We start from the raw sequence: 144179 nt of genomic DNA on the forward strand, positions 1-144179 counted from the left end.
TGCCACAATGGGCATTAACAGGCCCTGCTTTTGACAGCCCACCCCAGCCTTGATTCCATGAGAAGACAAGGAAAAGCTCCCCCAAAAAAAAACCCTCGCAGAAAGAAAAAACAATGGAAGAAACCCAGCTGTGAATGAACTCCAGTCAGAGCAGCAACAGCGAGCTACCTAAAGGAGCCCACTGGCATCACCGCTGGTGGGCACCAACGACACACAGCTGAAATAGATTTGCAAGGAAATGCCACCCTAACCAAAGTACCACCTGTGGCAACAGCCTTGCCATCTCACCCATCATGCTGACTCTGACGGTGGCTTCCCTGGTCCTGGACTTTTGAATGTCTTCCCTGGCACGAGTACCATGGCCTTGACTGGTACAAACTTGAACTGGATGTGCAAAGACAGCAAGAAGAAACAACAAGAGGTAACGAAGTTCAGACCCCATCACTAAACTGAATAGCAATCAGCCTCTGGAAGGAGGGTCTGTGGTCTTCAATGGCCATTAGGGAGACGGGTGACGTTCAGAAGGTCACCAGCATCACACTAAATCGGTCCTCGTCCTTTTCTGCACCCCCGCCATTCCCAAAACTCTGATAGCAGTCAAGTACAAATAAATGTGCATTTCTGACCTTCACAAACAGCCACACTGAGGACTATTTACAAAAATAAGTGACAGTGCAGTATTAAAGACCCCTTTATGCCAACGCACACCCACCACTTCTTAATGAAGTCTTCAGCTCCCCATAACTCCCAAAGGAAATGAAATGCACACAATGGATGGCTGGTTTGTCAGATTACAAATGGAAAAATCTCATTACGCCCAACAGCTGCCATACCAAGTGAAGTAAGTGAAGCGTCCATTGCAGTTTTACATCATGGGCATCGGTGGGTGGGTGCAAGAGGGGGTCTGTGCTCCCAAAACTCCTCCAAGGAAACCCGAGTTGTATTTTTCAGTATTGCCGCCTGTCAATTCACAAATGGATTTCGACAGCAATACCCGCTATTAACTAAAGGGGGCTTTGCACGTTTACCGTGCATTGGGGTCTCTTATGGCTTTACACCGACTCTTCGTGATTCCCGGCTGCTGTGACTCTTGAAGGTTTTTATCCAAAGTTCACCGGAACGCCTCCCAATATACCCGATCTGTGCCTGAACACATGCACGAGCCGCGCACACGCGTGACAGACACGCTGGACACGCCTGCCGCTCCTGTGAGGAAGAGGAGGAGCGCCGCCACTTCATTGCGTTTGGTGCTCCCGCTCTCCACACCTTTGGTTTTTCGTTATTATTTGTGCTCCGTTATTATATAAAACAAAGAAAGAGGACATAACAAAAGCTCTTTACATTTCCCAAGTGCTTTTCTCGCAGCCCCCCACCCTCTGCCCCTTTGACACCCAAACGCAGTTCCGTTTTTATTTTGCCGGTTCATCACAATTCTTTTAAAACTGCCGCATTTTCATTTACTATTTCGGTGAGCGTCACGTCCTTCTACTTTTTTATGAACGTTCCTTAAACTTGCGGTTCACGGAAAATGTCTGTCACCTGCAAAATGTCCTGCGGAGGTCCACGTCTCGTAAATTCTGCCCGTGCAGTTGTAAATGTGCCAATCCTGTGATCCACAAATGATTAAGACGGAGTCGCGTGTGCCCGGCGGGCAGCAGTCAGGAGGGGTCAGCGTGCCAGCTGTGAAGCTCTACACGCACGGGGCTCAGACGTTGTTGGCTATATGTTGAGATGCCACCATTGTCATTCAGAGTTTGCCCACTGCTGCTGGTGTTTCTGATGTGTGACATTTTTTTCCACTCACATCTTATTCTTGTCATTTCAGAAAAAAAGAAATGACAAAGAAGGTGGTGTGTGGCCGAGGAAGCCATCATGGACACCTATCTGCCAACGTTGCCCTTCCATTTGCCCCGTGAGTAAATCTCAAGCTGGATGCGTGTTTAATAGTAACACAGCCACTGCTGCCCACCCAAGTGCCCACTGCCTCCCAGATTACGCTTCTGCTGCTTTTTCTTCTTCTTCTTCTTCTCAGTTTTAGATCACCAGATGATTAACTGGACTTACTGTCCCCCTGCTGATGCTTCTGCCAGACACTGTGACACACCAGAAGCTTCTTTGTCCCATCGCGCTCACTTCACGCCACTGCTGGGGACGGCGGTCCTGACACACCAACACCTCTCATTCTTTCATTGCCCCCCACCGTCATCTCAGTGCTGGTCAGCCTCCACCGGTCACTCACCTGTCCTGAGAAGACACAAGAGTAGCAGGACCACTGAAGGTTCCATCCTCACCGCCTCTGAGCTAACCCTGAGATGAGCAGATGGGGGCATGCAGCTCGCCGACCTCATCAGGGGTGTCACGTGACTTCCTGTATGGTCTGCTAAGATCAGATGTGAAAACAATTGGGGACTGCGGGCACAGTGAGAGGAAGTGGGGGGGGGGGGGAATGAACACGCTGGACAGTGCAAACCACAGTCAGTCAGTTGAGTTGGTGTGTTTATAGCGCCCTTCACTGAGTGCAGCTGCAGAATGCTGCAGATATGAACACAGACTTGTTAAATATTCCCGTACACAACTAGTGCCACCGCCAAAGGGAGCCATCGCAGACCTTGGCACAGGAGCAGCTTCTCCCAAGATGGCATGAGTGAAAATCTACAGTGAGGATAGAATGGAAGGAGGAAAGGATTCAAAAACTGGCCAACCTCTGCATGACAAGGAATGTCTGATTGCTTCTTTAAGAACGGGCACATGTCATGGCGAGATCAGGCACGGTGGCACACCAACTTAAACCTCCTACTTCAGAGAATGAGAAATAGAAGACACAAGGCCAGAACAGTTAAAGTCGATACGTGTGCTCCAGACCTTGAAATCATCCCAACTAGGAGGGGCCGATGTGACGCCATTCACATGATGTTTATTTTTAAACTCAGCAACACCAACGATTTGCTTTGTTAGCCGCACCAGGAAGATGAGACACTCGAGAAGCTGCTGTCTTCAACCAGACAACTTTGGAAGGAGCAAAAAGAGCAAAGTCCTTCTGTGGACACCACCAGTGTGCCTTTAAATGGATGCCATTGGGGTCCATCTGGACAGGGCCGACCACCTCACTGTCACCTACGGGCCTGTTAGTGACAGCGGCAGCAGCTCCTCCTTACCCGAGCCACACCAGTTCTTATGTGGCTGTTTGTTGTAACACACACAGTGCCCTCCATAGTGGTCCTTGATGTCCCCCTCTGCTCTACACTTTAAAATGACAAATCAAACCCTTCAGACGTTGTGACTATAGTGTGCACTGCAGGCTTTCATTGAAGGGGATTTGCAGAAATTTTTGGTCCCATCACTTTGTCATAGAGGTGGATGGACAAAGAAAAAGAAGATCTGGTGAGGAAGTGAAGGGCTGAGCTTTTTGAAGAAGGTTGACCAGGCGCATGGACCCCACAAAAAAGTGGGATAAGATGAAGAGGAAGAAGTAGAAGAAGAAGTATACTGTATATAGAACTGACACTACTTTTTTTACATAGTCCCCCATTTCAGGTGGGCACCACAATGTTAGAGACACAGCAATGGCAGGTCTATTAAAGCCATGTGGTCATATTTAGGACTTTGTCACATGTCCCAGCATGCAATGCCTACTTGACGTCTGTGATTCACACACATCTGCAGGTGCTGAGGGTCTTCTCTGGTGATGTTCTGATCTTCAGCTCCTGCTTGTTTTGGGGGGCTTGTCCCCTTCAGTTTTCTCTTCAGCAAATGGAAAGCCTGCTCAGTTGGATACAAATCAGGTGACCGGCTTGGCCATTCAAGAGTTTTTCATTTTTTAGCTTTGATAAATTCCTGTGTGGCCTCAGCAGTGTGTTTAGCTCATCGTCTTCTTATAGGATGAAGTGCCATCAATGAGTTTAGTGGTTATTGCTGCACCTTGAGCAGATCTGGGGCCTCATGTATAATGCCGTGCGTAGAACTCACACTATAACATGGCGTAAGCACAAAAGCGGGATTGTGTGTACGCACAGAAAAATCCAGATGCAGGAATCTGTGCGCACGCATACTTTCACATTCTTCCACTACATAAATCCCGATTTGCGTGAAAAGTAACGCACGTGCACGCGCCTTCTGTCCCGCCCCAACTCCTCCCAGAATTACGCCTCTTTGAATATGCAAATCAATATAAATAGCCTTCTGTGAAAAGACAATGGGAAAAGCACGGGAGAAAATATAAGAATTTCAGCGAATACCAAGTGGAGGCAAAGGAAAAACGTACTATTTGTTGGTTTAAACAGTGGTATAATCAACAAAAGGAAGCTGATCGAGTGACAGAGTGTCGGAGAAACTCGAAGGCTCAACTTCACAAAGTCACACAGTGCCCGAAATAAAAAAGAAATCACATATCAAAGTTGCCGTGAAAAGGCAAGTCGTAGCCCACCGTCTGAGTGTCATGTGAAAGCTTATTAGGGTACAGACAAAAAAAAGGCACACAGTGGGGAAAAAAGCACGAAATGTCAACTTTAATCTCGAAATTTCCACTTTAATCACGTAGTTTATTTTGCCATTAAAGTAGAACATCATAAACTTCATCTTAAAATCGTTTAATTTACTAGTTTCTCAAATCCTATTGTAACTAAAGTGGCATGTTAAATGCTTTGTTCTGTATTTGATCTTCTATGTGCTCTATGTGTATGAATCACTACCTGCTTTTTAAACGGGCTTTCTCTTTCTCCGACAGGACACATAATCCATTACATTCGTGATATTACAGCTCTCTGAATTATTAAAATACTTAGATGTATACGTGGTATCTTTTTCATGATGATAGGAATGAAAGCATGTTATTAAACATGGGAACACGGTGGCGCAGTGCTTGTTCATGTCTCACGCAAGATGCTTGCTGCGCCATGCGCAACCTTCAGTTAAATAATTTATCACAGCAGTACTGTCTCTTTCAAACGTACTAACCTCCAATTCCTGTCCTTACTTTTCTTTCTCCAAAAACTCAATCGCCACACAATCAGCTCTGTAATAGACGTGAAGCCATCTGTAAGCTTAGAACTTCGATTCTTCAAAACTTTTAAGGAACATTGAAATATCTTAGTAATACGTGTTTAATTATTATATCCGTCTATCTTTCCAGTGTCGCGTCAGCACCAGCAAGAATACAGCGCAAGGCAGGAACAATTACTGAACTAGCTAGCGCTGCGGCACCGTGTCCTCACATGTTTAATTATTAATAATACAGATTATTTAAATGAAGTTAAAGTTTTATCTGTATAATATAATCAACATGTTTTGCTGCATTTCGTCTTAGAAATGAATACCGTCATCACATGTAAATACGCCCTTTATAAAGTGGCGCAGGTTGTGCAATATTATAACTGTAGTGCAAGTTTACAGTGAGGTAATTGTACTTATAAGTCCAAACATTTCTACAAGGAGCACTTGATGGACTGATTTAGTGTGTTTAGAGTTCTTGGGATTAAACTGTTTCTAAACCGCGAAGTCCGTACAGGGACTAAAGCGTTTGCTGTGGCTCAGGCAGCATCTGCTTCATTCTGTATACCGATAATTCTCTTTCCAATCAGCTGCTGCTGTGATTCACACTCAGATACAGTGATATAAATACTCCGAGTGGTGCAATGAGAGTAATATGGAAAAAGATGATCTGCTGTGGCAACCCTTAACGGGATCAGCTGAAAGAACATGCAGTGAGCGTAACAACGCCAAAGCAGTTATGGTATTTGGAATACTATGGCTATTCCCTGGACCATTATATTGCTGTAGGTTAATTACAATCAGATGCATTACACTAATAAACAATATGCAGTTAATTTCAGTGTATTTATAAAGCCGCGCCAGGAATGTGGATTTAAGAAAGAAAGGGTGTTCACGCAGGAACAGTAGCACTGCTTTGACGCTGGGTGCCGCCAGTCTGCAAAACCGGGCGGATAAATTGCGTACGCCAAGGAATGAGTTACCGTGGAAATGTGCGTGGCTTTACGTCAAGTTTAGGTTTTATACATCGCGATTTGAGCGTGGAAAGGTTCGTACGCAACATTTCTGTGCGTACGCACCGTTTATACATGAGGCCCCAGGTGTTTACTGCTTTGCAGTAAGGAGATTGTGGGTTCGCTTCCCGGGTCTTCCCTGTGTGGAGTGCGCTTTGAGTAGTGAGAAAAGCGCTATATAAATGTAAAGAATTATTATTATTAAGTGTGCCAGGACCTGTGCCAGCCATTCATGCCCAAGACACAACACCCCCAGCAGCGCCATGTTTAACAGATGAGGTGGTCTGCTTTGCAGTTCCTTTCCATTCCCACACATTGCTCTCGCCATCACTCTGGTGAGGTTCATCTTTGTCTCGTCTGCCCACAACACCTTTTCTCAGAATTCTGCAGGCTCTTTGAAGTCCTTTGTCACAAACTGTCATCTGCCATTCTGTTTTTGTGGTCTCTACCTTGCAGTGTGGCCTCCTGTGTGTTTCTGTTCATGAAGTCTTCTGCTGATAGCCATCTCTGACACACACATCCACATCGGCCCCCTGAAGACTGGTTGTGGTCTGTCACACAAGCGTTTGGGGGCTTTTTCTTGATCATAGTGAGGATTCTTCAATGGTCAGCAGTGGGAGTCTTCCATGGCCCACCAGTCCCTTTGTGATGACTGAGCCCACCAGGGTGTTCTTTCTTCTTCATGATATTCCAGACAGTTGATTTTGGTCACCCTAAGGTGTCACTGATGCCCCTGATGGTTCTCTTCTCGTTACTCAGCCTCACGATGGCTTCTTGGACTGTCACTGTCACAGCTCCTGTCCTCATGTTCAACAACGGCAAGTACAGACACTCAAAAGAGTAGAAGCAAATTGAGGAGTCTTATGAAGCCATGAAACCCACCGGAGGAATCACAAACACCTGGGATGCCAACATAATGGTGCCCTGAAATTGGAGGACCATGTTGTGTGACCAAAATGTCTGCAGATCCCTTCAATGAAAGTCTGCAGTGTGCACTTTAATCACAACATCTGAAGTGTTGGATTTGTCATTTGAAGCTGTGGAGCATAGGGGGGCATCACGGACCAATGTGTCCTTGTCCCAAATGTCACAGAGGACGCTGTACCTCGCTAGCACATTCTGTTATGGCTGTGATTTTTTTAATGTGACTCAGCATTACAAGAATTTTAGAAAACCAAACTGTGACAACCAACTCTTTGATGAAGTGAGCAGATAATTGAAAACATCTGCAACTTTCAAGTCACCTGAAACTGATGCCATGCTGGCATTTTCTGACTTTTTAACTACAATGTTATGTTACAGTGATGTGTATTTAATGAAGTTTACTACCACGTGTAGTTTATAAGGTGAGAAGGAGAAGAGGAGTCACAAAGAATAGCTGGGCCACCAACTGGGACACCCCGTTTAATGCTGTGGACCAGAAAATTGAACAAAAATAAGCGCAGGATGGCACAATTGAAAAATGTCCCCTAAAATGCTTCCTTAACCTACTGGGCATCTTCGATTGAGAAGTTCTGAAGAGCGGGTCGGAGTTAGGGAGCTCCTGCACAGAGAGGTTGGAAATCCCAGTGAGGGGGACTGCTGGACTTACAGGGTCCAACCGGAAGAGGCGGGGCTTCAAGACAATGTGGGAGTGGCTGCCAGGGTAAACTCTGGACCCCCAAGACCTTGAATTGGATGAGGTGGGTTTGTCATTGTTATGTGGTGTTATGTGAAGGTGTAAGTACTGAAGTACTAAGATGTCATGGAGACCCCCTGTAACAGCAGCATGAACCACACGACAGACACGGAGGTCCTCAGCTTCCCTTTATTTGTAAATGTGAACCAATGTGGAGCCCAGAAGGCCACTGGGACCCATCAGAAGTAATAAGCAACAAGTAATAATAATAATGTGTGAAGTGTGAAACAAATAAAAAAGACCCTTTAAACCTTGTGTTCCCCCCTTGATTTCCATGATAGGCCTACACATGTCTGGCTTGAATTGTTGGACCTCGTCCTTATTACAGTTGGACATTTCCAGTGTTGTCTTATTCCACCAGCTGGCTCCTTCCATGTTCAGATATCTCTGTGACTTGGCTCTTCTGCTTGCAGCCAGCCAGCGGTGACACAGGTGTCCATCACGGGGGCTGGCGTCCTCCTCCCTGATGAAGTGGATTTCCCTGAGAAGAAATTTACACGTCAGCAGCTTTCAACACAAGTCTTACCTGCTTGCAGAATGCAATGCTCAGGTTTTGTAAAGTAATCACTTCAAATGAATTCTGAAAGGTCAATCAGCCAGTCAGTGGCTCATTTGTTGTCTCTTATCACTGTAAAGACCACCCTCAAAGACCACCTATAAACCGTAGGTCACTTGTCTCTGGGCCTCATTTCACTTTAGGTCCTTGTAGGCCTAAGGCATGATCAGGGCACACAATCTCAATCTCACTAAATCCAATCCTGGACAGCTGGCCAGCCCATCACAGGGCACTCACTGACAGCTGGCTGGCCAGACCACCTAATGGGCACATCCAGAGGTGTAAGTAGACCCTGATGAGTTCTAGTGAGCCCTATGTGAAGGCTGTGCTGACATTCTTCTGTATGCTTACACCTGACGAGCACCAGGATGACCACCACAGTCAGGACGGTGAAGATGGTGATGACAGCACACATGGTGAAGAGGCGCCAGTCCCTCGTCTGCAGGGGTGTGGGTGCCGCTGAGGGCGCCATCTTGTCACTGCTTAGAGAATCTAAAAGGAAATAAAAGAATAAAACAAATGACAAGAGAAGAATAAGGAGAGCAATAAAACAAGAGAAATCTGAGCAGCAACCTCTACTGGACTTCAGCTACTATGGTAGTCTCTGTAAGGACCCAATGATGGAGCTCATTAGTTTTATATAGTGCCTTCCCATCTGAGGTTGCCATGACATTTATTTATTGATAATTTAGCTCATCTCGTGTTCCACACTTGGTGCTGTGGTTTACCCAGAGCTCCATTGCCACCTTATATTTTATATTAGTAGGCTTTTATTTTCTTTCTTTTTGTATAATTTTGCCTTTCAAATGACATTTACTTGTGTCTTAATTATTTTCCCTTTGTTCCTTTTTGTTCTTTTAGTTATTTTCCTTGTTGAACCTAAAGGGTTAGGCCTGCCTGAGACACCCGGCCAGTGCTGTGCCATTAGCTCAGCGTTTATTGTTCAGGTTCCCTTTGTAGATGAGAGGATGGAGAAGACCCTCGGGGAAAAACCACTTGGCAGATCATTTCTCTTGACCACTTGTCAGAAGTGGAATGAACACCCGAACAATCTGGACAAGAAGAGGCCGGTCAGGCCACCAAGGCTCGCCAGTCCTGTCTACTTCTCCTTCTCCTTTTTAGTTGCTCCCGTTAGTGGTCACCAGAGCAGATCATCTTCTTCCACCTTTTCCAGTCCTCATCATCTTGTTTTGTCTCATCCATCACCGTCATGTCCTCTCTCACCACATCCATGAACCTCCTCTTAGGCCTTCCTCTTTTCCTCTTTCATGGCAGCTCTACCCTTAGCACCCTTCTCCCAATATACCACTCATCTCTCCTCTGCACATGTCCAAACCAACACCATCTCATCTCTCTGACTTTGTGTCCCAACCGTCCAACTTGAGCTGACCCTTTAATGTCCTCATTTCTAATCCTGTCCATCCTCATCACCCCCAATGCCAATCATAGCATTTTTAACTCTGCCACCTCCAGCTCTGTCTTTTGTGCCACCGTCTCCAGCACATATAACATAGCTGGTCTCACTACTGTCCTGTAGACCTTCCCTTTCACTCTTGCTGATGCCCTTCTGTCACAAATCACTCCTGACACTCTTCTCCACCCACTCCACTCACCCACTGCCTGCACTCTCTTCTTCACTTCTCTTCCACAATCCCATTACTCTGTACTGTTGATCCCAAGTATTTAAACTCCTCCACCTTCACCAACTCTACTCCCTCATCCTCACCATTCCACTGACCTCCCTCTCATTCACACACATGTATTCTGTCTTGGTGGTCCTACTGACCTTCATTCCTCTCCTCTCATATCTCCACCTCTCCAGAGTCTCCTCGACCTGCAGATCACAATGTCATCAGCAGACATCACAGTCCACGGGGACTTCTGTCTAATCTCATCTGTCAACCTGTCCATCACCATTGCAAATAAGAAAAGGCTCAGAGCCAATCCCTAATGTAAGCCCACCTCCGTCGCTCCCACCGCAGACCTCACCACTGTCACACTTCCCTCGTACATATCCTGTACAACTCTTATGTACTTCTCTGCCACTCCTGACTTCCTCATACAATACCACAGCTCCTCTCAGTCACCCTGTCATATGCTTTCTCCAGGTCCACAAACACACAATGCGTCTTCTCTCTTCTTCTCCATCAAGACCCTCAGAGCAAACAACTCATCTGCGGTATTCTTTCTTGGCATGAAACCATCCTGCTAATCACCAATCATCACCTCACTTCTTAGCTGAGCTTCCACTACTCTTTCCTATAACTTCATGCTGTGGCTCATCAATTGTATCCCCCTGTAGTTACTGCAGACCTGCACATCCCCCTTATTCTTAAATATCGGCCCACCAGTACACTTCCTCTCCACTCCTCAGACATCCTCTCACTTTCCAAGATTCCATTAAACAATCTGGATAGAAACTCCACTGCCATCTCTCCTAAACACCTCCATGCTTCCACAGGTATGTCATCTGGACCAACAGCCTTTCCATTCTTCATCCTCTTCATCACTGTCCTTACTTCCTCCTTGCTAATCCGTTTCACTTTCTGATGCACTATCTCCACATCATCCAACCTCTTTTCTCTCTCGTTCTCTTCATTCATCAGCCTCTCATAGTCCTCTTTCCATCTGCTCAACACATTCCTCGCTTGTTTCTATCTTTATCACCCTAACCTGCTGCTCCCTCTGTCAAGCCCACCGGTCCTTTTCTCCCTCCTTAGTGTCCAGCCTCTCCACTTAATTCGGCCAAATGACATTAAATCTAGTTTTGAAAGTCCCCAGAGTCCTACTGTCTACCACACTACTTGGTCACGTATTCCATGTGTCTATGTGGAGAAAAACGTCCTAAAGTTTGTGTGAAATTTCCCCTTTTCAAGTTCCAGCTGTGTCCCCCCCCATGTTCTTGATGACCTCATTTTAAAGTCACCATCACTCAAGAGACTCTCCTCTCTTTCTCTTGGGTGGCGGTTGAATTTTGGCTTGTTTGTTTAGTTTGAATTGATTATATGGAATGTTATTTGCTTCTAATTAAAATCAATCAATATATAAAAAGTAAATAAAAGAAAGTCACCGTTTTGATCCACTGGACTAATTCCTTTCATAATTTTAAACACTTCAGTCAGGTCTCCTCTTCATCTCTGAGAAGGCTCAGCTCTGTTAATCTTCATAACTCATCCCCTGTAGTCCTGAATCAGCCCAGTTGTTCTTCTCTGGTGCTGTTGTGTCTTTATGGAGACCAAAACTGCACCAAGGACTCCAGATGAGGCCTCACCAGTGCGGGAGACCAAAACCAGGGCACATTTGGGCACAATGGGCACTGGCCGGGGGCCCACGATGTTTCTGCTGCCTAGATATGTTTCTGTTTTGCTATCAAAACAGGGGCTGCAGTGCACTATTTTGCCCAGGGGGCCTATGATGCAGGTAAGATGGACCTGACTGAGACTGCATCCAGTGCTCCAGATGAGGCCTCACCAGTGTGTTATAAAGCTTGAGCAGGACCTCCTGTGACTTGTGCTCCACATGTCAAGGCGCTATATAACCTAACATTCTGTTAGCCTTCTTAATGGCTTCTGAACACTGTTGGGAAGTCGATAGCTTAGAGTCCACTATGACTCCTAAATCCTCCTCATAAGGTGGACCTTTGATTTTCAGATCTCTCATTGTGCATTCAAACCTTCCTACATGTAACACTTGACATTTACTGATATTAAATTTCGTCGTCCACAGTTCTGCCCAAGCCTGTCTGCTGTCCAAATGCCTTTTGTTTGGTTCAACGGATTCTCGATTCACTGCCAATCCACCTAATTTGGTATCATCTGCAAACTTCACCAGTTATTGTATTATATTAACCAGCTTGCTGGCCAGCAGATCAGATAGATCAGTCTGCTCATGTCAGGGCCACCAGACCTCCAGGCCCTCTTTTAACACCTCAGTGGGCACTGAGGAGACGAGTCCTCGGTAACCCAATCTTCACATTCTTTATTAAGTAGACTTCACCAAACCGTCTCAAGTCCTGTACATGTCACACTCTGTGGTCAGCTATTGTCCCTCGGCACTCCCTCCCCTGTCCGTATGACTTTGGGTCCTCAAATGCCACTAGTGTTGTTTCCATCATTAAGTTCTTCCAGCGTTGCTAAGTCTTTAACCCTGTCGACCCAGATGACTCCCACCTTTAACACTTGCCGCATCCATCTCTCGCCAACCACTTTCTGAAACCTAAAAGCTGAGGAGCTCTTTGGAAAGCTGAAAGTTGAGATCCACTCAGCCAAGCCAAGCACTGAGCCCAGTCTGAGGAGATTGAGGAGCAGCCATGACTTTAAGAAGGGATCTTTAGTACCTAAACTCTTGTGCCAGAAGAAGCAACGCTGCACCATATGCAGTTGTGGAGGACCTAACCGAGGAAGGCAGCATCACGTAATGGAGAAAGGGCCATATGGCAAAGACAAAGAGAATTGTCCTCCACTTGAATACGGAGTAACGTCAGCAATGGCTCCACCAAACAGCGGACATCGTCCTTGAAGCCTTGGTGTCATAAAAGTGTTGGTCTCTAACAAAATGAATTAGGACTCTAAATAGCCGGGAAACCTCCAGCCTCTCTTTTTGTGTTAGATTCCTGCCTGTCTCCTCTGACTGACGTCACATCTTCTATGATCATGAACACTCAGTGGCCACTTTAGTAGGTACACCCTGCCAGTACCCATTAGTCTTCTGAACTGCCGTAATTCTTCATGGCGCAGATTCAACACGGTGCTGCAAACATTCCTCATTGATTTTGCTCCACATTGACATGATAGCATCACACATTTGCTGCTGATTTCTTGGATGTACATCCGTGATGCGAATCTCCTGCTCCACCACATCCCAGAGGTACTCTACTGGATTGAGATCTGGTGATGGTGGAGGCCATTTGAGTCCAGTGAACTCATTGTCATGTTCGAGAAACCAATTTGAGATGATGTGACTTTTGTGACATGGCGTGTTATCCTGCTGGAAGGAGCCATCAGAAGATGGGGACACTGCAGTCACTAAGGGCTAGACATGGTCAGCAAGAAGACTCAGGTAGGCTGTGGCATTTTAAACAATGCTTAGTTCGTACTAAGGGGTACAAAGTGTACCAAGAAAATATCCTCCACTCCAGCACCACCAGCACCAGCCTGAACCGTTGATACAAAGCAGGCAGGATGGATCCCTGCTGTCATGTTGTTGATCCAACCATCTGAATGTCACAGCAGAAATTGAGACCCAGCAGACCAGGTGACGCTTTTCCAGTCTTCTATTGTCCAGTTTTGGTGAGCCTGTGTGAATTGTAACCTTGGTCGTCTGTTCTTAGCTGACAGGAGTGTCACCCGTGGTGGTCTCCTGCTGCTGTAGTCCCCCACCTGTTTCAAGGTTTGACATGTTGTGTGTTCAGAGCTGATCTTCTGCACTCCTCAGTTGTGACGATTGCTTATTTGAGCTCTTGTTGCCTTTCTATGAGCTCAGACCAGTCTGGCCATTCTCCTCTGACCACTGGCATCAACAAGGCATTTTCGTCCAGACCCCTGCCACTCATTGATACTTTCCCCTTTCTCTGTAAACCCCTAGAGATGGTTGGGCATGAAAATCCCAGGAGATCAGCAGTTTGTGAAATCCTCACAGCAGCCCGTCTGGCACCAACAGCCATGCCACTTTCAAAGTCACTTTGGTCCCCTTTGTTCCCCATTCTGATGCTTGGTTTGAACTTCAGCAGGTGGTTTTGACGACGTCTACAGGCTGAAATGCTGCCCTGTGATTGGCTGATTAGAGATTTGAGTTAACAATCAGGTGTACCTAATAAAGTGGCCAATGTGTGTATATGCAGTTATCACATTCCTGCAATCTTTGTGTTTATCAGTAAATTGTATTATTCAGTTACCTTGATATGAGTCTAACGGCACCAGACCACCTCATACAAGTGCAGAGAGCGGGGGTCTCACCGCATGAGCTCATTAACTCCCAGCAGCACAGCCTGAACTGGCCATCAATGAACTGAGTGGTCAATTCGCTCCTCTGCCTGCAGCACTGAGGACTTGTCTGCTGTTTCCTTTCATCGTTTGTCTCGTCCATGAGGTGTACCTGTGGCCAGCCTAGCAGCTCTGCTCTCCTTCATGGTGGTCTTGATAGCGGTGGTCACTGAGGTCCATTCATATCTTGTTTCTGCCATGAAAGAATACTGTACATTTTTTAGCTCAGTTGGTTCTCTTAATTCAGCACAAAGCAACGGTAGAAATCTTATCAGTGGGAGAGGTTTCTGATTACGACACCGACGGGGACCAACTTTGTAATTCGATCAGAATATTCACGGCCTTAGTGCAGAGCCAGCCGGACTCCAAATGCCTTTACCAGAAGAGAGCACTCAGCTCCTTGAGGGTCTTTCTTGGTGGGTTGCCTTGCTGCTCCTTTGCCCATTTAGTGAGGTCCGTTCTCGCTCCACTCATCCATTTTAATTTGCTCAGAATGTCAACTAAAATGGGAGCCAAAGATCTGTACTCCTCAACCTCAAAAAGGTCTTCTGACCTCCGACCGAAATTTGGTGTTCAGATGGATGCTTTATGATGAGAGCTCAGGACCAAGAAGTGGGCAGAGACCACCATTCTAATTATTATTATGAAGCCATAAGCTCAGAACACAAATCAAGGGGCCTAAAGTGAAGAAACAACTAGGAGGACTCATGAGCTACAAAGTTCATGAAGAAGTAAAACCTGCGCCCGGGTGTCTGATTGGGGGGGCGCAGTTGGAATGAAGACCCCTGGCCTGCAAAATATCACTGAGGGAGCAGAGACGTGAAATGAGAGCAAAGATCTCTGAGTGGCACCGATTATGGTGGTCAGTCTGGAGCCAAAAAGACGCTGGGGTCTTCGGCCCACCTGGACTGTCCACAGCCACCAGCGGTTTGAGGAGCTAAGAAAACGAAGATATGATGAGCTGTAAAAACTCTGAACTGGGGGGGTTTGGTTCTCCATGGGCCCCTGTGAGTTCTGATTTGTTGACTGTCAGCATTAAAGTTTATATTTTTATTTTCCTTTATTTTTGATGAGGACTGGAAAAGCTCTTAGCATAACTCCAAGACAACATGGAAAAGATCTGAATTAAAGGACGCTAGCACCCCCTGCTGGGCACAACCTCTCATATGACTCTGAGCCATTCAGTAAAGATTTGATGTCAAATAGTAAGACAAACAGACATTAAGAGATGGAGAAGAAATGAAAAGTCAAACCTTCAGTCACCCTGAGCCACATGGAGTTCTTCTCGTCGTTAAACAGTCCTGAGATCTCAATGAGGCAGCAGTACGGCCCGCCGTCTCCCATCGTGACGTTGACCACAGTGAGTGACAGGTCTCCTCGCTGGATGTCACCAGTCAGCTGATATTTGTCTGACATTCTGTGAACTCGGCCATCCCCCTTGTAAATCTCATTGGATCCACACCGACCAGTGAATGGACATTCACCGCGTCCCCAACAAAAATCAACCCCAAATTTATAAGATGAGGACCGGCAGGGCAGAGTGACATTATGACCAGCTGTAGCAGTGACTGCCACATCTGAAGATGAGAGGACTTCACCTGAAAGAAAAGGAAACCGAATTAGAAATTAGAAGTTAGAGGGGCATCTGTGCTGGACAAGCTGAAGGTCCACAATGTGACTGTCAAGTGACAATAGAGAGGACTGGACTATCAGAAATGTCCCCCTAAATGACATTTTAAACAAGTGTGAGGGTGTAATGTTAGAAATTCCTGGAATAAACTGTATGTGAATGATGGTTAAAAATGGGAGCAGCTGCTCTATGTTTCATTGAGAGGAACAGACAATGACAAGGTGACCAGGACTGGCCTGCCTTCATAATGGACAGCGTAGTCAGCCTCAGTGTGGTCACTGCATGGGCTGTGGCACCAGCCAGGATTTTAGCATAAAAGTTATGGCAGCCCATCCCAGGATACCCCTTTATGCGTGCAGACGTCTCTAAATTTCACACAGACCGACATCACTAGTCACGTTTGCCCCCACCAAGTCTACACGCCTTTCACATTTCAGACAATCATCCAGAAATGGGCTGTCACTGCCTGGTAGGTCTCAACTGGCATCAGTGACGCCCTGTGACTTCCTCGCCATCTGACAGTCAGGTCCGTTCTCGCTCTCACATTTGCACTCCTCAACCTCAGATGCTTTCTGACCCCCGACCTAAATTTGATGTTCAGACTGATGCTTTATGATGAGAGCTCAGGACCAAGAAGTGGGCAGAGACCACCATTCTAATTATTATTATGAAGCCATAAGCTCAGAACACAAATCAAGGGGCCTAACATGAAAAAACAACTAGGAGGGCTCATGAGCTACAAAGTTCAAGAAGAAATAAAACCTGCGCCCGGGTGTCTGACTGGGGGACGCAGCTGGAATGAAGACCCCTGGCCTGCAAAATATCACTGAGGGAGCAGAGATGTGAAATGAGAGCAAAGATCTCTGAGTGGCACCAGTCATGGTGGTCAGTCTGGAGCTAAAAAGATGTGTCACCTCAACACTGGGGTCTCAAGCCCACCCACCATGGAGATTAAAGCACTAAGTAAAGTGAGGGTCTCCCCGACCAGCCACTGTCCGCCTGTGAGCTTCCTAAACTGAAATGGCAACACTGCAAGTACAGCATCAAACCGCTCTGTGGTGAAAGAGGACAAGTGACAAACAAGTGGATAGGACATGCAGACGACTCACACGGCACACTAGCAGCGGGAGCAGTGGTGCCCGCCATCCAGCCAAGAGTTCAGTGGTAAGTGCAAGGCCATTTTCTCCGTTCAGATCTCATCTTTATGCACTTCTTCAAACTGGGCCACCAGGCTGTGGGCTGACAGAGTGGATATGGCACACGAGGGCATTGTCAGAGGCTTTTTGAAATTTAACATGGCCCTCCTCAGCCCCTGGGTGGGTTGTCAAAAGAGAGATGCTGCTCAGCCCCCCTCTGAACACAGCAATGTCCTCCTCAGTGTAATGCCAGGGGACCCCCCCGCCGTCCATGAGCAGAGCTAAGCTGGGCAGTACAGGCAGCCAAGGGTTCAGAGAACACTGCAGGGCCAATGGCGCTGGCACCACAAGCAGGAACAGGCTGGCCGCACAAAGACAAATTCATAGAAGCACTCAGAATGGCATTGCACTTATGATAGAAATACATGGGAAGAAAATTGCTGAAGAAGACACACGTGAGGTTTGCACTAAAGATTTCAACAATAAGTTCAAAGACCGAGGGAAGCCTATGACTATGACAACATCTGATGGGGCTGTGTCCACTGGCCCTTAATGCTCTCAAATGCACCGAATGCCCAGTGTAAGGTCCAAGAGCTCAGTCATCAAAAACAATGACTGTCTGAAGACCCTTCACATCCCCTCTCAGTGTTTCGCTTTTCCCTGTTTTGCCCCAACAAATAAAAGCCACGCAAGTCACCATGCTGCCAGTATGCCACACACATACACACACGTTGATACTTTGGAAATTCAGAGTTGGCACTTAACCTGAGATACATGAAAGTTCCTAGCAACCATAATTTAAAATTGCATCTTTCTGTAGTGTAGCCTAATTAAATTCATTTTAGAAACTCAGAGTTGCAGTTTAGCCAAATGTGTTTGGGGTGAAAATGAAAGTTTCCTAACAGCCTATATTTAATATAGCGCCTTTCTGTATCAAATGCTATTTGAGCACATAGTACCCACTTTTTCATGTACTGGATATCATTTTTGGAGCTCATGGTCAAGCAGGTTAAAAGTCTGGATGGGATGCCAGTCCACTGCAAGGCACTGTCACACACACACACACACTCATACTATTGTCTGGACACGGCAGGAGTTCATAACTAATGAACTGAAACATAAGACGTGCCATGGCAGCTGGCGCCCCCTGGTGGTGTGGTGCCTAACTGCAGCAGTGCTCATGTTTGAAATGATGAAGGCTGTTTGGCTCTTCCTCACTGAAAAGGCGACTGATAATTGCACCAGTGACAACACAAATGACCCAAAAACAAAGACATACCATCCCTGAAGGTGGGCAGCACATCATGTCAATCCGCTAACCAACAGGTTTGCTCCAAAAAAGCAGCCCAGGCCATATCTGAACCACCTCATTAGAAATCCTAAAAACGCAAGGAATAAAGACGTCTGGAGACGGGAGGTCATGAAGTGGTCAGAGCCTTAAGGGGGTGAAAGAGGGAACCCCCCACCAATAAGAAATGTCATAAATAAAATAATAAAATGGGGTCCTGAAATGTGACAGGAGAGCACTGAAGACCACAGGGTGTGACATGATGATGAGGCTCAGCTGTAAGAACGAACGAGCAGGTGACCATATAAGGCTGCGGGTTCAAAGCCGTAAAGGCTAAGCGGCGACACAAATGAAAAGAAGTGAAGTGTGCGGCAGTGTGAGAGGGCAGAGGAAGTGAGATGACGACAAGTCAAGTCAGTGGCATTTATAGAGCACGATGTAAAACAACAGACGACGATCCAAGTGCCCTGCAGTTTCCTCATATACATCAATACATCCATAGGGACAAGAAATAAATCCAAAGTTGAAAAAGCAAAGACAACAAAATGGGCTTTCAGGCAGATTTCAAGGTGCCCACAGTTGGTGTCAACCTCATATAAAGTTGAGGGGCAGCTACTGCAAAAACACGGACCCCTCTAATCTCACATCTAGAAGACGAGCTCAGCGCTCATGGGTGGGACTCCAATTCCAGTTTGCCAAAGCTCGGCTCTTTACCGTCTGCTTGTAAGACGAGTGTGTGAAGTGGGCAGCCATTTAGAGCCAAGCTGCCTTGATTAAAGGGTCTTGACACCTGACAAGTGTTTTCATGAACTAAGGGGCACTTCCTAACACTTTTACAGCTCATTTCTGGCCTTGCAATGAGTGCCAACACTTTAGGTGTCACATTATGGAGGACTTGGGGCAGCACTGGGTGGCTGCCCCCATGTTGGAAATGAAACCTAAGTCCCCCCAAAATCCTGGGGTAGGATAAGACTTGTCAGGTGGTTTGAAGCCCTGACCCCTAACGTGCAGACCTGGGTGGGCACAGGCTGTCTGTACAGTAGAGTTAGCGTGGTCACTGCAGGTTTGGCACTCAGCCTGGTCGCTGTCTTTGCAGGCTTTGCATGTTCTCCTCGGGTCTTGGTGTTTTCTGCTCTGAGTGCTCAGTTTCTCCTGCCTTATCTCAGCTACAGGCTGCCTGAGGGATCTGACGGTGTTTGTGTAGACAGGTCTGCGGGTGTGAATGCCTCCCCATCTGCCACATGTTGCTGCCAGCTGGGCCCCCGAGGAGGATCTGGCAGTTCCTGGAGTGAAGTGTCAAATTAGATGACAAATGGAGACAAATGACACATGACGTCCCAAAGCCACAAGGCTGAGTGGAGTACACGAGGCATCCATATTACTTTCATACGTTCTCATCATACACACGTGAGAGTGACAGGCCTGAGGAGCACAAATGATAAGGTGGAGTCGCATGTGCCCAGGTGGTCTACAGTCAGGAGATGCCAGTGTGCCAGTGGCCAGATTTAATAAACTTGTGTCTGCACAGAAAAGGAGGCCTGAAATGTGTGCACACAAAAATCATCCAACCCGCTATATCCTAACACAGGATCACGGGGGTCTGCTAGAGCCAATCCCATCCAGCACAGGGCACAAGGCAGGAAACAAACCCTGGGCAGGGCACACACACACACACACACACACACACACACACACACACACACTAAACACACACTAGGGACAATTTCGGATTGCCAGTGCACCTAACCTGCATGTCTTTGGACTGTGGGAGGAGAACATGGGGAGAACATGCAAACTCCACACAGGGAGGACCCGGGAAGCGAACCCAGTCAGGTCTCCTTACTGTCAGGCAGCGGCACTACCCACTGCACCACCATGCTGCCCACACAAAAATCAGGATTGAGAAAACGAGATTAGAGAGCCTGCGGAGATTTACAGGTCAGACCCCTCCATACGCAACACTGTGGTGGAACTGGGGGCTCCATCAAGTAGGGGAACGCACACAAAGCAGCCAAATGACGACTCGACGACACGTATGATAATTCAAATCACCGAGCTTTTATTATAATGTGTGTTGAGGCAACATTGGCATTACACCACAAAAATGATGAAGACTGCATTTTAGTTCCCTTTAATGAGGGCCAATGCTGCGTACCTAAGAACTTACTGGGGTGTTCGTCAGATTATATCGGCTACCTGTTGTCACTTCTCAGGATTAAAACCAACGCAGTCACTCGTTGTCATGAATTGCATGAAGTGAAAGTCCCAGGCGTCATTCCCTCTAAATCTCAGGCCTACAGTCTAATGGCTGGTCCTCTCAGACGCTGGCACCTTACGCCTCTCCACACCCCCACAGTGCGGATGAGAGGGGTTTCAGTGCAGTCCTCAAATCCTCGATGCGTCAGGTGAGGCCGCTTTACCAGCCGATGAAGGTCGGTCACATCGTGACGGCATGCACTGTGCCACGTAACGTGGGTAGTCGTTCAGGCCCCCAACCTCACTGAGTCAGAAGACCCCGCTCCCTGTCCACCGGATGAGGCGGCTGCGTTTCCTGCTCTGAGGTAGAGTGAAATGAACGAATGGGTGGGCAGCAGGTCCATTTCCTGACCACATCTCTTCATGACCCCCCAGGTTTCCCGGCTCCCTCTGATTCTGTTTCTTTGTGTCTGTGGTGTCACATATGTAAGGACTTGCTGATGACAATGGCACCCACGGCTCTGCTGGCACCTGTCACACTGCAGTCCTTCTGAGCGACTCATTCAACAGCAGCCATGATAAATTGTGACATTAAAGTGTGACAAGTGCGTATGCAGCAGTGCCCAAGGTTGGGTGTTTCACTCGGTGACAGACGTTACATCTTTTACTTGAACTGCTCTGGCATATTATAAGGCATCTCTGATCACAGCCCAAAGTCACAGAGTGCAGGTGGCCATCACTGTACTGGTGACGACTGATCCACTTCTTCACCTCTGCCCTGTTGTTGTTCATTATTATTAATTATTATTAATATTATTATTACATTTCAGATAAGACACAGGCAGTAGAGCTCACTGCATTCACAGCAGCAGTAACAAGACGCCATTCCACATTCCTGCATTTGCTGATGACGTTCACACTTAGGCCACCACTAGTAAAGGGTCTTCACGTAGCCCCTCTTTAGAGATGAGAACTTCTGTCTCACAGTTTTCATAGTTTTGCTTTTTGCCCCTCGTCTCGTGTCACCATTGTCACCCCTCACAGGTACGTCTCTTTGTCATATTCTCTTGGGTTGACTAGCGTGGTCCTTGTTTGCTTGTTTCAGGGTGACAGGGTCTGAGGTGCAGTCACATTTCCAAGATGATTCTGACTTATAAAGGGCACATTGAGTAGAAATGTGCGTACGCCTTGTTTTATAAATCTGGTTGATGTTTTTTCTTGGCCTGCGTATTTTCACGTTTTCTAAACGAGCCCCCCAGCTGTGATCAGTGAAGCGCCACCACACAGTCAGAGGGGCTCAGGGGCTGTCGCTTCAGATGCCACCACTGCGGTTTGGAATTCCCTCATTTCAGGCTGCCGTGCTTCATGTGCCCTCCCCTGTCACTTACCCGTCCAGAGAAGACAGAAGAGTAGCCGAATCACCGAGGATGTCATCGTCACAGCTGGAGAGCCCATGAAATGAGCAGAAGTGGCACACAGCTCGCTGATCTCAACAGAAGTGTGACTTCACTGCGTCACGTGACTTCCTGAATTGTCAGATAAAAGCAACCTGATGTGAGCAGAGGCCATGGAGAAGCAGGGCCTGAGAGTCCAGTGAGACTCTATTGACCATACAGATGGTAAGTCGGTCAGCCATTTTGCCAGGTGAAGTGTGACATGATCCCCGTCATCACTTCTCGGTCTCACTCTTTCAGTGGCCTCCACGTTCCTGACGATGACGGGTCAGAAAGTCGCACCTCGCTCAGTAAGACCACACGCCTGCTGTCTCAGTGCACTGCTGCTTCTCCTTGCTGTCGAGATCTCCGCCCCTTAGTCTGAGCTCCACCTTCACGAGGTGTTTGGATTGGTTTAGAAATTTCCAGCCGAGTGTCCCCACCCACTTTAATGCCAAATCCACTTCTGGGTGTCTTCAGACGTACAGCAGACGTTTCTTATGTCTGCCACCCCAGTCCCTCTCATGAAGCCCCCCCAGCTAGTGGTCTAAGAGCAGAACTCAAACGCAGCCCCTCGTATGTGAGAACTGAGCAGTCGTGCGCCGGTTTAAGGCTCAATCTGGGACCGGCCATGTCAGCCACAAAGTGAAAAGGTCACTTCAGTTGTCTGGTGTGGGCCACCAGTACAGAGGTCCAGATAACAAAGTGTTTCTTATTCGCCAGGTTGCTGTTGTTGGCCCACAAGTGGGTCGTGGTGGGCTGCCTAAGCCAGTGTTACATAACTGCTGGGTTCCTGCCACTGGGTTGTGAGTTGCTGCCATTGGTCCACGTGTGGATTTTGGTGGGTCATTTAAGTGATTAGCAGCACTCTGTTGTATGTGCCCCTGTTTGTATTCAAACTCATCTCACAAAGAGAGACCCCTGATCGTGCCACCAAGGGGGTGTTTTGCAGGTGCTGCTAGTGGCTCGTCAAGGAATTTAAAATGGTGACACTTGGGTGCAGGACCACAAAGGAGGAGACACGCTGGTGTAGGGTGGTGGTGCAGGCCGAATACGGGTAACCAGCAGAACTGGAGTTCTAACTGGTTAACCAGCAGGAGACAAAGAGTACACATGAGAGCAGAATGGGGTCATCAGTGGAGTCCCTCGGGGGTCTGTCCTTGGACCCCCTGTACGTTTTCTGATTTACATTAATGACATTGGCTCTGGTGTAGTCAGTAAACGTATCAAGTATGCAGATGGCACTAAAACTGGATGGATGGCAGACACGGAGGAGGCAGCAAAAGGAATTCAAGAAGACCACCGAAGGAACATCAATTACAAATACAAGATGGGAGACCCTGAGCTACAGGAAGAGACCTCTGACAAGGATTTAGGGATTTATGTCGACACGACGTTTTCATTGACTAAGAAATGCAGAGAAGCAATTAAAGAAAATGCGAGTTTAGATCAGAAAAACTGATGAACTGAAATGAAGGGATGTTATGCTGAAATCACACAATGCAGTGGCGAGACCACATCTGGAGTACAAGAACGACATAACAGCACAGGAAGCTGTGCAGAGGAGAGCAGCCAGGTGCATCATGGGACAGAAGGACACGTCCACTGTGACAGACTCGGAGGATTCAATCAGTTTAGTCTGAGCAGTGGAGACGAAGCGGGGACCTCAATCAGGTGTTTAAAATCCACAAAGGCATCGATGAAGGAGATCAGAAGAATTCTGTCAGCTTGAGGGTGAATCAGACACTCGAGGACACCAGCTGGGCATTAAGGGGAAGTGCATTTAAAACTGAAGACTTGTGGGACTCGCAAACAAACTACTGAGACACGGAGGTGAAACAGAAACCTTGAGGACCTTTAAGAAGAATCAGGAGGAGATGTTGGGACAGCTGAGCACATGAGCAAAACAAACGGGCGACAAGTGACCTGAATAGCCTCTTCTCGTTTGTCACATTTCTTATGAATTAGCTGTGTGAAGCAACTCTGATCAAAGCAAAACTTAAAGGGCCCCCAAGAGTCAGAAAATATCTGAGACCCAAAGAATTATAAAAATAACAGAAGATGTACCAGTGTGGCTGGTTTAGGCAACTTCTAGAACATTCTTAGCCCGTTATGGCCCTCCACTGTAAGTGCGAATCGCCTCAACTCGATCAAACTGGCACACGACTGATGGGTTATGGATCACCAGAATTAAAAATCAGATACTCAGTTGCAATGAACACAAGCCAATGAGGAGGGTCTTCTCACATGGACGGAGGGAGGGATGTGAGGAACTTGAGGAGTAGATGCCAATGAAGACTGGGGTGGTAAGTCCAGTGAAGCAGCCATTCATTAGAGCAGATGTACTTGTACCCCATCACTCCACATCTGGCATCTATTATATAGCGCCTTTCATATCAATCTTTTGAAGTGCCTTGAGCATGGGACAGGTGCTATATAAATAAAATATGCTATGTAACACATAGATAGATAATAATACATCTACTATACACCGCCTTTCATATCCATCTGTCTATCTATGTATTAATTATATAACATATCTACTATATAGCGCCTTTCACATCTATCTATGTATTATATAGCATATCTATCTATCTATCTATCTATCTATCTATCTATCTATCTATCTATCTATCTATCTATCTATCTATCTATCTATCTATCTATCTATCAATGCTACCATTAAGGTGAATATCTGTTGCCTGTTTTTGTTATTTTATCTTTTCAAATCTTTTTAATGTTTGTGCATATTAATGAAGTGAGTCCCAAGTTTGATTTCGGGGCTCAAACTGATGGCACTGAGAGTGTCGGCCCCCCTTCCATTTGTTTTCAGTACGATTCCAATAATTTGATCATTTTTATTGGCAAAATTGCATTTTCTCACCTCCCCTCGGACTGCGCTCTCCTCAACGGAGTTGTCACCAATAAGGTGTACAGACACGTTTATTATACACCCTGACACTCCACAGTCTGGCCAATTTGTTTACTGAACGTGTCTGACATATTTAGTCTTGCTGATCGGACATAAAACTGCAGTGAGAAGGGACAAGGAGAGGCAGACAGTACCGTGGCGTCCTGAAGGGGGCGCATGTGAGCACAACAGGTGCTCGTGTCTGCTGTTCTTCTCCGCAGTAGCGCCAATAAAGTTAGCGACATCAGAAAGTCACGTGCACTGCAGCGCTCCGTTTACTTTTATTTATTGTTCTGACTGACTGCCAAAATGGAAGATTAAGATTTTTAAAACTAAAGGAAAATAGGGAGGACTTCTACAAGAAAGTGACGGAGATTTTCGTAGAGAAGGAAAGGCGCATGGATTTCATTTACAAATAAAGACCATAAACGGTTTCCAATTTTATATAAAAAACATGGGGCTGAGCCCCCTGCTTGCTGTACACCACTCTGTACTTTCATTTGTATTGAATGAGTTTGAATTGTGGAATTGCAACAGCAAATTTAGAACACATGGATGGTGAGGAGCAATGCGCACTCTCCGCTCTCACCGTTCTTACTAAACCAAATATACGCCTTACCTATGTGTGTGTGTGTGTGTGTGTGTGTGTATAAATAATGGGATGAGATATGAAACATAACCAGTAGTCAATGTGCATGATGCCAGTTGAATAGTAAATAACCGACTCTTTGGGGTTCATATTGAAAATGTGATTCTGAAGGAGTCACCAGCCATGAGCCTCGCCGCACGTCACGGTTTACAGAAGTTCTTTAAATAAATAAAATACATAAGGACGTCTCTCTCTCATTTTATATATAGGTAAACGTTAACATTATTCAAAGTTATTGTCTGTTTTTACCTACATTTTTATTACTCTTTAATGTTTTTTTTTTTTTTTTTTGTATCAGTATGCTGCTGCTGGAGTGAATTTCCCCTTGGGATTAATAAAGTATCTATATCTATCTATCTCTATATATTATACATAAATAAATAAAATAAATATATAAATATAAATCCAACGTCTGTCTGTCCGCTTTTCACGAGAGAATTACTTAACGGGTTTAAATTTTTTTTTTTTCTAGAATTTGCTCGAACATTCCGGTTGATTTTGCGACTTCCCTCATCGCGCTGAGCAGAGCCGTCGCCAGGGGGAGGCAACCCTGACATTTCAGAATTGTCCTTTGGTCGTTTTGAAAGCCTTAACAACATATGTCCCCTTTTTTGTCCAATTTTAAACTTTAGGAGCAGGAGCGTGGAGGTCTCAGCCTCTTGTGCAAATTTAGATGCAAAATATTCAAAGTGATCTGTCACATCATTTTAAAAGATGAGGTGATTCACGTCACGAACTTGTATGACACAAATGTTAAGGTCCGAAGGTGGGCACTGCATGTGATCGTTGATTTCATATCATGAAATACATATACAGAAATAAAAAAAAACGTTGCAAAAAGATACGTTGACTCTGCTGGTAATTTTATTTCAGAGCTACCAGACCCTCCACGCATCATGAGACACAACATGCGATATATTATATAAAACTGAATTACGGTTGCGCGAAATTTCAATGTGATTGACGTTAAGCTTGAGTGTCGCACAGGCACATCACTCGATCAGCTTGCGAAGGCAAAATAATCGTAGTACGGAGAACCAGGGGGCTCAGCCATAATTGAGAGTACTGAGAAAAGCGCTATATAAATGTAATGAATTATTATTATTATTTTCTGTATCAGAGTTCGCTTGCGGCAGGGCATAGCGTGACGTCAGGAGTGGGGAGAAGGGCGGGGCCTCCGTTCGAGTCTCGGTACCTCGCACCACGTGATGGAGCGCACTTCGTCTCCGCTTGGCTAGCGATCGATAGGTTTGTTAATTGATTAACTTTGTCCTGTTTCACTACTACGTGGGCGGCTCCAGCTAATTATGTAACAGTTAAGGCACTTTTAGTAACCCAAAGTCAAATTGTATCAAGGAGGCCGGGATGTTGGACACCTTAGAGGGGGCTGAAGTGGTTTATGGGGGCCACACCTGCAGGGGAGCCCACCTCGAGCTCAGGGTCTCTGAAGTGGCCTGCGCTGCAGTGGTCCCCGCCCGGGTGTCCTCTACACACAGATAGTTGGTGCTGTTGAGATACAGCAGTCTGTCCCAGCAAATCTGCAGGATGAAGAACTGTGTGATTTTAATGAACCAGACTGGTCCACCAAGAGGTAAGTTGCTTCTGGCTGGGAGAAATGGCTTTTAATAATAATTCATTACATTGATATAGCGTTTTTCTAAGTACTCAAAGCGCTATCCACACAGGGAGGAACCAGGAAGCGAACCCACAATCTTCCACAGTCTCCTTACTGCAAAGCAGCAGCACTACCACCACTGCGCCACCTGTGAGGAATAATCAGGCCACTGAGCCCACCAAAGCTCGCCAGTTCTGTCCATCTCATCCCTCTAAGAAGACGTCAAGTCGAGTGCTGAAGGCCCCTAAAGTCCTGCTGTCCCCCACACTTCCTCCAGGTGTCTGTGTTTCTCCTCCCAACGTTTGTGTAAAGTTCGCCCCACTCATTTTAAAGTCACCGTCTCAACCCACCGGACAAACTGCCTTCCTCATTTTACACACAAGCCTCCTCTTCATCTCTGTAAAGGCTCTGCTCTTGTCATTTTTCCTCATCACTCGTCCCCTGCAGCCCCGAACTTTTCATTTCTATGCAAAGGCACCTAAAAATGAAAACAAAAGAGCGGACAGAATAATAATTAAGAATTCTTTACATTTATATAGCACTTTTGGCGGCACGGTGGCGCAGTGGGTAGCGCTGCTGCCTCGCAGTTGGGAGATCTGGGGACCTGGGTTCGCTTCCCGGGTCCTCCCTGCGTGGAGTTTGCATGTTCTCCCCGTGTCTGCATGGGTTTCCTCCCACAGTCCAAAGACATGCTGGTTAGGTGGATTGGCGATTCTAAATTGGCCCTAGTGTATGCTGGGTGTGTGGGTGTGTTTGTGTGTGTCCTGCGGTGGGTTGGCACCCTGCCTGGGATTGGTTCCTGCCTTGTGCCCTGTGTTGGCTGGGATTGGCTCCAGCAGACCCCCGTGACCCTGTGTTTGGATTCAGCGGGTTGGACGATGGATGGATAGCACTTTTCTCACTACTCAAAGCGCTCTCCAGGAGAAGACGCTGCTTGTGGTCTAGCGGGCCCGCGGCTTCATAAAATATGGCCAGATTTTTAAGTCCATAAAGCCGTGTCAGTCTCCGTGTGCGCGACTGCGCGACCGCGGGAAGTTAATGAGGTAGTGGTGGCGAGTCGCGCGTGCACGTGAGGGTGCGCTCGTTCTCCGTTGCTTCATTAGCTTCCTACGGCGTGTGATTTAGGCACTGCGTTCATGGATGATTATTTATTATGCAACTAGCTGATTACCCAGTGGCTTCGCTCACTGAGTACAAGGGAAAAAAATAAAATGCAGTATTTATAAAATAAGTTTTTTAATTACCAATTTTATTTTTCAACAAATAAAGAACATTTACAATAACATAGAAATCAATAAACAACGTTATTAACAACATTATCATATGAGAATATGAAGTAATATATAAGAAGCACATTGTATATAAATATAAATTATTAAACAGTAAAATATTTTGATAAAAGAATTTGAACAATATATAAGAAGCGTATAAATCATTAAACAGTAAAACATTAACATTTAAGAAGTAAAGATACATTGAGTACTACTGCAGTTCTTTCAGGTATACTACATTTTTTGTTTGGCCATTATGTGCATAAATGTATACATTTTTTGGTGTACCCACCCGAGAACACGCGACATATAACTGACCGTGAAAGAAGCATGGATTATAAACACGCGTTGAGTTCATCTGCTCGTGGTGTCCCTCGTGGAATAACCGGTAATGTTTGACGAAAATCTCCTGCGAGTAAAACGACATTGCTAGGATCTCTGAGATCTTACTTTGTTCGGTTCAAGACTTCATAAGCTCTTTTATGTGCCATGGTGCACTCATCCCAAATTATTATCTTTGAATGTTGCAAGACTTTTGCCTTTCCAGAGCCCTTGCGTATGTTGCAAATTGGATTTTCGTCGTGAGTGAGGTTTAATGGTAATTGCAATGCCGAATGTGCTGCACGGCCTCCATCTAATAATGTAGAAGCGATTTCCGATGACGCTCCAGCCAGAGCTGTGTCACCATTCGCTCTCTCGGCAAGAATCAGGTTTATTAAGAATGTTTTTCCTGCTCCTCTGTGGTTATACGTAATTTCCGTTTCCAACGCGAAAAGAATCGTATATATACAGTATGTAGATTATGCAATTTTCATTACACTATAACATTAAGTTAATTACATAGAGAATTCACAAAAAATCGTTTTATTGCCGATAGATGGCAGCACCTGCCCTGCCTTCGTTTATTACAAGATAGTTCGAACAATTCTTTTGTCTTGCATTGTTTTCCTGCATTGTATTAATTTTAATTGCATTAATTGCATTAAAAGTTGCATAATTAGATCTGGACCACCCTATATATGTGGGTCGGCACAAGGAAAGTGAGGAAAGAGAAATAAAAGATGAAAGGAAATCAAAGAAATGGGGAAGGTGAGCTGAGTTCGTGAGGAGAGAGAGACTGCATTTTAACTTCTTGTTTTTAACGGATTTATTTATTGGTTTTTATCCCCACTTTTCACTGTTTTTTCTGGATTATTTATTGGGACTGTGGAGCCCTGCACTTTTTGTTTGGACAGAACTGTTTTTGTTGGCTGATTTTAAATAAAAGCACTCTGCACTTTTTGCACCATCCCTTGCTTCATTGTTGATGTCTTCACTGTCTAGCTCGTTGGTGACATTACCGACGGTGGAACGGAGCCCGCATCGTCACACTGCTTTGGTACCAAAAAAAAAAAAAAAGAAAATACACCTGACGTTAAAAATAAAAATGCTGATTATCTGGGCCGGATTAAGACGAAACTGGGCCTGATGCTGCAGCACAAAAAAGGCATATTTTTTCTCGGCACTGGTGCATGTGTGGAGTATGTGAATTTCCCCTTGGGATTAATAAAGTATCTATCTATCTATCTATCTATCTATCTATCTATCTATCTATCTATCTATCTATCTATCTATCTATCTATCTATCTATCTATCTATCTATCTATCTATCTATCTATCATATAATGCCTTTCATCTATCTATCTATCTATCTATCTATCTATCTATCTATCTATCTATCTATCTATCTATCTATCTATCTATCTATCTATCTATCTAATTAAATCCTGCCGACTACACTATCTATCTATCTATCTATCTATCTATCTATCTATCTATCTATCTATCTATCTATCTATCTATCTATCTATCTATCATATAATGCCTTTCATCTATCTATCTATCTATCTATCTATCTATCTATCTATCTATCTATCTATCTATCTATCTATCTATCTATCTATCTATCTATCTATCTATCTATCTATCTAATTAAATCCTGCCGACTACACTATCTATCTATCTATCTATCTATCTATCTATCTATCTATCTATCTATCTATCTATCTATCTATCTATCTATCTATCTATCTATCTATCTATGTGCATTCAACACTCACCGCACATGCGCACTCAGACCGACCAAGGAGCCTTAATTGCTTGCGACGTAACCAGCCAGCCTTTATTGAACATGAATAATAATAACGACGTAGTATCGTAATGTAACAACTCGAGATTAACATCAAACTATGTAACATCAACGTTCAATAGCAATTGTCTGAAAAGTGCACTTAATGCAGAAAAGACTAATAAATAATAAACTGGCAAGAATCCCCAAGAAAAAACGCAGCTAAATTACTATGTAAACTGCTTAACATAAAATTGATAGCATTAACTTGAAATCTTTGGTTAACAATAAACACAACAACATTATAGTTATCTCACAGCGCAAAGAACAATAGGAACTGTATAATAAGTAACGCTGTGTCTAGGCGTCCCAAAGTCGGACTCCAAAATTCATTCTAAGAATTATTTTGAGGTTAATATAGCAAAGGGAAGCTGTTCAGCTTCCAGAAAATTCTCGTCTGTTTTCATCTGGGCCTGTTTCAGGAATGGGCCTAATGCTGCAGCATCACTAGCACCCACCTTATTCCTGCCATGTTGATTGGTGCAAGTCGTCTGAAGAAGCAGTGAATTCTGCAGTTGACACCAATAGCTGAGCACCCAGATAGTCAGCGGGGGTCCCAAGTAGTGCAGAGTGCATGCTGATTTCAGGGGGGCTTTTCCCTCACAGCCCACAACAGCACAATTACTGTAAGCCCAGGCCTGTCTGCTCTGCTCTCTCTTCTTCTCTCTTCCTCTTTGGCAGGCTGCGTCCTCTTCCTCTCGACTCCGGCTCTCCAAGTGAAGTGAGGTGTTGTGCTCCAGGAGGCTCGTCAGCCAGATCTGGAACCTCTCTAAAGTGGTGGGCTCTGCAGCTCCCCCTGGTGGTCCCAAAAGGGCTGCCCCAAACTCCAAGTCCCACTGATGCCCTGTGGGAATCAGTGGAGCCATGGCAACCCGGAGGGGGGGCTCTGGGGGAGGCAGCGTCCTGTGCACATCTGGTCCTCCCACCCGGGCGAGGGTCTCAGTCATACAAAGACTACCAAGCCAAGTTCTGATGAAGTGGGGGTGGGGGGGCGTCACCTCTTAAAACACACAACGTCACAGCAGTGTCATTAAATACGTCACTGAACGGGGTCTGTGACACACCAGCCCATCTCAGTCCATTTGTAAAACGTTGAGGACCTCACGACCCTGAGCTCGGATTTATCTTTCAGTCACTCATTGAAATGATGGCTTATTGTCCCCAGTGAATTGGGGACACGTGACAACAGAAAATATCACCGGAGTCCATGGCCCTGGCAGTGCCACCCACCGTTCTATTGTCAGGTAGGAGAATCAGAGGTGCACCGTACAGGTGGCCAGTGCCACTTTATCAGTCCTCTGGAAATGCCAGCTCCCGTTTCTCAGCTTATGTCTCTGCCCCTGTGTGACATTAAAGTGCACAGCGCCATCTCACGATTCATTTACACACAGGGCATCAGTGCCCGCAACCTTCATTAAGGGGCAGAGTCCATCTTGTCACTTCAGATTAACATGTCTGAGTTAACCTGGCAGTCCTGGGCTGGCAGAAGGCAGCAGTGTCTATCAAGCAGATGCCAGGCAGCCTCCAAGGAGCACAAAAAGGCAGCTGGCACAACCTAAGAGATGCCAAGTCTGGGAATTCAGAAAGTTCCTAGCTGGTCACTTGAAGTGCTCGCCATTTAGAGTTGGGAAAAGAAGGAGATAACGTCACGTTACCAGGTTAAAATAAGCCCAAGAGCAGAGCGTCATTTCCAGCCTTGTGTCCCCAAGCCGCTGTCATCTTCTCCACGGCCACTCTTCATGTTTCCCACTCCTTCTCTTCTAGAGGAAGCTGCTTTCCCTGTGTGGAGATTTTCACATCATCATAACCTAACAGAGTGTGTCTGTCCAGAGGGTCCACAAAGTTCTGAGACCCCTTCACTGTCTGCGTTATAAATTTAATTGGAAGTGCACCAGTTTAGAGTTTTTCCCATCAATCTACACTGGTACCCTGCCCAGAGGTTGTCCCTCCTTTGCGTCCTGTGCCTGCTGGGGTGAGCTCCAGCTTTCCCAAAACCCTGCTTGGGATAGAAGATGGATGGAATTGTCACTTGATAAGCCATCAGGACAAAGTGACGACATGTTGTCAGAAATGTTTGCAAATTTATTACACATTCAAAAAACTGAACGCTCTCCTTATTCAGACCCTTTAATGTGCCACTCCAAGTTGTGCCCCCTGTCTGCTCGAATTCTCCTTGAGATGTTTCTAGAACTTGATTGGAGTCCACTGGTGGCACATTGAATTGATGGCACATCATTTAGAGGGACACACATAGATAGGAGGACTCACACTGCGGGTCAGGACAAAAACCAGGCCAAGATGTCTAAGGAACTCTCTGTAGATCACCACAGTCAGATTATGGTGGTGCACAGACCTGGGCAAGGGGGGCAAACCAGTGCTAAAGCTTTGTGTGTTCCCAATAATCGGGAAATAGGAGAAGTCTGGAACCAGCAGGAGCATTTCTCAACTTGATTGTCTTCTCAAATTGATCAACCAGACTAGAATGGCCTTTGGTCAGGGAGAACCTGATGGTCACTCAAATAGAGCTGCAGAAGTCCTCTACTGGGATGGGAGAACCTGTTGGAAGGACGGCCATCTTGGCAATGCTCCATCAGTCAGATGTTTGTGGTAAAGTGGCTAGATGGCACTAAATGGCACATGGCAGTTTCAAGGACTTTGAGAGTGTGAGGAGAAGAGATTCTCTGGTCTGATGAGACACAAATTGAAGTTTGTGGACAGAACTCCAAGCTCTGTGTTTGGAAAACACCAGCAAGTGCTCGTCACCTGCCTAATGCCATCCTAAAGGTGACGTATGGAGGTGACGGCTATGGGGTTGCAAGGACTGGTCAGAGCTGAGGGAAGGATGAATGGTCCTCAAGGAAAACGAGAAACCTCAGACTGGGGCAATGGCTCACTTCAGAGCACACAATGCTGGAGTGGCCTTGGGACACTTGTGTGACTGTCCTCGAGTGGCCCAGACATCCCCACACACCTTGTGTGAAGAGACCTGAAGCTGGCAGTGCCACCCAATCAAATGGAGCTGCGGAGGAGCCATCAGGAAGGATGGGATGAAAGGGCCAAACCGAGGTGTGCCAAACCTGTAGAGACTTGAAGATGGACCTGCACAAAGAGCTGAAGGCAGTACCCGAGTACTGCCACAAATGGCAGAGTCCTTTCTGGTCACATGTTGTCACTTTGTCATTATGGGTTATTGAGTGATGACTGATGGGCAAAAGTGGCAGATGTGACCATTTAACACAAAATCTTCAACACAATGAAGTGAGCAGAAAGTGGAGGGGGCTCGATAGTTTCGGAGCCCCCTGTGTACGTCACTTTGATTCCTTTATTGTATGTGTGTACTGTATATGGTGGCACTGACTCCTTCATTAATCCCTTGAAGAATTATTGCACTGTGTAATCATTACGTACTGTAGTGTCACACGCGCGCCCATGGGAGGCACTCTAAGGGACGTGGGGTCGGGAGCTTGATGAACTGCACTAATGCCACAGACCACCAGAAGGGAAGGCCAGCTGGAGCTCCACCCACTTCCACTGTCAGACCACGCCCTCCTACCCACCCCTTCCTGTAAGAACGGAGCCCCCCACTCTCCTATTCAGTCCCACTCTGACCGGACACGAGAACATCACTTCCTGTTCCTGCCCTGATGACATCACTTCCTGTTCCTGCCCTGATGACATCACTTCCCCTGCCTGGCTTTAAAACTGTCTGCATTGTTCTGTTAAGCCTGCTAACAATTCTGACCCACAAACCTCCCAGCCTATCTCAAGTAAAGGGGTGACTGCCCCCAAACCTTTCTCTGTGTTGTGTGGAATCGTTTCCCACCAGCTTGTTATAATTAACTAATTGATTAATCAATACCAGAGTGATTTGTCGGTCACTTTACTGAGATTTGATGACTGTCACCTTGTGAACCACTCAATACCCGAGGAGATGGCACTTTGGCACCCCACCGTACAGAGATAAGACTCCTCAGGCCTTGCTGGTTCACATTTTGAGGGTGGTCTTGAACCCTGGTCACCCATCATTTCCCCTACTTAATAATGGTGGTCAGATAACTACGCTGCCTGCTAATTCACAGCATCAGTGGCCCTCCTCTGCAGCTTAGGTCACCTGTAGGACATAAGATCTTTGACAAACGAGAGGGGACCACTCAGTTTAAATGACCGCAGGCCTGGTTTAGGTGGGCTGTGCGTCTGCAGGTGGTAACGGTTTGGCAGGGTTGGTTCCTGTCTCCCTCTTTTCACATTTTGCTCGGCCCTCTTCCTGCACGACATGACATGATACTTACATCTGACGAGCACCGAGCCCACCACCCCGGTCAGGATGGTGAAGATGGTGATGACGGCACACATGGTGTAGCGGCTCAGGTCCTTCATCATCGGCGGGGTGTATGAAGTCGACGGCGGTGCTGTGCTGAGGCTTTCCATTGAAGTTTTATCAGTAGCAGCGGCTAAACGCAGACATCAAAAAACAGAAATGACGTCAATGAAAAGAAAAGTCAAACCAAGAAACCATCAGACCGCCGATGTGGCGCCCACCCCCCCATCATAGTCACAATGTGACCTCAAGAAGGTGTCCAGCGCTTTCTGACTTACTGTCATTCTCTACAGGCTGACACTCAGGGCCGGTGTGTTAAAGAAAGCCCCCTGAGGCAGAGCACATTTTCGCCGCCACTCATCCTCATTGTTCTCGTAGTGCGTGTTACGTTGGCAGGCTCCATTGTTTGAAACTCGTTATGGAATGATTTGCATTGTCTATTTACTGCCTATGAGACACAAGATTTGTCACCACAGTGGCTGGACCTGTAATGTCACCGGAACCTCTGCTATAAATATGGCCACAACGCGAGTCGAGATTGTCATTCAGTTGGGTACAAATAAGCAACACTCAGACGTCCCTGTCCCCATCTCCTCCAGTGTGTCCTGGGTCTGCCACAGGGTGCCCACCCTGTTGGATATGCCAGGTGAGCTGCCCAAGGGACATCCTTACAACACGCCCTCAAGTGGTGATTAGGAGGAGCAGCGACTCGATCTTGAGGCCCACCCTGTTATGGAGCGTCAGCCTAGCCCCCCAGTGGAGACCCCTCGTCTCTGCTGCTTGTACTTGCTGTCTCATTCTTTCAGTCACCGCAGGTGAGGACAACACAGAGGGAGATCGACTGGTCACCTGAGAGTTTTGTCTTTAGGCTCGGCTCCCGCATCACCATCACAGACTGGCACAGCGCCCACAGAACAACTGCCACCTCTGCTTATCCACCTCATGTTTCCTTTTTCTGTTATTCATGAAGAAGACCCCAAGATACTTGAACTCCTCCACTAAGGCCAGTTGTCCCCCCACCACCTACATAAGCACTCCACTCTTTTCTGAACCAACACCTCAGACTTGGAGGGTCTTATCTTCATCCCAGCCGCTCCACACTTGGAAGTGAAGATCACAGTCACAATATCACCTCCCCAAAGCAACGATGCCACCCTTAGCCACCCCCGTCTCACGTCATTGGTTGCACCTTGACGTTCTTTCCAGGAATGGATGACCTCTTCTGGGACATTGTTCGGCGGTGGAAGGAACTCCTCATCCCATTAGACAGGTCCGGTGGGGCGGCCTTCTTATCACTGTTTCTGAAGTCACTATGGTGGTCCGAGGACTCTGTGGTAGTAAGACTGCTGGGGCGGCAGCGCTATCATTAAGACAAATTAGACATTCAATTGGGGCGCAGATCATAAGCCGGGGATACCGAGCTGTCTTCTGGTCATTGAGGTGTCACCCAGTCTGAGGTGGTAGGTTTTCTTCAAGGACCTCTCAGTATTTGAGGAGATTCACCGCTGTCCCCATAGCTTCATTCTGCCACCACCATACTTGACTGTAAGGATGGCAACAGGCAGTGCCCAGGCTTTGGCAGACCCAGTGCCCAGTTGTGCCCAGACAGGTCAATTTTGGTTTCATCGGACCAGGGAGTCCTTCAAATGCTTTGACTTCCATCAAGCCACACCAGCATATACATCTGTTTGACTGATGGAGTGATGCTGAGATGGCCGTCCTACTGGCAGGTTTTCCCACCGCATTGAAGGACTTGCATGTTAGAGTGACCATTGGCTTCTTGGTCATAACCCTTTTTCCATTTAATGATGTTAAAGCTGTCCAAAGGTTTTTGTTCCTTGGCACTGATCTACTACCCCCATGATTTGGTCATGGAGGTCTACAGAGGCTTCATGGCTTGGATTTTGTCCAAATATGCAGCGTGAACTGTGGACCTTCTGTGTGCAGGTGGATCTCTGCCTTTCTGAATGATGTTGGCCACAGATGGACTCCAGTCAAGTTCTAGAAACATCTTTGGGGGGGGGGGAGTCAAAGAAAACTGGAGGGACCCGAGGACGTCTGGGACTGAGAGATTAAAGGTTCGGAATTTTAATAAACCTGCAAAACGTTCCTGTCACATGTTGTCACTTATGGGTCATTGAGTGTAGAAATGGCAGGTTTAACCATTTAACATGAAATCTTCAACACAATGAAGTGTGCAGAAAGTGAAGGGGCCATTCGGAGCCCCCTGTATACGTCACTTTGATTCATTTATTGTCTGTGTGCATCTCTTCATGTGTGCTGCATATGGCGCCACTCACTTACTCACTGATCCCTTAATGAAGAATAACGTTCATAATGTAGGAATACATCTGTGACGTTCTCTCCTGCCAATGCTGGGCTTACAAATGGAAAAGAACTGGGGGGCCGTACTGTGCTATAAAAGTGGTCAACCCTAACAGACTGGTAAGACGATGGCATCTGGGGCCTTCTGTTATGGCCTACATAATAAAGAATCGAAGTGGGGGTCACCGTAGGACCCCCCAGCATGAGCAAATGCTAGGTAGGGCAGGTGGGAGAGGAGGGCGCACCTCATGTTTAGTGCCCTTTAAGGTAGCCCAGCTCTTTGATTTTTTCATGTGGTGTTTTTATGAACTTGTTATATAATAATAATAATAATAATAATAATAATAATAATAATAATAATAATCAATACTTTGTATTTGTGCTTAGTGAGTATTTTTGTAATTCTTAGTCAATGCCCATCTTGTGGTGGCACGGTGGCACAGTGGTAGCGCTGCTGCCCCGCAGTAAGGAGACCCATCTGGGTTCGCTGCCCGGGTCCTCCCTGCGTGGAGTCTGCATGTTCTCCCTGTGTCTGCGTTGGTTTCCTCCCACAGTCCAAAGGCATGCAGGTTAGGTGGATTGGCGATTCTAAATTGTCCCTAGTGTTGGTGTGTGTGTGGGCTGGTGCCCTGCCTGGGGTTTGTTTCCTGCCTTGTGCCCTATGCTGGCTGGGATTGGCTCCAGCAGACCCCCGTGACCTTGTGTTAGGATATAGCGGGTTGGACAATGACTGACTGACTGACTGACTGACTGCCCATCTTGTTGGGTCTCATTTTATTTCTGCCCCTGAGCGCCCTCTGCTGGACCCAGTCACCTGTTCCTTTGATCCTCATTGTTCTTGTCATTTGTGTCATGTCTGCCAGCCCCAAACACCACCCACTTGCCTATTTTGACCCCGTGTGGCGGTACCTGTGGTCAGCTCTCTCTTCAGAGTGGGTTGCACTTCTTCTTCTTTTTCTTGTTTCTTTTCCTCTCTGCTGATTTTCCACGGTGCTGGTGCTGGTGCTGCTGCTGCGGCTGTTGGTATGACAATGGGTGCCTGGTGAAGTGTCACTCATCACATCCACATTCTGTCTTTCTTGTGTTGTACAAAACATTTTATTAACAAGCACTTTGGGAAAGGAATTTAAAGTTTCACTGTTAGGGACAGAAGACAGAAGGCTAAAGGCCTCCCCGAGTTTAACCTGTAGAAGCCATGGCGGATTGTCCCCAACCCCTCTGACAGCCACAATTCAGCCCACTTTGGGAAGCAGGGGGCCGGTGAGCACAAGAAGACAGAATGGAGGATGAGAGACGGACAACTGGAAAGGGAATTAGAGGGAAACCAAAGCAAATCACAGAGAGAGAGACCACTCAAACCGCTCCTCCAGTTTACAATCACAGGGAGATGGTGCCCATCCTGGCAGCACTGGACACAAGGTAGGAGGCAGCTCTGGAGGTGATGCCAGTTGATACAGCAGCAGACTCAGTCACACCAGGCCAGTCAGTTTAACAAGATACAAAAGGACACACAGTAAGTGTCCATAGGGGCAGAGCCTGGAGTGGCATTTGAACCCGGGTCTCTGCCACAAGGCATCAGCACTAACCACTTTGCTACCATCAAAAATGAACAGGTGCAAGAAGAAGGAGTCAGGAACTGAGCAGCACCCTTTGGTCAGGTGGACTCATTTGACCTCAGAGAGCATCAGGGGACAATCAAGTGACCAGAGACTGACTGCTCTGTGACCCATGACTGGCAGAGGGTCTGATGTGACAGCAAACTGTAAAGCCTTCATTGATTTGGGAGTAACTTCAGTTACTGGGATACAGTGTGGGTGGCACTGACACACATTCTCCATTTTTTTTGCTTAACTAGCCAGTGCCCCTTATTTGATGTAGTGCCTTTCTGGGTTGAACCCCACCTTTCCAAGGCAGTTTAGAACTCCAGAACTCGAGAGCAGCTGATAACGTTCTGCTTGATGGCTTCAGAGGGTCTTTACTGTCACGTGTACACAGTCCACATCCTAATTAACATGCAGCACATCACCACCTTCCAGTTTCATCAGCAGTGAGGGGAACAACCGTATCTCTAAGGACAGGGACGGAGGCAAAGAGAGAGAGAGATGTGAAAGGCGCTATATAAAAGATACAGTAGAGCTCATCTGTAGATTTAAAGGGTCTTAACGGTCCTGTGTACACAGTCCAATGATGCCCTTACTGGCATGTGCCACCCAACATGCATCACGTTGCCCCAATCAGTAGATCTACCTGACCGCGAGACTACCGACTTCTGTACCAGGTTGTCATGAAAGGTGCTATATAATGGATAGCGAGATATGAAAGACTCAAGATAGGTTGGTAGGGTCTGTAGATGTATAGGGTCATTGATATTCCATGTGCAGCGTCCAGTGACATTTCTACTGTCACATGCTAATCAACATGCCATGATTAGTGACCTCCAAATGCCTGTCACCCTTACTACAAAATTGTCAGTTGGTGGCCCAGCACCTTTCATTGCTGTTTATCATACCCACTTATTATATAGTGCCTTTCATATCCCTCTGTAGTGGCAGGTGGTCTTTCAGGGAGGGCAATCAAGAAAAGTCAGAGGGAGGTGGGACACAGATTGAAGGTCTGGAAGAGGAAGGAGGGGAGGATGAGGAGGAAATCTGCAGAGAGGCAGGGAGAGCAGGTGAGGGTCAATGGGCAGTGGGATGCAAAGAAGAACATCTGGGTGAACAAAGTAAAAAAAAATAAAGACCACCAAGTCATGAGGAGACAAGATGACAATGGAGGAAAAGAGGAGAGGGGCGGACAATGAAGGTAAGTGTAATGTAATGGTGGAAAATGAGGGAGAGAGAGAAAGAGAACAAGAGTGAGGAGGAGAATGAGGAAGGAGAGAGGGGTGGGCAAAGGTGGGATGGAGTCGATGGAAACTGCTGGAAAAATCCAGAAGGGAACGAGGATAATATTAAGACATATGCAGAGGAACTGGCAATGAATACAATCATGAAATTCATCGAGAGAACGGTTATCAAAGAGGAAGTCACAAGCAAACTGAAGAAGACGAAGGTCCAAATGGAGTGCAGTCAGAAATGGAAGGTCCTGGAGATGAGTGGCCAGCAGACCTGAGTCACATGTCCGTGTGTGACAGGAGGAGTGGCAGTGACCCCCACAGGTGGACGTGTCCGAGACCCCTTAGAACTGCTGTGGTGCAAAGTGACCCCCGGAGTGGTTGGTGACAGGAATGACGGTGATCTGATGTGGGACTGAGCAACTTACAAGAAACCCTGCACATGATGAGAAACACATCTCGGTTTAAAATAAAGACACCCGTGCAGATGTGCCACGTGGCATGAGAACCAGTCGATTGTCACCCCAGGCAGCTCATTCAGCCTCAGAGCCTCAGTGTCCCTCCCCGTCACAAAGAAGACAAAAATACGTAAAAAGGCTTTGAGTTCGCTTGTATTCAGATCAACCAAACCACAAACAGAGTGGGCGAGGAACAAATGCCCTCCTAACCCATGCTGCAAGAGTACTGTGGGCAGGTGGACATCCTCTCAATGCGAACGCGCTTTGGGCACAGCGCAGACACCGCAGGCACGTCAACGTCAACAGCATACAGTAAATGTGACTCAGACATTCCTCAGTGGACATTTTTGAGAAACACCATTGTGTGAAAAAGTAAGTGCACCCCATGGAAACTGCTGACCTTTCCAACAGGTTTGCTCAGAAGCACAGTCATGTCAACGGTGCCCACAGGTAAAGGTGATACACCTGAACAAGAACATGAGGTACATGTGTCTTTTCAGTCATTCAGCATCGATAGATGTCATGGTCTTCTGGCAAATAAGTAAGCCCACTGTTGGCCTCAGAAGTCGGCATTGCCCCCTTTAGCAGAAATGTCTTCCTGTAGGTTAGGAAACCTGTTATGAGGGCAGGGAACAGACCCCAAAGTCTTTTAGGGCACATGCTCCTTCAGACTGGCCGTGCCTCCTTGCTTTATTTAAGTTCTTCTTCTTCTTCTTCTTCTTCTTCTTCTTCTTCTTTTGGCTGCTCCTGTTAGTGGTTGCCACAGCAGATCATCTTCTTCCATATCTTCCTGTCCTCGTCATCTTGCTCTGTCACACCATCACCTGCATGTCCTCTCTCACCACATCCATAAACCTTCTCTTAGGCCTTCCTCTTCTCCTCTTGCCTGGCAGCTCTATCCTTAGCATCCATCTCCCAATATACCCCTCATCTCTCCTCTGCACATGTCCAAACCAACGCCATCTCACCTCTCTGATTTTGTCTCCCAATCGTCCAACTTGAGCTGACCCTTTAATGTCCTCATTTCCAATCCTGTCCATCCTCGTCACACCCAATGCCAATCTTAGCATCTTGAACCTGCCACCTTCAGCTCTGTCTCCTGTGTCACCGTCTCCAGCCCATATAACATTGCTGGTCTCACTACTGTCCTGTAGACCTTCCCTTTCACTCTTCCTGATACCCATCTGTCACAAATCACTCCTAACACTCTTCTCCACCCACTCCACTCACCCACTGCCTGCACTCTCTTCTTCACTTTTCTTCTACACTCCTCATCACTCCGTACTGTTGATCCCAAGTATTTAAAGTCCTCCACCTTCGCCAACTCCACTCCCTCATCCTCACCATTCCACTGATCTCCCTCTCATTCACACACATGTATTCTGTCTTGGTGGTCCTACTGACCTTCATTTCTCTCCTCTCATATCTTCACCTCTCCAGGGTCTCCTCAGCCTGCAGATCACAATGTCATCAGCAAACATCACAGTCCACGGGGACTCCTGTCTAATCTCATCTGTCAACCTGTCCATCACCATTGCCAATAAGAAAGGGCTCAGAACCGATCCCTGATGTAATCCCACCTCCGTCACTCCCACCGCAGACCTCACCTCAGTCACACTTCCCTCGTACATATCCTGTACCACTCTTACATACTTCTCTGCTACTCCCGACTTCCTCATACAATATCACAGCTCCTCTCAGTCACCCTGTCATATGCTTTCTTGAGGTCCACAAAGACGCAATGCGACTCCTTCTGGCCTTCTCTAAACTTCTCCATCAACATCCTCCAGCAAACATCTCATCTGTGGTGCTCTTTCTTGATGTGAAACCATCCTGCGGCTCACTAATCATCACCTCCCTTCTTAACTGAGCTTCCACTACTCTTTCCCATAACTTCATGCTGTGGCTCATCAGTTTTACCCCCCCTGTAGTTACTGCAGTCCTGCACATCCCCGTTATTCTTAAATATCGGCCCACCAGTCCACTTCTTCTCCACTTCTCAGGCATCCTCTCACTTTCCAAGATTCCATTAAACAATCTGGTTAAAAACTCCACTGCCATCTCTCCTAAACACCTCCATGCTTCCACAGGTATGTCATCTGGACCAACGGCTTTTCCATTTTTCATCCTCTTCATAGCTGTCCTTACATCCTCCTTGCTAATCCATTGCCCTTCCTGATTCACTATCTCCACATCATCCAACCTCTTCTCTCTCGTCTCTTAATTCATCAGCCTCTCAAAGTCCTCTTTCCATCTGCTCAACACACTCTTCCTCGCTTGTCAGTATGTTTCCATCTTTATCCTTTATCACCCTAACCTGCTGCTCATCTTTCTCAGCTCGGCCCCTCTCTGTAGCCCACCGGTCCTTTTCTCCTTCCTTAGTGTCCAACCTCTCAAGCAACTCATCATACGCCTTTTCTTTAGCCTTCGCCACCTCTCTCTTCACCTTGCGCCTTATCTCCTTGTACTCTTGTCTACTTTCTGTGTCTCTCTGACTATCCCACTTCTTCTTCGCCATCCTCTTCCTCTGTGTACTCTCCTGTACTTCCTCATTCCACCACCAGGTTTCCTTTTCCTCCTTCCTCTTTCCACATGTCACGCCAAGCACCCTTCTTGCTGTCACCCTTACTACGTCTGCTGTAGTTGCCCAGCTGTCTGGTGACTCATCACTGCCACCCAGTGTCTGTCTCACCTCCTCCCTAAACTCAACCTTGCAGTCTTCCTTTTTCAACTTCCACCATTTGATCCTTGGCTCTGCCCTCACTCTCCTCCTCTTCTTGATCTCCAACGTCATCCTACAGACCACCATCCTATGATGCTTAACTACACTTTCCCCTGCCACCACTTTGCAGTCTTTAATCTCCTTCAGATTGACTCTTCTGTATAGGATGTCATCTACCTGTGTGCATCTTCCTCCACTCTTGTACGTCACCCTATGTTCCTCCCGCTTCTTCAAATATGTATTCACCACAGCCATGTCCATCCTTTAGGCAAAATCCACTATCCTCTGACCTTCTTCATTCCTCTCCTTGACACCATACCTACCCATCACCTCCTCGCCTCCTCTGTTCCCTTCACCAGCATGCCCATTGAAATCCACTCCAATCACCACTCTCTGTTCATCACTTCATCCAACTCACTCCAGAAATCTTCTTTCTCACCCATCACACACCCAACTTGCGGTGCATATGCACTAACAACATTCATCATCACACCTCCAATTTCCAGCTTCATCACCCTCACTCTGTCTGACACTCTAGACATGCTGTTCCTTCAGAATAACTCCTACTCCATTTCTCCTCCTATCCACACCATGATAGAACAATTTGAACCCCCCTCAGATCCACTGGCCTTACTCCCCTTCCATTTAGTTTCACAATATATCAACCTTCCTTCTCTCCATCATATCTGCTAACTCTCTCCCCTTACTAGTCATACTGCCAACATTCAGAGTTCCTCCCCTCAGTTCCACTCTCCTTACTTTCTTCCTGTCCTTCTGTCTCCAGACACGTCTCCCTCCTCTTCTTCTCCTTCTTCTTCTTCGACCAACAGTAGCCCAATTTGCACCAGCACCCTGTTGGCTAAAAGTACTGGTGGCGGTCGTTGTTAACCCGGGGCTCGACTGATCTGGTAAGGAAATTTGTATTGTTGTCCACATATTGATTTGGCAAAATTTGACACTGGATGCCCTTCCTGATGTAACCCTCCCCATTAATCCAGGATTAGGACCACCACGAAGAAACACACTGGTTTGTGCATCCCCTGTGGCTGGGTTCTTTATTGAAGTTATTTTTACCTGTTTCTTTTAATCCTTCCATTATTTTTAGGTTTCCACATAAGTGCTCCTCAGCCTTGGACATCGACACAGTACAATTTTGGGCCACTCCTCCGTCAAAGGTTTCTTCAGTTGCCAGGTGTTTGTGGGTCTTCTTGCATGTTTTCCCCATTTCGAATCCCACCATATTTCAATGGGATTCAAATCAGGGCTTTGGGTGGGCCAGTCCTTGACCCTCCATTTTGTCTTCATGAGTTATTCCTTGGTGGTCTTGCTAGCGTGTCTCAGATCATGATGGCACTGAAGGTCTATTTCTAGTCCAACTTTCAGACAGATAGACTCACATTCTCATCAACTCGACTCAATGACTGCCTGCTGCCCAGGCCCTGGAGTAGCCGTTAGAAGATGGGCAGACTGTGGCCTGTGCTCACATAGGCCAGTCCTGCTCTGGTCACCCTGTGCCCACCGCAGCCTCTGCTTTCAGTTCTCGGCTGATGTGGTCTTCTGCTGCGGCCTCACGGTTCAGGGTGCTGTGCCGTACTTTCTGAGATGCTTTCTTGTCCCCACCATTGCCAGCTCAAACCAGGCTGGTCATTCTGCGCTGACCCCTCTCATCCACAAGGCCCTTCTCTCTGCAGAACTGTTGCCCACTGGACGTTTTTTTGTTGTCGCAACGTTCTGAGTAAACTGCTGTGCATGAAAATCCCAGGAGATCAGCAGCTCCAGAAAAACTCGGACCAGCCCGCCTGGCACCAACAATTGTGCCATGGCTGCCATCTCTGACCTCACACTCTTCCCCATTCTGAAGCTCCTCACCAGTACTTGCATGACTCTATACATGGCACTGCTGCCACGTGATTGGCTGCTTAGGTGAGCAGATGTTGTGTTGTCACCCGCATGCACTTGGGAGGGCGCTTGGGGGTTTTGGTGACAGTAATTACCCACCGAACCAGGGGCTGGCGCTATGTTCAGATGCCTCCTATTCTGCAGACAGCAGGACTTTAGGGGTCTTCAGAACACGACTGGATGTTATTTTGTGCCGTCTGGATGAGTGGGATGGACAGGCATGTTGGGGCGATTGGCCTGTTTTCATCACGATTGTCCTATTTGTCCACTGGGTGACTGCTGTTCTGGACGGTGGTCCTGCCAGTCACACACACAGACACCCAAATGGGACCAAATTCATTGCCAGGTAACCTAAGCTGCGTGTCTGTGGGGAGGTGGAAGAAAACAAGAGAGACGCAGCCACACGGAGACCTCACATGGACAACACTTGGTCACAGCCAGGTGTCACCTGTGGCCACAGCACTGTGTCCTTAGAGAAGAACCCAACACCAAACTGCTGTGGAAGTCGACATCTCCCTGCCTTACTGAGAGCAGCCCAGGCCTCCCGGACAGCTCGACCAAACAAGAAATAAACTTGTGAATTACGGCTCATGGACGTATCTAAAGATTAAAAGCCTCTTCTCACCTTTAAGTGCGCCGTTGTCTAAAATGTCACCTTCTGCTGTAGAAGGATGTGGTCTACTGGCCAGCAATGGTGTGTGTGCCACCCGCTATTCATGCTGTTGTGTTCACACATGAAGACCACTGCAGAGTCACCCTCACACCTGCACTATTCCCCTCAGGATGAGGGCCTACGCAAGTTCGAAGCTAACAGGACCAACTCAATGACTAGGAGCCCAGAACACGGGATGAACACGGTGCCCTCTGCATGCTCATTGAGTCCGTGCCCCTTGAGCTTTGAGGTTTCAGCCAGGGCTGTCTTAACAGCATTATAGGCCCCCCAGGCAAAGAGGTGCACTGCAGCCCCCTATATACACAACCATCAGCAAGTCACAACATGCAAAGATTAGCATTAGCTGCCCAGCATGCCCATACCTTAAGACAGCCCTGGCATCAGCACCAACCACTGTGCCACCCCCCCCCCCCCCCAGGGCACTCCACTCCTTGAGACTCAAAGGTTATCTGAAATAAATGCCTGACGTACCTGACCTCACCAGTAGGTAGACGTGCTGCTTCTGCCCTTCAGACCACCCCGGGTTGTAAATGAAGCAGCAGTAATCGCCGCTGTCCTCCTTCCTGGCACTGACCACGGTCAGAGAGATGTCCCCTTGCTTGATGTTCCCTAGTAGCTGATGTCTGTCCAGATGTTTACTGCTGACGTAGCCCTTGTCACTTGAAATGATCTCCTTTGGACAGAAGCCGGAGTGGTGGCAGTGCCCGCGTCCCCAGCAGGTGTAGCGGAGCCCATAGAAGCCAGAGGGGTATTTGCAAGGCAAAGTGACGTCTTGACCCACCGTGGCAGAGATGAGGTGTGACGAGGAGGACGAGAGGAGCCCTCAAAAACAGAACAGAAAAGCCATCAACAGACGTAGTGCTCGGGGGTCTCACTGATCCACACCCCTATGTTTTTCCATTGTTAATGTGAAGGTTGCCATGGTGACAAGACACACCAGGGACACGTCACCCACACACATCCAAAACAATTTCAATAATCCATCCATCCATCTAATTCAATGTTCTTAAGTCGGCTCCTCCAGCACAGGGTCACTGGGCCTGAGCCTATCCTGGCAGCACTGAGCACAGGGCAGGAGCAAAGCTTGGAGGGGATGCCAGTGCACTACTGGGACTGGACCAGTTTGGATTAGTCTGTCAGCCTGAATTGGAGAAAAAACAAGACGGGCAGAACTGGCACACTCGACGCACAACCTGAGACTCCAGAGGTGACAGGCCACAACACTAACTGCTGTGCCACCCAATTATTGTTGTATTGTCGTAAAGTCATAATGGTGTAGAATTGTGAATTTGCATAACGTTAGTCTATTTGCATAAGGAGCCGCCCCCTTAAACGCTTCCTCGTATCCCCCGTAGCTGAGCGCTGTGACGGTTGGCCCGCTGAGTCCTTCACTGAGCTCTGAATGTTTTCATGGTTATGGACGCTGATTTACGCGAAGCTGTTTTTGCTGAGCCTGCGTAGCCCACCTGACCTCAGAGCAGCAGAGTTTCCTTCTCCACTGAACGAAATGATTTTAACTTTTAACCCCCCCCCCCCCACCCCCAAGTGTCACTAACTGGTCGTGCATGAAGGTGCCAATGTGGCTCCTCAGAGTGATGCCAAAAGGGGCCATTTTGGGTTCCCAAAAGACCCCTCCAGATAACGGTTCTAGAAAGACCCTTTGATTTCTTTGGACGTGTAACGGGCTCCACACCCAGGAAGTGACCAGCAAGTGATGGTGACAGATTTGTGACACTCCAAAGGGTCATGACTTCAAAAGGACTCTTGCCGCACTGTCCAGTAACTGCAGCCTGAATCCTCGTGGTATTCTTGTGTCCTGCTAGGTAGCCCACCGTTCTTTTCTTTTGTTTTGTGAGGGGCAGGACTGGTGCTAGCAGAACAAGTTCTGGACCCCCGCAGCCCTGAGCTGCATGAAGACGGTCCTGGCAAGTGCCACCGCAGCTCCTTCATTACCCCCCCCACCCCCGCCAGTCCTTAAGTCCAGCTGAGGCACCCCCCCCACAACCCCCCATCACTGACCCTCGAATCCCAGGCTCGTCACTTACTTTGTGCCAAGAGAATGTAGAGGACACCCAGGCAGGTAACTTTACCCCAACGCATCTTCACACGGTGACAAGTTAATGTGACAGGCAGCCACGGTGACAATTGCCATCTGCACTCTTCACTTCCTCTCTTCAGGCTTCCTGAGTGGTTTGTGAAAAAAAAAAAGAAAAATAAATGAGTGGTCCTGAACTGCGGGTGTCACCTAAAGGGACACAGTGACAACACAAATGACCACAAACCCTTTGGACACACAGAACTCTTTATTGTTTCGTTTGGTTTCTAATTCTAAAAGTTCACAACTGAAAAAGTCGAAAGAAATCAAAATTTTCAAAAGTGAAACTCGATGATGAAGAGAAAGAACAAAAGTGCTGAAAAAAAAATGACCTGCCTCTTCCTCTTCGTTTTGGCTGCTCACGTGTAGGGGTCACCAGAGCGGGTCACCCGTCTCCATCTGTCCCCATCTCTGATGTCATTTTCTGCCTTCATGTCCCCCCTCAGCACATCCATCAACCTCCTCTTTGGTCTTCCTCTTCTCCCCTTGCCTGGCATTTCCATCCTTGACATTCTTTTTCCTGATGTCCTCCTCATGTCTCTCAATCTGGCCTCTGTCACTTGGTCACCAAACTGTCACACCTCTGCTGTCCCCTCTCATATCCTCATTCCTAGTCCTGTCTGCCTTCACAACTCAGCCACTTCCAGCTGTCTTTTGGTCAGTGTCACTGTCCCCAAACCATATGACAAGCTGGTGTCACTAGTGTTTTGCAGACCGTCCCTTTCACTCTTGCAGGTCCTCGTCTGTCTCAGATCACTCCTGGCACTCAGCCCACCCTCTCTCGTCTTCACCTCTCTGTTACTTTGGACTGTTGAACCCAACTATTTCAACTCTCCCCCCTGCACCAGCTCTGCCCCTTGCAGTCACGCCATTCCCTCTCATTCATACTCATGGACTCCATCTTAACTCCTGTGGACTCTCACTCCCCTTGTGTCCAGCGCGGTCCTCCACCTCTTCAGGGTCACCTCGGTCTCACTGCAGATCACGACGTCATCGGCGAGCGTCACGGAGACCTCAACTGTCACCCTGTCCCATCAGCACTGTGACAGCAAAGGGCTCCGAGCCGCTCCTTGATGTACGCACACTGTCAGTCTGTGCCAGGCTGGCATTGCTATTGTGTCAACTTCACTGCCGTCACCCTGTCCTCACCCTTACTGAAGTTAAAACAATTAATTAACTGAAAGACAAGTCAAACAAAATGACCCCTTTTATTGGCCAACTAAACAGATTACAACATGTGATGCCCCTCAGCCCCCTTCTACAGACAAGATGGCATCCAGAGACTGGAGATCCCTGCGTTGATATGGACCCCAGGACAGGAGTCTTCAAGGGCTAATCAATGAACAGACAGACAGACAGACATGAAAGATGCTATATAAGAGACAGATGAGATGGACCATCTTGTTAAATGGACCCCCCCCACCCCTCCCCCCACACTCACACACACTCAATTCTGGGCTCAGAAATGGCCAACATTTAACAGCGTTGTCAAGAACATACGTCCAGCTCTGGCTTCTTTCAGAATGAACTCTTCTCCGTGGGTCAGATTACCAGGACAACGGGATCAAGACAGGGTGGGAGAAGACTGGGAAGGTCCAGATGGACAGCCACATAGAAGAAGAAGAAGAAGAAGAAGAAGAAGAAGAAGAAGAAGAAGAAGAAGAAGATCAGTGTGTAGCCTTAAATACACACCCAGTCCCAGCGTCGTCTCCAACAGCAGAGCCACAAATAACTAAGATGGCATATCATGGGATGTGGAAGAATCAGGTGACATGGGGAGAACATGAAAAACGTGACACCGGCTGGCCTGGGTTGAGATTCAAACTGGCAGGCAGAGCGCCAACCAATGTGCCACCATAGATACCTATGTACTGCACATGAAGTTCAGGTGACATCCTCAGTAGGTGCTCATCACATCACAGACAGACATTCACAGCACATGTCTGCGGTCGTCTTCTGCCCGTTTTAACCCTTTGTCTTTATTCGCCAGTTTCAGTGATGGCTTCCTATTATAAACTCTACCTCATAGACCGGCATCCCAGAGTCCTCTTTGCTTTGTTGCAGATGGCACTTTTTTTTTGCCTTCTGTCCCTGGAGGTCACACGATGTCACTTCTATCATCACAGGCCCTGCCCCTCCTACCCACTAGACATTGGTGCTCATTCTTGGGCCAGCTGCCAGGGAGGCTGCATCTTAACCCTGGGCAGAAATGCCAGTAATACTGTGTGGCCAGCCCTCCAAATGAACGAGCTCAGGTGTGTCAAATCAAAGAGGCGGCCATGAGACCTTCACTGACAAACACACTTTGGGTTGTGCTGAAGAGCTGGGGGGCTTGAAATATGGCACTGCCATGGGATGCCACCTTTGCCACCAGTCAGTACATGAAAGTTCTGCTCAGCTAGATCTGCTATTGCTGTGAAGAAGAAATGCTGAGGAGCAACCACAAAGTGGTGGACCACCCAGGCTCACAGAGTGGGCCGTTGAGTGCTAAAGATGGGCTCTTCTCCCAAATGGTCTCTACACCATGGGGTTCAAAGATGCATCTGGAGGGAACATACAATACAATTACAACTTATTTCTATAGACCCCAAAATCACACAGGGAGGGCCACAGTGGGCTTTAACAGGCCTTGCTATTTGACAGACCCTCAGCCTTGATTCTCTAAAAAGATAACGAAAAATTCCCCAAAAAAAACCCTTGTAGGGAAAGAAATGGAAGAAACTTCAGGAAAGGAAGTTCAAAAAAGAGAGACCCCCATCCAGGTAGGTTGGGGTGTGCAGTGGGTGTCAAAAACAAAGGGGGGGGGGGGTCAATACAACACAATACACAGAACTGAACACAAGTCTTCCTCAATACAATAGTGCAATAGAAATATGACAAGGACAGAGCAGAACTCAACAGGAGATGATATCCCATAATAGGATTTGGATTGGTTCAGAGAGTCCTGGAGACGTCGGCCATCAAGCCGCCTCCCTCTATTGGCCATTCCACAGCTGAGTCAACCAATCCGATGAAAGGACCCCTCTACCCAACAATCCCTGCAATCCTCCATCAGAGATGACTTTTTCTTAGATAGGCAGGTGGGCAGTGGCACCAAGTGCCAGGTAGGTGGGCAGTGGCACCAAGTGGCACATTTGGGTACCAAGAAGACAAACAGAATAGGTGAGGGTCAGTAACAAAACAGAACTGTCATGTTACTTCTGTTTTAGTGCTAATGACAGTCTGCACATTTCATCAGCAGCTCTAGTCAGGGTGTGCTAAACTGAAGTGGTGAGTCTTCAGATGGGATTATAGCTGAGACCAAAGGGGCATCTCTTATAGTAGCAGGCAGACCACTCCACAGTTTAGGGGCCCTGTAACTAAAAGCTCGACCTCCCACTGTTATATTATTAATCCTTGGAATCATAAGCAGACTGGCATCCTGAGATCTTCATGTGTGCTCTGGTTTGTTGATAAGTTCAGACCAGTAAGCCAGATCTCCACCATTTAAGGCTTTATATGTTTTTGAAATCTGCCCTAAACTTAACTGGGTACCAGTGTAAGGATTTAAGAACTGGAGTTATGTGTTCGTATTTTCTTGTTCTTGTAATAATTCTTGCAGCAGCATTTTGGATTAACTGGAGATTTATAAAGAACAGTTTGAACATCCAGTGAACACCGCATTGCAGTAGTCAATCCTACTAGAGATAAATGAAGGAATTAATTTCTCAGAATCCTGCTTATTTAGAAAGCGCCTTAATTTCCCAACATTTTTAAGATGGAATAAACATCAGCACTAGAGCTGTGCGTTGAGAGCTTCAAGAAATTAGGGTGTCCACGGCCAAGCCTAAGACCACCGTGACAATGCCAAGTGTTCAAAAGTCTGAGCGTCATCACGTTGACAGGTTACGCGTGCGCATGCGCAGGTGCTATTTCTGTATCTGACGCGCAGAAAGGCTCCGCTTCCCGAAGTCCGCACGTTGCCCCATTTGTTCGATTGTTTCTTGACTTTGTGTGCGTCTCTTTGGTGTTAAGTTATACGCTTCGTTGTTAACGTTATTGGAGATACAGTACAGTATTTTTAATGATAACGCTCTCAAAGACATTTTACAAACTTGTTCAGGCAACCTTTTATATCTAAGTGTAAAACTGTATAAAGGCACATTTAGAAATGTTGTTTCTTTATTAATATATGTAGGATTACTAAAGACGGACGGCCTAAATAGTGTGAGTGTCTCTTTAAAAGATGAAGTCGCACCCACCTGTAGAAATTGGCCCCGTAGCCGTCTCAAGGCAGGTGTGCGAGGAGAGTGACGTTGAGCCGGCTGTTCGTAGTAAGGAAGTGAAATCCGCGCCTTAACTGTTGGGTTTTAAAGGGATTTGAATGGGGAATTTAAAGTATTTATTTTGTATAGGTGTGTACTACTGTATAATAATAATAATTAATAATTCATTATATTTATATGGCGCTTTTCATCAGTACTCAAAGCGCTATCCACACAGGTAAGAGTCTCGATGTTGTAACTAATTGTAAATTTTGTTTTTTAGATACAAGGGGGCTTGTCACGTTTTTTCTTTACTCTTTTCACAACGTATTGTTAGATTGACTTGCTTTGTGTTATTGTCGCAGTGTTTGTTTATAGATTTCTTTAAAAATGTATTTCACTTGTGTTTTTTTGGTTTGTGGGGTTTTCATGCATGTAATGATGTTCATTCGTATCCATACGAGTTGTATTGTATCTCGCTATTTGCTTGTAATAAAAGTTATGACTCTATAAGGGCATGAGCATTTGTTTTCAATGCCGGACTTGTGCTGTATATAAGAGTTTCTCGAGAACAGACTCGGTAATCGCTGTTTGAGTGGTAACTCGTCTGTACAGCACTAACACATTTGGTAACTTCAGTACTTTTGTCCACGACGGCGCGTCATAGCGCCCTGTTAAGTGGGGTCGCCATCTACTGGCCCTTTTGGGTATTTTCTGTGGGCTTTTATTTTTAAGTAGCTGAAATACCCAGCGTTGCACGGGAGGAAAAGAAAGTCAGTCAGTCAGTCAGTATCCGACCCGCTATATCCTAACACAGTGGTTCCCAAAGTGGGGGTCGCGACCCTCTGGGGGGTCGCGAGATGATTTCCAAGAAATCAAATACTTTTTAAAAACTTTTTAGAAATTAATTAATTTAATTTTTTAGAAATAACATTTTATCCATAACTAACAAAAGATAAAAACTAGTAGTTAATAGTTACATTTAAAAAAAACATGCAAATTAAAAAGCCATCAGACTGTCTTGGAGCGAGTGCGTCGGTGTGTGTACAGACGGTGCTGGAGCGATGCTGGGGAAAAACAAAGGTCTTAAAGCAAGAGTCTTACAAGTGGCGCCTCACGTAAAATTCACGCATTGTATTATACACAGAGAAGCTCTTGCGAGCAAAACACTTGACCCAGAACTTAAACGTGTTCTTGAGACTTCGATAAAAATGGTCAACAATATAAAAGCGCATCCACTCAATATCAGACTGTTTGCCACTCTCTGTAACGAACTGCGATCGGAGCACGAGTGCTTGCTTTTCCATACAGAAGTCAGGTGGCTTTCGCGAGGGAATGTGCTCTGCCGCCTGTTTGAGCTGCGGGACGAAGTGCACTTATTTCTGATGGAGCATGGGTCCCAGCTCGCTGATCACCTCACTGATCCTGACTGGTTAACAAGGCTAGCGTATTTGGCTTGCATATTTGAAAAACTGAATGGACTTAATATGTCATTTCAAGGTGAGAACACACACATAATTTCGCTAAATGATAAAATCCACGCATTCAAGAGAAAACTTGAGCGCTGGACTGAGCGAGTTGAAATAGGAAGGATTGATATGTTTTCTGAGCTGGACGAAAAAAGTTATATGGTTGTTAGAGCGTTATGTTCTTTTTTTGTTGTCATGCTCTTGTTTGGATAGGCCTATTGGCGCATGGGCACCGTTGCGCGCAACATTTGTATATTTTAACCACTTCCGAGGATAGTGGGGGTCACGAGTCACTGGCACGGTTATTTTGGGGGTCGTGAGCTGAAAAGTTTGAGAACCCCTGTCCTAACACAGGGTCATGACGGTCTGCTGGAGCCAATCCCAGCCAACACAGGGCGCAAGACAGGAGACAAACCCAGGGCAGGGCACACACTAGGGACTATTTAGGATCGCCAATGCACCTAACCTGCAGGTCTTTGGACTGTGGGAGGAAACCCACGCAGACACGGGGAGAACATGCAAACTCCACGCAGGGAGGACCCGGGAAGCGAACCCAGACAGGTCTCCTAAATGTGAGGCAGCAGCGCTACCACTGCGCCACCGTACCGCCCCGAAAAGGACAAAAGTGTTTTTTTTTTTTGTTTGTTTTTTTTGCGAAAATCATAAAAAAACTATAAAAATAAATTAACAAACAATAAAGACTCTCTAACGTCCTTGTCTTGTGCTCTTGTATGTATGTTCTTATCCAGTTGACGCTCGGAACTGGCCAACTCAGGGTTGGAATGTGACGTCAGAGTCTCTGGTTACTTCGATGTTTGATGAATGGTTTGATGAGGTGAAGCAAAATGCCGACATACAGATGTATTCGTGCAGGGGCTTTTATATTCAAACGTCGTATATTCCCGATCGTTTTATAAGTCTCACGTGCCGTGTTTTTTTTTTCTGGGACTTCCTACGGTACTGACAGGAGCGGCAAACAGCAATAGATCGGCACACTGAGCACATTCAATGTCTGATATTCTAACTCTATGAACATTTAGAATCCTTAGATTTATACTTGAGATCACTCTCGTGATGAAATGCATTAAAGCATGTATGTTACATTTTAAAGATAACTCGGTAATTTCATTTAAATAATAAATGCTGTTAATTACACACATGGGGGTGACACGGTGGCGGTGCTGTCTAGCCGGGAGTCACGTTGCTGATATTCCTTGCCTGGAGCAGCGCCGTTCTCAGCAGTTTGGGGGCCCTACGCGGTTCAGAAATGTGCAGACCCTTGACACGTTGGGGGTCAGAGCCTCCCCGGGTAGCTAATAAAACGTCCAGAAAAGGCCTTAGATGACCAGTAGGCCTACATGTACGCTTGTGTGTATGCAGAGTGGTAAAATATTGATTTTGTTCTGGATCTGTTAAAGGCCGGTAATATTGGGATATTTCATGATTTTATGGGGATCTCTCTGAATGAATCCGAAACGAATCTCTAAAATGAACGTTTGCTATCGTGCATTTGGCAAAGTTACGACGGCGTGACAATATTATTAGGGATTTAGGTGAAGATTGCAATTTGGATAATAAATTACCATTGTTAATAAGACTAAGAGATGCACTGAACTGAATTTCCTGGGACTGGCACAGACGGCTGCAGTGCCAGGGGCATGACAGGGGCCCCAGGCCCACAGCCTGACAAAAAAAAAAAATGTAAGTTGGGGCCCCCCTCACGGTCAGGGCCCTACGCGGATGCCTAAGAACATCCCTGCCTGGACTTTTCATGTTTTCCTGCTGGGTTTCCTCAGTGTGCTCAGGTTTCCTTCCAAAGATATACAGATTTGGTGACACTAAAATGACACCAGTGTGTATGTGAGTGCTTGTATTCACCTTGCGATGAGCTGATGCCTCGTCCAGGGATTGTTTCTGCGTCGTGCCTAATGTTTGCTGAAATTGACAAATCTCCGGACTGATGGATTTAATCATTAAACATTCTTTTCAGAGATATTGCGGTAAAGTGTCATCGGAATTTAGCTGTTCCAGGCAATTCACAACACAGCGAAGCCGAACCTGTTCTCGCCGTGATGATATCTCGCACTGCCACCTGCTGGATTCCTCTAGATTTACGTAAAGTACGCGCGCAGGTATAAACACTACAACGCTTGCGTAGCAGGAGCGTCCAAAGGCGCATGCGTCGTGTCGCGCGAAGTATAAACCTGGCGTTAGGAGGTTTCCTTTTGCCGGTGAGCTGGAACCCTCACACCGACTCTACGTCTCACTTCCGGGCTGGACATACAGACAGACACACACAATCACACTCTTGCATACGTAGAACTCAATTTAATTTCAAAAGCAACAGGCGGGCGGTGGCGGCGCTCAATCCTAAAGAATGCTGGCAGTCCCCTCCAGTTCGCCCTCTGGTGGTCATTCCGAATGTCAACAGAATGATAACATGCATACAAGACCGTAAGCTCACCCCCCCACCCTACCCAGAAAGGGGTGGGTTAGGGCTGATTTGACCCTACAGTATTTTTAGTCGACCAATGAGGAACATGTGTGCCAAGTTTCATGAAAATCGCTCCAGCCGTTCGGACGTGATGCTGGAACATACAGACATACGCACATTGACTTTTATATACTGTATAAATTGTGAACTTGACCCTATATAGGCGCCCGACCCGGCACAGATTCACACTGAGGCACGTGTCAAACCCACAAGTCTTTTATTTTTATTTTATTTTATTTTGGGGGGGGCACGTCTTCCCCGTGAACCCCACAAGCATAACACAGTCCCAAGCACTTAATCAAAACAACCAAAACTTCGTCTGGCACCACCACTCCATCATCATCATCATCATCATCCTCCTCTCCTCCCTATTCTGGCCCAGAGTGGTGGTTGCCAGTCCTTTTTATAGCCCCACCCAGAAGTGTTCCAGGTGCTTGACCACCTGGTTCCAATTGCACTTACGGGTGGGGCTGAAGAGTTGTCCAGGTGGGCTGTGGAATCCATGCAGCACCCCCTGGTGGCCACCCCAGCTCCCAACCGGGCTGTTGAGGACTCCATCTCCCATGGAGCCTTGCGGGAGGTTGAGGCATCACCGCCGGCCAGGGGCCACCAAGCATCCCAGGGGGAGGTATTGAGCAGTCCATGATTGCTCCCCCGGAACATGTGTAGAAGGGGCATCCTGGGTGGGCATGGGACCCGGCTGCCTACTACTATATATATATATATATATATATCTGCAAATAAATATTTAGCTTTACAAAGACATTGCCACAGATCCTTCCTTTTCAACGTTCAGCAGCTAATCAAGTCGTTCTACATTGATTCTGGTCTGCTTCATTGTTCTTATCAGGGATTAGGATTTGGTGCCACATACACACCAGTTTGACACCAAACATCAGCTGGTGTGACGTAAAAGACGCTGTCACTGTGACTCTGGAGCAGCAGAAACGTGGAGTGATGGACCACAAGTCACCATCTGGCACTCTGAAGGACAAATCTGAATTTAGATGGCAGGAGAACATGAGCTTCTGGACAGCACTGTGCCCACTCTAACCTTTAATGACCCCTTGGTTCCAGTGCAGACAAAGACATCAGAGACCATTGTGAAGAGCAGCTTGCTAAAGGCCCTTCTCTGTTCCAACAGGGCTGTGCCCCTGTGGTCCATAAAGACTGGGAAGAAGCCGTGTGGCCTGCACAGACCCCAACTCCACCTAACACCTCCAGGATGCATTGAAATGGCAGTTGAGAGGAAGGTGTTCTCATCCGGCGTCACCATCTGACCTAATAAACGCTCCTTTGGCTTAGTGGACACCAATTCACACTACGACATCTCGCCATGTCAGGAGAGCAGAAGCTCCCATGAGGGGACGACTCCACAATGGTGGGTACAGTGTTAGAATGGAGTGCCCATGAAGGTCCTATAGGTGTGACGGTGAGGTGTCCCCAAACTTTGGGTGCTTTAATGTATGGTGTGTTTTCTCTCCTTTGTTGTCCTTAATAGGTTCTGGACATGAAGTAGGACATCCCTCGGACCCTCAGCTCTTTATGAGGGGTTTTCTCCACCATGTGTCTAGTTGTTTTATTTCTCTGGCCTTTGTCTCCCCTTCTCGGATTTGTCCTCATGGACGTTACTCTCACATATGTCACGCTGTGTGTCCTGTGTGCTGAAATGGAAGAACACAAATGGGGACCCTCTGTTGGCATAAATAAAAATGTTAAGGACGATTCTGTGAAAGGATCAAGAAAAGAAGATGATGAACTCTGAAACGAGACCCTGCTGGCATCGGAGGTCACCTGCAAAATGGGAGCTCAGGTTGGTTAACTGGCAGGAGACAAAGAGGAGAATGGAGGGGGGAGGACATCAGTGGGGTCAGTCCTGGGACCCTCAGTTCCTGCTTCAGATTTATGTGAATGACATTGATTCTGGAACTCACAGATGACACTCCAGTTGGAGGGATGGCAGACCCCGAGGGGGCAGCAAACACAATTCAAGAAGACCCGGGGTCTCGCATATAACATGTGGTGCTTATCCTCAGAAACGTGCAAAGCCACAGGAAGTCGGGATTTAGAAAGACAAAGCTGGCATGAAAATTATGCTTGAAGGAACGGAAAGGTGTTGACCACCCGGGAGACCCTCACACACTTGTTTGTGTTGGCAGTTTAGCGCCTCCAGGTGGCAGGACAGTGAAGTGAACAGAAAATGTCACGAATGTCAGTAACGCATCGGTCACATGGTGCTCTCCATCCATCCGTTGTGAAAGCTCGGGTTGTTTTTGTTTTTTCTAAAAATTGAACCCTGGTCATGTGATTTCTGCATGGTGGTCTCCAAGAGGATGGCTCATGGAGGTCCAGATCGGCTTATAAGTCAGCAACCATCATGAATAAAGGACACCAAGGACACAGTAACGATATTTATGTAAATGGAGTCACTCGATACGAGAGCCCCCTGCAGACCGGAGCGCCCACAGCTGGCATTACAAAGTGAAGAGGGGGGTACCAAAACTTCAGGAAGACGGACAGGTGCATGGTAAAGACCCTAAACGGACTTCATGCTGATGAGATATGAAACATCACCAGTCGTCAAACTGAATAATCAATAAGGGGTCCTAGATTTGTAAATGTCACTCTGAAGGAGTCACCAGTCATGAACCTCACCGTACGTCACCGGACCAATCAGAGCGCGCAGTGAGCAGGTTGGGGTTTGAACCTGAGGGTCCTGCCCCGACTGAATGTGATTCTTCATTTCTAAGCTCTTTTTTTCCAGAAGTGCACTTGGCTTTAACTTTCTGTTCCTCGTCATCTGAGACCCTCAGACAGAGAAGTCAAAACCTCAGCACTGAGCCCCCCGCCTCCCCACCGCTCATCAGCTGCAGTTTCCTTCTTTTCTCGCTTTGTGGAGTTGACGTCAGCCGAAGAGCAGAAAGTCGCTGACAGCAACAAGTGGAAGACGCAGCCTGAAGCCGCCTGACAGGAAAGCTCACAATCAGGGGGTCCTGCCAGCTGTGAGGATGTGCCCGGTGGTTGTGCCCATCTTCTGCCTCCTCCTGTTCCTCAGGGCAGGTAAGTAGAACTTCATGGATGGTGGGCTCTGGTGGTGTGAAAGAAGGTGGGGGGCGGCATGGGCCTGAATGAATGTGTGGAAACGTTTAGAAGACTGAGACTCCAAGTGATGGGAAGGTGGGACGACGTGCAGTGGACACAATGGTCCTCAGAGTCGTAGCGTGAACGGTCATCGGTGTCACCAGGCTGGCCTAGCAGCTGTTCTTCACGACAGACATGGACACTTACCGGACATCAGCTCCATGTTATCTGGGCACTGCCACCTTCCTGCTCACTTGGCACATGTCACTACTGTCTGCCATCTGAGGGCCCAGTCCCCTCTGTGGTCACTTGACTGTCACAGTGTGACCCTTTAGCTTGCCTGACACAGACACCACTCTTGGTCCTAACTCCTCCTGTCTCTATGGAGCGGCTACCTCCAGGAGGGAACCTTATTTAGCGGTGACCGACCCTTCTGACCACAGCTGGATGTAATGTCATCTGTTTACGTGGCCTTCACATGCTGATGATGATGAAGATGATGTCCGAGGGTGTCACAGCGATTTGATTAGACAGTCCAGCCACCAGATCTCCTTGTTTGATTGAAATCTGGTGACACGAAAGGTGTGACAATTTTCACACTTCACTAGTCTCCAGCAGGAGAAGGACAGACGTGGTGGTGGTTAGTGTGACATCAGAGACGTCTGCGCACACACAGAGGGGTCAATACTGCGATGGCCCACCAGAGTACACCTCTGTAATGGCGACACATTGTTCTCCATGAAGGCGGCCCACTCACGGTCATCTCATCAGCGTTGGTCCCCTGTCACGTCACACGATTTGGTCGTCTGTCACGCACACTCAAATGACCAGCTAATTCAACACCAAATGCTTCAGTGCGTGACTCTATTAGGACATTTCCGAGGGTCCCGTCCCTTCTATTGTCACTCAACGGTCACATTGTGGACCTTCAGCTTCTCCAGCACAGATGCCCCTCTAACTTCTAATTTCTAATTCGGTTTCCTTTTCTTTCAGGTGAAGTCCTCTCATCTTCAGATGTGGCAGTCACTGCTACAGCTGGTCACAATGTCACTCTGCCCTGCCGGTCCTCATCCTATAAATCTGGGGTTCATGTTTGTTGGGGACGCGGTGAATGTCCATTCACTGGTCAGTGTGGATCCAATGAGATTTATAAGTGGGATGGCCGAGTTCACAGAATGTCAGACAAATATCAGCTGACTGGTGACATCCAGCGAGGAGACCTGTCACTCACTGTGGTCAACGTCACGATGGAAGACGGCGGGCTGTACTGCTGCCGCATTGAGATCCCAGGACTGTTTAACGACGAGAAGAACTCCATGTGGCTCAGGGTGACTGAAGGTTTGACTTTTCATTTCTTCTACGATTCTAATTGTCAGATGTCATTAAGCCTGAATGGCTCAAGTCGTTCACAGATTTCTCCTTTAGTGTCACATACCTGTGTGTGTGTCACTCTGTAGAACGTCTCACACTCGTATCACTCGTATTCTGTTAGTTAGACGCCTGTTAACAATCAATGACCTTGTTAAGAATCACTCACTTTATGTGAAGGACAGGCTGGCACTGGTGGGCACTCTGGTTATTGCTGCCACGTCACAGCTCAAGTGCCCCGAGTCGGCCCTTTCTGTGTGGAGTCTGCATGTTCCACCCATTGATTATATTTAATTAATTTTTAAAAACTGTCCAGCTGTGAGTGTATGTGGCAGTCACACGGATGATGGACTGGTGGTCGCCCTGACTGCTTGGGTCCCACCCTGTGCCTGATGTTGTGCTGACTGGTGACAGTCCCAGTGACTGGGCTTGATAATAAATGGACAGGTTTAGTCACTTTTATTGTTGCGTATGGTGACCTAAACTGGACCAGGTGGTCTTCTGATTTTAATGGCCCGCCGCTCCGCCTCTCAAATGGAGGACTGAAGGAAGTAAAAACCACAAAATCAGGGCGGCAACTGCAGTGTGACTGACCGAAAGAATCCGAGAGTCTCCTCTGAGTTTCATTATGAGTCCTTTGTGAAAGTGCACACTCTGCTCTGCCGCTTCCCCTTCTGACGTCAGCGGTCACCACAGCGGGCGGCCAGGCGTCACCTAAAGCCACTCACCAGCAGACCAAGTGACACGGGCCTGACACGGGTGACGTGCAAGTGAACTCGGCTCCCACTGTGGCCCAGTCAGTCCCCATGAGACATGTGGGAGCACCAATGGAAACGGAGAGAGCGTAAAATCGCAAGGCAGGGTAAGCACACAGTTTGAGTGTCATATAGCGCCTTGCTGTGGCACTAGAGAAGTACTCAGCTGGTGGGCAATCATCTCTGTGTTTTATACAATGTGGGCACTGCCTGGTGATGTGGGTCACCCAGTTGGTCTGTGATGGGATGTTTTGGCCACTTTGCTTTGTCAGCAGGCTTGGACCGTTTCTAAAACTTTATGATTACACCTGTGCCAAAAACAGAAACGACTACACTCAAAAAATAAAAATAAATCGGGGGTATAAAACCCGGCAAACACACTTTCTATGCAAATTACCCCTCATACATCACAATCATCTTGCAAATGTGCCTTCATGACCCTGCCTCAAGCCCCGCCCAGTTCCGCCCTGAAACAGCCTCATTTGGGTTATGCTAATCAGCCTCATACATATGCAATCAGCATACTGCAGACCTTCATTGGCTGGCATTGCAGCCACATGACACATCCAGTAGTGCGAGGCAGATGTTCTCATCCCTAAATTAGGGGCACGCAAAGACCCTTTATGTGGTGGTTTAAGCGTGGGTGACAGAGATGAGCACAAATATGTTGAATGGCACCGTGTCACTGCCATTTGTAAGTGTCACACGGGATGGATGGACATCCAGACCAAAAGAGGGGAAGGTTCCTTACCTGGACAGGAGGCCCCGGTTGGATTGACAGGCGTCCCAGCCTGATGTCTTTGCAGTACCTTCTGGGGGCTGTTTGTCCCCCCCAATGCACTAGGTGGCAGCCTCCCACTGCCAAAGTGCCCATTCATACTCTTTCAGGGCACCTTGGGACATGTAGACTTGGAGAACAGTCCTGTTGGGGTGTGTGGGTGCCACCACAGGGAGCTGTAATTCAGGTGCCCGCCTCGAAGGAGGTACCATCTGAGCCGGAAGTGCTGCCAGGCTGTAGTCTCCTGACACCAGAGGCACTTCCAGGTCTTGAGATAAAAGGAGCCTTTTTGGGAGGAGGTGGCCTAAGCTGGCCTGGCGAGGAGACGGAGGAGTTTAATATTAAAGGAGCAGTGACACCTGTTTAAGGTGCTGGATTTACTAAAGTCACCTGCACTTGTGTTCTGGGGTTGAAGAGCTGCAGTGCCCTCTAGTGGCCACATGTCACCAACATTAAAATATTTTGAAGGCGTTACTTTCTTATAAATGGACTCTTCTTGATATCTGCCATTGGACGGCGGCCTGTCGTGTCCCGTTGGTGTGTGTTATGTAGTAGGACCATGCAGACATCACAGTGCCACACTTGCACCCTTGGCACACTCTGGGCAGTGACTCCATTCAGTAACAGCGTGGAGTCCAAAGTCAAAGAGAGAACAACAGGACTGCAGACCAGCCTGGTGGGGGCGCCGTTTGTGCTCTTTGACATTTTTTGTGTTCTTCCCAGAGCCTTCCGAGGGACCAACTACGACATCCAGGGGACACGCCACCTCCGAGAGACCAAGTGAGAGTGATATGGGTCTTTACTCCGCAGGTATGAAGTTCTCGACCATTGCTGTGTGGCCTCGGGGGACACGTGATTTCCAGTCTCAGAAGTGTGCCTCGCCTCCTGGCGTTGACCTCTGGCGAATGCCCCAAACAGGTGGCACTACTTGTCCCCACTTTGCTCACATGTGTGTGTTTTTCTTTTCTTTCTTTCCTTCTTCTGGTTTTATAAGCCACCACCACAGTTCCCAGTCCAGTGGAGCACCAAACTGAGCCCGGTTCAGCAGCTGGCCACTTCTTAGATGGGGTAAGTGTGTCCTGCTCAGGGTGGCACTCAGTCATCTTCTCGAAGCCCCCTTTATGCCAACGTCCAAAAGTAAAACAGACTTGAAAGTACAAAAGAGACTTCGGTTAGTCGACTCCATTTCCGTTTTGTCCGATTCAAGGACGTCTTCTTCGGAGCTCTCAGTCATGGACCAAAACCAGGAGCCCCCCAGACAGGGAGAGGGGCTTGAGTTGGAGAAACAAACACTCGCAAAGACTTTGATTATCGTGTGACATGAGCCTCGTGTGTTCCCATCCAGCTGACCTTTCTATCAAGTCAGCAATGGGGGTCTTCTCCGGTACTGAGATGTCCATCTTTATAAAGCGAATGAGCAGCGTCATCTGTCACATGTGTCACAAGATGGACTTGTGTCATTTCTCACCGGGGTTGAGATGACATGGAAGTCTGCCACTAGAGTATAGAACGGACAGCAGTGCCACTTGGAGTCAAAGGACAGCTGGCCACTTCCATCTCACGGCGGTCACTCTGGGGCTGTGCCCTCATTTACTGTGCTGCCATTTTGTCATTGAAGGCTTTAAGTCCACAAATGACACCTAAAAACCAGCAGGCACCATCAGATGTTCCTCCTGTCCATTCCTCTAACCAGGTCATGGGCCTTATTTGGGAATGTGGGGTGGGATTAAAAATCAGAGTTCAACAGACTGAGTGGGTTTAGGGGGTGTCATGGTGGCACAGTGAGTGGCAGTGCCACCTCGTTGATCTGGCGTCTTGGGCGCACATCCCACACCTGGACGTTGTCCACATCTCCCTGCATCTAAGTGGGTTTTCCTCCCTGAATTGTGGAGTTTCGGGACTTTAAATTGGACCCGAGTGAGTGGGCCATCTGCTGGCCTGATGTCTGCTTATTGACTTGTGCCCAGTGCTGCCAGCATGTGAACTTCAGTGGGCTTTGGAACATCATGCCTGCTGCCAACTGCTGTCAGAGTTACGACAAGCTGGTATTCAGTGGGGTCTCGCCCATTCTGAAAGGTCCACCAGCGCAGTGCCACTAGTCTGTCACAAAGGTGGTGGGGCTTGTGGTCCTCTTGGTGTTCAGCCCAGTATTTGAACCCTGGTCTAGTCAGGCTGTGTAGGGTCTGCATGTTCTCCATTTCTTTGTGTCTCCTCCTTGAGCTCCTCGGTTTCTTCTCACAATTCAAAGGTGTTCATGTCTGGCGAATTCAAGCTCAGGGTCCCATTCAGGGTGGGGTCCTCCTGATGCTGCTAATTTCAATCTGAGCTCCCCACAATCCCCTAAATGAGGACTTGAGCTCAGGAAACACCATTCTGTTTTCTTAATCCCCCCCTCCCCACCCCAAGCCTGTTCATGGGGGAGCTGAAGCCTATCCTGGCGACCTTGGGTGCAAGGCAGGAGCCCACCCTGGAAGGGATGTCAACGCACAGGGGGCCAATTCAGAGTGATGGAAAAGCAAAGTGCCTCAAGAAGAAGGTCCATGGACTCGAGGAGAACATGCAGACTCTACTCTGACTTACTGGATTGGACCCCCAGGAGCCTGACGATGTGAGGCAGAAGTCCTATTGGTTGATTCAAAGATGAAACACTAGCAGTAATCAATCAATCAATAAATAAATAAGTCAAGCCTGTGGACTGATGGCGCAGCTCCACACACTCGGGTTCAGTCACCACCTATGTGACGTCTGCTTATTCTCCACATTTCCAGGTTCTCAACACCCCTCGGCCCCTTTAGTTGGACCGGTGGTCAGTGGCTGCACATGTCATGCATTGGTGTCACATCCAGGGTGGGCTGCCACCTCCCGCCTGCTGATGGTGGTTTAGACCGGGCAAAGCCACCTTTGGAAATGGCCTTTCAAAGAGCAGATGGATGGCTGTCCTCTAAGACACTGGCAGCCCCTGAGGTGCCCCCAACCCGTGTCGCTTGGCATAAGCAGGCAGCCCATTGGAAGTTACTTACTTATTCATCATAAACAAATAAGGGCAGATTGCCAACCTGCACATCTGCATGCCCAATTACTGCCCCACTTCCTCGCAGCACGTCCCACCTCTGATGGTTTTTCCTAAGCCCCCCCCCCCTCACTATGATGCTTAGTTAGGCCAACGAGACACCAGCCAAAGTGCCCATCACTGTGCCCTTGTGAACCCACGGTGTTGAATGGTGGCCCCTGATCCTGCGATTGATGTGACCTCCCTTGGACTGGCGCCCCTTCCCATGTCACAGGTGGTCTGATGTCCCCTTTCTGCTCACACCAGATGACTGACGCGTATTTCTTTCTCTGATTTCCCACAGGACAGGCAGCCCATCCATGTGCCCGTCATCATGGTCACCTCTCTGCTCCTCCTGCTGATTGTGCTCATCTCATTCCTCGTTTATAAGCGTGAGTATCACACAGCGTCGGGGGGCTGTTGGTGACGGGGGGCTGAGGGAGGGGGGGGGGGAGGTTTCAGAACATATTCAGGGCCCGTCACCTTCTGCACAGTTTATTGTGTTGTAGATTTAATTTGACAGCTCGTCCTCAGAAAGGTTTGCAAATGGATTAAAAGTGACAGTCCTGGAGACCACAGCCCACTGGCTGCCCACCTCCTACTAGGTATTCTATAGCATACGTCTGTGGTGGGCCATCTATCAAGACCACTGGATTCCAAGGCTGCCAGTATGGCTGGTGTCTTTCTTGTGGGCAGGAGAGAGGCTTTCCCATGGTGCCCTTCTTGGTACCCCTTTAGAGCCATGCCACAGGGTGGGATGCCAGGAAGAGGTGCAGCGCAGAGGAGAGTTAGTGGCAGTTACTTGTATTTGTAGACAAGCGACTGACAGACTGAGGTGCAGCTGGCACAGCCAAGGAGCAGCTCTAGTCAGGGTGTGCCACACGAAAGCCGCCAGTCTGATTTCAAAAAGGGGGTCTCTTATAGACGTGGGCCGATCACAGCACAACTTTGGGGTCCGGTACTCCAATCCATTGCCTTTAGAGAATTTTGCTGTACTTGTAATCATTGAGTTTTGTATTGATAAGAATTCCTTCTGAACGCCTTGGCAGTGGTGCCAGTTCTTATTGACCGGTGACCTCCAGACTCACCGGAATGAGTAAACCCCACCATGTGACGTACCGGTCAACTCGTCTTGATGTCTTGGTACGCATGATGTCCAACGTTTTGGGGTTCTCCCACATTTTTGGCCCTCTAAATCATTTTTAGGCCACTTGTGGACCATATGTTGTGCAAGAAATGCCACCCTTATGATGACACGGTAGAGGGGTATTCAGCAACAATGATGAGAAGGACTTGAAGTTGTGCACAGCAGTCAACCCCAGTGGGGTACGGGGGGCAAAGTTACTCCGTTTCACAAAAGTTCAGATCAATGAGGCTTGGTGATGCCAGCAGGCTGTTTCAAGGATGGCATCGCATTTTAGATGTTTGATTCGTTACCGGTGGTCCTTGAGCTAAGCTTGGGGGTATCGTTTCAGACACTCTGAGGCTCGGTGATCACCAATAGGATGGGATTTGTTTCTCTATTACATTCAAGAAGATTGAGGCTTTAAACAGTTCCATTGAAATGACTCAGATATTTAAGTGACTGTTGTCATTCATGATGCCCTTCTGCCTCATGTGGTCGTTTGTGATGAACACTCAAAGTGATGGTGGCTCTCGCTAGGTCTGACTTTCTATTATTTGGGTTGTATGTGTCGTGAAGCTCAGGGTGCATACAGCCGCCTTATCCCCAACACAGACAGGCACACGACGCCAGTCCAGCTCACAGGGCAAGGCACAGCACAGTCCCCTCTTCGTCACCAGTCCTTCCTAATCCATTCTTCCTCAGGCTTTATCCTCTTCCTCCCGACTCTGGCCGTTGACTTCTGGTGACCGGACCCTCTTTATAGGGCACCCAGAAGGACTCCTGGTGCCCAATGAGCTTCTTCTGGCCGCACTCAAATAGGGCCCTGATAACGTCCATGCGCCCCCTGGTGGTGGCCGTGAGCTGCCATGCTTATGACCCGTGGACCCCAATGGAAACCAAGGGGGCTGCCCTCTGTTGGTCCGGGGGAGAAACTGTCTCAGAAATACTCTCTCCCCCTGTCCGTCCATAATCAGGGCGTCCCGGCCAGGTAGGGCCCCCAGCTGGGTACCACACTATGCAAGTCTTCAATTCGAATTCATGCGAGGGGGCAAATGTTAATATTATTCAAAGTTATTGTCTGTTATACCTGCATTGTTATCACTCTTTAATTTAATATTGTTATTATCAGTATGCTGCTGCTGGAGTATGGGATTAATAAAGTATCTATCTATCTATCTATCTATCTATCTATCTATCTATCTATCTATCTATCTATCTATCTATCATATAGTGCCTTTCATCTATCTATCTATCACTGTGTCTATGGTGTACTTTAAAGAAAAATACGAATAGCGGACACAACATCAGATCTTGGAGTGACAGGAGGGCGGTAGGCAATTCATTTTAATAGAATTTGAGGGATTTGTCATCCTGTAAATAAAATAAATCTGATTACCGTCTTCTGATTGAATTTGGTGAAGGACTTGGGCTTCAGTGTCAATTGAAGAGGAACGACATCTTCATCACTTCGGTGGCTCTGCATTTCTGACCGGACGTTTTCAGACTTTGCTCTTTTGATTGGACGCTCGGCTCCTTTGATTATTGCCATCTCAGCGTGCTGACCCTTCACGTTACTCTCGGCTCTGCTCTTTTGCTGGTTACTTTCACTCCATTGGTTGCCCCGCTAACTGAGTCGAATTTCGTCCAATCTTTCTGTCTGGAACGTTCAAATCCTGAGCCCATTCCAGAAAACGGGATCAGTGAGTTATCCGTAACGTAATTCTGCCTTTAATGTGTCCCAGCAATGCAGCTTTGGCTAAATTCAGGTTTCCTGGAATGAAATTCGCCCGATTTCGGTGAATTCCGACTTACTTTAACCAGACATCCCACTCATCCTGCTGTCTGGGTCAGACCCCGGGGTTCAGATGGAGAAGATTTTGCACAGACTTCTTGTTTCTCCATCCATAAGTCCAACTCCTTCTCTCTCTACTTTGTCCTCCACTCCTCCCAGGTGACCTTTGACCTCCTCCTCCTCCTCCTCTTCCTCTTCCTCTCTCACAGCTCCCTCCCCTTTAATGCAGGACCCGGGAGTATTTCTGGTGCCAAGTCAGGTGGAAGCCCCTCCAGGTAGAGACAGTCCAATCCCTGCAGCTCCACCTGCCACCATCCATGGAATCTAACAGGGCTGTCCAATGGGACTCCAATTTCCAGTACGCCCTGTGGGTCTGTGTATGGGTGTATTAGCCCTGCCATGAGTGCTGCCATCTGCCATGCCATTTTGGGAGGGTGTATCTCCCCCAGTCCTTCATTATACTGGCCTGCCAGATGAGTAAAGGCGTTCTGCCCAATCCATCCACGCTGGCATCTCGTGACAGTGTCCTGGCAGGGACAGAGAAGGCCACCCTGCCTCTCTTTCAGACCACCAATTCCGTTGGCCTCCCTGCCGGGTCAGAGTCAATCCCAGCTCGGATGCCAGTCCATCACTGACGTTATAATAAAGTTATTTGAAATTAATAAATGTGATAAGAATCTGCCAACCTGCTTAAAGCTTCACATGCCAGGCAGCTTGTGCCACACTACACTCTTAAAGGTAAAAGTGCCAGAGCTGTGATTCGGAGTGATGCCATAGGGGAACCATTTTAGTTCTCAGAAGAACAATCTCCAGAAAGAACCTTTATGTACTTCCATCAGTAGCAGACTCCATCAATGGCCGCCTGTACCGTGAGACCCCGGTGGTCTCCCGATTTCAAACGGCTGCACAGAGTCACACAAACGCAGCTCAGAGTTTCTGGATCTGATGTGTCCTGCAGCAAGATATCTGCTTTGTCCTCATATTTGGGACCAACTTGACATGGGAAGGACCCTCCGTCACACAATGAAACGGCTCTTTAAGTCTCGACAGCAAACCACACATCCCAGTGTAGAAGCACCGTTTGTTAGAGTGCCTCGTATGTGTTGTGACGGGCGACTACGGGACGCCAACAGAATGGAAGAACATCGATGAAGCAGTACCTCCCCTGGGACGCTAGAGGGCAGCCCTCCTGGGCAGCTGTGGCACCACGGACTCCAGCAGGGCATGCTGGGAGCTGGAGTTTGGTGCAGTGCTGCTGGGTTCCGTGGGGGGCCACCAGGGGGAGCTGCAGAGTCATACAGTGGACTTCTACCACACCTGGGGGGGATTGCAGGTAATCTTGATGAGCTCACCTGTAACACTCCCAGGACCTGAATAAGAGGAGCCGCCTCACACCATTGGGAGAGCCAGAGTCGTGAGGAGGAGGAGGAGGAGGATGAAGCTTACTGGGAGGGAGTGGAGGCAGAGGATGGACAAAACAAGGAAGAGAGAAGAAAGATGGAAAGGAAAGGCTGACTTGGGAACGGTGACACTGTGGGGAACAAGACCAGAGTGGCCCCCCAGGAATAGCAGTGTCTGGTGGGCTGAACGTGGCTTATGTGTCTGGGGTTAGGGGGGCTGTACTCCCCCTGGTGTCCACAGTGTATCTAATTCAATGGTGGCTCTGATGGGCGCTCTCGAGGGACTGAGTGAGGGGTCTGAAGGTCTGGGCTTGCGAGGGTCTTGATAAACATCGAGAGCCAGACCTTTAATGACCTCCTGGGCACATCAGCAGTGCGTCTGTCTGCGGAGAGAGTGTCGACCTCGTCATTGAGAGGTTTAGTGGCCTGTGCAGTGACAGTCATGTGACCCTGGTGACACTTCCTATGAAGGCAGTAGATGGACTGGGAGAGCATGAGGGTCATGAGGTCACTGCAAAGGGGTGTGTGGTGGTCCTGATATCTGCAATAGGATGAAGGTCTAAGTCTTTAGAGTCCTGGTGCTCCCTGTTTGTGAGACATGGACGCCATCCAGTGACCTGAGATGAAGACTGGACTCCTTCATGTGTGTCTATACGGAGGGTCCTTGGGGGCCACTGGTGTGACTTTGTGTTGCTCATGGAGTCCCGACTGAGACACGTGACCTGCATTGTGACGAAGCGTCAGTTACGCCACTACGGCCATGTGGCACCATTACCTGAGGGTGATCCTCATTGGTGAGGCCTCAAGCAGTAGGACCAGGCCAAGGGGATGCCCACATAACACCTGGCTGCGGCAGATAGAGGCTCATTTGTAGTGGGGGGTGAGGGATAGGACCGTGTGTCTGTCTGGGGGGTTACCACCTGGGACCCCGAGGTGTTTCATCAAGTGGTGGGCACGGCAACATGCTGTACCAGTGCCCGCCCCCCCAACCTAACCTGATATATAGTGGGCTGGGGAGACGTCCTGCTATTGGCCATCACCTAGTCAGCTGTTATCCAATCAAAATGTCACAGGACTTGAAATAGTAAAAACTGGCAATTCATCTGACGCTGCACGTCTACGGGTTAAATTAAAGTGGGAGTGGCCTGGCTGTCACCCACAGACACGTGGTGGCACTGAGTGACAGTCCTCATTCAGTCCCCCCAGAGGTGTCATTGCTTTGGTGTGTGACATCAGTGGCTAATCAGCATCTTCTTTGTCCTCAGGTGCCAGCCACCGGAAACTGAAGACGGGCTCAGCCCAGTAAGTATTCCAGTATTTGTCTCATTTGGACTTTTGTAGAGCAGATGTGTCAGTAATGCCACCCTTAGACTTCAGTACTGTCACCCCATTGCCAGACCCGGTCTCTCTGGTCACCTCCATTTTTATAACTGGCATTGTGTCCTCTTGTGTCCAACAGGCAGGTCTGCACCCTTCAAGAGCGAGTCGGCGTGGAGGAGAACATTTACAACATCGAAGAGCCAGACACGAGTGAGCCGTGCCCATAATGGCGATGGCCAGCGCCCAGGGGGCTCCACCTCATGAATTTGTCCTCTGAGGCTTCCATCGACATGGGCATGAAGAGGACGGGCGGATGGGATTTGGGTTTTTACTGATGTCGTGTTTTTCTGTTCATTTTGTGACGGACCACTGAGGCTTTGTCTGACTTCTACTCTCAGCTTTCACCAGGTCAAGCAAGTCCACCTTAAGACAATTCAAGAATGAAGTCCTGCCAGTCCTGTCTGTGTGCCACAGGGTGGCCCTGAATTGATGCCATCAACCCTGCTGTTAATCCTGACATTTCCGCTCTGGCAAAGTGAGAACGGCAAAGCGTCACGAAGACGCCGAGTGACACTCAGTGCAGGAAAGAAACTCAGTCGACAACGACCCACCAGCGTGGGACAAACGCAGGGACAGCCCTGGACGGGTGCCACTCTGTCAAAGGGCACGGCCTGCTGCTGTCACCACCTTATTAACTGTGAGGGAGGGAGATGGGGGACACAGTGACACGGAAGGACATGCCAACCCCACACAGAGGCCATCATTAGGGGGTCCTGGAGCTGGAGGGCAGTGGCGCCGGGCACTGGGACACCCGAACAGAGAGACCGACCCTCACAGCCCACACTGTTTAGCCAGCAGGACGTCTCTCGTTGTTCGAGTGTATTCAGTCACCGAGTGTTAAATGTGACCGACGTCCGCTCAGCACTGTGGTGTAATCTCGGGGGTCCGCTCGATGAAATGTGACACGGAGTGAACTTATTCAAATGTCTCCTCTTGTTTCTCCTCTCCTCTTCTCTTCATTGTTGTCGACAGAGAGGGGGCCGGGGGTCGCACTTCACAGAGTGATGAGGTGAGGGGCGGGTGGGCCTGTGGGCGGTGGGCAGGGCGTTATGGCGAAGAATGGGAGGAAGCCCCCCACCCCGCCATGTCTCAATCGGAGTCGTGTGTCCATGCTGGGTGGTCTTAGCAGCTCGGTGATGCTCTCCTGTCACCTGTGCAGTTCACGACGTCGCATTAAGACCCCATCTTTAATCACCAGCACAGTTAAAAAAGATAAAACGAGATTTAAAAATGCTGATGAAGATGAAGAAAAGCAAAATCCCCTCGCATGGCAACTCCTGATGGCAAGTGATGGGGGGGGGGGGGGGGGGGGGGGGGGTCTGCTCTGACCAATGTGTTGGCAACAGGTGACCACATGGAGACAAGGCCGTCACCTCAATGGTCAAGGCAGCATTGCCAAGAGTATTGTGACGGACCCCGGGGTCTGAACCTGAACGGGACACGCGTGGTCCTTGGGTGGCTGAGACCTGTCCTGGGGTTGGGGGGCTGCAGTATTTGTATTTATATTACAGAATTATATCAGAAAAACGTGGGAGTTGAGAATTATGTGCTTATCATGTGCCAACATTATGTGTGGCCTTTAGTAGACAAACGTGTACACTGGGGTCACACACAAGGGGGCCGGAAGTGTCCTTAAGGACCATGTGGTGTGTTTCATTGATTATAAGCCAACCCTCCTCACTTTCGTTAACGTTTTATCCACAGATGATATTTTTATTATTTTTCCTGTTGTTTCAGCGTTGTACAGTATAATGAACCCTGTGCCCAGAGGGTGGTGTGGGGGGTACCATCAGGGCATTCCGGGTGCTCCCTGGGGGGTCACATAACAGCTCGGAGCTCTTTAATCAAACAGCCCCACTTGTGTGTCTGTGCAACTGAATCAGCAACTCCCACCTGGGCATCAGAATCACCACATGGGACCCCCACCTGCTCTGGGAATTACTGTGCTGCCATGACAGGGTGGCCATGTGCTGCATTGTTAAAAGAACAATAAAGTCTCTCTGTTAAGGAGGTCCCTTCATTGGGTCACCCGGGAACCTGTGGGGGTCTTAATCTGACCCTTACTATCTGAATAAAGCGCAGTAACTGACACCTGAAGGACATGCGAGGGACTGGCAGAAATTATTAACACAACTCTAAATGACAGGATAACATAATGTCACCCTCTCTCTTATCACTCTGTCATTTTGTAGTCTTCTTTGTCATAATTAAGCTTATGTTTTGCCAACCCCACTCGTCACACACACCACAACATTCAGACTTGGAGTAGAAACTATGGCAGCGGAGAGACACAGCGGGCGGGCAGGCAGGTGGGCATTTGGAATGGTGAGTTCAGTTACAAGAGAGCCGCCTCAAGGGCTCCTGTCAGGTGTTACCTGCTCTGTCAGTCCTGACCTACGGCAAAGTGACGAGGACACGCACTATTATATAGTGCCTCTCACATCTATCTATCTATCTATCTATCTATCTATCTATCTATCTATCTATCTATCTATCTATCATATAGTGCTTTTCACATCTATCTATCTATCTATCTATCTATCTATCTATCTATCTATCTATCTATCTATCTATCTATCTATCTATCTATCTATCTATCATATAGTGCCTTTCACATCTATCTATCTATCTATCTATCTATCTATCTATCTATCTATCTATCTATCTATCTATCTATCTATCATATAGTGCTTTTCACATCTATCTATCTATCTATCTATCTATCTATCTATCTATCTATCTATCTATCTATCTATCTATCTATCATATATTGCTTTTCACATCTATCTATCTATCTATCTATCTATCTATCTATCTATCTATCTATCTATCTATCTATCTATCTATCTATCTATCATATAGTGCCTTTCACATCTATCTATCTATCTATCTATCTATCTATCTATCTATCTATCTATCTATCTATCATATAGTGCCTTTCACATCTATCTATCTATCTATCTATCTATCTATCTATCTATCTATCTATCTATCTATCTATCTATCTATCTATCATATAGTGCCTTTCACATATCTCTCTATCTTTATGCCTATTAAGTTCATTGATTCTCTACAAGCAGCACTCTTTTGGCATCCAAGCGCCATCTACTGGTGGTTATGAACATTACATCACGTTACTACACAAACATAACTCGATTGCCTGTCGAGCTCAGTGCCAGGGCTGATTCAACAGGGGGGCACTAGAGTTTCACTGGGGGGGCCGATTTGTGGTTACAAAGCCCTCGTTATACTTGAGAGCACAAAAGCAAATGATTACAGGAAGCAGAACTTCATCAGCGCTTCTTCCTGACATGGCCCTGTCACAAGCCAAAGGCAGGCTGTCCTGATCAGAGACGTGTCAGGTGGCACCGGCGGAGTTTTTAATTTTCTTTTGCTTGTTTTTTTCTTCCTTTGTAATTTTAATTCTCTCTTAAACGAGTTCCTAGCCAGCCCCACCAGCACCAAACAGTTTCCTGCTCTCCATTTCCAGTTGCTTTCTCTGGTCAGATTTTTGTCACATCTCCTGTGACTCAGAAGAGATTTTCTTGTGTCAGGGCCTGTCGTCAGTTTCATGACATTCATTCAAGAGTTCAGGTTTCTTTATGTCACATACACAGTTCTACAAGTACAATACCGGGGGGCAAAGGCGAGTTTGCAGAAGGACCAGGCCACTGATGGACCCTCTTGAACTCACCGAGGGACAGTCGGGGGGCCTTTTGTGTGACACCATCGTTAATAAGGTGTTATAAGCCACTGCAAATGGAGCAGACCCACCAGAGAGAGTGGTCTAAAACACAGAGACCCCTCGTCGACTAGTGGGGGTTGGCACCAGAGTTTTTAGATACTCCTATAAATGACCAATGAGAAAGGGCACCAGGCTGCCATTCAGAGAAGGCCCAGCCAATCCCAAAGACAAACATTGATTGATTGATTGATTGATTGATTGGTGGTTACCTTTTCAGCTACTGACTTCTCAGCTCCATTTGTGTCTGTCTGGTGGTCCACGTGGCCAATGCCAGTGCAGTATATGAGGACCCGGGTGGTGTCTGTTTCCCATGCCCAGCTCTGCACTGCCATGTTTTGTGTGCCCTGAGGTGACACAGTCATCAGAGTCTTCTGGAGCCACAAGAAGCTTCTTCACAGTCTGAACCGGAGAGCTCTGCCCCTGAGTGCTGCGGCTACGGCCCCCTACTGTTTGGTTTGGTTTGAGCTGGACATCTCCAGCCGAGGTCGGGTCATATTTTAAGGATGGGACGGCCCACCCTACACAGGGCCACAGGTAGAACATGAGGAGAGCTGAGATGTGCCCATGTCTTCATCTCCACTCCACTGGGTACACTGACTCCATTCCAACAGACATCAGAACTTCCCTTGGGGGCTGCCAGCCCACCACAGGCCAACTCCACGGTCGCTGACAAAAAGCCAATCAGTCAGGCTGAGAGGAAACCAACATGGAGGTGCAGAGAGCATGCAGAGGGCACCCACCCTGACAAGTGAGCGGACCTGAACACGTCCAGCAGGGGTCGCCAGCCACCATCACCTAAAGCAGAAGGTACCCTCCGTCCATTAGAGGGTCTCTGAGACAGGAACCAGCCCTGGGAGCCAGGCCACACCCACAATCACTGACATGGGGCCAATCATCAAGTGTGTGTGTGTCTGGTGGGCTGGGGTTGAGAGGCTGAGAGGCGGCGGTCAAACTCGTTCCTTTGTTTTTAAGAAGTTTCCAGAAGTGCGCTTTGCTTTGCCTTGAAGTGAGAAGGACCCACACGACTGCGGGGAGAGTCAGAGAGTGGGCTGGGATTTGAACCCGGGGGTCCGGAGCTGAGAGGTGGCACTGGTGGTTGAGGCGGCTTCATCATTTCTAGAAACTTTCTGCTCTGCTAACTGCAAACCTCCACATCAAACCCCCCCAACCCCACCCGTCGTTAGCTGCAGTTTTCTTCTCTGGTTGGTTTAGAAGTTGACGTTGACCACCGCAGAGCAGGAAATTGCTGACAGCGAGGGGTGGAAGCCGCAGATTGAATTTGCATGCCAAGGCATTTCAGCATCAGGGGTAGACATTGCCAGCTGTGAGAATGTGGCGGGTGGTCATGCCAGCCTGCTGCCTCCTGTTGTTCCTCAGGTCAGGTAAGTTGAGCTTCATGGAGGGTGGGCTGTGGTGTGAATGAAGATGAGTGGCAGCATTTAGAGAGTGTCACCCATCAGCTGGAGGGGCACCACAGGTGAGGGCACTACTGGACATCAGGGTCCTAAAATGAACAAACTGAAGGGTCATCAGTGTCAGCAGCTGTGCTTCATGACAGACACGGGCACTTACAGGACATCAGCTCCAGTGTCACTGGGCACTGCCAGCTTACAGGTCACCGGCCCAAGTGACTCCTGTCTGTCACTTCTGTGCCCTGTCCCCACAATTCTCACTTGACCTTTAGCTCATGTAGCAGAGACGCCACTCTCAGTCCTAACGTCTTCTTGTGTCTCCTTTACTTTCAGGTGAAGGCCTTCTAGTGTCAGAGGTGTCGGTCACTGCCACAGTTGGGCACAACGTCACTCTGCCCTGCTGGTACTCTGTCCCCTTAAATAGAGTTCGTCCTTTTTGCTGGAAGCGCGGTGACTGCCCACCCACCATTACATTCACATTATGGTGTGGCAGCGATGAGGTTTACAGTGAAGGTGACAAAGTGACCCGAGTGTCAGACAAGTACCAGCTAACTAGTGACGTCCAACGAGGTAACCTGTCACTGACTGTGGTCAACGTCAGCATAGAGGACAGCGGGCCGTACTGCTGCCGCGTCGATATCCAAGGAGTGTTCAATGACCAGATGAGTTCTGTCCTCCTCACGGTGACTGCAGGTTTGATTTTTCATTTCCTCTCCGTCTCTGGCTGTCACAGACGCCATTCAGATTTGTCATTAGTGTCCACTTAGGGGGTGTCACTTTAGGGGGGTCTCACTCTCATAAAACGTGTGCTTGTTAATAATCCTGTTATAAATGACTTGTGTGAATTTACTTAATAAAGACTGGCTGGTAGATGGGGGGAGTGCTGCCATGTCACCTGCCACTGTGAGTTCAAATGCCCACCAGGTCCCTTCTGGGTGGACTTTGTGTGTCCTTATAGAAAATTGTATTCTTAAATTTGGTAATTTACATGTAGTAGAAAAGTATTATAAGCACATGAGAAGTAAGCATTGTTTAATACTAAGCATTAAGATGAGCGTTAGGATTAAGAAGATGTGTGCCCACAAATATATTTTTATTATTTTGTATGAACCTGAAGCCCCCAATAGTTGATAAGCCAGAGGTCAGACGTGCTAAAGAGCCGAGAGGATGGACCCCTCACTTAGAGAACACTTTGGTTATAAATCATCGTAGTGAGCGCTGAGATAGCAGGGGGAGAGAATCGCCCCCCTCGTCAAACAGATAAGATGGGCACAGCGGGGTCTGACACCCCCTCAGCTGAGAATTGATTAGAGGCAGGACTGGAGCAGTGGAATGCTGGGAGTCAGATGAGGAAGAATGAGGGCTGAGTTGTAATAAAAGTCAAAGGTGCCCATTGCTGGTCGCCCGATGCTCCCTCTGAGTTGAGTCTGCCTGTGCCACACAGTAAATCTTAATTCTTCTTCCTGTTCCGAGTCTCCCAGTGCCCTCACTGGGGCTGAGGGGGGCTGTGCCAGTCTGCTTCAACATTCTCCCTTGAGCTGGTTGACTTCACTCAGAGTTGCTGTGTTTAGTGAAAAGCTGCTTTTAAATTTGCCAGCGGCGGGCACACGCATGTGGGGTGTGAGGGTCCGTGTTCTCAGGACCCCCTTCTTAACTGGTTAACCTTGATGATGGTTCACTACTCCTATCCCTGTCTGGTCACAGTGTGGAGTCTGCATGTTCTCTTTATGTCGTTGTGGGGTCTTCTCCAGTTATGCTGCTTTTCCAGTTTCGGGTGTGCATAAGTGTGCCCGGTGAGTGACTGGCATCCTAATGCTGCTGGCACACTCCTGAACCTCCACGACGTGAAGCCTGCAGATGGATGTCTACAGGAAGCAGCTCTGGTCAGCTGACAGCCATTTCAGCCCTGAGGGTCATGGGGTGGATTTGAACCCAAGACCACCCACTGCAGTGGACTGAACACGTTGGCGTAATGGGAGTCTGGTTTGTCCCCCTTCCTTTTTCTTTTGTGTATTATTCTTTCAGTCTTGGGCTGCCCAGTGAAAACCATCAAGTCAGTGACGTCAGCTGTTATGGGACTGACCTTAAAAATAAAGTGACACGGCAGTCTGCCACCACGCAAAGCCCCCCTTTAGGTTTCACCCTTAGTCCAGTCTAACCGTGAGTGGCCACTCTGCGCCGCTTCTCCATCTATCATCCTGCACAGGTGGTCACCACAGACGGTTTGGGGCACAAATGGGAACCAAGTGTCCAGTGCTGGACTGGCCGACCCTCCATGCCTGGCTCCTGCCTAAGGAATGAGGTGAGTGGGACAGGCTGAGACCCCCATAATACAATAATGAGATGTTGGATGGTTGGACCTGCTTAGCAGTATGCTGCCCACGTCAGAACTGGTATGGAGTTTGCCAGGTCTCCCGATCCCCGTGGGGTTTTGTTTTGTCCTCGTACTCCAGAGACATGTGACACAGAGTGATGATGGGTGACCTTAGACTGTCCGTGTGCGAATGAGCGAGAGCACGATAGCCTCCTGACCCCTCGGCCTTATGAATGAGACCCTCTAATGCAATAAGAAGAAGAGATAAACTGGTGAGAAGTGCTTAGTGACTCACAGAGACACGGGTTCAAATCCAAGTCAGGTCAATGTCCGCGTGGCACTTGCATGTCCTCCCTGTGTCCACGTGGATCTTTCTTCACACTCTCTGGTTTTTATTCCCTATCCCAAACTTGTACAGATTATGTACATTAGCCAGAGTGTCCCCTCATGAAATGGACTCCCCACCAGGACGGACCCCTGTAAAGTGCCCAGTGGCTGTTGTGCCAAAAAGCACCTAAAGGGTCAAAGCAGGTCTCATTTCTAATAAGCAGGTGGCTGTAGATGACGCATGCACACTGGTATGTGGCTCGGTGACATGTAATGGTGGTCCCAAAGACCTGACCCTCACACTCTTACCATTATCTATCAAACAGCCATACTTTGTTAGAAAGACATTCATCTTGACATCTTCTAACAGAAACCATCCGGCCATCTCAGTGCTGGTGTGCTTTATGTGGCAGACGTCACAGAGCTGCATCTGGGGGCCAAAGTAAAGGAGAATTGCATGACTGCCCTCCGTCCTGGTGGTGGCGCCACTCATTCATTCTGTGGGTCGCGTTGGGGGCTTGCTGACCTTTCTTCTCCTTGTCCTGCACTTTCAGAAACTTCAAAAGAGTCAACTGTGACACCCAGAGAAGACACCACCTCTGAGACCCCGACTGAGACTTCCACAGGTATGAAGGGGAGACCTGGAGACGCGCCCTGTGGGTCCAGCAGACATGGGGGTCCCAGAATGGCCGCAGCTCGGCTCCTCCAGGAGACAGTGACACTCGTCTCCACTTTGCTGCTCACTTTCTTCTTTTTTCTTTTCTCTTCTTCTTTTAAGCCACCAGCCCACCTTCTAGTCCAATGGAAAATCAGACCGAGACCACTTCACAAGCAGGAGGTCTCCCGACTTCGGTAAGCTGGACTTCTTCTCCCCCTTCTTTCTAGTGCCAGACGTGAGGTGAGATGACAGCTGCCAGTTAGACGTCACAGCAGGCTGCCATTCCAGCGGTCACAATGGAGTCCAAGATTTGAGGGCGGGCGGCGAGTTGCACCTTCCTGAGGTCATTTAGGGAGACTCTCTGCTGCCACCTAGTGCTCCTTAGTATTTGACAACTTTAAGTCCAAAACTTCAAATCTGGCAGGTACCCTCAAATCTGCCCAGTCCTAATGTCCAGGTTGTAGTCCTCGTTGAGGGATGTGGGCTGTGATTGCAATCAAACATTTCAGAGCAGTTAGCCAGTTTTAGGGGTGGCATAGGGACACAGTGGGTGACACTGCCACCTCATTGATCCAGTGTCTTGCCCTCACTTCACACACCAGGACATTGTCCATGTGAGGTTTACATGTTCTCCCAGTGTCCAAGTGGGTTTTCCTCCAGGTAGTCACAATGCTCTCCATTGTCCTCAGAGTCACATTAATTAGACAGCATGGTGAATCTAAACTGAACCTGAGTGGGTGGACCCCACACTGGTCTGATGTCCCCTCCAGGGCCGTTTCCTGCCATGTAACTAGTAATGCTGGCATAGGCTCCGGCCCTCTGTTGCCCTGGACAGGATTTGTGAGATTGTGGACGCTATGTCGGTGGGCTTTGAAACATCACGCCTGCTGCCCCCTGCTGTCCAAGTTAAGAGAGGCCAGGATTTAGAGGGGTGAAGCAGCACAGTACGTCTGGCCTGTCCTATCGACTGAGGGGTTTGAGTTCTTTGAGTGGTCAGACCGGAGCTCAAACACTGGTCCTATCAGTCCATGTGAAGTTGGCATGTTCTCCTTTTGTCCCCAGCCAACCCCCCAAGTTCTCACAATCCATAGCCGTCCACGTTTGGTGTTTTCAAGTTCTGAGATGAACGGGCATCCAGTGCAGGGTGGAATCTTCCAGATGTTGCTAATTTTTAACCTCAGCTCCTGCGATCCTATAAAAGAGAAACTGGGATTAGAAAATGTCTCTCTATTTTCTAACCCACCTATCAAGTTCAGAGTTACGAGGAGATGAATCCTATCCTAGCAACACTGAGTGCCAATTGGGAGACCCCCCCTTCCTGTCCATCCCAGGACGTTCAGGTCCAGATGGGGTCAATTCAGAATCCAGGATTTACCTGACCAAAATCCAAACTACCTTAAGAGAAAGGCACCCGGACACAAAGAGAACATGCAGACTCCACTCTTCATGAGGGGCTCTGGGGTTATGAGGCAGAAGATGAAACAATAGGAAAAACAAAAGGAACTTGTGGGCCGAAGTTCAGAACCTGGCCTGGTGGTCACTTACAGTATGTGGTCTTTGCTTCTGCTCTCCATCTTTTTCTCAGCTCACCCCAGCTGGCTGATTGGCCACTCCAGACAGGCCTGTGGCGAGTGACTAAGTGCACCATGTGTTGGAATCCCATCCATGGTGGCTTCCCACCACACACATGTTGGAGGTGGATTAGACCTGGTAATCCTACCCTTGGAAAGAGCATTTCATGAAGCGGATGGACAGATGCCATGTTAAAGCTGGCAGAGATGGGTAACCAAATACATTTCTTGCCCACATTGCTCAGCATAAGCAGGTCAGCCTATCAGAATTTCTTTTTTGCCAGTCCTGTTTTTTGCCCCCTTACAGCACATGCCATCTGGAGGTCTTGATGGCTTCCCCTAGGCCCCTCCCCCACCACAATGCATGGTCAGGGCAGGAGATGCCAGCCAAAGTGCCCTCCTTTGTGGACCCTCCGTTGCGTGCAACCCATGTTGTTGGTGATGGTGCCCCCCCCATCATCCCATGACGTACGTGACGTGACTGATGGGGATTTCTCTCTAATTTCCTTCAGGCCAGAAAGTCTGTCACTGCCCCTGTCATGATGGTCACCTGTTTGGTCCTCCTGCTGATTGGGCTCGTCTCGGTCCTCATTTACAAACGTAAGTAGCTCACGGTTGGGGGTCCGCGGGTGAGAGGTGGTCGTGGGGCAGAGGGGAGCCGTATCATTTTTATATCCATACTGAGCCTTCGGTGAACTTCAGTAGCTGTCGCTCCATCTGTCCACTACAATCTCACAATGCCACGTTGTTCAGCGATGGTGTGACCTCGCAGCGGAGCATCCATCTTCAATTAGACTAACGATGGGACGCGTTGCTGTGCGCGTCCTAATTACCCATAAGCCATTGTGAATGCGCTGCATTACGTCACCTCGTTATCTTGTGGTTACCGAGTAAAGTTCAGATTGCCTTCACTTTATGGGTTACCCTCGTATTACAGCATTGACAAGGGGCATCACCCTGGGCATGAGTCACCAACAGAATGAGCTGGCATTCCATCAAACAAAAGAGCAGCTTCAGCGCCAGCTGCAGGGGACCCGTGAAAAACAACAAGCCGGTAAAGTCAGCAGATTCTAACTAATGGGGCAACAGCAGGAGGTCCCTCCAAGGACGATGAGCCACCTCAAAGAGTGACATAAAGAGTGACAATCCAGTACTTAATGAATCGTTTAATTGTGTGTAGCACCCTTCACCAAGCGCAGACCTCAACAACGGACAAAACACAATGACAGACTTTCAGAGTGACCAACTCCATCATGCAGGCACATCGAGATGACAGGAAACACGAGGGTCCCGACCGCGCCCGTCCATTAGTATTATTGTCAAGTTGTGTCCACTTGGCAACAGAAGAGAGGAAAACAAAAACTGCAGTCAGCAGCATTTGGGAGAAAACAAACCTCAGGAGTTAGCCTCGCGGTCACAGCGATGAAGACCTCGGACAACGGGCCACGGACCCCACACTCATTCTAGATAACCGAATCCCTCTGTCCTTGGACTCCAAGGCTCTCAGTATCTCTGTTGTCTTTCTCAGGGGCAGGAGAACAGCTGGGCAGAGGCATCACGGGGGACACCAAGAGGAGGACAGGACAGAGGGCGGTCAGTCGTAGCCCACACAGCGGGCATTAATGACATGCTGTGCCTCACTGGTTGGCGTGTTGGACTCCATTGTTCTTGACCGTTGGCCTCAGTGACTCATTGACTGTTATTGTTATTCAAAGGCAGGAAGGAGGGGGAGGAGAGAAAGTGAACAGAAATGTAATTGATGTTCTTTTCCACCAATCAGAGGAGAGGGAGCTGTTAGGCAGCCAATCAGAAAGGGAAAAAGAAGGAAGACGGTGTGGAGGCAAAGAGAGCGAGCGGCGATGTGTGGAGGGTCGACATGATGGTGGGGGGGCTGCTTAAGGACTGACTGACTGTTAATAAGGTGTTCATGAATAAACATGAGAGATTCATTTAAATATGGTAATTAACTTTGGTACTTGGTTCAAGTTCCTACAATAACGTCATTAAAAATGAAAGGTGCGAGTGTTTGACACACGAGGAGCTCAGGTCACTATGGCTTTTGGGCTCTTTTAGGGTGCTGCTCCTTGCCCTTTGAAGGACCACTCACTGTTGGCACGCTGGCTTTTGTGTCAGGTGTGCCAGTTTTTATGGCTCCCCTCTAGGTGGCGCTGAAGCTGCTCATTTACCTGACGGAATGGCAGCTCATACTGTTGGTGGCTCGTCCTCAGGCTGTGACAGATTGTCTGCACTGTCACCTTCTACTCTATGTAATCTTTAGTATTCTACATATATATAGTGCCAGTGGGGGACATCCTGTCAGTGACTGTGACCCACTCAGCCGTTACCCAGTCACTGTGCCCAATACAAGGGTCCATGCCTCAAATCACAGACTACGGCGGGCAAGGAGGACAAACTTTGAACCCCAAGAACTGACCAGCGATCCACTTGAAGCTCCGTCCTGCCAAGTTCAGTTCTTCATGCAGTGACCCACAAGGTGGCACTGAGTGGCAGTCCTTACTCTGTCCTCTCACAAATTACGTTTAGGGCTCCCCAGCTGTCTCTTTAGTGATGGGTGATGCCAGTGGATAATCAGCATCTCTCTTTTGTTCTCAGGTAAAGCCCACCAGGACCGGGGGACCCCCTTAGCCCAGTAAGTATTGTCCTCCTAAGAGTCGTTCCTCATGGCTTCCTATTTATTGTGAGTTGACTTGTCAGCTTTGAAGCAGATTCACCCCAGTTGACCACCACTGGGCTTCTGCCTTGTTAATGTGTGTCATCTTCATCTTCTTCATCTTCATCTTCTTCTTGTGTGTCTGACAGGCAGCCCAGCACTCTTCAGGACAGAGTCAGCGTGGAGCAGAACGTTTATTCCTTAGAAGAGCCAAATGACTATGAGGTGTGTCCATGATGGAGGTGACCGGTGAGAGGTGGGCAGCCACAATGGCATTGACGGGCCGCCAGTGCCTGCACTTGATGTTTTTCTCACTAAAGTGGACATGAAGAGACCCGACTGACCTGATGTGTGTTTGTCCTCCATTTTCTGTCACGGGCAGCCATCTTGTTGGGCTTCACATCAGGCCTGTCCTTAGCTGTGGCTCTTTTGTGACTGTCACAGGTTCAGCCGTCAAGTCCCCTGTAAGTAAGTTAAATGGTGAAGTCCCCTCAGGCCGAGTCTCCAAGTATGTGCCATGAGGGGGCCATCAATTGAAATCATCTGATAAGCCAGCAGCCCGAATCCTGGGACTTCTGTGAGGTGCGCACAGAAAAAAGAGGAGAAGTAAAGTGGCACAAAGCAGGGGGTCCGTCCCTGAGCTGTGGGCAATGCGGAAAAGAATCTCCAAGTGGGAAATAATAAGAGGCTTCTGGACTTGGGGGGGGTATGGCAACATAGGAACGACCTGGACGAGACGCCCTTCAGTCACAGACACACCACTAACTCTCTACCCACCTTAACTCAGCCTGTGAGGGTTCGAGAGGGTCACCTGAGATCATGCAGACATCACACGGACCAGAAATGAGTGGACGGTCCCTGGGGGGCTGCAAGATGGCCGCGTTGACCACTGTGACACCTGAGAAAGATGAACGTTCACAATCAAAGAAGAGCAAAGATGCATGAAGTGCAACAGAAACTACTCCGTCATAGAATGCGTGTGAGCGAGGAGGGTCAGGTTGGCACTGTGATGCCAGCTCATTGAGAAGGGCGCATGAGAACGTGATGGCAAACCGAACTGAAGTCACCTGAACATGTCCTGAGCCTCAAGGTCGAGGTGAGAGGTCAATGGAGAAAGACTGGCGTTTCACTAAGTGTGGGTGGGGGGGGCACACACCCGGGCACCTCCAAGGGCAAATGGACACCCATCACCTGATCGCCAGGCAAGTCACACAGAGAGGGACTCGGGCTCATGCAGCCACCCCGCATTTTGCACTTCAAAGTTAGTCCCCTCAAGTAATGGCGGTCTGAACAGCACCGCAACACTCTTGTCACTTGTGCAGCTCTGACATCAACTTGAGACCCCATTTCCTCATCCCCTGCACTCTTTGGCATTTCAGTTGTAAGTTAAAATTGAGATACAAAAAGCTGTAAAGTGGAAGAAAAGCAGAAGGGACTGAGGAGTGTCGGGCATGGGGGTGAGGTGACACACAAGGATGAGGGGACACACAGGGTGAGGGGACACTCTGGGATGAGGTGACACACGGGTATGAGGTGACACACGGGTATGAGGTGACACATGGGGTGCAGTGACACACGGGGATGAGGTGACACTTGTGGTGAGGTGACACTTGGGGATGAGGTGACACTTAGGGTGAGGTGACATGGGGATGAGGTGACTCACAGGGTAAGGTGACATGGGGTTCAGTGACACACAGGGATGACGTGACACTTAGGGTGAGGTGACACATGGGGATGAGATGAAACACAAGATTGGTGACACTCATGGTGAGGTGACACAAGGGGATGAGGTGAAACATGGGGTGAGGTGACACACAGGGTAAGGTGACACTTAGAGTGAGGTGACACACTGGGTGAGGTGACACGGGGTGCACTGACACATAGGGATGAGGTGACACACAAGGTGAGGTGACAAGGTCATCTCCTCTGGTGGCACTTTGGTCCGGGCAGCCTTTTTATATGAGACTTCTTTTATTGGTATTACCAAACAATAAAACACATAAGTGAGAGTTGCGTTACATTTGAACTGAAAGAGTTACTCAGGTACCCAGTGCCCACTTTGTAGAGCGCCTGCCTTTAAAAACTGCAATAAATCTTTTCATTGTAAATGTGTCAGATGTTTCATACCTGGAAGTCTTCCTGCTTCACTGCACAGTGAGGGTTTGAGCTACAGAACGGCGCAGGCGCATTTCGAACGTCCTGATTTTTTTTTTCTTTCTTTGTATATAAAATTATAAATATCTTAATGGGCACTTTGTCAAATTTGAAAATGCCAGGGTGGGCTGGCAGAAACAGCCGAGGTTCATTTCACACTCAGCCTCCTAATTGCTTCATTCTGCAAAATATTCATTTAGACCAAGCAGAGCGACAGGTAGATGTGAAAGGCGCTATATAATAGAGATGATGATTGATGCCACGGTCGCTGATCTTAGAGTTGTGCCCGTCATTGGTGTCCGTGTCTTGTGACGCCACAAGGAGCCTCTTCATGGTTTGAGCTCCGTCGCTGTCTGCTGGTGCTGCTGCTGCCCCCTGCTGTTTGTTTAATCAGAGTTTGGTCTACAGGAGATACTTGGAGCCGAGGTGCCAGTCAATCCCAGTCAATGAGAAAAAGCCAGCCAGTCATACTGGGAAGACACCAATATGGACACGCAGAGAGCATGCAAACTACAGCAGGCAGTGGGGTGACCAGGTGTGACATGGACACGTCCCAGAGGTGCCCCCATCACCTAAAGCAGTCAGTTACTAGAAGGCACCCTCCATCCATTAGAGGGTCTCAGATGTGAGACAGAAGCCAACCCTGCAGAGGACACCAGTCCAACACAAGCCACACCCACAATCAATGACACAGGGCCAATCAGGAAGTGTGTGTGTGTGTGTGTGTCTGGTGGGCTGGGGTTTGAACCCGGGTGTCTGCTACTGGGAGTGGTGGTCAAACTCATTCCTTCATTTCTAAGAAGTTTCCAGAAGTGCGCTTTGCTTTGTCTTTCTCATCTCCTCAATGCAGACCCCAATGTCAGGCTGCTGCCCCCCATTAGCTGCAGTCGTCTTTGTTTCTTGGTTTGTGAAGTTGACGTCGAGCACAGAACAGCAGCGGGGCGCACTTCAGCTTGAAATCTGTGGTCCTGCGGGCCGTGAGGATGTGGCAGATGGTCACGCCAGATAAACTTCATGGTCGGTGGGCAGTGGTGTGAATGGAGGTCCTAAGTGAGTGTGTGACTGCATTTAAAGAACGGAGACTGCAGAGGCACAAAACACGAGGGGCACACGTGCAGTGCACTGGCACACTGCTGGGCAGTAGCAACCTGAGGGTCAGGCTTATGGATGTTTACACAACATTCACGTCACTGTAAGTGGGCACTGCCAGTTTCATGTTCAGTGGGCACACATTACTCCTCCTTGTCACTTCTCACTTGACCCTCACATTGCAGACTTTCTGCTTGTCCAGCATGGTCCACCACTCTCGGCCCAACTGCCTCTTTTGTCCACTTTACCACCAGACACTCTTCAGAGGTGCCCCTCCATTGGTACAGCTGGGCTCAATGCCAGGCACTCTGTCTTATTTCATGAAGTTTGTCCCTTCTTCGGCATGCGCAGTGAGTGGCCATCCACTGTTACTGTCACAATGAGGAAGACTATGATGGTGGACTGCCCGGGCCTCGAGACAGCAGACCATTTGCACCTTCCATACTTCCCAGTTGTTAGCAGGTCCTTCCAGTCACACACTGGCTCAAACGTGTCACTGTGACCGTGTCACCCTTTGCCTTGCCTGTTTCAGAAGTCTTCATCTTCCTCGAGCTTTGCCCTGATGTCCATTCTGATTGACCTGACTTGTGTGGCCACCGTGTAATGGCGGACTCCTGCACTTTGACCTCAGCAGATCCTTTGATGAACTTCTGGGTTTCTTGGAGTCTTCTGTGTTTGGCTCTGGGGACTGAACCTGCTGGGGTGGTCCGGCCCTGGAGAAGGTGGCAGGTGTTTGAAATCTTCTTCTCTTGTAGATGATCTTCTTGAGAGTCAGACGGTTGATTTCCATCTTTTAAAAGTTCTTCATCGAATCCTAAGCATCTCCAACCTTCTCTGTGAAGGCCTCAGAGGGCTGTGATCTCACACACACACACACACACCTTTAAACTGGACAGCTTCCTGCAAGACCCCCTCTAAGGATGTCCTCATCAGGCACATCTGAGGTGATGATAAATGGTGGGGGGGCCGCACTTCCTTTTCCTCCACGTCTATTAAGATCATACAGTGGGCTACAAAATGACGATGTGGCCTGAGGTTTCATGCCTTTATCTACAGATGCTGCTTAAAGGAAGACCTGGTCTGCGGAGAGGACCATTCAAACCCTGGGGGTCCTGCTAATCAAGCCATCATCTTTGTGTGTAGGGGCCGAGTGGGTGACACGCAGTCTGTCTGTCATTTCTCGTGGGCAGTGGAGCAGTTGGCTTTGTATCGAGGGTGCTGCACCTCTAGATGGACCACAGCCTAACCCTAACCCTGAGACCCCACACTGGGGTCTTCTGTCTGAGAACATCTGGGAGTCTGGTTTGATGGATTCGCGGTCCACCATAACGTGGATTACTCTCTTTGTAGTCAGTGGCCCAGTGCTACTGCACTGACTATTGAAGGAAATGAGAAAACTGTCAAGTCGGACCACCATGCTGCCGTGCGGCTGACCTAAAAATAAAAACCTGCTGCTGCTGTGTGTCACCACAAGAGAAGACATTCAGAAGACCTCATTGAGTCCCTGTGTGACAGTTCACACACTCTGCTCTGCTCTGCTGCTTTGCCACTGAGTGTCACCACAGCCTTAAACACACACGGGGACAGAAGTGAAGGTGGACCACTCAGTTCAGGGGGTCTACAATGGATGACGTATGCGGTGGAAGTGCTGGACTGGAATCTCCACTGGGGTCAGGGATGATTTTGGCTGTAAAAGGACGAAGCACGAGAATGGAGACACAACCCATCCAGGGTGGTCCTCAGGTTTCGTCCCAGATGGGATGGACGAGAGGTTCTTGTGAACGATTCACCCAAAAGAACCAGAGGTGCCAGTGCTGCCCTGGCAGAGGGGGGCATCCACAGGGTTGTCGGGGTATTGTGGTACAGGAGGGTGACCCTGTTGGGGTCCTTGGGTGCCGCAGCCATGTTTTGAAGAATGGACCTCCCTATTTGGGGGAGTTTTTGTATGTCCTGGAAGTTCTCCCAGTCTTCGGATATTTAAAAATGAGCAGCTAATGGAGAGGCGCACCACGTGATGTCATCAGGACACGCTGACCCAAGTCGGGACTTCAAGCCCAGTGGCCAACTTCCCAAATGTCAGGAGCAGCAAATACATGGACACCTCGAGTCCTGCAGAAGTGGCCGTGTGCCCTGGGGGTCTCCAGCTTGACCCGAGTTCTCATCTACTTTTGGAATCCAGAATATTGGAGATGTTCAGAAGTGGGACTCTTCTACACCTCATTAAACTTTGAAGGTCACCCCAACATTAAGCAAAGACAAAACCTTTAAGAAGTTGTGTCCCACCCTGTGGCAGACGTCGGCCCCCCCACCCAGCCCAAGCCTCAGCCCCTTTGACCTTTTAAACACGCGGCCTGTGGAGAGACAAGCGGCTGTGGTTAGACCTTCTGGGAGCTTCAGATGAGCCGAGCGCCTCAGTGAGCACAACTCTGACTCATCCAGGAAAACCTCAGAAGCATAACAGGTGTCGAGTGAAGCCCACCTCAGGGGACCCTGTGCCTGAAGCCAGCACGTTACTCACCCATGCGGCTTTCCTGGATGGCTCTACTCTGACATTGGGTGATAGAGTGACACAGCAGGCCTGCTGGTGACTCTTAGTGACACGTCAGGCTGAGAAACACCAGGCCAGGTTTGGCGTGTGGCATATAGCGCCTTTCATGCTGAGCCCTGCCTTAAAGCCCCCACAAGTCACATTATGTTACAGGACAAGATGACAAGAAGAAGACACAAGAGGACGGAAGCTGAACGCTGCAGGGACAAGAGAAGGGGATACTGAGGGTGACACAGCAAGGCCAAGACCCTCCAAATGACCCCAACATGGAAGGGAAGTCAAAGCGGTGCTTCTGTGTGACCTGGAAGTGGGCTGTGAGGCGGGACTGGCGGGGAGCGAAACTGACATGAAAATGTGTTTTGCAGGCCCTTTCACAATGGTGGGACGTGAAACTCACTCGAAGGAAAGTCTTGGGGGCTTTCAAGGGTTTGGTTGGGGGGGGGGGGATCAGGACTGTTGCACCCTAAAGTGTCACTTAGACTCCTGTGTTCACCTGTGGTCTCGTCTGCAGCCACACAATGTGTGAATCTGAAGTGAAACATCAACCCACCAACGGCTCTTTGAGTCACTGTCACTGTATCTCAACAAGTGACATTTCACTGCGCTGGCACCTTTTCATAGCATACTGAGATCTCATGGCAAATCTTTCCTGGGCCCCCCCCCCCCCCATCTTCCCAGGGACCTGATGGCCCTAAATTGAGTGTTGAGACATGAGCATGTGAAAGGCGCTATATAAATAAAACGTATTAGTATTATTATTATGTACGCTGGGGGCACAAAGCTTCATGGGGAACCCAAATGTCACACACACACACACACACAATGCACCCCACTGGGTATTCTCCACTGGTGGGTCTCATTATGCAGAACGCCACCCCACTGCCATTCCCTGTTGACCGCTGATTCCTGGTTACCCGATGCCCACCCTGTCCAAGCGCCATGGAGTGCCGAGTCTCTTTTCTGTCCCCAATGCCTCTATAGGATTATCACTGTCATCATAAGTGGCACATCCCACAGAACTCACAGCTCGGAGGTCTTTACTTAAAACTAAAGCCAGGCGGACACCTGAGCAATGGGTCCTTTTAGGACAAAACACATCGCTTCTTGTGACCCTGGCACAACTTTCACTGAACGTAAAACACAATTTGTTTCACAATTTTTTTGCTTTTTCCCCCAAATTGTTTTGCTCATCAGTAGGATAAGAAGCAGCAGAGATGACTTTTCTATAGCGTCTTCCTCACTACTCAAAGCGCTTTACAGTGACAGTGGGGGTCTCTTCAACCACCACCAATGTGCAGCACCCACCTGGATGATGCCATGGCAGCCATTTGTGCTCCAGTATACTCACCAGACAGTAGCTATTAAGTGGTGAAGGGGTGAGAGACAGTTAGCCAGTCAGAGACACGGGATGATTAGGGGGCCACAATGACCAGACCCCGGTGGGACAGCAGGATATGCCCTGCTCTTTACACAGGATGCCCAGGGATCTTTATGACAACTGAAGGCCAGGGCCTTGGGGCATTGGGATCCACACACAGACCACAGGGTAAGCGCCCCCTGCTGGCCTCACCAACACCTCTTCCAGCAGCATTTCCAGGATGGCCTCCCATCCAAGTACTGGCCAGGCCTGAACATGCTGAGCTTCAAGTGCGGGTTCTGCTGATTGCTGGGATTGTAGCCAATATTTATGGCAAGGAGGTGGAGCCAGCTCTAACATTTTTACCATCTTATGTGAAACCATAAAAGTCACACTTAGGACTTACATCAGTGTTTCATGTACAGAGATTTATGTAGAATTTGAATTCAAGAATCGATTAGATTAGAAACATCAGAAAAACCAACCCAAGCACAGTTGAATGAAGCACTGGGAACTGTGGGTCACCCCCCACCTTTATAGGGCCAGAAAAAGTTAAATGTAGTGAAAACGTGGCCTCTGGAAGCCCAACACATACTGTATGAACTATGTTGCACTTATTGATCATTAAATATGATGAAGAACTCCACAGAAGGGAGGAAGAGAAATAAGAACAGCAACATCTGCTGAGCGTCAAGCACATCACAGAAGAGTAATTGAGCAGCAGGCAGACATGAAGGCTCTTAGGCATGCAGACAAGATCCAGGATAGAGAAAGCAGGAATGAGAACACAAGACAAATCAAATTCATGACTACCAACAGGCACCACTGAAGACAGCTTCATCTCTGAAGTGCTCACTGTGCTGTTGTGTTCTTTCATGGCGATAACAAAGGAACACGTCACCCAAACAGAAAAGTGAGTGACGTTCATTTTAGGACTCTTTGTCCACATGTCTTTCTAGTCATTGAATACATTTAAGTGACTTATTTGGTGCTTGAGATGTTTTGGTCTTACTATCCTAATTCAAAATCAAGGCAGGATGACTGATCAGGACTTGTGCCCATGCCAGTCCCCTGGCGCTTCTCTCCCCCTTAACTCAGCATAGCCAGACTATAAAGGTTAACTAGTGTTCCTTAATGGCTCTTAACTGTGTACTCTCGTGCCCGCTGTGCCACATCTTTCCATATTGCGCATGCCCCTATCTAAATGTTTTGAGCATGGGAAAGGCGCTATATAAATTCAATGTGGCATTGTTATCATCTAAGTGCAGCCACTAGACCACCCATCTTTTTCACCACCCTTCCTTCTGAACTGGCATGGTGACAAGTTTTAACACTGCCAGTCCATGTTTCCTTTTTTTTGTTGTGCCACCCTTTCCTGCCTTCACGTTTCCTGTCCACATCACAGTGACATCAAGTAGATAGAAGGGGACCAAATGGAGGGTGGACAGGGGAGACACCATGCCACTCTCTCTGGCTGGTGCTTATTTTAAACCCCCACTCCATCTGTGCCACCAAGTCAAATCTGAGGTGTGCCAGGTGGCCCTTTGTGATGTGCTGGACTGTCCTCGATGTCCACTTGTATCCCTGGGTTTGACTCTCATCTCTAAAAGATGGCACAATAACAGTGGCATGCTGCCATGCTGTGCTGAACTGTACAGATGAGGACCAGCAATTGAATGCCAGTCATCAGCGAGGCTGCGTTTGGCACCTCTTTGTGCCTCCTTAGTGCCACATCTCACATCCAAATAAAGAGGCAGCGCACATTTATCAAGACGAGTAAAGGTTAGCGAAATGTGCTAATGAGTTATTGTGAGTCACTGCCAGCGATGTCACAGGGCCACCCAAGGAACAAGGCAGCCATTGAGACGGCCCACTCGCCAGCAGCTGTGCGAGCCGCATGCCTACCCCTGTCACTCGCCTGCCTGGAACCACAATGGCCCGCAGCAGCTGCCCGTCACTCGTCGGCCATCTCCTGCTCCTGCTCGCCCTCGGTGAGTCCCCATGGGTTCTTTCTCTTTCTCTGCTTGTTGAAGCCAACGGTGCAAACACGGAAGGAGGCTCAGCCCTGCACCCTGGTGCTTTGGGACCAGTCTGAGAGATTTGGGTGGTGGGTGAGCAGCTGAGTCGCCATTGGGGCACGGCTGACATTCTTTGTTGTCTGTCTGGGGGAGTGCCAGTAGTTTAGAGGAAGGTGAAGTGACTCACTCGGAGTCACACTGAGGTCCAACGAGGTTGTGCAATCTACTGGCGGTGCGCTGGTCCCTCAAGTCCAGACACAAAGCTGCTGGCCAGACAGAAGTGAAAGTGCAGATGTCAGCAGACGAGAGGGAAGTGAGAAGGCAGCCAGCAGAAGTTAAGGCCTCGTGAACTCGTGGACAGACACTCTGAGCTCGGTCACAGACGATCAGGGCGTGAGGACACATGGTGGGCTAAATGGGTACTTTGATTCTGAAGGACCTTCACACTTGGGCAGCCTGGTGGCACAGCGGTTAGTGCCTCACACCTCCACAGTCCCAGGTTCAGACCTCTGTGTGCCGTCCGCATGTTCTCCTCACATCTGGGTGAGTTTGTCCTGCACGTTCCTCATTGTTTCTCCCAGACCTTTAATGGAGTGAATGTGTCAGCCAAGTGGTGGGCCATCCAGAGTTGGTTCCCACCTTTCATCTGACACTGTAGTACATTGGAGAATGCAGACTTGGCTCAGGTGGCTTCACAAGTGGACCCCGACCTGACACAGGATGTCACTGGGGGGAAAAAATTAAGAGGGGTGCACACTGGACTGTGGGGCCACCTGGTGGGTGAGTCGTGTGAGTCTCCTCGTTGTGGACAGCCAGCCTGGAGGGGAGGAGAGCCTGAGCTCAGGGACATTTGACTGTGGATGTCTTTATCTTTAGAAAGGTGGGGAGGCTTCATCGTCCATCTTCTGATCGTGCGGAGGTTCGTTTCATTTTACGTTCAGTTTTGCTTTCTTTCAAGTCTTTTTTCCAGATGGATTAGCCATCACCACCAGGCATCATCATCATCATCATCATCATCATTACCGGAGGACGTCGGCCATTTTCATCTCGTTCAAATCGCTCACGTCGGTAACTTTTTACGCTCTCTGCATTCACGTCTCAATAAACTTTATGGTTCACTTTACCTTCCATCGAAGGTCCTTGAGGTTAGGCTGGTCACATGCATGTCCCCCCGGGGGATTTCAGAGGGCTTCACAGAAGAACCGGTTTGGAGTCGTTTGGATGTGGCGACATTGCAGGACCGTAGAAGGGGCTTCTGCCGCAGACATTTCTTATTCCGTGGAAGAAATGACTAACATTGTGTGGTGACAGTGACACAAAAGACGTGCTGAATGTCCTGAAAGTGGGCTGCTGTTTGGTGACTGGGGGGTTTGGTGACATGTTGAATCTAACGCTGTGTTTATTTGTTCGGCCTAATTGTTATTTTAGTGGAGTGTAAGATGGCTCTACATGAAGGGGTCAGGGCACACAATTCAAAAGAGTAACATAATGATTACGAAACTAAATAATAATATGATCAATATGTCGTTATTAGTTAGTTATTAGTTAGTAATGTTAAAGAGTCACAGAGCTGGACAAAGCAGCTTTCTACCCTCAGAGTTTCTCTGATGAGGAGCTCACCATCTAGGCCAGGCTTTAACTGCTTGTGAAAACTCCATGAAAACTGCTGGAAGGCCATAACTGGTATGGTCTGGTATGCCACTTTATGACTGACCATTATATCCCATGATGCCCCATCGGCCCAATCACGTCAGAACTGGATTGGATGAACCAAGGGAGTGACCTGCACCCATAGGTTCAGGATTTGTGACAGGAATGGTGGAGACCTCTGGCCTCTCTCTCGTGATTTCTCCAGGATGAAGGCCCCTCTGTCTCGGCAGCCATTTTGAGACAGGCTGGCGGCCTTCGCCAATCCGCCACTCAAAGGCCTTGTGGCAGCAAAGACAAAGTTAGGCTGAGGGCCGCCCCATGAGCTCGAGATGTGCTGCTGCTTGGGCTCTCGTTGTGACCCTCGTGATTGTGATTGTAGTCATATGACCTGTGACTCCCTCCTGTTTGTCCTGCTGCTCTGTCTTGTTGTCCGACGGCATACGTTTACGAGGTAGGGTAACACATGAAGGACACATGTATGGGATGTGACATTTCGGTAAAGAGTAGAAAGGCTGAGATCAGGGTTACAACAAAAGAGACGCCATTTTGTTTTTCCACCATTTTGTGGCTGCTAGCCCACTCTGACAACTAGAAGTGAGTGGTGTGTGACATCCTCATTGTGACGGTGTGAAGGTCAGCGGTGTGCACTTCCAGGTGGTCCAAGGCTGCGGATGCTTCCAAAATGTGATTTCATGAGAGAGGTGAGGGTCTCAACGTCTGCTTTGAACAGCGGGACTGTGAGTTTGGATGAGAAACACAAAATGAGGCCTACACCTCTGGAGCAGAGCCTCAGGCTTTCCTTCCTGAAAACTCCAAACGCCCAAAATGAGGTCTCAGCTCCTAAATCAGACCACTGAGGTCCAGGATCTGACGTCAGCCCTTCTTCAAACCGTGGGACACAAAAAGACTTGGAACAATAGTTATGTAAAACTCAAAAGCATGATATAAGTGACATTTATTATTCTTATTCTTCTTATTTCATGCAGTGTGGTGTAAGAGTTAAGGCTTTGGACTTCAAACCCTGAGCTTGTGGGTTCAAATCCCATTACTGACACCACTGCATGACCCTGAGCAAGTCACCTGACCTGCCTGTGTTCTCCAATTGGAAAACCAAAAGAAATGGAAGCACCGTAGAGCACAGCCATAGCTTCTTGTGCCCCCAGCGCCTGGGCACATGAGGTCCACGCTGTGGCTTACTGGCAGCATGTGATGTGCCTAAAGAAGAACCAGGCCACATGTCACAGTTTAGTGATCCTCAGCTCATCGTGGCCTGCAGAGGTTCAGCACCAGGGTCCCAGCTGTTACAAAATATGGTTTAGCAGCCGTGTGCCACCCATCCTGAATGCCCAAGTGGCTCTCGTCGGAGCACAGCCAGAGCACAGTGTGCCCACACCTGTCTGCCGGTGACCAAGCCTATCAGGTAACCTTGAGTAGTTTAGAGTCACCGGCAGAGGAATGACAGGGAGACCCCAAGTGACCAGTGATGGGTCAGCTGCACCGTCATATATGCCACCTCTCAGAAGTGCCCAGTGTAATCTCAGGGACTGTGGGGCCGGTCACTATTTAACAAGTCCAGTCCTTTTGGGTGGCCTGGTGACGCAGTGCTTAGCTCCACAGTCAAGTCCAGATCTTGTATTGGCCACTTCCAGAGGAGAGTCTGGACATTCTCCTGTGTCCCTGTGCATTTGGCTACTTGTCACCTCTCCAGTGGCCCTGTGCTCGTCAGACTGTTCAGTATTGAGATGGCGTCTCGTCCAGAGGTGGGCCTGGCCTCTGCTTTTGCTCACTGTAATGGAAGGATGAATGGACAGTCCTCATAGACACATCAGTCCAACACAGACGTTAAAGTCTCACTGGACACTCACTAGCCTGCTTGTTAGGAATGCCGGACCACCCCGTACTTGTGACGTGTACTGAGATGTCATGCGCCATCATGGCTGCAGCTTGTTTGAAAGGTGCTTGACTTTGATATTTCCTGGCTGGGATGGATGATAAGTTAAGTGGGCAGTGTGCCCCCATAATGGACAGAGACCGTTGGTGGACGGTGTTCTTCGTTCCAGGATGGTTCATGACCCCTCCCCTAATTGGGAAGATATAATAGAAGGAAGGGCAGCAATGGCCTCCCGGGGCTGAATGTATCTCCAGTCCACTGGGTGGCAGCACCCACTGCGCTACATGGGGAGCTGTCGTTCTGGAGGGCAGCCCTAGTGGAGTCCTTGGTGGGACGCTAGGGGGTGCTGTTGAGAGGAGGCTCCCCTGTCAGGTGGTGCTGGACCACACTATCATGTTGTGGCTGTCACATAAAGATGATGGTGGCTTCACTCTGTTTATCTCCAAGGCCACTCCATCACCCTCTCTGCTCAGGGCGCTCCCTAATCTTCTCTTCCATCTCTCTGTAGGTGACATCTCACGGGGGAAGACCCACAGTGTGCACGAGGGGGAGACAGCCATCCTTACCTGCAACTACTCAATCAAGTATGGCCTGCGGCCCGTCTGCTGGGGCAAAGCCTGTGGAACCATGTGGTGCCATGACGAAGTCATCCAGACTGACGGCCAGCGTGTCACATCCAAAAGGTCCAGCCGCTACACACTAAAGGGCGACATGCTGGGTGGAGACGTCTCCCTCACCATCCAACAGGTGAAACCCACCGACGCCAGCTCCTACTGCTGCAGGGTGGATATCGAGGGCTACTTTAATGACCAGAAGGTGCTTCACACACTGCATGTACTGAAAGGTAAGGAACGGTCAGATCTTCTGAATCATGGTGGGCACAATAAAATAGATGAGGTGGCTGCCATAGAGCTACAGGGACCCAAGCTCAAGTCCCAGGCCAAGCACTGTCTGTGTGCAGCTTGCATGTTCTCCATGTGTCCTCCTGGGTTTTCTCGGAGTGCCCACCACATGCTGGCACCTCTAAACTTGTCCAAGGTCTTTGCCCATCACTGAATTGTACCCTCCAGTTAGGGTTGGTAACTGGTCCACTGGGTTTGGGGGGGGGGGGGGGGTGTCTCAAATCTCCAAACCCCAGGAACAACGCCAGACCTGGATCTGCTCCCAATAAACTCCGCCGCCAAGTCCCCAGGTCAGGTGGAAGACTTTGCTCCACAGCTCCCTCTGGTGACTCCCAAGAAACTTAGCAGGACTACAACTCCCATGAACCCCTAGAGATGCACACAATGGAGGTCCATCATTGGGATGCTGCCAATCACCAGGATGGGGAAGCAAACCACCCCCTGAGGCAGTCTCTTTCCACTCATCTATCATAACATTACCCTGACCAGAAAGAGAAGGTTCACCATCTCAGCTAGGATGTCCATCCATGAGAATCATCCATTATGCCCAGGCTGCCTGGGCCGGAATGCCAGATTATCCATTTCCTCAATGACACTAAAAAGGCTGTGTCACTTCATGGGAGGAGTAGGTTCCATTTAAGGAAGGATGAGTGTGGAAGAGCAACCAAGCTTCGTGCCACTTCCAGAACATGGAGCTCATTGTCCCATTGCCCTGGCACGAGTGGACAGGCAACCTATTAAGAGTCAGCCTTGTGCCTCCATTATGGGTTGTTTGGCTGGACTGGGCAGTCCTTTTACATGCCGACATATTGATTTCGCTGATGCCTTTAACCCCAAATGACTTACACGTGCAAGAGGACGTCTGTTGTCACATTTCTACATCTGACCCCTTTCTATTTTACATATATATAGCGCCTTTTAGCAAAGGCACTCGGTGGGCAGGCCATCTGTTTCCTTATTTCTTATTTCACTTAGGGTCACTTAAGGACTCAATGGTAGGAAAAGAAGTTCTAACCTTGTGATTTTATGTAGCATCTGCTCATAGTGGCTGCTGAGGGGTTTGCTCAGGGGGTCCCGCTGAGGGATCTAAACCCACTACCTCCCAAACATCAGAGCATTGCCATCACTGATTAGATGAAAGTTTGGTTTAAGAAAGCCTAAGCGATGAGTCGGCAGTGTGGCGTTGTGGTGATCAAGTTGTTGGACCCTAAGGTTATGAGGTCTAATCCCACTGTTGACACCATGTGACCAGGAACTGTATGTCAAGTGCTGTAAGTGTAAGAATTAGAGCAAGTCATTTAGGTCAGTGGCACTGCAAGCAGACATGACAACTGTCACCTTCATTCGTCAACGTTGAGAGGGCGGGCTCTACTCAGTGCTGTGTTTTGATTGGTGAATCCTCGGTAGAGCGGACATCGACCTTCAAGTGCCAACAAGTGCCATGTTTACAGCAGACACCCCTTTGAGCCACAGGACTCTCAAGTCAAGCAAAGTGCGGAAGTCCTCCCTTCAGACGATTCGCCAATTAAAAAAACAGAACTTGTTAGGGCCCGCCCCCACCCCCCATAGTTTTCATTGCAGGGCTTATGACACCATGTGACCCTAAGCAACTCACTTCACCTGCCTGAGGTCCAATTGGAAATCAAAAAGAAATGGAGCCAATCAAACACTGCGAGTCGCCTTCATTATTATTCTAAGCATCAAACCCGTGTACAAAATGGCGGAATTCAGAGGGTGAGCACAAAGTGATAATGCCCTCTCGGCCAATCAGCTGGTGGCTCAGCAGTATCAGGCCACGCCCTCATCCTCACCCACATCTTCTTCATTTTCTTTGCTTTTGGCCACACCCCTCACTTGTAGTTGGGTCCTGACCAGGCAATCCCATGATGGTAGGGGGGGCTTCTTGGTGCAGAGCGGTGGAGCCCCCTCCGTCTCCGTCTCCGTCTCTGTCTCTTACTACTTTTCAGTTTGTGTTTCATTATGGGACTTCACAAGTTTGCTTTTGTTCTGCGGTGGGTTATGATCTGTGGACTTTGTTTCTGATACCCCTCCCACCCATCCAAACCCCCCCCCCCAATCTTACTCTCACTGCACTACTGGCTTCCCACCATTTCTGACAATGTCTGCTTGTTCAGTTCTATGATGATCTCTAAGGCCGATTCAATCCCTCGTAATCTGTCAACGGCTGCCAGCTGCTCATACACATGGCCGACAATGGGGGTCCAGGGAGGCGCGATAGAGCTCATAGTCTGCTGGTCTGTATGGTCTTCAACTGTAGGGGGCAGCACCAGTCTCCATTAAGTGAACTCACCATCTGAGGCTTATTGGTGGGCTGAGGGGTTGTGCCTGTTCTACTGTTGGGCCCATTTGGAGAGGCCAGCACTCCTCCTTTGGGACATGGAGGGGCACACAGAGACAGGGGCTGTGCCACCCATCAGTCAGTCACTCCCTCGTTATGTCATATAGCGCCTTTACTGGCACCCCTCATTATGAAATAGGTGAAGGCAGCCAAGTGTGGGGAAGGTGAGACGAATCCAAAATGAGACCCTGTGAGCACATCTGGGGAGACTGACATTAAACCTCAAGGCAGCTGATCATCTTACAAGCTCTCTTGTCTTCTGCTTTCTGCCCTCAGCACTTCCTCGGACGACAACTGAGCCCAGTGTGGGAACTGCAGCCACCGCGGTGCAGATGACGTCCCATCGGCCACCAGCAGCCAGTGAGTAGTGCAAGTCGACTGCTTATGACCTGTGAGGAGGGCGGGAAGGCATGGTGGGCTCTTACTGCTGATGGTGACCTCTTTATGGCCCTGGTGACCTCTTAATGGTGATAGTGACCTTTTAATATCAATGGTAATCTTTTACTGGTGATGATGACCTCTTTATGGCCCTGGTGACCTCCTACTGGTGATGCTGACCTCTTACTGGTGATGATGACCTCTTTATGGCCCTCGTGACCTCTTACTGATGATTGTGACCTCTTACTGTTGATGGTGACCTCTTACTGGTGATGGTGACCTCTTTATGGCCCTGGTGGCCTCTTAGTGGAGATTGTGACCTCTTACTGTTGAAGATGACCTCTTACTGGTGATTGTGACCTCATACTGGTGATGATGACCTCTTACTGGTGATGGTGACCTCTTACTGGTGATGATGACCTCTTTATGGCCCTCTTGACCGCTTACTGGTGATGCTGACTTCTTTATGGCCCTGGTGACCTCCTACTGGTGATGCTAACCTCTTACTGGTGATGGTGACCTCTTTATGGCCCTGGTGACCTCTTAGTGGTGATTGTGACCTGATACTGGTGATGCTGACCTCTTACTGGTGATGGTGACCTCTTTATGGCCCTGGTGACCTCTTAGTGGTGATTGTGACCTGATACTGGTGATGCTGACCTCTTACTGGTGATGGTGACCTCTTTATGGCCCTGGTGACCTCCTGCTGGTGATTGTGACCTCTTATTTTTGATGGTGACCTCTTACTGTTGATGATGACCTCTTACTGGTGATAGTGACCTCTTTATGGCCCTGGTGTCTCTTAATGTCGTGCGGAGAGCACTGGGCACATTGGGGCTGTCATTGTGCCCAATCCCCCCCCAGCTCGCTCGATGTCATAACAGCCGGGCCACTCTTGTCTTTCAAATCACAAGAAGACAGCCGTGTGTGTGACAGTGGCAGTGACCCTGAGACGTGAACAGGATTATTTATAGCTCCTTGAGATGGCAGTGCGGTGAGTTTATGGTGACAAAGGGCACTGCGGTGGCCCTTCACCGGTCTGCTCAGTGGTCTGTTGGCTGTTTCTGCTCTCCTCCCTCCTGATCAAAGCTCTGGGCGCTGCGTGTGTTCGCTTTTACCCCAGAAGGACATTTTTAGGTGGAGATTTTAAGTGTTGATTACATTTGTGAACCCAAAAGTGAGACCTGCTGAATAAACTGCTGATGGCCAGTGAGTAAGAGGAAGGCAGTCAGTCATTGAGTGTGTTATATAGCGCCCATCATGGGGCACACCATCACATGGCACTTTAAAAAGCCAACAAAACTTCAGAAGGGCATGAGGGTATGCCCACCCAACAGGGGACTGCAGGCAGTAAAAGATGGCACTGGACAAGGTAGGGACACCCAGAAGTTAGGAGTGGAAAATGGGCAACACTGCCAGAGGGTGCCAGAGGGCATACAACATGAGTGCCAAAGAAGCCCCCCAGACACTTAAGAGCACAGCAGCCTAGACAGGAACATTTGTGACGGTGCCATCTGTCTGCCAGAGCAGGAAACAAGAGGGCTTCACTGGAGCCTCAAAGGTGCGGGGACACCTTTGGCCACTGGAGGGAGCTCTAGTCTGGTGTAACCAATGGAAATAAGAATGGAGGTTAATTAGCTGGGAAGGAGCCCAGGATGGGGTGTAAAGTCTTCTGGAGCCCACCGACTCACTGAATTTGGAGTTAGAAGGGGAGCTGGTCAGGGGTTCAAACGATGAGCAGAATAAGAAAGAGACGCAGGAGATCAGACTGGCGTGTGTGTGTGTGTGGTAAGCAGGCTGGCAGACCGGGCTCAATACCCGTACAGGTAGGTGCAGTGCAGTGTCAGGTGTCGCTGTTTGTATTTTGTTTATTTGCTGCCTTGTGTTGTCCCTGTGCTCATCCCTCCTGAGCTGAGTGTTTCGTTATTTCACAAATGTCCTTTTTTCAGCGTTGACCTCCATGGCATATTAATCTGAGTGAGGCAGTCTCAACAAGGGCGCCCCCTTCTGTTATGCCCAGTAATTGTGATTTTAATCTTTTGCCGAAAGAAGAAGAAGAAGAAGTTCACTAATTATCGGCGATTATAAACAAATTGTACACGTTTATAACATGTGGACCCATTGAATGACACAGAAGAGGAGTTCATGGGTCCAGCGACTTAATGTGATGGCACCATTTAAACCTCCCAGTCCCTCAAATGGTTTGATTGTATTTCAGCTTTTTTATAGCGCCTTTCACAGCAGGCTGTCATGCAGATCATTTTACAAAGGTGACTGAGAAGATGGGTGGCATGGTGGTGCAGGGATTAGTGCCATTGTCTCACATCTTCAGGGCCCCGAGCTCATGTCCATGTGAGTCTTGTGTGTTCTCTCCGGGGTTTCTTCTGCTTTGCCCCCCCACCACATCCCCAAAGACACGGATGTTATGAAAACTGACCCCGTGTGTGGGTTTGGGTGGGCACTGCAGCAGATTGGGGTTTGTCCAGAGTTGTTTGTGTCCCCCTGGCAAGTGCATGGACTTTAGAGAGGCCCATGGTGCTCAGCATCGCCATGACAACACCCTGAGGTCACCCGTCCAGTCCAATGGCCAGGCTGTGGTCACTGATGGGTCTTTTTCTCAATTCCTGTTGTGTTTGAATCTTCTTACACAATGCTGTGAGAAAGTATTTGCCCCCGTGCTGCTTTTGTCTATTTGACTCAATGAGATTCTCCGTCTCTCTCACTTTGGGCAAAAGTAGAGAAATTAAACCCGAGGTCCACACAATGCAGTTTTTAAATCTCTGCTCAAGTTCTCCAGCACCCACGTGAAAAAGTCATTGCCCCCCATAGGTCCAACACTTGGTGGCAGCATCTTGAATCACAACTAAGCACTTCTGATCCTTTGATTTTAGTCGTTCTCACTGCTCGCTCTTCTTTGCTCCCCTTCACACACTTTGGTGGGTTTGTGACAGTTGGCTGCCCTTTTAGGTTCAAGTCAGGACTCGGACTGGCCGATCTGAAACCTCTGAGCCATTCACTTGTCGACTTGTTTTTGTGTTTTGGCTCCTCGGCCTTCTGCATAACGCAAGGAGACTTGAGTTTCACGTCACAAACTGATGACTGGACATTCACCTTAGGAATTGTCATGACGTGAGGGGCAAAATAGTGTGAGGCTTCCAAAGGCTCCATGAAAGGCTTCACAGGCCAGAAACGTCTCAACTCAATGGGCTTAATTCAGCTGCAGCCGCCTGCCTCAGGCCCAAAGGGGGTTTAAAAAATAAACTTCAATGTCCCAATAATATACCTAAAGAGGAGGGTGACCGTAAACCCGTGGCTTCAATAGGAAGGTGCAAACAGGACTCTTTATACATTAAAGGTTTATTTGCAAAAATAGCGAAATGCAGAAAAAAGGATCGGCAAAGCAATAAGAGGCACAAAGGAGTTGCCTCAAGAGTCAAACCCCAGCAAACGAGCCCTGAAAGGCTAAAGGAATAATTCAGGAACAGAATTAATAATAAAAATATAAAATAAATATTTAAATAATAAAATAAAAAAAAACTGTAAATCCAGGATGAACTGTCAGTACTGACAATACTTCACAATGAACGAATGATTCCTGACTCCTGAGCAGCCTTCTCTGCCAGTTTAAATAGCCTGAGGGCGGGCTCAGGAGTGGTGACATCAGAGTGGCTCCGCCCCCTAGGGCACCACCCACAATGAACACAACAACCGCATCACATAGGAAACCAGCACACATAACGTAAAGACGTGAAACGTCATAAACCAGCAATAAAACCTAAAATTCACATAAACTCCACCTAAAACGTAACACAGATATTCTGGTCAAGTGGACAGTTCATGGCTCCTTCATAATAGTGGCGTCCCCAGTGCATCGTGTCATCATTGCAGGTCCAGCGCCAGACATTGTGGGCCCCGTGTCACCCACAGACTTTAACTCTTGACCTGTCCGTCTTTGTTCCGAACGGCTTGGGTGTTTCTTTGCACTGATGCTCCTCTTGGATGCCAGAGGTTTCTGCTTTCCTCCTCTCCCACTTCTCTTTGCTCTCTTTCTTATCGTAGAGTCCTGAACTCTGACTTGAGCTGAGGCCAAACAGGCTTGCAGTTTTTTGGATGTTCCTTTGGGATCCTCTGTGTCTTCTTGAATTTGACATCATTGTACCCTTTGTGGTCATTTTGGTGTGTTGACCTGTTCTGAATGTTCTCCATTTAGGATTAATGGATCTCCCTGTGATTAAATAGACTGGCTGGGTCATCCTTTCTATGATTGTTAAGTTGCTCTTCTTTTCCGTGGTTTCCTTTGATGGAGGCCTGGTGTTCTTATGGTGACAACTTCACTCTCATCGTGAGGGTCAATAGATGGGAAGACTGAGAAAGGAGTAACTGTGCCCAGTCCACAGAGTCAGATGATCAATCAGCCTTGTCAGCTGTTTGGGGGAGGACCTGAGGGGGCGATTACCTTTTCACAACTGTTGGATATCTTAAGTAACAATTCAGAAATGGTGTTCTGTGTTCACTCAGGTTCCCTTTATCTAAAATCCATTTTGACTTGAGACCTGAAGCCCTTCTTTGTTACAAATACACAAGAACAGAGGAGAGCAGAAGGGGGCAAATACTTTTTCACAGTACCGAGAAACTCCTCCCTCATGCAGGTTAGGTGGAGTGGTAATGCTAAATTGGTCCCAGTGTGTGTGTGTGTTTGTGTGTGTCACACTATAATGCAGTGTCATCCCACCCAGGGTTTGCTCCTGCCTTGCACCCCATGCTGGCCGAGAGAGGCTCAAGCTGCCCGTGACTCCACTCATCATAAAGCAGATGTGCAAGATGGAAGGATGGGTGGATTTTGGATTTTTAATTTCTCCATTCTTGTGACTTACAGTCCTTTTCTATTTACATGGTGACATGGTGGGTTGTTACACTCAGGTGGTCCCAGTGACAGAGTTTCAAGAGTTTTGGGGGGTGCTGACGAGCTCAGTAGTGTATTGGACTCCCTAGCGCCCCCTGCTGTTGTCCTCAATGAAACGTTCAAAACAACTCCAGAGAAGTTTCAGTCTTACATGGTGATTAAAGTGGCCCGCTGCTCTCTGCGAGGGTCTCTTTCAGCTGTCATTTCTCAAAAACCCGAGTCTTGAGGGGGGCACATCCGCCCTCATAATAGAGCGGCACTGTTGTGGTTTTCCTTTTGGTTTGGTGAGTCACTTAAACCCCTTTGTCACAGGCGGCCCATTTTTAGTCTGCTGCTGTCAGCTTCTCGCTTCTGATGTTGACTTTTATGTCATCTGCTGCTCTCTGAGTCTGAATGGCATTTTAGAACAGATGGACTCGGGTTCAAGTCATCTGGAGGGTCAGTCAGTCAGTCAGTCAGTCAGTGTCCAACCCGCTATATCCTAACACAGGGTCACGGGGGTCTGCTGGAGCCAATCCCAGCCAGCACAGGGCACAAGGCAGGAACAAATCTCACGCAAGGTGCCAGCCCACCGCAGCGCCATCTGGAGGGTCCCTTTTCTAAATGTCACAAACCAGGCTGGCACAAAGTGTTGAGCTGGACGAAGGCATCCAAGACTCTAAAGTCCAGAGAGTGACATCAGGGTGTGACAACCAAAAGGTGTGACTAGACCTGAGCGCCTTGTCCATTCATGAGGTCCCCCTCCATTTAACTCCCTGACCCCTTTAATTTGAAGGAGGTGGCCAACCTGTTTACTGGATCTGCTGGAGTGGGCCGAGCTGAAGCCCACAATGGCACACCGCTTCTCTGGCTTGGCCCAGCTGAGTGACCACACTGCTCATTTGTGTTGAGTGACCATAACGTGATTTGACCACACAGACCTCCACTCCTCATTGTGGACCACATGGTCCCAGTCCTTTTTTGATGAAAGGGTGGTCCGCCTCACGTCCTGCCATAGAGGAGATCATCCCAGTGCTGACCACCAGTTTGTTCCTTGGACCTTTCGTTTCTCTACATGACAGTGGACAGCTGGACCTTTCAGTCTTTGGGTGACCAGTAGGATATCCAAGGACCTTCTGCTGCACCAGTACTCAGGGGGGCTTGGCCCAAACTGACCTTTCTGACCAGGCTGCCCAAATATAATGCCAAGCTGGCAGATGCCCAAAGCAAAGTTTGGGTCACCAGAGGCCCACTTGATGGTGGGTTTGTGTTTTTGATTTGAACTCGTGCCCCTTGACAAAGGTCCCTGAAAACAGACCCTCTGCAGGTGGGACAGCTTTTAATCAGTTCACATCTGGGTCAGATGAGCCTCAGGGACCACCCTGACGTGGCGCTCTCTGTGCCTCCCACTCATGCATCTCACTCACTTCTCTTTTCAGGTAACTGGATTGAGGATGACGCCCCCAGTGTATCAGGTGCAAGACCACCACAGTGGAACGCCACCCTGACTCGACCTTCAGATATCGTGAGTGATTTGTGTAATTGTGCCCCCTTCACTTCACCAGCTGCACCCATTGGGATGGGGGGGGGGGGGGGGCTGTGCCGATGACACCTCCCTTCACTTTAGGGCACACAACGGCTACGGTGACAAAAATCAGGTGTTCACTTCGGACAAGGAAGTCCAACTGGCACTGCTACACAAGCATGGACACAGAAGTAGAAGTTCTCTAATCTGCCAGCAGGGGTCAGGGTGGCATCGCTCAGCTCTGACACATAACTTGTCATTTACTGGTCTGTCATCACGATGACCACTAGAGGTCACTCAAACCCAAAAGAATGTGCCAGAAACGATCAAACAACAAAAGTACACCATGGTGGGGACGATCACAGGGAGAACATAAAATATTAAACTGAACAGACCTAAAGAGCAAACCCTGCAGTCCCCTGTGGCCAGGCTGGTGTGGTGGTCTGCCCATCTGCCAACACCTCACTAAACTCCGCCCTCCTTACCTCCCCTACCTTTCTCATCTTCCTTATGCCAGTGAGGACTTCTCAGCTATTAGTCCATACTGACCTCTGGTGGTCCCTGAGTGAACTACAACCCAAAGCCTAGTGCCATCTTTCAAAGGCTCCAATCCTCAAGACTGATTCTTTAATTTGCTGGTGGCAGCTGCCAGCTCCGAGGTGTTGTGCTGCCATCTTGTCAGTCATTCATTCCCCCTATGAGTCCTTTTGGAAGGATTGGCACTCCTGGCACTTACAGTCATCTGAAGGACCTTAAGTGATGACCTTTTTCTAAGTGCCCTGGCAGCCCCTGCCTACCTATAGCAGTTTTCCATTTTCATGTTCCTCCCATGCCCCTTTGTGACATCACTTCTGTCCTTGTGCCACTTCTCCCCTGCCAGCAGCTTTCCAGACGATCGGCTCCTGACGTTTTAATTAGCTAGTGGTTTATTCATCCATAGCAGCTTACAAATGACAAGTTCAGGACCATCTGAGACACTGGCGAGGTCACAGGTGTGCCAAGGCTCATAGTGGGGCGTGTCTCATATAGTGACTTTCAAAAAGCATCACCCCGGGGGGCTTCACAGATACAAAGCCTTCAGTTTGTCCATGTGACCTTTGTTAGGTGACACAGAAGAAGGGACTGAAGTGATGGCCCATCACCACAGTCCAGCATGCCGGCTGTTGTGCCACATTGCTTACAGTATAATAGGCTGGCACTTTAGAAGAAAACTTCTATTTGTTTCATCATTGCTGATAGAGGTCGAGCCTTCAGTTTTAGAAGGTGACATGGAGGCAAATGCTGCTGCCTCACAGCTCCAGCAGTCAGGTTTCAAATCCTCGGCCTGGCACTATCTGTGTGGAGCCTACATGATGTCCCTTTAGGTTACCATCCTCACTCTACACATTCATGTCACCCGCCTGGTCTTCCAAGCCACTGTGGGGCACCGTAGGCAAAAGCGATGGCAGCGACTCAACAGGTGGCCCAAAGATCTGCTCTGGGTCCCGATACCTGAACCTAACAGACCACTGTCATAAAATGAGGCCACTCACTGGAAGGGATGCCAGCTGGGCAAACAAAGGACTGTAAATAATACAATGGATGTGAAAGAGCAGGAACAAAATTAAGCAATCAGGCACAACACCACATGAAGTCCTCATTGGATTGGTGGGTGACGGACATGACAGCTCGAAATCAGTGGCCACCTCTGAGGCAAACAGTGGATACGTGGGCTTATGGGGGGCGTCATTCACATCTGGGTGTTGTGTAAACATGACGTCTTTTACATTATCTGCAATATAGCGCCATTCAAGTACTGTATATATGGATTATACACCATTATAAGCTATATAGTGCCATTCATGTACTATATATATGGATTATACACCATTATAAGCTATATAGTGCCATTCACTCTGTAGATCGTTCATGCGCTGCTATCTTCTGTAAAGCCTCTGTATGTCGTTTATATGTCATTTTCTGCTATAAAGCGCCTTTCATGTCAGTATATCAGTTTGTGCAGTGATATCTTTTAAATAACACAATTCACCTTTGCGCCTTTCACCTCTGCATATTTATTCATACGCTCTTTATGTTACATAGCGCTCTTCACCGCTTTATTATATAGTGCCTTTCACGTCTGTTTATTATTCATGCACCATGATTTGTTTTATAGCGCCATTCACCTCATCGCATTCGTGTTCGTGCTGATAGTTTAATGCAGTGTTTCGACTTTTTTAATATATTTATTTCTATTTCTAGGTTGCTGCTCCTTTTAGCTTCACACTCATCATTTATCTTCTGATTCTCTGCAGGAGGAAAGCACAATGAAAGGCCAGCACTCGAACATCGCCATGCTGGTGGCCTGCGTGACCGCCTCCGTCCTGACGGTCCTCAGCTCGCTGGCGGCGCTCATCTTCAAGTGTAAGTAGCCGCTGGTGCTCGGTCTCTGGCTGGGCGCCGACTGGGACAGCTTTCTTTCTTTCTTTCTTTCTTTCTTTCTTTCTTTCTTTCTTTCTTTCTTTCTTTCTTTCTTTCTTTCTTTCTTATGGACATATCCAATATAGCGCCGTTCACGTCTGTTATTTTTCTTGCTTTACTTTCAGTGAGAATGAAATCTAGTTCAAATCACACAATTCAAGTTATTCTGACACGTTTGCCTCCCACCCAGCGCAGAGGTAGCCCTCCGTCAGGTTTTGGCCTGAGGACCGCAGACCACCGAGTGCTTGGTGCCTTCGCTACGGAGGTTCAAGTGCACGAACGGCCACTGACTGCGACTGCGCCTGCGCGTCGCCATTTGAGGCCAGTCGCAGTAACGCTGCGCGGCTCTTAAACAATTAGGAGATGGCTGGACGTTGCAGAGCGGCTTCTTCTTTTGAAAGTTTCAGTAGAGCACACTGACACGGAGACATTCTCGCCCGCTTCGTCTTTTGTACCTTAAATGTGGCACGGAGATGGCTGAATGAACTTTTCAATGGCTGACCCTACTGTCCCTCTGTCGGGAACACGAAGGCGACTTTCTAAAGAGGGTTTAAAAGTTCAGGCGTTTTCTCTTCAAAAGAAACAGTCAGGTAGCCTCAGCTATACTCCCGGATTGGCCTTTTGGTCGATCGCCCCATAGGTGGTCTCACCGCACACGTATTCTGTGACTTTAATACGTGCGTTTTAAAAGAATAATGAAGTAAGTGGTGGCACTCAGGTCCTAGTTTTTAATTCGCGTTTTACTCTTTATGAAGGACAAAATTAACACAAATAAATAAAAATAGTGTGAAATGTGGCAATAAATAAATTAAAACAACCTAAACTGTAAGTATAGATAATAAAGGTGTAACATATACAGTGTTTCGTTTTGTATTTCTCTGTTTCATTCACGTACTCATTTCAGGGACACCACGCGCGACATGAAATACGCAACGGCAGGAGAACTGTCACTTTCACTCATCAAAGTTGAGGGGGCGGGCTCTAGCGAGGACTGTATTTTGATTGGTGAATCGTCGGTGGTGCGGGCGTGAAACCTTCAAGTGCCAACAAGTGCCACATTCACTGCAGCCCCCTAATAATAAATTCGGATTTTCTTGAATTAAAGTCTTCATTTCGCACAGCAGTGTTTCTTACACTCGAGCCCCAGGATTCCCGAGTCCCGCCACCTCAGGACCGACTGACTGGAGTAACGGAGGGAGCCGCGCACGGCCCCACTCCTAGTGCGCATGTGCTAAAGCGCTCAGGGCATCCAACTCCATCCGTCCTTCGTATCGCGTCTGTCCCACTAGGGAAGTGAGTGAGAAACCCGGCGGCCTCCCGTCTCAGGACTCCTGCAGCGCGGCAGACTCGTTACGCTGCCAACACAATCATTTCTTACGACTGTAGGGCACTTCGGATGATGTCAGATGTTGTCAGGGTGGGTCAAATATGAATATGAATAAAGCTAAGGGACCTCCGCACGCACCGCTTGTACATTTACTGTCTGCTTTATCTTGTGGATTTAGTTGGTGAGTAAAACGCCCTGTCAGGTCCACCTAACACAGTAACGGGTTCAAGGTACACCCCTCACAGCTTTAATGTCACGTGCGGCTGAGGCTGAGATCGTGACGAGAGTTCAAGTCGACTTCATCACCGGCATGTCTTGAATTCTGAAATAAGCAAAGATGAGGCGAGCGCTGGAGGACCTTGTGAGGTCCACTTCGGTGTGTTTCAAATTCCACAAGTGCTGCTTGGCACTTGTGCCAGCCCACAATGGGGAGGACCACCTTACACTCTTGAAGTCCTTGCTTCTGAGTGGCTCTTTAATGGGTTGTGTGCTTCCTTGTGTGGTTGCTTGCCGAAGAAAGAGTTCATTCTGGGAAGAATTCTTTGCACGTGCAGTCGGTCCTTTGGGATTTGAGGAGTTCTGTGCACAAAACGGAAACCTTGAAAGTGTAGTAGGCAAGATACTGGCACTGGACTGAGCCTGTGTGACTGAATGCAGCGAGGGTCCTTTAATAATCCCGACTCCATTCGTGTCTTATGCAGGCCCCTTATCACCTGCTCTTGGCTATTTGTCAAAACTCATGCAGGTCTAAATAAAGTTTCTTTCCTATGGGTGGTTCTTTGAGGGTCCTCCTATGGCACCATGGAGGGGACGATCACAGGGAGAACATAAAATATTAAAGGAACAGACCAAAAGAGCAAACCCTGCAGCCCCCTGTGGCCAGGCTGGTGTGGTGGTCTGCCCACCTGCCAATAACAACTCACTAAACTCTGCCCACCTGATCTCCCCTACCTTTTCCCTTTTTCTTATGCCAATGAGGACTTTTCAGCTATTAGTCCATACTGACCTCTGGTGGTCCCTGAGTGAACTACAACCCAAAGCCTAGCGCAGTCTTTCAAAGGCTCCAATCCACAAGGCTGATTCTTTCATTTGCTGGTGCCAGCTGCGAGCTCCGAGGTGTTATGCTGCCATCTTGTCAGTCATTCATGCCCACTATGAGTCATTTTAGAAGGACTGGCAATCCTGGCACTTACAGTCATCTGAAGGACCTTAAGTGAAGACCTTTTTCTAAGTGCCCTGGCAGCCCCTGCCTACCTACAGCAGTTTTCCATTTTCATGTTCCTCCCATGCCCCTTTGTGACATCACTTCTGTCCTTGTGCCACTTCTCCCCTGCCAGCAGCTTTCCAGACGATCGGCTCCTGACATTTTAATTAGCTAGTGGTTTATTCATCCATAGCAGCTTACAAATGGCAAGTTCAAGGTTAGGGTGAGACACTGGCGAGGTCACAGGTGTGCCAAGGTGTCACAGGTGTGCCAAGGCTCATAGTGGGGCATGTCTCGCATAGTGACTTTCATAAAGCATCACCCCAGGGGGCTTCACAGATACAATGCCTTCAGTTTTGTTCATGTGACCTTTGTTACGTGACACAGAAGAAGTGACTGAAGTGACAGCCCATCACCACAGATAGATAGATAGATAGATAGATAGATAGATAGATAGATAGATAGATAGATAGATAGATAGATAGATAGATAGATAGATAGATAGATAGATAGATAGATAGATAGATACTTCTTTCTTCTTAATGCTGCCTCCCCAGCACACCACCATGTAGAAGAGGGCGCTCTCCACAACCGTCTGATAGAACATCTGCAGTCATCACAGATAATAGACCATCACAGTCCAGCATACCAGCTGTTGTGCCACATTGCTTACAGTATAATAGGCTGGCACTTTAGAAGAAAGCTTCCATTTTGTTTCATCTAAGTGCCCTGGCAGCCCCTGCCTACCTCTTTCTTATGCCAGTGAGGTCTTCTCTCCTTTCTAAGGGTGCAGGCAGTCATGGAAGGCACTTTACCTGCTCATACGAGTGTTTTGCTGTTTTTCTTCGCAGGTAATCTCCTCGAGAAAGTGTGGCAGCACGCTGGAAGGTAAGCAGAGAAAACAAAACGGAAAATATTCCCAAAAAAGGTTTCCAGGGGTCGGTGGCAGAATGGGTGGGATGAGGTTCGAGTCTTCCATCAGCTAATCTGGGGTCTCAAAACTCCGTTCCTTTAAGGCAGCGGTGGCGACGAGTGTCACTCAAACCACTTCATTAAGGTGAAGTCAATTCAAATATCATTTCACACCCTTGGAATCGTCTCGTCTCCCGATGTTCTCCTGTAATTCCTACGAGCTCAGCTTTCCTTTTCTAGTGAAGTGACTCCCCTCTACACTGAGCTCATCTTTCCTATCAGCTCTTTGCAGATCTCACATTCAGTCCTTTCTTCATAGTGGATGAACGCACAGGAGAGAAAGGGACGGACCCTCCACTGCCCACTCGCCTGCCGTCACCGCGGGGCTCCTAAGTGACCCTCCCTACGCGTGGCAACTTGGATATTTCATGGAGGTGAGGAGGCCCCCCCTCCTTGGCCCCCCTTGGTCAGTTCGGCATCATCTCATCAAGCGATTGGGTTTGGTGAACAGGCCGACCCGCCCCGGGTCAGTAGGTGACGGGTGCACTCTGATGACGGGTCAAGTGGACAGAATAACTAAAAGGAAAACCTGCAGCCACCCCAGTGTGAGCCCTCCTGCTGAAAGTGAGCCCCACATCCAAGTCCCCTTTAAAGCTAAATATTTTAAATGGTGGTCCTGATACACTTGTGGCTCAGTCTTCTTTTTAATGGGTGTGTGTGTGTGTATCTTCACTCCTAAACATCCCAGGTCTTTAACGCTCCTTCATTGGGTTCTTCGTAGCTCCATTACTGGACCACAAAGTCAGGGGGCCTTTGCATATGCAGGTGGACCTTTGGGTGGTCCTGACATGGAGAGGCAGCAGAAAGGATGCTTATCAGGACCAGTAGACCTGAAGTGAGCCCCCTTAAGCAGATGTCCTTTTCAAATCAGGAGCCCACTGGAATTTCACAAATCCGTCACCTTCTGCAGCCCGTGGTGGACGTCGAGAACTAAAAATACTTTCTGGAACCTTCTTGGGGATGGCAACTGAGACCGAGACCCCTGTTCTGCACAGAGCCACGTTGGTGGGTTTGTTTGTAAGAAGGTTGGCTAACATCCAGGCAAACTGAGGACTGCTGGTCATACTGCTGGTGTGTGTGTGTGGGGGGGGGGGGGGGGGTCTTCAGATGGTTTAAAGACCACCTTTTCATGTTTTTTTAGCTGAAGCCTCACATAACATGGCATTTCTAAACCAACTTGATCAATTTCTGTTATTTTTAGAGAGGGGACAACATTGGCACAAGGGCAGCTTGGGGGCACCAGTGTATCGTTAGGTGCCCGGGTACAGTTTAGAGTTGCCAGTTAACACAAATCTTGGAATGAAGAAGCAAAACATGAAAAAATAAATCTGTGGCATATGACAAGATGGGGGACTTGAAGTTCACCGAAGCTGATCTGGGTGGGCGCTGGTGCTTTTTAAAAGTTAGCATTTGAGCTCTTATAATCAATCAATCAATCAATTTTTAAAAGTTAGCATTTGAACTCTTAATCAATCAATCAATCAATCAATCAATCAATCAATCAATCAATCAATCAATCAATTAATTAGTTAGTTACTGTATTTATTTATTTGTTTGTTTGTTTGTTTGTTTGTTTTCAGCGTGACGCCCACCTCGGCCGCCGTGCCCCAGCACATCATTTATGAGATAAACGCTGGACGACAGGCACAAGAGAACATCTACAACTTGGACTAGCGGCCTCAGCGGAGCCCCTCTCGCACGTTCAGAGCGGTCAGTTGGGGGGGGGGGCTGCGGTGGTCTCAGCCGGACTTGAATTAACACAAACGTTACTGTTCGTCGTCTCATGTGTGTGAATGGCTTCTGTTTGGAGGAGCGATGGGCACAATCAGCCCCAGTCCAGCGACCACAGGAGTTTTCTTAGGTGGGGCGAGGGGCACTGCCTGGTGTCCAACAGACACACAGTTTGAAGGTCTGCCCATTTGGGTCTCATCAGACCAGAGGAGGTTTCTTCTCCTGCCACCGTCGGGCCACAAACACCTGATTGACAGAGTACCGTCTGAGGTGGCCGTCCTTTCATTTCATCGGAGGACTTGTGAAGTTCTCTTTGAGTGACCACTGGGTCCTTGGTCGCCTCCCTTACCTGCTAAGGTCACACAGTTAACTCTAGGTAGAGTCCTGGTGGTCCCGAATGTCTTCTGTTTCCCAATTCCAGGGCCCTCATAGTTCTAGAGACGGTTTGATCCTTTTGCCCTGACCTGATCGATGTGCTCATCTACTGGGAGTTCCTTGGACTCCATGGCTTGGATTTTGTAACATGTGGGACCTTCTGTCCTCAGGCACTCATGTGCCTTTCTGAAGGTGGATTCCAATCGAGGTCACCTGACAAGAAAACACCATGGATGTGAGCACAATGTGGACCGTCACAGATTAAGGGGCTGAATACTTCAATGAATTAACAAACCTTTCTGAGAGCATTTTGTCACTTTGTCATTATGAGTTATTGAGGGGACATCAATGGGCAAAAATGGCAGAAATGTATGAAAATGAGACCAGTGTGCAGAAAGTGAAGGGGTCTGACGACTTTGTGAACCCACCATGTGCAGTTTGACCTCCTTAAAGCCATCATAAGACGTTTGACAGGTGACAGGGGACTGTCCACTCCACGGGTCACTCGCTTGTTTAGCTGTCCCCGTGTCTCATCCAGATCCTCCTTAAAGGTGGACCACCGGGACCTGGTGATCTGTTGGACTCCAGCTTCTCTAATCTGAGCTGCACTTCTCTCTCTTCACCTCCTTGGACTCCTTCAGTTGTGACAACTTCAGAAAACTCAAAGTGCTCCTGGCGTGTCACAGGCGCCACCTCAATGTCATTTGATTCTTGCGCTCCAGCCTGGTGTGGTCTGTCACTCTAAAGGGGGCTTTCACTCGTTACATCACGAGGCCTGATGAGGAGTGGCGGTGACATCAGCGAGCCACCATTCAGGTCCCAGAAGCACCTGAGTATGGGGGGTCTCAATCTTACGAACCCCCCGACTATAACATGTGTTGCTTGTGGACGTCTCCTCCAGGAGTTCTCGTTGATTATTTATGGGGTCTGCACAGGTGACGTTTCAAACCCTTTCCTTTTCTTGGTCTTTCACGTTTTCCTTTCTTTTGTTCCCCTCACAAGTTCTCGGTGGTTTTCTGTGACTTCTGCGCCTTCATGTTTCGTTGAGCTGAGATGCGAGTCCCCTGAAGTTGTGACGACTGCTCAGCATGAGGCCCTCACATTTCTGGGTTTCTTCACCGGTTTCTGTTTATGTTCCTGTTTCCCGTTTTATAGCGCCTTGACAAAGTCTTCAGGCCCCCCCGCCCACTTTGGTCCCATTCTGTTCTGCTGCACACTTGCACTGAAGTCATTCAGGTTCATTTTTTCCCATCACACAACACTCCAGAGTGACAAAGTGACAACGAGAGGTTAGGATTATTTGCAGATTTATTAAAAATACATTCAGGCCCCTTACTCGGCTCAGGTGGTCCCCACTCTCTTGACGTTACTGAGATGTTTGGAGCCCACCTGTGGTCAGTTCAGTTGTCCGGAAGGTCCACCAGGTGAGAACAAACCAAGCAGACAGGATGGCGTGGAGACCAAAATCTGGGGAAGAGCACAGGGGCCTCAGTGACCCCCACATGGAAGATCTTTGGAACAAACACAACTGTCCCCAGAGCGGGCCACCCAGTCCAATCAAGAAAGAAGTGACACAGTAAGAGAGGTGACCAAGAGCCTGACGGCCACTCTAGCGCAGCTCCATGGGACCTTGGTGCAGATGGGAGAAACTTCTAGAAGAACGTCCATCAGTGCAGACTCCCCTCTGATCTGAGCTTTGTGACCGAGTGTCCACACAGACGCAGAAGTTCAGAGAGGGGGGCACCTGCAGGACTCTCAGGCCGGGAGAAACTAGATGTCTGGTCTGATGGAACCAAGATGGGCATCAACTCTAGAGGAACCCAAGCATCACTCGTCACCTGTGCAGGGACTGGGACTGGGACACCACCAGTCTGGGCCGAGCTGAATGGAACAAAGCTTGGCGACGTCCTTCAAGAAAAGCTCTCTGGACCCCCAACTGGGCCAAAGGGTCACAAGGCAAATAAAACACAGCAGTGGCACAAGGACATCTCGGTGAGTGGCCCATCTCTGGAGACATAGCCCACCCCACTGAGGGTCTCCAGCCAGCCTGACTGAGCTTGAAAGGGTCTGCAGAGAAGAGCAGCAGGAAATCCCCCAAAACCCAAGGAGACCCCCAGACAAGTCCTGAGTGAAGTCAATGGGACATCTCACTTGTTTTATTTTTAATAAATTTGCTGAAACTCCTCATCTCCTGTCGTTTGTTTTATTTGTACGTCTTTGTGACTTTTCTTTGCTGGACTTGTTGCTGTTGTGTTTCCTCTCAGTGTGCGATGTTCTCTCTTTATGTTCCTTGTGTTTTGTGGGAGGAGCCGCGAGAGGCGGAGCCACCCTGACAGGACAGCTGAAGGACCGCCCCTAATGGAGAGGACCCCGGACTGCGCTTTCTGCTCAGGGTCACCTCTGCTTTTTCTGATTTGTTTCAGGCTCCTGCCTTTGGTTTTGCTTGCTCTCAATTGTCTTTTTTAAGGGGACCCGTTGACCCCCTGGGCTCGTCTTTGTCTTGTTTTGTCATTTTTGCTCTTTGTGATTTTTTGAAATAAACTCCTTCATTTAGAAAGATTTCTAATGGGCACCAGACATTTGACGGCTCCTCTCCTTTTTGTGGCATTTGAATACTTTAAGGGCCTTTTCTCTGTTTGTGGGGCCTGCCAGGAGAGTTTGGGGTCAGGCTGCCTGAGGTGATGCCCACCCGTCTGCCACTTGGCCTCACTGATGGATCTTGTTGAAGGCCTCATAACCTTTTGCTGTTCTGCTAGAGCCTGGAAAGACGGCAGTTTTAGTGAGGTGTCCTAAAAAAAATGAAGGCAAAGTCAGAGCTGGGATGGTCAGAGGACCAAAAAGTGAATCGAAGATCAGAGCAAAGAGATGAGCAACCTGGAGAGCCTTCATAGGGAGCGTCCTTTGTATCTGTCATCTCAGATTGGAAAGGGTGCCAATGGGACTTTTGAGCTGTCACATCAATGACAGCCACAAAGTCACAAACTCTGAGGCCACACCCCCGGCAGCTGGGAGGCGTGGCCTAATGACAGGACTCCTAAATGGTGACATCAGAATGGCGTCAGAAACAACAGAAAAACTGAACTCAAAAATAACAACAAATTCGGATTGCTTGTGATAAAAAGAAAAATTTACTTTGGGTATAAAAGATCAGCAAACTCGACACAAATCCGATTAAAAATGAATAAATTTTCTCATTACATCAAAACTTACGTGAGGCCTGGGAACACAATCAGCCTGCATGGCCCCAAACTCGAGGAGCAGGCTTCACATTTAGGGCAGGCCCAAGCTGAAAAAAGGGAGAGGGCAACCATAAAAGCCCTGGCCCCTTTCAACTAAGCAGACTAGAAATCTTAATGATGCCAGGGCTTATTAACAAAAGCCAAAAGAATTCCAAAGGAAAATTAGACAAAGGCGAGAATCGAATAAATTGAGGAAGATTCTGCTGAGACCAAGTAAAGGACTCGTGAGACCACCTCGGGGGTCCTGAGTGCAGTTCTGGACACCGCAGTACAAAAAAAAAAGACGGAGCGACACGTGAAGCCGTGTAAAGGGGAGCAGCCAGGGGCATCATGGGACACGTCCTGCTGTGGATGAGACAGCGTGGGGACCTTCAAAGGCATCGAGAAAGAAGGTTCTTGCAACTTGGAGGGTGAATTGAGAATAGCTGTGGAGGTGAAGGGGGATGTGCATTTAGGACTGAGGACACGCAGAACGTTCTGGCAAAACACAGAGCTGAAGGAGAGACCCTGAGCATCGCTCTGGAGGAGATAGGGGGACATCTGAGGTGTTAGCTGAACAAACGAGTGACAAAGGGACTGAGTGGTCACCTCTCATTTGTCACATTTCTGATCTTCTTAGGCACGCCTGCAAAAGACAAACCTAAAGGGCAAAACCAAATGTGAAATCCAATCATCAAAAGTTCAGCAAAGTCCAAAAGAACCAGAGGAGCCGAGAAATGAGCATTCAGAAGTAATGCACAAAAATCAAAATGCGTACGAGAACTGAAAAAATGTGAGTAGACACCAGGGCCAAAGCGCGGACCCTGAGGCTTTTACAGGCTTAGATTAGGCCGGCTGGTGGTCCCACAGCTGCAGTGCCCCCCAACAAGGCACACACAATGCAGAGCGAAATACATAACTGACATAAAATATTAACACGTAGTAAAGCCAGCCTGACCAGCATATCTGTGGGACACAAAAGAGAAACCAACATGGGGACACGGGGAGAACCTGCAGACTTTATTGGGACATCGAGGGCTCAGGCTGCATCTGCAAAGGGAGCTGCGGGTGACAGCAACTATGCAAATGTGCCACTTTTAGTAAATGAGGTCATTTAAATGTCTGGATATTAATAGTCAAAAAGTTAAAAGTATTAAAGGTGACCCTCAGCCATCTGAGAACAACAACAGCAGGACATCCCCTCAGCCAGCCATCAAACTTTGCAGTAAGGCGATTGTGAGTTCACTTCCCGGGTCCTACCTGCTTGGAGAGCACTTTGAGGAGTGAGAAAAGTGTTATGTTTTAATGTTAGAATTAATTATTTTTATTATTATTATTATTATTATTAATAAATCGCTTGTAGTGACGTACGACGGTCGCGCCTGATATCTTCGGGATTTCTTAGGCGATGTCGCCATCTAGTGGCCATTTTGTAAAACTACCGCTATAGGAGCGCTCGTAGCAAATGAAGCGCAGCATCTTGGATTGTCCGCTTAGTCCTGTGAGTGAAGGCAGCCGGCCACGGTGAGGACAGGCCAGCTACTCAGCACAGGTGACATGGGGACAGCGCACGAGTGGCACGAGCTGCAGCTTTATTTATGGTCGCCACATGCACAAGATATGCCTGCCTGTTAATAAATGTATTTTCTAGGATTTCTAAAGTACGTCCCACGTGCGCTTTGACATCACAACTGGTGTTAAATGTTTGAAGTGTGAGGACCACAAACTGGGCGAGTCAAAGGAGCCCTTTCTTAATTGGATGAGGCCACTAACACAAAAACTCAAATTCGGAATCGAAATGCTCCGTGGATTCGTAAAGTATCGAGACCCCCCGAACACATACACACACACTTTGTACACACTTCACTGTGTTGGAGATTTCATCTTAAACGGATGGATGAACCCAACATTTTTGCCCATCAATTAACACTGAACAGCCCATAATGACAAAGTGATGACGTGTTTTCAGAAAGGTCTGCTGATTGAATTAAAAATCCAAAACTGGAATCTGCCGCTTCTAGAAGTGTTTTGCCCCTTTGCTGTGGGTTCCCTGATCCATCGTCTGCTTTAATGATCCTTGAGAAGTTTCTAGAACTTCATTGGGTTCCACCTGTGGCCTGTTGAATTGAAGGGACCTCATTGAGGAAGGCGCCTGCGCAAAGCACATAAATAATCAAACAAGAACTCAGCTCAACAAGCGGGGTCCGAGTCCCTGTCCCTGTCCCTGTCCCTGTCCCTGTCCCTGCTCCACGAGGTTCCTTAAATATTCCGAGTGCACGGTGGAGGATTGCGTTGAGTTCACGCCTGGCACTTTCTGACGGTGGAATCGTCTGATCTCCGATTGTTACACGAGGCTCATCTGAGGGACATTTTTTTCAGTCAAGCCTCGATTCCATAAGTGCTTTGTGTGCCATCCCTGGTCCCAGAACAAAATGGTAAGAGTGGCGTCACAAATACGGGGGGGTTTGGGGCACGGTATGATAAAGTCCCAGAAGCTCAATAAGTAACATAAGTCCGGTTATATCACCAAACCCTCTAGGGCACTGGCCTGTTCGTGGTACCCCCAAGCAGTGAAGTTCAAGCTCCAAAGCACCCGACCACTCGGCTGTATAGTTTCGAAGTCAATCCGATTCAGCTCCGTTTTTAAGGCTGGTGTATACAGGGTGGTCCAGATGTAATTATGCAATTATGCAATTTTCATTACGCTATAACTTAAGTTTATTACATAGAGAATTCACAAAAAAAATATTTTTGTTGCCGATAGATGGCAGCACCTGCCCTGCATTCGTTTATTGCAAGATATTTCGAACAATTCTTTTGTCTTGCATTGTTTTCCTGCGTTGCATTAAAAGTTGCATAGTTCGATCTGGACCTCCCTGTACAGGGCACGTGAGGGCCGCGGACGTCACTTTCGGAGACACGCCCCCTTCTTGTTGCGCTCCCTTCTCTTTGTCCAAAATGGGGAGGTCCATGACGTGAGTGCCCAGAAGGACGACCCAATAGCCGAATATGACGAATGAGGCCATCAGAACGCAAGGAAGAGACGTGCGGAAACAAAGTCCATCAGCTGATCATGGAGGTCCCCCACACTATCAGCGCTTTTGGTCCAGGAGTCCACCTTCTCTTTTTTTTTCATTTTAAAGTCCATATAAAGGCAGGGACAGCTTTTCTTCGATCAGCAGAGGCTCACATCCTATGTGGTGACATAATTAGCTAAGCGACACTGACCGAACTCTGTCACTTACTGCCAAGGAGAATGTCAACGGGCCTCCACGCTTATGAATACGTTTAGGTCGCTCACAGCACACGCGCTTTGCGTTTCGTTTTGTGCGCAGGGTTCACGCAGTAAGTGTAAACTGGACCTTAGACTGCTGACCCGCTCCGTTACCCGGACAGATGCGTGTGACATGATTGTTTGCCCCCCACGTTTTTTTAAATTTTTTATTTCTTTTTTTTTTGTAATTCACCTCAAATGAACGCGGGCCGATGTAATATCTTAATTTTACCACTAGGTGGCAGCAGCTACTCAACTGTTCCCCGTCGCTCCAATAGAAATTCCTTTCACACCTGATAGCTGAAGACCGGGCCTGGTGTGTGTGTGTGTTGGGGGCGGAGGGGTTTGGGGGGGGGGGGGGGGGGGGGGGGGGTGGTGGTGTGCTCTCTAGGTAGGTGTCGGAGCTCCAGGCAGACCCTAAATATTACTGGCGTATAAAATGTCCCTTCAGGCTGGACATCACACAGTTCTCAGTTTCGGCACTCAGCTGGCAAAAGAGGCACAAGTCCTGACCTGTAATCTAGCGCCGTGTGCTTTTCTTTGCCATTCGGCATCTTTTGTCACCTTTGGCCAGAGCTGCTGTGCCCATCCTATAAATTTAGCCCTGGGCATAAGGGTGGACTGAAGGGGCAGTAGCTATGGAAGCTCCACGATGAGTTCTGCCCAACTAATCACCTGGCATGATCCTTTTGATTCTTTCTGTCCTCCCAGCTGCCTAGCAACTGTCCATTGAAACTGGCACTATAAAGAAGGACATGGGTGTGTAAGGAGAGATGGGCACTGGGATTGGGCATTGACCACCAAGCAAAAGGAGGAGGATAAAGAGCTTGAGGATGTCAGGGGCCACCTTAGAATTCAAGGGTGAGACCATAAGCCTGCCAACAGTATAGCTGGTAATAGAATAGCGGGCAGTGCCTGCTGCTTCACATCTGGGCCAAAACTAAGAGATGTGTGAATCCTCCAGTCCTAGGATTAGTGTGACATAACCAAAGATGGCACAGTCCAGCTGGCACTGCCTGACATCTCCAGGAACCTGAGATCAAATTCCAGCCTGCTTGTAGTCTGTGTGCCACCTGCATGTTCTTGTCCTTCCTCTTTTTTTTTAACTCCAACAGCTCAGCATTGGCTCTGCATGAAGTGGAGTGCCAGTCTGTGTTTGTGTGTTAGTGTGCCCTGCAATGGACTGGCATCTTGTAGAGGTTGGGTCAGGGTTGTGTTTGTGGGCTCTGGTGCCAAAATTAAACTGACGCAGTAACTGGCAGATTGTAAAAATGGACAGGTGGCTGGACATTGATGCACCATGCTGCCCTGGTATGACTGTATGGAGGCATGTGCCATTCTGCACTGTGTGCCCATCCAGCTGGGTGAACTTGAGTTGAGAAAATAGATGATAGATGGATGGATGGAGAGACAAATGCAAAAGTGTGCAGTAAATCAACCAAAGCTTCACTTGCTTTGTCTAAACTCTAATTAGTGCCTGGTATCAGTATCGATCCATATTCACCTGGCACTGCCAATGATAAGAACTATTTCAGTGGAGGGTGGCTAACAAACCTAAAGCTTGTGGCTCTGCCCCATCTGACCCAGCCTTGGCATTTTACCTCCTGATCTGTCACCTTCACCTTGACATCCATAGATTACCTGGGCACAGTCCCACATAGTCCAAAAATCAGGGAAATGAGGAGGACCTTCAGCTTCCCTTCCTCATATCACAGGGCGCCCCCTACTGTTCAGTCCCGGGAATGGCACCTCTCTGGGTTTGCACACAATACACAAAGCCTGAAGCCCTCCACTTGAAGAGTGGGCACCTCCACTTGCGGGCACAGTGGGCATTTATCATTACATAGTATTTTTTTTTTTTTGGTAGGGGAGGGTCAGGAAATGGGCGGACCCTCGAGGGGGTGTAGTCAAGGTTGTGGCCCTGCTTGAGGGGTGTCCTGTGGTGCGATTGGAGGGGAGTGGTCCGGGGTTCAAGAGAACTGGTGGGACAAGGGCGAGGCTCACGAGGCGATAGGAGTGTTAATGTGGTGTACATGGTGGGAAGGGCAGAGGGCACCCTGCAGGCAAGACAGGTGGGCAGTACCCTGTTGAAGGCGGCCCACTCGGGAGCAGGCCATCTGTGTTTCCTTATTGTCTTTAACCCTCCGTTTGTGAGTTTTTATGTTGCTGACATTTGGGGTGGAGGGGGTGAGAGGTGGCCGGCTCAGGGGTGACCCCTACTGGCCACACCACACACTCTGCACATGAGACTTTCGGTCCTCGGTATGTGTGTGTGTGTGTGTGTGTGTGTGTGTGTGTGTGTGTGTGTGTGCAGTCAATGAAGACAGATTTGGGGATGAGGACGGCCTTCCTGACTGAGGACAACCTCGGGGGGGGGGGGTTTGCATGTGGGGACATCAATGACTCAGGGTGGGCTTGGTCACGTATGGTGGTGCAACTGTGCTATGTGACATTCACAGTAATGCAAAGAGCAGGCCGTGGCACCACGGGACAATACTGAGCACTCGGTCACTCAGTCACTCAGTCACTCGGTCACTCGGTCATTCATTCATTTGCCCCACACTTTTGATTTTTGATTAATTGATTCATTTTTTCACTCACTCACTCACTCTTAATATTTTTAATTTATTTGCTTATTTGCTCAATCACTCTTAATTCATTCACTCCCTCACTCTTAGTTTTAATTCATTCACTCATTCATTCTTAATTTTTATCCCTCATTGATTCATTTGTTCACTCACTCCATCTTTCAGCCTTAGTTTTCAATAAAAATTCCTTCATTCCCACATTGTCTATCATTTACTATTAAAATCTTCATTCCTTCATTCCTTCATTCGTTCACTCACTCTTGCCCTTTGATTTGTGCCCTCACTCGCTCACTCGCTCCCTCTTAATATTTTTCATTCGTTCTCATTCTGTTACTTGTGCTTTGATTCACTCGTTCATTCGTTTCTCCTCACACTTTAATTGAGTGATTCTTTTACTGATTCCCTCATTCGTTGATTGGCTGATTCATCCATCCATCCATCCACTCACTTACACACTCACTGTTTCACCCATGTATTGATTGATCGATTGATTGATTGATTCCTTTTTATTTCTGATTCCCAGTCATTCAGACCCTAATCCTCTGAACCTGCTCATTCCAGTTCAGGGCTGTCAGAGGGCCACTCAAAGGGTCACTCCAAAGCCTGAGGCCCAGGACTGGTGCCAACCCAGGATGGCACGCCAGACCATCTCTGTGCACACACTCTCATTGTCACTGTCACTCACGTTCTCTCACTCTTATTGTCATTGTCACTGTCACTCACTCTCACAGTCCCATCTGAAGTTTCCAGTTTAGCTCCATTTGATAAAGTTGTGTGCCAGAGAAGTGGTGACGCCACAGCCCCCCATGCTCCACCCACACAATGAGTTTCACCTCCTGCTGGGTTGTACCCTTCAGTGTGTCTTGAGGTGCCCCCTCAGATCGGTGCCCCATCTGACTGACTGAAGGGGTCTAATCCCCCATTTCCCCCTTGAAGCCGTCATCAGCTGTGCCTTACGCCAGGCCGAGTTGCACGTGTGCCGCTCTGATCTGCAGCATCCTGCGGAAATCACAGCTCCATGCCAGCTCTCTGATGTGGTCTCCTTGTTGTGGCTCCGCCAGGCTGCTTGTCTCTCCTCTTTGATGGCGCACAGGAGATGCGCTGTGACAGCATGTGGGCCGCCACATTGACTTGGTCTCCACTCCACTGCCTAAGATGGTTTTTGGAGCCTGGCACACATGTTGCTCCCTGGCAAGGTGGCACAAAACAGGCACATACCATAGAGCAGCCCGAGCTGTGCCAATTATGTATTCCTGTCCAGACTGGGAAAGAGAAGTCCATTCGTTAGAAATCACATTCAAGTGAATTGAGGGTCTTGAGAGGTCTAAGCAGCATTAAGAACAAAGCAGGAGCCCACCCTGGACAGGACGCCAGGGCACAGTCACACACATCGAGCCCATTTAGTGTCACCAGTCAGCTAAGCACACCAAGGAAAATCCGAGGACAATCCACAGGGAGAACATTCAAACACCACGTCGACAGTAACCAGCATGCCACGTCACTTCACCCTGTGTGCATGCCCATGTGTGGGGTCTCGTTTGTGGTTTGCGCCCCTTTTGATGGTGACCCAGCCAGCACAGTTTAACAAAAGCCAAGACAGCAGGCCAAACTGAAAAGCCACCAAGTGTGACCTCCACTGAAGTGTCACCACTGTATCATTAAAACGATGGGCAGAGTGGCAGTGGCATTAGCTTGAAGCTCAACGAGGGTCCATGCAGAGACCATGGAGGGACTTGGTGGGTCCTTTACTGGGACTTCACCAACATACATAGCAGTCCCAAAGTGGCCCTGAGTATGCAAGGTGTCACCCAGTCAGTTAGAATAACCTGGGGGGCTTAGGACTGTAAGACCCTCCAAGGGATGGGTCCCAGTGTCAAAAGGGTTTTGTGTGTCCTTTTATATAGCGCCTTTCCACTCTGGACTCCATCCCAAGGTGCCTTGCAGACACAAAGCTTCAGATGACGGCACATTTTTAGAAATGGAGCAGATGACCACCCAATGGCTCAGTAAGGTCATCCAGTGCATCAGAGGCAGGGGCGGGTTCATATAGCGCCTTTCCTTTCCAAAGCAGATATCCTCATCCCAGTGTTGTATGACTGATTCTAAAGCCCCACGGTGGGAGACAGCAGGTCAGGTGACTAAGTCAGGGACACACATTGACAGGGCAGGGGGACAATTAAAGAATTTGGTGACGCACACTGACCTTCTTGTAACGTTGCAGTGCACTCGCTTCTCTACTTAGCCACTCAGTGTGGAGCGTTTTGAAAGTGGACTCTGATTGGTTCGTGCCTATCATGTGACCCCTACCTGATTGGTGCCTGCTCATCACATTGCTTGTCACACCTTGACGTTTCCTTTTAATTTTTACTTCTGAAATGTTATCTGTGCTGTGGGGGGGGTCTGCTTGCGCCTCTTTAGTGTAGCGCTATAAAATGTCACCGCACTCGCACACACGTCACTTGGATGTTTTGTTTTCGTCCCTCTCAATAAGCTGAGTGATCTGCTTCATTGTTTTTTAATCTGCCACGTCTGCTCCACGTGTGTAAGCGCAGGTCATTTGCATTATTGGCCGTGTAAGTGTGGGCAGAGATACGTCTCATAAACGATGTGGGCGGAGCATTAATGAAACACACAATACAAAGACGATCAACCCGCCCAAAGAATGGTGACATCACTTAGCCCCTCCCTTGACTCCTCCTTCAGTAGTGACTCACCGTTTCTTCCACACCCCTCTGCCAGGCCCCGGCTGGGACCCCAACTCCTTGCACACCTCCGTCTTTACCCTTTTCAGAATATTTTCTCATCCTGTTTTTGAAGGGGGACACGTGGCATTGAGCTGTGAAGAGTCGAGACAAGAACTGCAGTGACGTGACAAGTGACAGGTGACGTGAGGGAGTCCATTCAGCGAGCAGTCAGGTAACTAATGAGCCACTAAAGGGTCTCACGGTCCAAGCAGGAAAGGCAACGGGAGTGACACTCACCTGGCAGACAGAAGACGACAAAGCAGGGACAACACGCGTGACGTAAAGTGACATCAAATAAAAATGGCAGGCAGAGAGAAGGGCCGGGGCACAGCATGGTACAGCATGGCAGCTTCATGTGGACACTGAGTTGTCCATCCAGTTTGTAACCCACTTATCCAGAGTAAGGCCACAGGCACAAGGCAAGGACAGCACCTGGACAGGGTGCCAGTCCATCACAGGGCACAAACACCCAGACATGCACATCAGGGATAATTTAGCATCGGTGGTCTACCTCACCTGCTGCTCTGTTGTCTGTGTGATGAAGCCCATTTGGACACGGGGAGGACGTGCCAACTCCATACGGGCAGAACTGGGGATGTGAACTCCGGACTCCTTGCTGTGAACAAGCAGGGCTGCCAGCTGTACCACCTGGCATTGAGTTATTTGATTTTTCTACCCCTCATGTTTTATTTCTGTGCTCACTTGTCTATGTAGGATTTCCTCCTGGCACTTTGGCTTTTCACCCACTGAATAGGTGGCACGCTGGTATCGTGGCCCGCTGACTAATTCTGCTGCCTCAAGTTCCAGGGACGCCAGCTGATCTCTTCACGTTTTCATGTGTTGAGTTAACTGGTGACTCGTCCAGAATGGGCACCTGCCTTGTGCCCAGTTGTGCCAGTACAAGCCCCTCAGTAAACTTGGCTCAGTGTTTTGTGTTCTCATAAAGCTCAGATTTGCTTCCACGTTTGATTCTCCCTTGGGTGGTCCTAACTTTGTGCATTGCTTTCCATTGGCTAACCCTGAAAGGCGCTATATAAAGTACGGCCGAACCTCCGCTACTCTCTTATCAGCTTGGTAGCACCACCTGGGAAGATAAAGATGGAGGAGGTTTGACTGAGACCCCATTGCTAGTAAGCTGAGGTCACTGGGGTGGGGGGGGGGCACATGAATACTGGAAACCCATTGGCCAAGGATGGCCCCTCATTTTTAATTAACTGCACTGCCTGACGTGGTCTTCTCAAAGTTAGCGAGACCACCAACACACCGCCAGGACGCTGCAGCTGGTCATCACCTCTTCTCGTTATCCCCAGGGTGCCGTATGGCCGCTGATGACGGGTCAATGCTCCCTGCCCGCCACCTCAGAGTCCGGTAGGCATACCGGTGGGCAGCAACACGAGATTTTATGCAGTCGGTGTGATGAGATCAGCCATTGTGTCCGGCCCCCCACTTCTTTCCCCCTCCTCCACAAGTCACTTTTTTTGAGGGGTCTTTTGTTCCCTTCCTGGCACGGCGTCTTTTCAAATACAAATTATGATTTTTCACGGCAGACTTTGCATGACAATAAACAAAGGTTCTCAACAAAGGAGGCGCGTAGCGGAGCAACGCATCGAGATGATGTTTGACAGCTTGGAAAACGAATTGACCGATCGAGAGAAGCGAGCCGCTGCTTCACACGTGGAGTGTCGACGAGATGTAAACTTCAAAGGGCGAGGGCACCGAGAGCGGGGAGACCCAGGGTCCAGACTGGCATGCCCGGGTGTCTCCTGGCTATCGGCCTCTTCGGCTTCAAAAGGTCAAGCAGCTTCAAGGGTGATGTGAAATGACCAAAAGGCCAAAAGGTCAAGGCAGTTTGAGGTCACCCACTCTATGCCCACTCTGTGCCCAGCCTGGCCCAGTGCTCTTGTCAGTGTGGTCTGTCCTCCCTCCTCGAGACGTTCAAGTGGCCAGTGTGAGGTGATTCAGGGCAGTTTGAGCAGGGTGCTTTTCATGTGCCTCAGTGACTGGCTTGGTGACATTAGGGACAGCTACAGGAAATGTGAGACTTGTTGTGGTTTTGAGTCCCGCATCATCCAAATCAGTGACAGTATCTGGCCCCGCCCCTTGGCTTTCCTAGATGTTTGTTTCTGAGGCCCCGCCCCTACACTTTCTTTTTTCTTTGTTTTGTTCCAGCCCCGCCCACCTTTCCTGAAGCTCCACCCCAGACTTTTTTCTTTTTTTTTTTTTTTTTCTGTCATTTGCCCCAACATCCTGATTGAGTCTCGGGCTCCTCCTCCTAGCCGTTCCCTTTTCTGTAATTTGCCCCTGGACCCGCCTGTCTATTCTGAAGCTCCACCCTCAGCCTTTCCTTAGCCTGTCATTTGCCCCAACCCTGGCTGTTTGTTTCTGAAGCTCCACCCCCTGGTTTACCTTTTGCCTGAAGCTCCTCCTTTCTTCAGTGAGGTGCCAATGCTAAATTTTTCTCTTTTTTTAAACTTTTGCCATTTGTCCTGACTTGTTTTGAGGTTTTTTTTTTCCCTCTGGACCCCCCTGGTTGAAGCTCTACCCCCAGCCTTTTCTTTTTTTCTGCCTTTTGCCTGTAGCTCCTCCCTCCTTTCCTGAGGCCCCACCCCTTTGCTTTCCTTTGATCTTTTTTAGTCATTTGCCTCAGCCCCTCAACTTGTACCTCAGGCTCTGCCCTTCACTCTTCCTCTTTTTTTCCTGTCACTTGTCCCTTCCTGAGTCTCAAACTCCATCATAATTTTCCCTTTTATTTTCTGCCATTTACTTATTTTACTTAGTCATTCCCAAGCTCCGCCCACAGTCTTCATTGAGCCTGTCATTCGCTCCAGTCCCTGCTGTCTGTTTCTGATGCTCCGCCCCTAGCCTTTTGCCCCGCACCTCCATCCGACCCAATCCGCTTGTGTGTCAGGCTCCACCCACAACTTTTCCTTATTTTTCTTTCTGTAATTTGCTCCTGGTTCCTCCCATTTATTTTTGAGGCTCCACCCCATCCTCCTTTGTGCCTGTTTGTCCTGGCCCCTCCTATCTGTATTTGTTGCTAAGCAACATTCTAATGATGGCAGGTCTGGAGAGTTGAAAGGTGGCTTTGAGGGTGGCATGTCATATTTGAGCTGTCCCACTGGAGCTCTGCTATCTTTGATGGCCTTTGACCTTTTCTTTCCTGCACAGCAGACAGGAGTCAAATCCTCCTCATTTTACAGTTCAATGGAGTTGTCATGCCATCTTGTGCAGGTTGGAACCCCAATCGAGGGTCTCACTGCCAGCTGTGCTCAGCAAGTTGGCACATCACACCACCTCCCACAGCTTGGCTACAGTGTACAGTTGGCTCATTGTGAGGTCATGGGGGTATAACTGGTGTTTGGGGCTACCTCAGGGGTCCAGCTGTGGTTGGGGTACCATGTTGTCCAGATCAGGGTGGCTGGCTAAATAATGCCCAGAAGTGTAGACCCCATGTTAGTCAACCCCTTACTGGTCTACCAGCAGACCCATCTCTGGGCACCTTCAGACCACCATAAACAATAGACTGGCCTGTATGGTCAGTCTACAAGAACTGTATGACAATACTTCTGCTGGGTGGCAGCCTTGGCACTGCCATCATGACTAGAGTAGGGCACCTCTCATGTCATAGTGAAGCGATCTGGATGGCTTAGCATCCGGGTCATGGATCTGGCTGGATGTGAGTGGCAATCCATTGCAGGCCAGTGCCTGCCATGCTGAAGATGCCCTCACGTCTATGCGTTCCCCGTTCCCTAATTTTTCCATTCAATTTGGCACTCAGAAAGCTCCTGCTACCTTTCAGAGGGACAAAGCTGCGTCCAGATGTGCCAATCGGCTCCAGCCTGTGGTGACATGAGAGCCGTATTTCTCGTCTGGTATTTCCATCCGGCTGCTTCAAGTGGTGGTCTGAGGACAGGGGGGGTTGGCGGGCACTCGGTTGAGGGTCTCCGCTCTGTTTTTACTCCAGTGGTTTATCCTGAGACACGTTGGTTATTTTCAAGTCGCTCTTACAAACCAGAGAGGCCAGCGGTGTCATTTGGCGCCTCCCCCCGTAACGAGCAGGACATCAAAGAGCAGCCTGTCACCGTTTCACTCGATTTTGGGTCTCTGGTGACATGTGACCAGGCAGTCTGTCACACCAGACTAAACATGGCGGAGTTGAAACAGATTTGTACACACTGGGCTGTGGTGTTTACTTCTGCTGCTGCGTCAGACGCCTTACTTAGCTGTGCTGGGAGGAAAGGCGCTATAGGAACACTGATGAAGTTTAAAGGCGCTATAGGAACACTGATGAAGATGAAAGGCGCTATAGGAACACTGATGAAGATGAAAGGCTCTATCGGAACACTGATGAAGATGAAAGACGCTATATGAAGACTGGAGAAACTCAATTGTGCAATCACCCCACACAGCGACACTACGAGCGATTCCTTCAACAAGTCGTCCAGCACGAAAGGAGAGTTGTTGGGCGTCTCCACCCATGGATTACATTGAGAGCTGAGTCAGTCCTCTGTGCCTGGCCAGCACCGTGACACTGTGACACTAGAGGGAGCCGCGTCTCCCCCCTGCACACACACGCGTGACAAACTCTGAGGGCGTGTGGACGTCATGTCCATCAAGGCCTCCTTAGCCGACTTTCTTACCAAAGACCTCCTTGAACTTCCAGAACAGGTGAACTTCAGACCCACTTAATTCAGTTCAAGGTCACAGGGGGGTGGAGTCTAAGCTGACGGCATCGGGTTCAAGGCAGGATCCAAGCCTGGGCAGGATGGCACTCCATCATGGGGCCAGTTTAGTGTCATCGGGTAACCAGGTGGAGGGCTTTTGGATGTGAGTGGACCACCAGAAAAACAGCATATAAAAGCCTGAGGGCACAGGGAGAACATGCCAACCACACAAAGATTGGGTGCTGCGTCCACCAGGCAGGACTGCTAAACACCGCTCTGCCCGCTTATGAAAGGTGTCATATACAACTAGGAAGGAGTCCTGGTGGAACTTCAGCACTCTGGTGCACTCAGTGAGCTCCCCTTAAAGAAAACAAGACATGGGGGGCCAGTCCTCCTGAGGTGGACACCAGTTAGGAGACCCTGCATCTCCTCTTATTGTGGTGACCCCGACTGCATGCCAGTCCCGGTTATTGGCAGCACATCTCCTGGGCTTGGACTCTGAACTGAGCTGCTGGCATATCGGTCCACCAGGAGGAGCAGGACGAGAAGACAGCAAGAGCCGAGGAGCCCATTAAGAAACAGCTGAACAGGGCAGGGGGAAAGGGGCGGAGCTTCGTGTGAGTGTCCTGATTGGGGATGTCACATGACACACAGACTTATAATCCCCATTGAGAAGCTCCCTTAACGTTCATTTCCTCCCAGTCCTTAATGTGGTGCATGCTGATGATACGAAAATTGGCATCAGGGCATCTGTAGTACTCCTTAATGTGGGCTTCTTTGCGGTGAGAGAGGTAACCAGGGGCTCTGGGGTTATAATAATAATAATAATCATAATAATTATTAACACAATCATTGCAAATATTCATGATGCACCATCTGTTGGAACGACAAATGCATTGCATTTTCTTCCAACATGCATCACCAAATACATTCCAACAGATGGTGCACTGCAGACAATAACACCGAGGTCAACATTAGGTGTCAACCCGGGCAGCCCAGCAAGTTGAAGGTTAATAGATATTTGTAAAAGGCACGATATAATCGATAACTCTAATAATAATAATACGTTTAATGTTTATAGCACCTTCCCCTGCTCAATGGTTGATGCATAGCCAGATAGCTCAGTGCTCAGACATCTGCTGCCCTTTGTCCAGTTCCTGGTCACATGTTTGCCCACAGACTGGTATGGAAGGAGCTGATGGCCGTGCTGATTACCCTCACTGGGGACATGAAGTGACCAGACCCTGTGTGCTGTGGGAGTCACAGTTCCACTGCCAAGTGCAGACCCTCAGGTCATCTGTGGCTTGTGATGTGCCCCCCAACCCGAGATTAAACAGAAAGCCACTGGCATGTTTATTTCAAGTGGACACTTGGACTTTGTATGGCATCACCCTGAGTGCAGGTGAGGCTACTGGAAGTCTTAAGGGAGGCAGTGCCAGTCTTCACCCTGGCATTACAAATAGCCAGGTGGCTGTGAAGGGCACTATATACAGTACAAGACATACAAGACCTGGAACACAATCGGAACCACACAATCGATGGCCTTTGCCTACCTGACTTGGAGGGACACGGCCCACTTCATCCCCCCCGCCCCTTTCTTTGAACCCATCAGCTGAGAGAGCAGCACACCTGTCGGCCCCCCGAACGCCGTGACACGTGCAACATCCTAATCACTTTGCACTGGCAATGAGATGTTCTTTGCAGATTGAAGCCCCCTGACAGCAACACTTCGGCCCCCCCAGTGCCTCTATTGTCTTGGAATGGAGTGGGATGTTTCCAAGTAATAAATTAATGTGTCAATCTGCTGCAAACCAAACATTAAGGCTTGTCAGGTGATAATATTAAGAGCGAGCGAGTGAGCGAGCGAGGGGGGGGCGAGGGGGGAGTGCAGCGTTATAAAATTAGACGGCACACGCCACCCCGCTGCCCGCCGGCCTCTCGCTAGAAAACAGCATCTGCCTGGTAGACTGGGAAAGGGGGCTCATGCCTACGTCTCCAGTCAAGCAGTCTTTAATTTATATAGCGCCTCCCAATTCAAGCCCCCACGCACACCACTTTACTGAACAGACATGCAAGGTCACCCAGTTTCGAGGGCACTGCTGCTGGACAGCAACATTTGAGATGATGGCACGAGAAGAACACAGGAAGGCCGATCTCAAATGGCATCATCTGCTGGGCGCACTGCCATTTTAAGTGGACACTGTTCCCCGAAAAGACCCCAGAAGTGAAAAGAGCCAGGACACACAGCCTGTTCCCTCTTTCAAAATGGTGGGATAGATAGGCAGAAGGAGGGGCTCCTCTGGACATAAAGGGGTGCCCTTCAGGCAGCTGCACTCACAGCCCACCAGACTGTGCACTGAAGTGGCAGATGAAGTCCTAAATGTCTGTGAGAAACACCACAAGGTCAACAACGGGGGGTCTGCACCTCACCCTGGAGAGCAGGGAGCCACCTGCTGGCCAGGAGTCTTAAAGGCAAGGGGTCTGTGACACACCAGATAGATAGATAGATAGATAGATAGCGTAGTTGGCAGGATTAGATAGATAGATAGATAGATAGATAGATAGATAGCATAGTTGGCAGGATTAGACAGATAGATAGATAGATAGATAGATAGATAGATAGATAGCGTAGTTGGCAGGATTAGATAGATAGATAGATAGATAGATAGCATAGTTGGCAGGATTAGATAGATAGATAGATAGATAGATAGATAGATAGATAGATAGATAGATGCTTTATTAACCCCAAGGGGAAATCCACATACTCCAGCAGCACTGGGTCAGTACAGGACTTAGAGGGCATTAGGTCATACATGGCATATGGTGGACACACCTGGTGATCTCAACTGACCAGTCTGTCCGGACCTCTCATCCACTCTCTGAATGACCTTCTCTCCATACAGCTGAGACCAGGTCTCCCTCTGCACTGTTGACCGCAGTACTGGCCGGAAATGACTTGAGACCCTTGCTCAGCTTACTGGGACACGGCCCTTCTGGACAGAAGCCAGCTAGTGACTCTCAGCTGAACTGGTCACTTGCTGTCAACTGTGCATTGAATGCCCAGCCACCAGTGTCCTGTGGTACGTCGTCCTCTTGTGTTGAATGCCTTCATGTGACAGCAGGGACATTTGATTGACTCTAGACAAATAAATACAGAAATGAAAGGTGCTATATTGTTAGATAGATAGATAGATAGATAGATAGATAGATAGATAGATAGATGAAAGGCACTATATGATAGATAGATAGATAGATAGATAGATAGATAGATGTGAAAGGCACTATATGATAGATAGATAGATAGATAGATAGATAGATAGATAGATAGATAGATACTGTACGTGTGAAAGGCGCTATATAAACGTTAGGTTAGTTTTGCCCCCCCTCACCTTTTCCCGTCCCGTTTCTGGTCACATGTTTGCCTGTCCACCCAGTATGAACGCGGTCTCCATGGTGACATGAAGCGTCACCCTGAGAGCAGATGAATTCACTGGGAAGCTGAAGGGAGGTAGCAGACCGTAGTGCCAGTCTTCAGCCTGGCATTTTGGAAAGCCAGAGGTGGGGTGATAAGAATGGTGAACTGAACAGTGGTCCAAGTGACACCAAGTGTGCACATTGAGGTGGGATTCTGCCATTCAGTCCCCCTATACAGCCCGCCTTTGACATCTGCAGGTGGTGGGTGGTCCCTTTTAGTTCTGCATTAGAACTTCAGAGCTTCATTGGTCTTTTATAAAACATCCATTCGGCCTTAAAGTGCATTGAAGTGACCCAATGCCACCCCAGGAAGGCTCTGAACCAGGGGTACAATGGGGCTCATCAGACCCACCTTGGGGGATACTGACAGCTGGCACCCCCTTTGGCTGAGCTTTACAATGGAGTATCAGTTAATGTCCCAGTAGGTGCCCTTGACTGGAGGAGTGGGGTTTGTGGGGCAGTCATACCTGTGCAGGTGAGCAATGGAGAAGGAGGCTTAGAGGGTCTCACTTCTCTAGCAACACCAGTCACCAAGCAAGCATGAGAAGAGTGGGCACAAGATGTACACTAAGTGACTTCATGAATATGCTTGCCTGGTGGAGCTCCACGAAGAATCAACCTAAAGGTAACTTGTGCCCCTCTGTCCTCCTGGCACTTTGAGGCTGGCATTCAGGCTCCTCTGCCACATCGCCCTGTCCAGCTGGTCTCTGTGAATAGGGTTGAAAGCAGGACGCCATCCTCATTGCCAGTGTCAGTACCATAGGTCTCCATGAAGCGGAGCCAAGGACATGTGTAGCCATGGCAACGCGGCACAAGTCATGGTTTTTATTAGACTCTTCATCTGAGTGCCAGTAAGCAAAAGAGAAAAGACTCAAGCTGGCACACTTGGGTGTACATGTGTGGCAATGTCAGCTGTGACTGCAGGGCATGTGGCTGTCCTGTTCTCTGGCCTGTGGGCATGGCTAGAACTGTTACCAAGACGATTGAAATCCTTGCTGTCTACAGTGCCTTGTAGGGTGACCACCTGTGGCTTGGGTGGGACAGAAATGGGCAAATGGCATCTGAAGGCTCCTTGTTGAAAGTCCTTTTGTGTTTGATTTAACCCCACAGAATTTTCAATGAGATGGCATGATGGTTGGAACCACTGCCTCCCAGCCTCTGGTTGACTCCAACTTTAGTGCCCAATGCTGTGCTACTGTAGGCTCCCAGTGACTCCAAACTGGATGGGCAGCTTAACAAATAGAAGGATGAATTTGTAGCAGGGTGAAGGGGGATGGTGTGAAGAATAAGAGGGGGCATGAGTGCTGAGCCAGTGCAGGGGCACTTCATCTTATCCTCATATAGTGCCTTGTAAATTACAGTGAGTGGGCTAATGTGATTCACACTTGGGTGCCCACAACAAACAAATGTTGGCCATATCTTAATAGTTAATAACAAGAACTTTGATTTATATAGCGCCTTTCTCACACTCGGCACACACCAGCATTTGACGCTGGCAGCAAGGTAGTCTGTAATTCAGCAACAAAAGCCCTGGAAGGGATGCCCAGGAATGATGGGCACACTCACACCTACAGCCATCACATTTGAGGTCTGGTGACTGGCGGCAAACACCTACTTGATGCCCACTCACACAGCTGCCTCATGTTCACCAAATGGCACTGAGACACAGGGGGCTGTGATTCATGTGCCAGCTGTTTGCCATTGTATAGCACCTTGCATGCAGCGACACTCTAAAGCTCCTTTTTGATTATCGTTATCACTTCAGGTGGAGGTCACACAAATGGCTAACATTTGAATCAAGAGCACAAAGTGACAAAGACGTGTGATTCTGCCATGGTGGTCCACGTTCAAGTTCACGCACACACACACACTGGGCATACAAAAGGAACAAAGATCAGCTTGAGCAGAGATGGCAGGTGATCAGTGAATGCACATCGTGGATATAGTGCCTTACACGGGTAATGTTACATGACATGCACGACCACTGGGGGGCGATCTTGAGGCAGGAGTCTCTGACAATTAAAGCAAGGAGACCAAAATGCTTAGAGGGAAGTGCAGAAGACCCCACTGAATGGTTTGAGATTGGGGGGATAAGAAACTCTATAGTCACTCTGACCCCCGCCCCGTATGGGCCTTGAACCCTTGACTCTACGTGGGGGTGGCTTGACCACTTTTGCCAATGGCAGTTTCACTTTCACCTCCTAATCTTTCAGCCTCTCCTTCTCTTTCTTTTTCCCTTACACTGTTTCATGTACAGGAAAGGCGCTATATAAATAAAATGTATTATTATTATTATTATTATTATAGGTTGAGTCAAATGTCTGAAACCACCCAAACATGTTTAAGATGCCAGACCTGTGAATGATCCCATTTTGCACTGAATCATTGAGTGTAAACTCCCCCCCCCCACCTCCCCCTGCCATGTTGATGGCGACCAATTCGAGATAGAAAGGGGGTCATGTGACCACTCTAACCAGATTACAATTTCGAAAGAAATTGATCATCAAGGTCTGCACTCTGGCTGGCGCCCTGCCCGGGGTTTGTTTCCTGCCTTGCGCCCTGTGTTGGCTGGAATTGGCTCTAGCAGACCCCCGTGACCCTGTGTTAGGATGTAGTGGGTTGGATAATGGATGGATGGATGGTCTGCACTCTGTCGTGTCCTCTATTGGCCTTTGGTGTTCCTCCAGCCTTCTGCTGTCCAAGGTCCTTAAACAGCTGGACACTCCCAGTAAATATAAAGGACAGTGTGACCCTTTGTGTGCCTGTCCTGGACTGTGTGCCCACTAGTCTCCAAGTGGTATCATCCCCTGGGCTTTCTTTATTTTCTTACCTGTGGGTCAGACATTGGCGTCGTGTGCCCTCCCGAGTCCAAGAGACCCCTGCCCACCAACTGCTTGGAGACTAAGAGTGAGGCACACCATTACATTTGGAGAGCTGGGCACCAGGAGACCACTGGGACTCCTAAGACTCATCTTGGGATGCTTTGGCAGCTGACACCACCTGAGGAGTGTGGTAAGAGGGGCAGACATACCTGTGTAGAAGTGCAGGGTGGGACCATCTCACCTCACCAGCAACACCAGAAAGGAAGGTGGGCTCAGGAGGCACATTAAGTGACTGCATGAATACACCTGCTTAGCAGGGCACCATGAAGAGTCGACGAGAGCACAGGATGAGCGTCTTTGGTATGAATGTCCACAGGGGGTCAGGTTAACGCACAGGATGATTGTCTTTTTAATGGACTTCCACAAGGGGGCAGGCCAGAGCACACAATGAGGGTTTCTGTTGTGGATGTCCACCAGAGGGCAGGATATGGATCTGGACATATTGAATGATTTATGGGGTTCTCCACAGTTTGTCCCGCGGCAACAGCGCCCCCTCTCTTCCACTGTACATTACAGCACAGTTCATTATCATATGTGCACTACTCATTGTGCCACATTGCCAAGCTCTGCCCACTCTAGACTGGCAGGGTGTTGAATCTTTATTGAACATGAGTGGCACATCCTGCACCTGTAAACATGAAAACACACACACGGGTTACTAGAAGTATTGAATGATTACCGACGTTACCCACGGTGCCCCCTATCCTCCACCGCACATAACTGCCCACATATTCCATTCATTTTCACATGTGTGCTGCTTATTGGTGCCCAGTGCAGACTGGAAGGGTGCTGACTCCTTATCGTACCCACACTCACACACTCATACACACACACAAGTGCCCGATCGCTAGCGGCCGTCTTTTTGTCATTCGTATGCTGGCGCTTATGAGATGGCAGCACCGTCTTTGCCTCAGGAAAGGCAGCGGGCGTAATGAAGGCAGCCTAACGCCACGGCCTGCCGTCGAATGCCATTAAAGGATTACCTGTAATGATGAATGAGCGCCGCGCTGCTCGTCCTGCGCCATGGTGCCGCGTCTTCTTGGATAATTTCATTACGCAGCTCATTCTTATCCACATTAAACTTCCTCAAACACGCTTTTAGCCCGCAGCCACAACTGGGTTTGATGAATTTTATGATTATTATTATTTTTTTTTCGACGGCATTATTGAAATGTCTGGGTGAGTCCATTTACAAGAAAGATGTGCATGCAGATTGGTGGTGGGCGCCAGGGGAGGGTGGCTGCCGTTGGCATCCCTGAAATGCTAGAGAGCGATTAGGAGGGCAATGCCAGCCTAAAGCTGACCCAAAAGGAGATGCCCTCTAATGTCCGAGTGGGCACTGGCATTGGTGCCACTGGTCAGTCGTGAGGAGGTCCTGTTGGTCAAAAGAACGCAAAGGGCAAAGGGGCACCAGTGACACACTGATCAGGGAGGAGGAGGACTGTCTGTTTTATGGATGTCCACCAGGGGGCAGGCTTGAGCACATGAAGTCCAATGTCACCGACGTGAAGAGCTGGGCCCCCGAATGTCCACACATTGGTCACCTCTGATGCAGAACAAACAAGAGGAGACCACTCAGGCCACTCGACGAGTCTCCTTCTCCCATCTGGACATCTGCTCTTTCTGTCAAGACGATGATAAAGGCAGAGCTGCCAAGGACAGGAGATGAAGCCATAAAATGGCCGCCTTTAGACATCCAAGGGGCCAGAAGGCAGAAAATAAAAATAATAATAATAATAAGGAAAAATCATAACGCAGAAATCGCAGGTAAAGGTTTTGATGTCTAAACATCTTCCAGACACTTGGACACCCGTCTTAGGAACTGTGACATCACAACTTCCTGTCACATGACAGCAAAGGCCCAAGCAACTGCAAACAACATGGCTGCTGCCATGAGAGGACACACAAAATGGCAGCACCCACGATTAAAAACTACAAACAAAATGGCGGCTCGGAAGCCATTTGACTGCACTAGACCCGCCCCATTTTTTTTTTTTTGCTATGAATTTTATTTATTTTTCCCCATTTTCTTTTTTTTTTTTTTATGAAGGATTCTGAAGTCTAAGGAATTCAACCTGAATATCAGAGCTTTTACTTTTGTTTCCATTTTGCACCAGTTTATTGTTTATCCCGTTTCTCTGCATGGCCATTTTGTGAAGGTTTCTGTTTACCGTTGCTATGGCAGGTGCCCTGGAATTCACAGGAGGTGACATCACGGGGTACAGCGGTCAGCGGCGAATGCTCCCCGCACAGCAGAGATTCCAGACTTTCTCAAACCGAGGAGCGTCTGTGGTGTCACGTGATGTTCAGGCCTACAGACTGTCACACACGTGTGCGTGGGAGGAGCTTACAGGCTCGGGGTTGGCACTGCCCTCTAAGTCTTTCTCCTTTTCCCCCTGCAGATCTACAGATGTCCCAACTTCCTAAGCTTTCTTCCAGTCCCCAGAAGTCTCAACCTACCACTTCCTCGTTCTTCGCCCCAGATCCCACCTCCTGATGACATCACTTCCGCTCCCAAGATGACACCCATCTCTGACATCATTTCCTGTCTGTCACGGATACTGAGCCGCCATTTTGTGATCAGCCTGTAAAGGCCTGCCATTCGCACCCCAGACCTGATTCGTTGGCTTATTTTACAAGACGCTGCAGCCACCCACTGATGTGACAAATGACACACTCTACCAAAAAAACGCAAAAAATGTAACAGTAATGTAAATTAATCCAAAAATTAAAACGTGAAGAAGCTCTTAATGACTTGACATTCACCAGTGGCCTGCACCTGAACAGGTGTCCTTGAAGCGTGGCACCATGGGAAGGGTGAGCACACATGCCACACATGTAATGCCATCCATGCTTGTGGCACACAACACATTGGCTAGTCACTCACAGAACGTCCATGCAGTGACCATCGTGACAAGTGACATTGTGACATCTTAACGACAGTGTATCCAGGTGTACCAGTGATGTATAATATAAAGGGACCGCCTCCTCAATTGAGTGGAGCTCTAGGGGTCCGCAGTGGGAGTCTTATTGGCCTTTATTGGCAGCATGTGACATTTCTAAGGATGGCCCACTGTGGTGATGTGAATGGGGGTCATAAGCAGATTGGATTTTATCAAGGTAGCACGGATTACCTGCGTCATGCCTGCTGCGGTCAACATGGGAGTGAGAGTGAGAGGCTTTGGCGAAGCAGAAGTCCTAAAAAAACAAAAACTTTGAAACCCCCCAAAGACTTGTAGGTGACTGTCACCTTTTGCAAGTCAGATGCGGAATGAATGTCGGTGTCATTTCTGTGAAAGTGTAAGTGACATTCATTGGCTGCACTTCCATCCCCAAGGAGATTAAAAGCCCAAATGATATGTGAGGCCAATGCCCCTGCTGAACGCAGACATCAAGATTTTGTCACTTTAAGTGCTTTTGTGTTCTCGTTGATCCCTGAAGCCAGAAGGTGACAACGTCCCCAAATAAATGTGATGCCAAGGCTTATATTTGCATCACAGCACAGAAAAATAAAACTTCCGACGTAATGACACAGCAAGTGAAACAAATATGGAAACCGAAAGGGCAAAAATCTATGGGGACATATGAAGGTTGGAACTGGGAGTCAGTTGCTTGTCCGAACAAAGGGACAACTCCGAAGGTCAGCGTGGCAAGTCGAGAGCAAACTAAACAGAAGGTCCTCTCGTTCTCTGAAGAAGGCCTCTGGGATACTCGAGGGCACCCACTGCCACCCTCCATAGTCACAGATTGGTAACATTACAGGAGCATTGATAATGGATAACAAGGAAGTCTTCACCAAAGAGACCTCATGAAAGTGACAACCCAGCACTCAAGGAGAAGCTCTTGGAGGAAGGCCGAGGAGGACAAGGCTGTGAGGAGCTCCTTGTGTGGCTGGCACTAATCTGGACCTGCTGTGGTCAGTCAGGAGGGCAGTGCCAGGGATACCCAGTGGGTATGGGAATACAATCACAGGAGGAAGCTCAAAATAAATTACACTGGAGCCAGGGCCATCTTAACAGCATAATAGGGCAAAGTAGAGTACTGGGGCAGAAACATAGATGGGCAGCAGAAAAAATGTGGGCCCCTATGCTTGTGGGGCCCCCGGGCAACTGCCCAGCATGCCCATGCATTAAGACAGAACTGACTGGACAGGCATAACAAGCACCAAAGAGTGTGGATGCCACGTGTGGTGCGATGTCATCTTACACAACATGGCTGTCATGATGTCACGGATCACATGGCCTAATTACGGCAACAGCAACTGTAAACAACACTGTGGCATCCATTTGACAAATCCACCGTCACACACGTGTGCCTGGGAGGAGGCTGATAGGCTCAAGTAATGTTTCTCAGCTGGCGCTGCCATCTAACCACCTCTCCCTTTTGTCCCTCTGCAGACCAGCAGAAGACCCAACCAAATAGGGACATCATCATCAGCCTGCCCTCTGATGACATCACGTCCGGCCCTCTCAGAACCCACCTACCAATGACATCACTTCCTCTTCTGGCCACCTTGTACCGCCCCCTTCCTGTCTCCGCCTCTGTTTTTCCCTTCTGTTTTGAACTCGATTGTCACCACGTGATTTGGTTTCCGCCTTTTTTCAGTAACCTTTTTGAGTCTCCTGCTCTTCTTATTTACACCACAAAATGGTGTCAGCGATGACATGGGAGCCAGGATTGGGGTAGCAGCGCGTGAATAAATAACAAGAGAAAGCGGACCCCAGGCACCGCCATTTCACTTTCTCTCTCTCTCTCTCTCTCTCTCTCTCTTCAACTCTGCCGCCCAATTTATAGAGGGAAGGGGCGGGGTTTCCAGAGCTCTGGGTGTGGTCACAAATCGCCCATTTCTTGCCCTTTGGAGCTGCAGGTGAAAGGGGAGAATTTTTTTGATGACGGCGCCCCCTCTCGCCCCGGGGTGGAACCTCTTACATCTTCAGAGCCTTGAAGGCGCCCACCATGTGTGCACCAATGACATTCAGCAGGATATGCAAATGTTATCAAGTTCTGGAAACCCTAGAAAGACAAATGAAGAGATCTGCAAAGTGAATTATAACAAGGACGGGCAAAAAAGGTAAGCCTCCAGTTTGGGTCTCGTCAGTCTGTCGTTCCTCTAAGTTCATACTTCGAATGATTTTTTAAAATCGTGGACTCAGAGGAGGCCGGAATCGAGGTTGTGGTCTTCCTGTCTGGCACATGACCCTTCCTGGGATGACTCTCACCAACCTCTTCACTCTGATTCTTCATCTGGTCACCTTGTACCACTTTTATTGGGACCGGGGTCACGTGTTCAAGGTACCACCAGAAGTTTCCCCTTCACTAGCTGTGACCTGTGATGAACCCCCCCCCCCCCCCCACAAAGAAGGCATATGGATGTCCCCATGAAGTCCCTGGCCTGCAACTTTGTGTTGCACTTTTCATGTCTTTTCCTCCTACCAGGGGTGTTTTTTTGGATTTGCAGATATCAGGGTCTTAGCCCCCTCTGAGGTTTTCACATTTGGTCTTTTTAATATATAGAATCAAAGAATGGGACCCCCCCACCCCCACACTCGTGGCATTTCATGGTCATCTTACTGATACATAAAACACAACAGACTCCCCCTTCAAGAAGTACTGGGTGACCATCTGAGTACATTTGCCCAATCCCACCATCCCACCGCTGCCACCAACACATTAAGGATCAGCACCACTGACAGGCCTGACTCCAAGGCTGCCAGCGTCTCTAGTTATGGAGTGGGTGTCCGTGTGAATGAACTCACCTGATCCCACTACTCACACCAACACACCGGGGGGCTACACACGTAACTCACAGTGCCAGTAAGACAGGGTTGTGGGCATTTCTTCTAAAAGTCTACATGAATAAAACACCCTGAGTCTACTGCTGCCACCCATCTGCTGGGGGGTCTGAGTCTAACTAGCAGACCCCGCTCCTCTCCGTCTAAGAGGTGGGCATTGCTTTGACGTGGTAAAGGCTTTGGACTTCAAACCCCTGAGGCTATGTGGGTTGTGGGCTACTGGCACCGTGTCATCTTAGTGACATATAAAACACAATAGACCCCCCCCCCTTCAAGTTTCGTGATTGTCTCATTGGTGTATAAACTCAAAGAGCCCCCCTTGGGGTTTCAGGCTAAAATCACATATGGCAGAGAGAAATATCAGGAGCCAACCAGTCTTAACGGAGCCCACGGTCGAAACTGACATCATGGGCATAAACCTACGAAGCCCCCACTGATTCTTTAGCCACTTTAAATTCCAATCAGACCCATGTGGTCATTAGGGAAGAAATGTCACCATTCAGTAAGTGGCCCTGTCACGAGTCCCACAATTCCTGCAGGGGATTCCCCCAGTCTGCTACTTGATGGCGACTCTGGACCTTTACCAGGAGGTCCGGCTTGCCCTCGGTGCCACCCTCTCACCCGCCTCGCCGGGGTGCCTCTCACATCGTATTAACGCATTTTCCGATTTAATGAATTAAAGCATCAAAGAAATTCTTTGGAGCGGCGCTCAAGTGTAATGAATAGCCGGAGCGGGCAGAGAGCGGCCATTAATTCAATAATATTTAATCTTCAATTAATCGCTCTGCCTTTCGGATGCTTGCATCTACAAGTCTGATTCAACGATAACGCGGCGAGACGGCTTTGGTGCGCTGCCAGGCGCGGGGCTCTCGGAGCGTCGATGAAAATGGAACAAGTTATCACAGGAAAGCTGCAAGTGCCTGTCAGCTCGGCGCACCCCGTCCTCGACAACAACACGCAGGGGCAGGACACGCGCAGCCCGCCCACCCAAACGTGGGACCTTCTTCAGAAGTAAAGGGCAGGCCTCCTGCTCATCCTCCTCGTCAAATAACAATCAGACCCCCACAGTTAAAGCCAAGTCCCATGCAGACACCGAGAGCTCCGAGTATCCAGAGGTGCCCCACTTCTTCATTATTCGTTCCACATCATCATCTTCATCATGGACTCCACTGGGCCCCCAGACTGTCACATCGGGCGACCGGGCCGTTCCAGGCAGCTACAGGCCAGTAAGCTTAACGTGCAGCCCAGTAAACT

At 48.6% G+C, this 144179-nt stretch overlaps 4 protein-coding genes across 4 annotated transcripts in view; 3 read left to right on the top strand and 1 right to left on the bottom strand.

Moving 5' to 3' along the window:
* LOC127529651 (hepatitis A virus cellular receptor 2-like) overlaps positions 1 to 2334 on the bottom strand; it is a 3860-nt gene extending 1526 nt beyond the window's left edge. Inside the window, exon 1 of the mRNA XM_051933896.1 lies at positions 2240 to 2334. Within this exon, the coding sequence (XP_051789856.1) occupies positions 2240 to 2330 (91 nt within the window). The 5' untranslated portion in view covers positions 2331 to 2334. The remainder of the gene's footprint in view (positions 1 to 2239) is intronic.
* Positions 2335 to 58899: 56565 nt separating this feature from the next.
* LOC114660466 (hepatitis A virus cellular receptor 2 homolog) lies at positions 58900 to 71675 on the top strand. The gene is made up of 7 exons (XM_028813177.2): positions 58900 to 59100; positions 60115 to 60459; positions 62746 to 62832; positions 63017 to 63090; positions 65376 to 65463; positions 70655 to 70691; positions 70849 to 71675. The coding sequence occupies exons 1-7, from the start codon at positions 59049 to 59051 to the stop codon at positions 70934 to 70936; spliced, it is 771 nt and encodes a 256-aa protein (XP_028669010.1). The 5' UTR covers positions 58900 to 59048; the 3' UTR covers positions 70937 to 71675.
* A 4004-nt stretch (positions 71676 to 75679) lies between these two features.
* LOC114660024 (T-cell immunoglobulin and mucin domain-containing protein 4-like) lies at positions 75680 to 82419 on the top strand. Its single transcript, XM_051934297.1, has 7 exons — positions 75680 to 75896; positions 76260 to 76619; positions 79122 to 79193; positions 79346 to 79419; positions 81309 to 81396; positions 81734 to 81850; positions 82325 to 82419. Exons 1-7 carry the CDS (start codon positions 75845 to 75847, stop codon positions 82417 to 82419), a joined length of 858 nt encoding a protein of 285 aa, XP_051790257.1. The 5' UTR covers positions 75680 to 75844.
* Positions 82420 to 92458: 10039 nt separating this feature from the next.
* LOC114660467 (hepatitis A virus cellular receptor 1 homolog) lies at positions 92459 to 114308 on the top strand. The gene is made up of 7 exons (XM_028813178.2): positions 92459 to 92606; positions 96683 to 97018; positions 99712 to 99795; positions 106135 to 106220; positions 108515 to 108623; positions 112063 to 112099; positions 113764 to 114308. The coding sequence occupies exons 1-7, from the start codon at positions 92513 to 92515 to the stop codon at positions 113855 to 113857; spliced, it is 840 nt and encodes a 279-aa protein (XP_028669011.1). The 5' UTR covers positions 92459 to 92512; the 3' UTR covers positions 113858 to 114308.
* The last annotated feature ends 29871 nt before the right edge of the window (positions 114309 to 144179 follow it).

The sequence above is a fragment of the Erpetoichthys calabaricus genome, chromosome 11 (genome assembly GCF_900747795.2).
Source record: "Erpetoichthys calabaricus chromosome 11, fErpCal1.3, whole genome shotgun sequence".
NCBI classification, from domain to species: Eukaryota; Metazoa; Chordata; class Cladistia; order Polypteriformes; family Polypteridae; genus Erpetoichthys; species Erpetoichthys calabaricus.

Excerpts from the sequence above, each read along its gene's own strand:
- LOC114660466 (XM_028813177.2), top strand. The coding sequence starts at position 59,049 with ATGTGCCCGGTGGTTGTGCCCATCTTCTGCCTCCTCCTGTTCCTCAGG. Across the intron at positions 59,101-60,114 it reads CCTCCTGTTCCTCAGGGCAG|GTGAAGTCCTCTCATCTTCA; the intron begins GTAAGTAGAACT and ends CTTTTCTTTCAG. Across the intron at positions 62,833-63,016 it reads TATGGGTCTTTACTCCGCAG|CCACCACCACAGTTCCCAGT; the intron begins GTATGAAGTTCT and ends TGGTTTTATAAG.
- LOC114660024 (XM_051934297.1), top strand. The coding sequence starts at position 75,845 with ATGTGGCGGGTGGTCATGCCAGCCTGCTGCCTCCTGTTGTTCCTCAGG. Across the intron at positions 79,420-81,308 it reads CAGGAGGTCTCCCGACTTCG|GCCAGAAAGTCTGTCACTGC; the intron begins GTAAGCTGGACT and ends AATTTCCTTCAG. Across the intron at positions 81,851-82,324 it reads CCGTGAAAAACAACAAGCCG|GGGCAGGAGAACAGCTGGGC; the intron begins GTAAAGTCAGCA and ends TGTCTTTCTCAG.
- LOC114660467 (XM_028813178.2), top strand. The coding sequence starts at position 92,513 with ATGCCTACCCCTGTCACTCGCCTGCCTGGAACCACAATGGCCCGCAGC. Across the intron at positions 108,624-112,062 it reads GGCGGCGCTCATCTTCAAGT|GTAATCTCCTCGAGAAAGTG; the intron begins GTAAGTAGCCGC and ends TTTTCTTCGCAG. Across the intron at positions 112,100-113,763 it reads GTGTGGCAGCACGCTGGAAG|CGTGACGCCCACCTCGGCCG; the intron begins GTAAGCAGAGAA and ends GTTTGTTTTCAG.